General features: G+C 40.2%; 3 protein-coding genes and 1 long non-coding RNA gene across 5 annotated transcripts; 3 read left to right on the top strand and 1 right to left on the bottom strand.

The window, feature by feature from the left end:
- The first annotated feature begins 23,930 nt into the window (after positions 1 to 23,930).
- On the top strand, positions 23,931 to 41,486 carry PDIA6 (protein disulfide isomerase family A member 6). Its single transcript, XM_021525403.2, has 13 exons — positions 23,931 to 24,013; positions 26,917 to 27,058; positions 27,875 to 27,932; positions 28,564 to 28,690; positions 29,184 to 29,290; positions 30,625 to 30,758; positions 31,162 to 31,276; positions 32,172 to 32,312; positions 33,478 to 33,562; positions 33,653 to 33,725; positions 34,733 to 34,891; positions 40,196 to 40,292; positions 41,012 to 41,486. Exons 1-13 carry the CDS (start codon positions 23,980 to 23,982, stop codon positions 41,078 to 41,080), a joined length of 1,341 nt encoding a protein of 446 aa, XP_021381078.1. The 5' UTR covers positions 23,931 to 23,979; the 3' UTR covers positions 41,081 to 41,486.
- Positions 41,487 to 42,528: 1,042 nt separating this feature from the next.
- ATP6V1C2 (ATPase H+ transporting V1 subunit C2) lies at positions 42,529 to 62,008 on the bottom strand. The gene is made up of 14 exons (XM_077782428.1): positions 61,935 to 62,008; positions 60,396 to 60,613; positions 59,227 to 59,294; positions 53,968 to 54,053; positions 53,363 to 53,392; positions 49,778 to 49,872; positions 48,978 to 49,069; positions 47,265 to 47,363; positions 46,155 to 46,223; positions 45,150 to 45,242; positions 44,650 to 44,743; positions 44,240 to 44,337; positions 43,701 to 43,830; positions 42,529 to 42,907 (listed from the first exon to the last, which is right to left on the bottom strand). Exons 2-14 carry the CDS (start codon positions 60,522 to 60,524, stop codon positions 42,812 to 42,814), a joined length of 1,179 nt encoding a protein of 392 aa, XP_077638554.1. The 5' UTR covers positions 60,525 to 60,613; positions 61,935 to 62,008; the 3' UTR covers positions 42,529 to 42,811.
- Positions 62,009 to 66,349: 4,341 nt separating this feature from the next.
- On the top strand, positions 66,350 to 118,798 carry NOL10 (nucleolar protein 10). Of its 2 annotated transcripts, XM_021525406.3 has the most exons (21): positions 66,350 to 66,474; positions 66,910 to 66,955; positions 67,694 to 67,792; positions 68,586 to 68,663; positions 70,489 to 70,526; positions 73,321 to 73,457; positions 74,177 to 74,242; positions 75,907 to 75,967; positions 76,472 to 76,557; positions 76,928 to 77,006; positions 78,185 to 78,334; positions 80,696 to 80,762; positions 85,433 to 85,485; positions 101,484 to 101,610; positions 102,579 to 102,658; positions 102,838 to 102,936; positions 103,528 to 103,617; positions 105,269 to 105,442; positions 105,821 to 106,068; positions 111,230 to 111,332; positions 114,756 to 118,798. In XM_021525406.3, exons 1-21 carry the CDS (start codon positions 66,409 to 66,411, stop codon positions 114,873 to 114,875), a joined length of 2,067 nt encoding a protein of 688 aa, XP_021381081.1. In that variant the 5' UTR covers positions 66,350 to 66,408; the 3' UTR covers positions 114,876 to 118,798. The 2 variants fall into 2 exon arrangements, with proteins under 2 accessions (XP_021381081.1, XP_021381082.1); XM_021525407.3 differs by lacking the exons at positions 68,586 to 68,663; positions 70,489 to 70,526 and having other exon boundaries at positions 66,409 to 66,474.
- A 5,879-nt stretch (positions 118,799 to 124,677) lies between these two features.
- Positions 124,678 to 125,593, top strand: LOC116183437 (uncharacterized). The gene is made up of 3 exons (XR_004148076.1): positions 124,678 to 124,743; positions 125,310 to 125,466; positions 125,560 to 125,593. It is a non-coding gene; the product is annotated as an uncharacterized LOC116183437 (long non-coding RNA).
- Positions 125,594 to 144,179: the final 18,586 nt, after the last annotated feature.

Here is a 144,179-nt window from a genome sequence, read left to right as displayed (position 1 = left end):
CTTGTGCATTACTTGCAGTCACTGATAAAATTTCACTTGTCATTTTCTTACCAGGTCAGCCTGAAATTCTCAATGCAAGATGAACTCTAGACACCAATTCAAAAATTTAAACTGAAAACAAATCAACTTTGTCTGCTGAAGGGTGAAAATGAGATAAAATAGTAGGACAAAAACACACTGTTTTATAGCACCTCATCTCTAAAGGAGCTGCTGTTCAGCTGTCTGCTTGGTAGCACAATTTATAAATCCCTTTATTTTACCAGAGATTAGGTTTCCAACCCTGCAAAGGATCTGGGTTCAAATACTTCCCAGGTTCTTAACAGCGACCTTAAGAAGGACTTAAGAAGTGACTAAATTTTATATTAATCTCAAGACAGAGAGCATTCAGTAAGTTCATATTTGCTAAAGAAGCTATAGACTTCTGAAGGAAACTTCTCTATCCAAGACAGAGAGCACCAGCTCCACAGAGGCTCTGGCTGATACCTCAAAGAGTTGTTTGTGGTTGCTGTGACTTTCATACCTGTGACCTGGAAATGGCTCATGGAGAGACATCCTGCCAAGGGTAGACTGCAGGCACCCTAGGAGCTGAGAAACCATGTGCTTTCAAAGAAGTGAAATAAATACAAAAGAGGTTGCATTTTTGAGCCAAACTAGGAAGAAAAACAACCAGATGAATCTTGGTTCGTGTGTTAGTTAATTATTTTAAAACTGACACCAGAAAATATAATGCTATACATAGCAGAAGAAGAAAAGAAAAATAGAAAACATTTCTGTGAGCAACCATAAAACCCAGGAACTACAAGCTCTGGCAGCTGTAATCACACTAAATTTTTAAGATGGCTTTAGAAAGTAGAGGCTCTACATGCGGAAGTCAGGTTCTATTTAATTATTAAAGACTCTGTGGAATAATAAGAAAACAGATTGATCAACCAGATATTTAACAGTGCACAGGCACTAGAACAAAAACATACTCAATAAAATATATTTAACCCTCTGTAGGCATGTGCACACTTTATATGTATGCTCACATGCTGTAGCAAGCCCATAAGAGGGCACCTTCACAGCCTATTAGAAAAAGCATTTAATTTTCCATCTTGTACTGGCAATGGACTTTCTTGCCACTAGTGTTCAGTGCTTGGGCACTTCTGGGAAAGGAAATTAATAGTCAGCAGGTTCATACCCAGGCATGTAAGTAAAGTTCGTACTTTTCATGTGTGTTTCTTACAGAAAAATGTACTTCATTTGACCCACAGGAATTCAAAGTACATTTGTATCTTGATGATCACAATAATTTCTTTTTCTATCTCATATGCAAAAGTATTAGGAATATTAATAAGATCAGAATGTTTGTTAATTGATCTATGTTGCAGCTTTAGAAGGCAATTTTGTGCACACAGTTAAATATAAAGAGACTAAAACTAGGATTTGATTAATATTCAGGGTTCCATTTGCAGAAATGTTCAGCTGAACTGTATACATCTGTGTTTTATTTTCTGAGGTTGACAATGAAGAAGCAGGTTACATTTTGGTCAGAGATGAAATGCTGCAATATTCATCTTTCTCCTTTTCCAAAATACTACTTGATTCCTCTGAACTTGAGCATTCTAAATTGTTTATCTCATTATGATTAACTATATAACTGTAATTCCAGATAACATTATACAAATATTCATATGGAAAAGCAAAATGGTTGCTTTTGTTCAGAATTCAATTTGGTTTCCTTCCAGCAAACAAATTGGGAATTTTCAGTTTTCATTAAATTATCCCCTTTTTTAGCTATTACACATTTCAGCCTTTTTAATCAAAAACTTTCAGTTTCAGAATATTTTAGATAATTTATGAAATCTTTTAGTGTACATCTCCTTTGACTAGATCTAAATAAATTGCTGAACTAACAAAAAGACCAGATACCTAAGGAAATTGTTTCCCTAAATTTAATTAGACATACAGGCTTCCTCTGGACATCCTCCTCTCCACAAAGTACTTTCTGGAGTGACTTCACTTCCATGTTTTAAATGACCAGATTTTACAGGATATTCAAAGCACACAATAATAGAGTCACAGTCTTAATGATGGAAAATAATTGGGCAATCATTATTCCAGATGCTTGTATAGAAATGCATATTAAAAGAAATTCAGATAAGTAATATTAAGCAATATTTCCTCTTATTTGTACCCAGAACTTGTTGCATCAGCTCAATAGCAATAATCCATTGCTTATTACCTATGACTCTTCCATGCTGCTGTAACAGAGGATCATTGCAGTCTCTGAATAAGTGGGTTTCAGGTATAGCTTAGACTATGGACTGTGCACGCAGGACATGACTTAATTATCCTGCAATATGAAAGTTAGTTTTAACACTTTTAAGAGTGTGGATTGTGTAAAGGCATTTAGATGTTCATTGAGACTTCCAAAAGCATCTAAGCATATGAAATTGTCAGGAGTTCAGTCCTCCTACACAACCTGCACAGCACCCATCTGCCTCATTAGGCACTGAAATGCTTGTTAAAGTCTTTCCCCTTGCTAAGGAAAACTATGGCCCAGAACTGATTTTTCAGCTATTCAATTTAAGGTAATTATTGTGCCAGTACTGTAGCTGGCCCACCTTCCAAAGTACTGCAAGAACTCTTCCTGTGATGAGCTTCCAGCCTGAACACTGAAAGTGATCATGAAGCATTAATATAATTTCAAATACCAGGCAGAAATAGCCCAAGCACACTGGTGTTAGGCTGACCCTAGACTTCATGAGACTTTCTGTCTACTGATAGAACAGACTCTTCCTCTCTAAAAGACACTGGGAGATATTTAACTAGGATGTTTTGGGTTTTCTTCTACTGCATAGGAGTTTTGCCCCAGTGAGAGCACTGACAGCTCTCTCAGCCTGAGCAAAGCTTGAGATTGACTCGTATCTGCAGCTGGATTTAGCCAGGATGGCTGAAAGAGCCCCTGACCTGCTGCTCCCAGGGGCTGCTGCCCGAGAGCAGAGCAGTGAGGTAGCACTTGTGCTCTCCCTTGTGCAGAGCAGCACAGAGCATCACTCTGTGTATCAGCACAGCATGAAGTGCACACAGTTGGCAATGGTACATCAGGCTGTGACTCCTGCCCTTTGGAGGGGAACAAGCATTCTGTTGAGTTTCTCCTTCTCCAAGGACACCAGGCACTGCAAGAGGAGTGGTGCAAACCATGGGAATGCCTGCAGCTACGCTCACAGCTCTCCCTGTGAACACAGGCAGCAAATGCAGAGGGAGCACAGGCAGGGATGCAACAGTGACCAGACTTCAGAGGTATGGCTAATAAAAGGTTTCTTAAAGCAGCATTTCTCTGAATAAGCAAAAAGCCCAGAATGGGAATGAGTCTTAAAAGAGACATGGACAAGCTCCTTCTCCCACTGTCCATGGAGATGAAGGGCTGGTAAGGAACAGCTGTCCTCTGCAACCCTGAACTGAGGATAAGGGACTTTGTGGCTGCATTAATAAATTAAATTATGCTGGAGACCAATCCCTGGCAACTTAAACAACTGGAATGGCACTGCAATGTCCCCAGTGTCTATATTTTTTTATCTACTAGAAGGAACAGAGTCCTCACAAAATCCTCTACTAATATTCCTCAGTGGGCACTAGTTCACAGGAGTTTTGCAGCTCCAAAATCCATTCTGTTTGTGGTTTGGGAACTGTCTCTGGTGTTTGCTGTAGTCATATTTTCCTAGTTTCACACAAATTTCTGCAGACATTCAAACCTAAGGTGCAGGCACACTTGCTCAGTCTCTTGAAAAAGAGCCCAACAACAAATTACAATCCCCTCCACACAGCAGGGCCTGTTATTACCTTACTAATCAAAGCAAGTACTATCAAAGGACCTGCAGAAAGGAAACTTGCATATATACATCAAGCTTGTTCCAATTTAAAAAAATCACTCATTGCCTAATTCATTAAACAGTAGGAAATAGAAATGAAATGCTACATTTAGCAGAGATGCTACTGCTAATTATTAACCACAGTCTCTCATTAAGCACTTGCCTATCATTCTAAAATACAGTATGAACAAAAGAGGACAAAATATAATCTATAATCAAATTGGAACCTAATGATATCCAATTGAAAAAGCATGTGGTCATTTTCTCAGAAGATCAACTGGTGGCTTTATCTTGCTATTGATAATTAATGGGGGCCTCATAGCCTGGAAATAGTGTGCATTATGTCCATATAACATTCATTACCATCACAAATAAGGACAGAAGTTTACTTCACACCTGAACAAGAAGCACTGCCACAGGATCTAGCTCCAATTGCTGTCTTTGTAATGCTTTATTTGATAAGGGGCAATTATCTTTACAGGACAAAATCTCCCCATGTGACTCAGGTTTGACTCTTCTCATGGTCAAAGGAGTTGCTTTGTGTAGACATTGCATGATTTGCTGCTCTCTTTGCTAGGTTTCAAAGCAAAACTGTGCAACTCTTAACTGCCATACTCATCAACTCTAAAAGGCAGATCAATATCCAATTGCTCAGTCCTTGTAGCAAGGTAGTCATTTAGAAACCATCTATTCATGCTTGTGTTGAGGCCAGTATTTCTCACTGCGAATGAAGAAATTGCTAAGGTAAATGCTGCCTGTATGGAACTCAGAGTAATAGCTCAAAGCAATATTTGCCATTGTCATTCTTCCCAAGAAAATGCAGATCATAACAAGCTATTTTTTTTTTCTGTGAGGCTTGAATCAAGCTGAATCCAATGGATACAATCTTTTCTGTGGCTTTCTCAGTTTTTCCATCTAGCTTTGCAAATCTGAAGTGGGCACTGGGCAAAAGATAAACTTTGTGATCTATGTGAGATTCTGCCTTGGCCTAACTCAAAGGATTCCTAGGAAAGCATATTAAAATTTGAGCTTGTTTCTAAAAATACACAAATGGCAACCGCCTTCTTCTCAAATCCATTCCCATCTCCTACCATTTAAGAAATCACTTACAGATAATCCCAACTGTGACAAACCATGTGAAAGTAAAATCAGTAGGATTTAAACTATGCAATTATAGATGTTGGAAAGTTGGTTGCCTAGGTGTCAACTGCTCAGTCATGATCAATCCATAACTAAATGGCAACTGAGAAGAACAATTCATTTGACCAATCTCAGCATGAGAGAAACTGCCTTCTGGAAAAGCCTGGTTTTATCCACTGACTACAAGAGTGTCTCTGGCAATTACTTTTGACTTAGCCACCTTTTAGACAGATAGTTAAGTAGAGATGTATGTCACCTTATGTGCCACCTTACATCTACCATTCATGACAAAGATATTACACATTGATGCAGTTTTCAATATGTAAGAATTCTGGGTTTCCAGGCTGCACAACTATTTTCTAGGCTGCCTCTTTTATTAATTTCCAGTCTGCCTCCAGTATTTCTGCCCTTTGGCAGGAACAAGTGCCCCTAGATTTTCCTTTGCTTTTCAGCTCCACTTAAATGCACCAATACTTGAATAGGGGTTTCACAATATTTGGGGGGTTTAACAGGTAGCTTTAAGAAGCCCCTATCCTGCATTGCTTTGTTTTGCAGTTGTGAGCACACAGCAATTCAACACTCCCTACAGCTAAGGGTTATAATTTTTTTTTTTTTTGCTCCATAAGTTCATTTTAAGACAAATCCAAAATGGCTGAAAGAACACTTGAAGGTTTACCATGTTTGCTAAAATATGCTCTTTATTTATTGCTAAAATAGCTCTTTTGGCTAATTCATCATCTCTTAACCTGCCATTTAAGTTTGTGCCCTTGGCCTTCAGAACCAAACCTTCCTATTTCTTGATCTTGCAAATATGTCAAGGGGCTGGCTCTTTAGTGCTTTCTATCACTCTTAAACTTCACTACAATGAAGATTTTAGAAACTTCTGTGAACTGTCAGCATTTTCCCTCGTTAGTGCCCCTCTCCTTTATTATCAGAAAATTTCAAAATTTATTACCATTGCAACACCTTAATTTATGTTAGATTTTGTGACTGTGTAATCAGCATTAGCAATTTAGTATAAGCTTGACCAAAAGGTAACATTCATCTTGTCAGGGCAGTTAAAGGACTAAAAATGAGAGATTTTGTCTTCAATTACCTATTACATAAAGATTTGCTGTGAATGCATTCCCAAATTAAGCTATTCCTACTCCTTCCCTTTAACAAGAAAGGCTGCCATAGTCTCCCAGTCTGTTTCAATATTTTAATGTTTTCCTGCAACCCAGTGCCCACCAGAATCTTACCTGCAGCTTTTGTCCCTCATCTCCCTCTGCCAAGCATTCATATTTGCACCCCCTGTTGCCTGCTGCCTTCATGTGACATAATTTAACCTGTAGCCACTCTTGTCACTGCTGATCTCATCACAGATTGACAATGTTACCTTGCAATCAACTTTACGATGCCACCCAATGCCTTGGAAAGTAACTTACTGTCTCCAAAGTCCAAGACAATGGGGTATTTGATTAAGTTTTTCACAAAAGACTGTAAGGTTTTCAGCTATAACTACTTTGGAATAACATGGTTCAGTTACAGTCTGACCACATCTGTGAATAGCACTGTTCATGCATTAGGTCTGGAAAAAAGCATTAATAAAATATGTCAATGATAAGAAAATTGAACAGTAGGATTACATTACAGCATAAGCCACAGCATATGTCACAGTCAACACAGCCATAATACACAGAGTATCATCATATAGCTTCAGCAAGCCTCAACTCACACAGAGCAACACCACACCAGAAGGCTTCAGGTGTCTACACAAACAAAGTAACATCATTTCAGAAGGCTGCAAATGTCTGCCCTTCTTGTTCTTTAGCCCAGATTTTATACCCTCATGTTCATGCATTGCACCTGTGTGCCCTCTGTTCCCTCTCGTGACTGGTCAGTAACACCTGGGCACTCCATGGCTCACTGCTTTCAGTAGTGGTCACCTGCTTTTCACAGCTGTAGCTCATTAGGGATGAGGCTGGGCCCCTGCCCTATTCCCAATTACCACAAACTGTGTACCTACAAGATTATACAAGCAAACTTAGGTATTCAGTTGTAGGACATTTACCTTTTGAAGTGAGCAGGAATGTATCCATGGCTGTCAGTGGCTCTCTGCAGTAGGGACAAGATTCCAACTCCACTCACACCATGGTCCTGTCTCTCCTGGCCTCAGAGGACCTGCTTGCAGTTGAACACTATGGCCATTGGGTATGTGCACACACAGGGAGGAATTTGTCTGGTCTTACGCAGGCAATCCTCCATCTGAATCAGTCAGCTGTACCATCATCAGTGGCATGTAGTAGTTTTAAGGTGTGATTTAGATATCTGCTTTAAGATTATATAAATCTGTCTTGGTTCGACAGGACAGGAATCTGCGAAGGAGGGCTAAAGCCTCCTGTGCAATGGAGAAGGTAAACCCCCTCCCTCCGAATTACTAGGAGTTTTAAATCAAAAGGCTCTCAGGCAAAGATATGGGAATGGGAGTAACAATTCTTTACTAGGAGAAAACTAGACAACAATTTAAAAAGGCAAATGCAATCGGTACAAACAAAACCAGTGAAAAAGTCCAGAACCTGAGGATTCGGGGTGCCAGTAGCAGTCCTGCTGGGACTATTGATCCCCTTGCAGTGGCTGATGAATTGCAGCTGCAGTGGTGATCTTTTGAAGGGTATAGTTTTCCTCTGAAGATCTGGTGGCAGTGGGGCCGGTCTTCCTCTGTGCCGGGGTTGCCTCCAAGCTCCGCCGCCGTCGCCTCAGCGCGCTCCCGCTGCTTCGCTGCGAGTGCCGCCGAAGAGAGCTGCTTCTCTGGGAATCCCGCGAAGAGAGAGAGCCAGCTGCCTCTCTCCCCAAAAAGCTACCCCTTTAAACAATAATAGAGTGCTTGGCTTCCCCCTCTGGGTGGGACCCCTCACAATGGGAGATGTTACATTTACCAGCCTGGCAGTGAGTCAGTCAATAGTGTATAAACAAACCATTGCCTCTACAGGGCAAACCATTGTCTTTGGGAGAGATAACAAAACCTGCCCAACACGTTTGCCTTCAACAGATGGCAAATAGAATACAAGCTTATCTTACAACCCAGGACAGAATTACATCTTAAAACTGCCTGTCTCTCACCACGGAGCTGAGAGTGACAGTGGTTTAAATATATAGACACAAACACCTAGAAGTACTAATATTGTAAACAGTATCAGGGCCAGGTAGCAGGAGCAAGTCAGACAAACACTCCACCTTCAAGAAAGGATGGTGATGTGTGGCCTGCCCATGGGAAAAAGCCCTAGACCTGGATCCCTTCTCAGTTATCATGAGCTCTTCCAGGAAATGCTAGTTGAATGAGAGCAAAACTATGTCAATGACTTTTCTAGCAAGTTTGCAGTGTGGACAATTAAGTTTGCAGTCCTTGGTCCACAGCTTGGCACTCTTGATTTAATATATGTTCCCAGAGTGCCACAGCTACCTTTTGACAGAATCCTGATACCAAGTATCTCTTTCAGCTTTAGGTGCTAAAACAGACTTAGAACCAGGAAATTTTGGTACCTGTATTATTTCTCTCTTTTCTCAGGATACTTAGGAATTTTCAGGATCAACGCCTTCTCACAGACAGCATTGCTTTGTTGAACTGCTTTACTGCTAGACGAATCACAGTTTAGTATCACATGCCATCACCTTGCAACTTCAACAACTGCACACATCTCCATCTGTTATTAAACATTTACCTAAGCCTGGAGGGAATGACGTGCTGAAAGACACACACACACAGAGACAAAAGGCATTACTTTGTGATGCTGCTTCCATACAAGACCAAAAAATTTACTGAGCCCCCCATCCACAGTAGTTCTATGACCTGTTCTACAGAATGGGAACCAGAGCATCCCTGCCCACACTAACCTGCTGTCTGCTTATCTTGCCCACCTACACATGAACATTCCAGACCCTTGTACAAGGAGGAACAGCTTCAATAGAAGGGGTTCAGCACCTCCTCTTTTTCATCCAGGACAATGTACCTCAATGCTTAGTTCCTGTACATGCAACATAAATCTGAAGCTGCTCAGTCAAAGAAGACAACAGAATAAATAAGCTCCCATATCCTGTTTTATTGCTTTGGTTAGACTGAGCTCTATTTGGCATCTAGATTTGTAAATCTGCAGAATTATTGGGTCTTGTCAGGATATGGTATGAGATAAATAACTCTGCACAGCCCTGTAGAAAACAAGGTTATTCTGGCATGCACAGAAGGAGTCCCAGCTTTTGCTGGAACTGTTACAGAAAACTGAGCTGCCTGTGAAGCTCAAGCATCTCTGGCAACAACGCCATGGAAGTTTTGAAGATTTAAGTCTTTGATACCCAAGATACAGATTAAGTTGGGTTTACACTAAAAGGTCTCAGTCATCTGCCCAATAGATGGTGGTGTAAAAGGCTGACAGGGATACCCTGAATCTTGATGATACAATCCTAACTGTGGGTTCTCTGTCTTCCAGTGAGTTACTTGGCTAGGCTTTGAGAGTGGAGGTTATCTTGGTCCACTGGTTACAGAATCCCTAAAACAGTCTTTATAATGATTTTTCAATTTGTATAATTTGATGTTTTCAAGAAAGGCAATTTGAACATACCGAATATATTGATGCAACCTGGTAGCAACATCATAGCAGGTGTTTCACTGAAATTTGTAATTAATACAGAGCTAAAGCACCTTTAGTTCATATTTTATGATTAAATTTTCTCTCCATAACCCCTGCAGTAACTCTTCAGGGAACTGTAATATCATCTGTATTTTATTTTTAGGAAAACATTCCCCCAGCTATTGCTACAGAACAATATAAATTTCTTTATCCTGGATTTTTAGTTTCAACTTTAAGGATTTCTTATCATCATCTGCAGCACAAGCTGCATGCATTTTTATACCACTTCTTCAAATATAAATAATCTTAAAATTAAATGTGACCTCTGTATGTTTATCTGGCACAAACTCTAGAAAAAATTTTCCCTGTTGGGAAAAGCTCAGACTGGGGAATCATTCTCTTTCTGACAGCAGAGAGCATGAAGTCCATAGCCTTTGTTATTTTGAGACCTCTCTATCCACAAGAAGTTCTCTTGTCCTGCCCTCCTGCTTGGCCTCAGGGAATTTAGCAGTGAAGAGTCAGAATTTAGCCTCTGCCCCACTAGAAACTACTCATTCTCCCATCTTTGTGGCTTGTTTCAGGTGTAGACTCCACCTATAGCAGCTTACAAGACTCAAACTGAACTGTCTTAGGAGGAACAGAAAGTAAGACAGGGGCATGGGGATGGAAACAGTTATGCAACCAGTCTGCCATGCAGACTCCCACACCCATAGGGTGAGCATGATTCAAGCAGCTTTGACTCCTGGGAAATAATATGGAAATAGTTCTCTTCATATAAGGTTGTGGTTCTAGAAGGTTCCCCAGTTCTTCCCCAATTGGTTGTCATTTGGTGTAGAGTTTTCCATATTTCTAATCATTGTTTCAGATTGGATCCTTACCCTCAGATTCACTACTCAACTGACCCTGTATGTGTATCCTGCCTATCCTATTCTGGGTCTTTGAAATTAGTCCTATACTGTTGCTGGGCTTCTCCTGTTTGTTGTTTTCATCATTAAACCCTTTTATTTTTTGGACAATTCCATTGCACCCGTCCTTTTGTTTATCACCACCTTAGTCCTGACAACACGGTCCCAGGGTCGCAGAGCTGAAGCCATGCCAAGTTGCCTTTGCCCACCCAGCCCAGACGGAGAGGTCTCTTCCTTGGCTCCTCACAGCATGAACTGGAAGAAGATGTTTTGAATGACATCTCTTTATTTCCTTGTCTTCAGAGTTTGCTTTAATGAGGTATGCAGATTAGCAAACCAAAGTTAATTATTTTCTGACACAAATTAGGGGAGATGAATCACTGATTACTAAAGCAACTTTGAGATGTCTCTCTGCATGGCTTATGTAAAACAAAGGGAAAAGTGACAGACAGAAAAAGCTCTGGTGATGTCAGTAACACCCTTGAGGAAGTAAGTAGGGGTAGATATTTCCACAAGTATATTTCACAGCCACCAAAATCATAGAATTATCTGGGTTGGAAGGGACCTTAAAGATCCTCTAGTTTCAATGCCCCTGCCATGGGCAGGGAACCTTTCACTAGACCAGGTTGCTCAAAGCCCCATCCAACCTGGCCCTGAGCACTTTCAGGGATGAGGCATCCACAAAGACTCTGGGCAACCTGTTAGAGTGTCTTATGGAAAAAAAAAAAAAAAAAAAAAAGATGAATGAAACCAAAAGATCCATATCTGGGTATGGCACTTGGTGCCATGGTTTAGTTAAGGTGTTTAGAGCAAGGGTTGGACTTGATGATCTTGAAGTTCTCTTCCAACCTGGTCATTCTGTGATTCTGTGATATTGTCCCCTTAACCATTCTGCTGAAATTGCAATGAACCTAATCAATTTGGTGGTAAAAGGAAGAAAACTGGCATTACATGCTTAAGGCTGAAAATATAATATAAAACTAACCATAATATAATCCCCTTGGTGAAATCTAGCCTATGGATTTTGTGCTCACTGTTGGTGTCACTGTTTTCACATGCAGCAGTGTAAGAAAAGTCCTTGGGGGTTTTGAGGGGTTTAACTGAAATAATCTGGGAAGGTTACTGTGATAGCAAAGAGCTGGGGTGCAACACCAGAGCTGCACAGGCTCAGAGGTTCAATCACAGGTTCTAACAATAGTGATACTTGCCCAAATTATACCTTGTTTCCTGATAATGTATATTTGCACACTGACCTTTCACCAGTCATATTGCCTTGTGTGGCCAGCTGGTATAATCATACTGTTTACTTCTCATGAGGCACCTCCAGAGGCTAAAGATATAAATTTGAAATGTAGATGTTATAAGACAAGCCTTTAAATCCATCAGATCTGTCTACTGTATTGCTGCACTCTCAGTGTGATTTCAGAAGCTTTAGCACTGCAAGAACTGCGAAAAACAGGCTTTTGCTCAGTGTACTGGAGCCTTGACATCTGAGGCGCCCCAACCCAGGCACAGGAGATTTTGTGACACCTAACATCAAAGTCAGCTTTTCTCCTTTGCCTTGCTGAAAGGCAGTATTTTGGTGGCTGCTCACTTGAGAGCCCAGTGTAGTAAGTGCAAAGTTCTGTGAAGCCCAAAGGTGAATATGTGCCAATAAACACAAAATCAGCATTGTGTGAGCAACTGTGGCATGCCAGTCTCAAGTAGTGAAATGTTCTGTAAGTCTCCTTCAAGACCATGCTTCCACTAGTATTGGAAAAAGTCAGCAAAGTCTTTACATCTCACCCAAGTAACTCTCGTAAGCAACAAAGAATTTTGTGGTCCTAAAACTTCACATTTCATAATCGGAACACAAACTCATTTTGATTGTTCCATGTACATGAACTTTCAAGTACTCAGTGTCGAGTCTCCTTCTGAACCTCTCAGCATCCATTCAGGACCCTGCTCATTAAACAAATGTCCTTCCACATTTAAGAATCTTCTTGTTCTAATTTTAGCAATGTAGCAAGGACATTTTCTTGCATTTCCCTTCATTGCCAGATTGTCAGCCTCCCAAATTAACACTCAAGATCCTATTTCCATGTCACAGACAGAGGTGACAGGAGAATTTATGGGGTTTAATTTGAAATATTGCCCTATTCCCTGCAATTAAGTTTACTTCTCTAAGCTGGATGAGAAGAAAAATGTCTTACTCTGCTACATCCATTTCTGTTATACCTGCTAATTTTGCACTATCATTTGCCTCATTAAATTGAATGTCCCTGTATGACACTGATGATGTTAAGATTTGGAACAGAAATTTTAGTATCTGTCCCAGTAGAGAAAGAAGATAAATGTCTTGATGCAGATGCACCATAATGCATGGAAGAAGCAGGGTATAAGAATGGCATGTGTTGCCACCTGGATTAGCTCATCATCAAATTCATAGCATATCTACCAACAGTTTCTCTATGTCTCACATCCAGGCTGGGTTAAAAAGGTGAGCCTAAAATAAAGAACATCCTACATCAAGAATAAAACAAAGATTCAAGACATTACAAGATGATGATAAGAAGATGAGGAACAGGGAAATCTATTTAAACATTAAAAAAAAAAAACAACAACTTTTTACTTGCAGGGGTGTTTAAAAATGGTAGTTGTGTAGTCTTCACTCTTGGAAATATTCAAAACCACACTTGGCTTGGTCCAAAGCAAACTGCTTTGGTTAATCCTGCTTTAAGCAGGTGTATTGGAATAGATAATATTCAGAGATCCTTCCAACCTCCACCATTCTGTGATTCTAACAGGGTTGGATCCTTAACACCTCTTCTTAAGGAGACAAATAATCATGAGCAAATTCTCTCGAGAATGAGAATGAGAATGAGAATGAGATGCAACGGGATGGTGAGATGCAATGGGATAGTGAGATGAGATCAAGGCCATCATCAGCTTCTGTGGGTGCAAAAATGCTTACCCAAAACCATCAACTTGTCATCAAAATATGGAGAACCCAGGAAATTTGATGAGTACTCAATAATAAGAGTCCTTTGTACTTTTTTCCTCCACAATGCATATGGACCAGTCTACCTTGTCTACCTGATCAACTTGATCATCTCAGATGCCTGAATGGTGGGTATGTGATTTGGACACACATGTCTTAGTGCTTGAGATCATTCAGGTATGCGGGTGGGAGAAAATGAGATAACCTTTCCTTCCACATTACTTCTGCCTTTGAGCTTTATAATAGTGTTTCTACAATGGTGCAGCATTATTTTCTACAATGATCTGATGCAATATGTGGCAGGGTGAGTGAGCTTTTTCTTCCACAGAAGCACTGTAAAATTCAGTGCACAAAATTTTATGTAACATTTCCTCATATGGGAAAAATTAATATTGACCCAACTCTTGACCTTTGTTCATTTTTAAACTGCAGTTTTCTGCTTGTCTAAAAGATATGGGTTAGTTCAGCTAGGGGAAACCCAAGGACCTTTGTTACAATCCAGGTCAGCCCACACTATCAGAATGAACCTTTCTTGCCCCAGAGATGACAGTACATTTACTTATGAGTACTCAGTTAAAAAATACAACACATTATGTTTAATTTTGCACATATGATTTTCCATTTTAATGCTAGCAAACAGAGCAAATTGTTTTGTCAATGCAATAGCTCAAACTAATCTTATTTCTGTTAGCTTCCATCAAAATCTTAAGGACTGTAAGATTTCTCTTCAACTCTATTTACTCTTCTCCTTCCTTGATGTCCAATCTCAAGCACACAACATTTTTATGAACAGACTGTTATGACAGTACCCACAGTACAATGATGAAATATGCTGCATGTCAAAGGCAAGCAGCACCATCTGCCAGCTCTTTCAGAGCACTGCAAGGAGCAGCAGGCTTGCACCGAACTTGGGCAATCCTGCAGTAGAAGTGGGTGAGAAAAGGAAAGTCGGTATTTCTCACACAGTCCCCAATTCTCTATAAAATTCTAGAGTAAAGATAACTGTTACGTACCATTGAATCAGTTCATGACTCAAACTAATCAAGATTTTTTGAAATACACCAAACTACAACATATTTTTCTGAACACTTTGATTTGTTGCAATAAAAAAGCATTCAAAGTAATATGCTACTTTAATTTAAACACTTTGGGGAAAAATTTTTCCTTTAATTTAAAAGCTTTGGGGAAAAATTTTTCTAAGGTCTAAGATGGATATCTGGCAAAAAGAGACTGGACCACAGGCATTCACATATAACCAATATTCTCTTGTCCCATATGATCCTCTAATTTTTCTAAAATAGAGTGTAGGAGCTGTCTCTAGTCCACCCATTTATATTCTTTCACTCCATTTGCTCTTCATCCCCTTTCCAGATGTGTGAGTATCTGAATGAATATGTCTCCCTGCACAGGGACAATTGGCTAGAGACTTTCCAAATATTCTTTTTTTAAGAAACTTTTGGTAAAAAATGCTTTTCTGGTAGCATACAAGCAGTTTAGTTATGAAACCAGCCTCCTCCTCTGAGGAAGAGTTGATCCAAGCCATTCTCCCTGATAAAAGATAAAAAACTATAAAAAAAAGTAAAATCAAGATAGTTCTCCAGACCTCTAGCTTCCAAAGAATAAACACATGACACAGCTCTGATCTCCTAGAAGTACCTTTTCCTCAGACTGCTCTTCTGTACAGAAGTGGAAATTAGCTTTCTGATGGATGACATGTTTTAATTAGTGACAATAGCAGACTGAGTGAGGGGAAAGGAAGATAAGTTAGGCTGTAGATTTGCAAGTTCTGGCACAGAAAACATGTAGCACAGCAAGATCTAAAATCCAAAAGGATCCAAATACTAACACAAGGCAAACACATGCCTTTTCTGATGCTTAATACAGACTTCACATACTTCTTAAAGCCATCACTTGAGTCCAGACAGAGTACCAGCTGGTGTCTGGAGATAAGGTGTTTTGACTTCTAGCTTGTCACTCATTTGTCACTCAAATGAAAAACTGCAGAACTCACAAGATGACTAAGACAATATTTGAAAAATAAAGGGCATCACTCCAGAGAAAGATAGTATTCTACATGTTAAACCAACAAGTGTAGGCAGAGAATCAGCACTGAGTTGGTAGCTTGGTCTACTCATACAGTATAAATCAAGCTTGTGAAATACTAAATAAAACAGAATAGCATAAAATATGCATCTGGGATGACCAGCTTCTGGCTCATCACACAACCTGCCTGGCCAGGCTGCCTAGTGGCAAGACAAAAGTGACCCCCTGTGGCTTTCAATTGTGGTTCCGTGTTCCTTTGCAGCCTCCCTCATGCTCAAGCTCTCTTTCCATGGGAATTCTGCAAATTGCAATGTTACTAACATACAATTTACTATATTTAAATGTTTTTGTACTAGAAGGACTCAAGTGAAACTGGCTGTTGTTACATTTTAGCATCTTTCCTGATAAGTTACTTATCTTCCACATCTTTGTCACATGCACAGGGCTGCCATATAGACATGTGCCTGCACTGTAACCCTCACCATCTGTATGCTTACAAAGATGAGCATATAGCAAGTAAGACTAAAGGCAAAATGGAATGTACATAGGAGAAAGTCACTAGACTCTTTACATAAGAAAAGCAATTTTTTTTCTGTTTTCCAATTTAAAATGTACATATTCTCAATTTCTTGATGCTCATTAGCTTGATAATGTGTAACCCATACTATTTGCTCCTGGGGTTGTTTTATTTATTTTGCAAGCTCACCAAGTTTTGCAAGCTCTCTGGAACTCAACATACATGCGCACACACACAAGTCTGTTACAAATTCTTTTTGTCAGAGATCCACCAACTAAAGCGAATTAGAGATGCTAATTTGATCCCCATATCTAAGTGGTCTCTGGCTAGTGGCTCAGTGTAGTATTGGTTGCTGAAATACAAAGACATCTCAGAGATGCAGCTGGGGTGGAGTTGGAAAGGGGCTGCCAAAGAAAGCTTGGAGCTGAAGAAAGATCTATCCCATGGGGATTGTGTAGCTGGAGGAAAGGCTCAGGCACTTGGTCTAAGGCCCAGGCAAGGACTGCAGTTCAGTACAGAGACAAAAGATAATCTCAGAGCTACACCCATTAAAAGGCTGGAAGGTGTCTTTCCAAGTAAACTAAAGACTGATGCCAAAAGTCAACCACCTTGGAAGAGTGCCATCAACCCTGCTCCTGGAACTCTGGGCTTTCTCTCAACCCAACACTGAAGTAAAGCAGTGGCATTAGCAGAGCTCACATCCAAAGAATTCTGATTGGGAAGGATCACTGACCTATGTCTTAGCTTATTGACTGGGACAGGATTAGATCTAAAAGCCACAGACAACAGTGGGAGCAGGGCTGGAAGATGGTAGAAAAGACTGCAAAAGTATCTTCTTTGGACGTCGTGGAACTGGGATAAGATTTGGGCAACCCTATCCAAGGGATGTCATTTGGGCAACCCTATCCAAGGGACGTCAGGGTAAGAGAAAAAGCCAGCACAAAACTACAGCTGTAGAGACCCAGGAAAGTACGTTCCAAAGCAAACTAAGGGCTAATGCCCAAAATCTCCTCTAAGGAATATTCAGCCCAGAGGAAGCTCTTAGCTTAGGGGTAGTGTGGTTTTTCACCAGAACTTTCTAAACCTCATGAACACTTTTTGATTTAATAGTGACTAAAGAGGTTGCACACAACAGCACTGGTAACATCACTAGGAGATAACGTCACAAAGGAAGAAACATGAAGCACTGTTGATTAGGTGACAATTTGTTACAATGGAGTAGAGGGTGTCATCTATAGGGGTTTTGGTTTTAATAATGTTTAGGTGCATTACAAAGCTCTTGTTTGTGTCCCTATTCAGTAGCCATAAATGCAGGTTTTACTGACTCACAGTCACAGGCAAGTGGCACCCCAGGCTGATCAAGAGGAGCTTATAGAAAAATATTGCAAACTTCTTACAGAGTAATGGCCACTGCTGCTTCCTATTGTATAAGAACTAGACCCTCTAGCATAATCTCAGTGACAAATAACCTTCCCTGCTGTCTTCTCTGTCAATGCTGTCCTAAGTGTCTGTTGGATTATATGCACACAAAGCCACTCACACACATCTCCAAGTGTTCTGCTGAGATCCCCATGAGCTAAAGGCATCAGAGCTGCCACTGAAAGGAACATACTGTGCTCGTGTCTGCAAAGGGCACATAGTCTTAGAATGGGAAATGGCACAGTGGCACCTAGTGGTTATCATTGCCTTATCTGATACCAAGCAGCAATAATCCTTGCAATAATCCTTGATTCTTTAGGGTTGTGCCCTGCACCAGTGCTCAGACAGGGAAATATAAAAACTGTAGGGTTATAAAAGCTAAACTATAAAATACAAAAGCTAAAAGGGCAGGGGAAATCTGGAGGTTGGTCTTTCTGCCTCCCTTTCTCTTGCAGAAAAACTCCTAGGCATGAGGGGCCAACCCCCAGCTCAGTTATTCTCAATTGCTCTTCCAACAAACAGTTTTCATGAACTCATCCGTAACTTCTTCTCAACTTCATCTGCTTCCAAATATTCTACAACAAAACTTCTTGATCATATGGATATTTGTACTATACAGGTATTTGTCATCTATTTTCATTGTTTTCTCATTACTAGAAAACAGGTCAGTCCAGTTATTTCTAAACCTCTGTCACCTTGATGCCCTTCTCTAAAATAATATCAATTCACTGTTGGGATTTTGTTTAGCAAAGCCTTTTTTTTTTTTTTTTTTTTTTGTTACGGTGCAAATAAAGGCAAGCTTATATATTATTCAGCTAATGATGGAATTTATGTTGTCCATTAGCAACTCAGGCTAAGAAACTCCAGAAAAGCAAACAAGGTTGGTGGTAACTGCCCTATACAAGCTTTTTTTCCAAGCCCATCTCCAAAATAATCAATTTATTAATGAAAGCTGGCTAAACATTTGAAAAAAAATAAAACAGCAATATGAAATCAGGCCAAAGAATCAACCAGACAGTACCTTGGAAGAAAATATACTGCCTGCCATTGTGTACAAATACACTGGTGCATTGCACTGCCATCCCAGATTGACTGCAGAACCCTGTCTCATCAGCCAGTACTCCCCAGGGATGCAGGTACCACTAGAGCTGCCTGGATATGCAGGCTCCCCCCTTCCAGTCAGACTTGCTTCCACCAACCTAAAACAAACAAACTAGTAGAGGTCTACATCTATAACACCTAATAAATACACCCCTTCACTGCCACTCATGGCATTTCCCCCTTCTTTTTACAGTTTCCCTTGGTGTACATACACTGCTGTACTTTTCAACTCCCTCAATATCTGCTCTTAGTCTTGTTCCATCACTTCTCAAATATCCTTTAAAATCAACACTTCTGAAAGCTTCACTAAAACACAAGCAAAGCCAGGCTGGCCTCATGCAATGTGTTTATTGTAGCTTAAGACAAACTCTCCTGTTCAGGCGTCAAAGGGAACCAGTACAGCCCAAAGCAGCTAAATGAGGAACGTTTCTATATTCAATTACTTAGTAAAGCAAGATACCAAGAGGGAAAGCTGAGGTGGACTCACAAGCTATACATGAGATGTCTGAAAACACTGATTTCTGCTGAAACACATATTTGTAACAAGATCATAAAGCCTTTTAGGAACAACTAGAAAATATTTGACTGGTTTTAAACTTATTTACAGTCCCTCTAACACAATCTGACAGGAAGGTCTGTGGTGCTGGTCCTTAGATTTTCAATAGGCTGATGCTTTGACTTTCTTGAGCCGAGATGTTAAGTGACCATACAGATGCTGCAAACACATGCAGTGTTTGTCTAGCAGAGTTACATTGATTTGACGTGTAGGACTACAGAGAGCTATTAACCTTGTGTGGCAAAAGCTTACCTCAGCAGAAATCCTTGTACAGAAATAGTTTGTCATGAAAAGAAAGCATTAACTATGCTAGCAATGCTGTGTTCACTGTAAAGGTAGATGGCAGAGATAGGCCTTCACAGAATCAAGAACACTGCAGGTGATCTTCAGAGCCACAGTTAATTCTGGGTGCTCAGGGTCATATTCAGAGTTTTAATATCTCTAGGGATGAAGGTTGCAAAATCTTTGTATGCCAATGCTTAGTCACTCTCAAAGTAAAAACTGTTTTCCCATATGATGTAACCATTTCCTTCGTTGGAATTTTCCTTGGTTGAAACATTTTCCTTTGTCCTTTCTCAAGACATAGGGGGAACTCAGGCTGAGGAGGCTCTGAGGAGGCTCTCCTCACCAAAGAGAACAATGTTCATGGGCATTCAGAGTGATTTCTAAGGCTTTTCTATACAACTAGTCAGCCTGTATGTCATACATTCAATTCATACTATTTTTATTAACGAAAAAAAAAGACACCTTAATGACAGCTATTCTTACTTTAATACAACAGATCTTTCTCCTTGGCACAAATGGTCAAATAAAATGAGGCAGTCATTACTCTGAAAAATGTCAAGACACTTACTGGACTTCCCTAACACTAGGTATCCACTGTACTTGTCTTTTCTTGACAATCCCAGGGTGACTTCCAAAGTGAGAGATAGTGTGGTCTGCCACACAACTACACATGACCTAGTCAGCCCTGAGATTCAGGAAGAGACTGCAATTCTGTTTAGTACAGAAGTGAGACTCAACTGGAGATGCTCCTAAAGGATCTTTTGGACTGCAACACAGTCCTCTGCACCAAGCATCATGTTACTTCCTGAAAATCTTATTGGTTTAATTGAAATGGTTTTGTGCAATTTTTTTCTTTTAATGCAGAATATTCTGGCAGATCTGCCAGAAGAGGCAAAGGATTTTACGTAGCTGCTGAAAACATTGTTTCTGTGCTGTCAAGCCTTGTTAGATACTTCAAGTTAGAAAATTTGAGACTTGCTGTGCTGGCAAGTTGCTTGATCAAGTAGAAGAAAACAGGGAAATGAACCCAGAAGCAACTCCTTCTATTTTTTCAGCAAAACAAGAATATATTTTTCCATTCTGTTCCTATTCCCATTTTGGAAATGTAGGCACAGGAAGAACTGCCATTATGTACTCTTAGGGTCAAATTTTGGGAAGTCCTCGCTCATGTAACTAACGGAAAGGTTTTCATGCTTCAAAACTGGATGCTCATGCTTGCACCCTCTTTGATATTCTGGTATCTGAGACATCTCCTACATCATGCATTCTCTTGCTTCTCACAAGTTCAGCAGCATCCTCAGCACAGAGGCATCCTCAATAAACCAAATCCTTATTTTCTATTTTCCTTTTGCCACTGAAATCTGAGGGTTCAGTCTATGCTAACTTAAGCTACTGGAAGTCAGAACTATTGGGGTTCTGCCAGACTCTTGCTTCTAAATCTGTCCCTTCCCTTGTGCAGATGTTTCAGGGAATTTAGATAGATTAAATTTAATTGCTGAATACAAAGCCATGAGCTGTCAGCTGGGCCTCCCCACATTCCTACTGTCACTGCTTCCAGCAGCACCAGAACAAAATGGGGTCACACTAGTAACACCTTCATCAACAATGGCCACTGCTCCCAAACTTCTTGGGCAACAGTAAAATTGGTCTGGCAGCTATTAATGTTAGAAATACTAAAAAAATAGTATTTGCTGCTATTTTGAAGGAGTGGGTGCATCCTCAGATCCCCTGAGAACAGAGGCTTCACAGCTCAAGGGAAGGACCTCTGGCAGGTATCCTGCATCAAACAATATTCTAGAAAATGCCACTAGAAATCCTTCTGATTCATCTTGCAATCTCGCTGTCTCACATGGCCCATATGAATGACAGGTGACTTGGGACAGGCACCGCAGCAAATTATGATACAAAGAAGTGGAATGACAGGTCCTCCTGAGAACCTGAATGACCACAATAGTAAAGAATTCAGAGAGAAAGGCCTGGATTTGAATAGGTGAATGCTCCATTTAAGTAACAGAAAAGGACAGATGGCTGATTCTAGTCTTTTGCTAACTCCAAGTGACTAAAAGTATGTTAATAACACAAAAGAAAATTGTGTGAATTTGCCTGTTCCTTCAGGCTGTGAACCGCACTACAGAAATACTTAGCCCCATCTCACTTTGGAAGTCAGAAAGCAAACAGAACTTGTAAAGTCAGAATGCCTCTATGTTACACCCCTTATATTCATCTGCCAAGGCAGGAACCAGGCAAGACCCCTGGAATACAAGATTACTTCTTTCATTTATAATAGTGATTATCTCAGTGTCCTATGTTCTTCAAACACAGCATTTCCTTTGTCTGGTAATCAATTTCAGATATGGTATCAGCTGGCTCCCCTGCACACATTCATGAGGTGTCCCAGGCTCACACATGGAACAACGTATCCTCATCAGCCTGCTGACCTCAGAAATCTACCAAGTCCCTCTGATCCTGTCCCTGTAAATATCAAGGTATCTTTAAATGTAGACTCAATTAACTTGTCTCATTAACCTCTGCAGACAAAGTATGTTTCCTCTATTCCCCTTTGTATGCACTATGAGTCACATGAGACTTTTTGGGCACTAATACATTGAAGTTCGTGCTGCAATGGAGAAATAGCATCTAAATCTATGTCGAGACTCCATTCAAGCACTGTCTTCACTGAGATGAAAGCCCCACACAAGCTCATTACCACACTTCATCAGTTCTGCCTGAAGGCAACTTGTTTATCACATAGCCTCTATAGTTTCCCTGTTTCCATCGTTATTTATCACTCGACTAATATTTGTCATGGTGCAGGTTTTATCGGCACTATCTTATGTGTATTTCCAGAACACACATCAAAAAATATTGAACTGCTAATGTAGAACTGTTTCCTGCAGAAACTCTCTAGGAACTTGACAAGGCAGTAAAAATCTCTCTTAAAGGTTCTTATTTGGCAATAGCTACTTTAACATGTGCTTCTACGTGCTATAGAAATGTCAAATACAACCATTCAACTTACTATAGCAGACACCCGTGGAAAAGAAATCACTCTTATCTTTATGCAGACCCTTCTATTAGCCATTCTCTCCCCTTGTCCCCAGTTCTCAATTTTCTCTGCAAATTTCCACACCATGAAGTGACTATTTTATGATTTCTGGGTTTGAGAATTTTACCTAGTGCTAATGTCATGCTAATTGCTCAATAGTGCCATAACATCTCATGTTTAGTTTATTCACCATACCATGGAACATACCAGACACTCAAGAAATACTCATTGATGGTCTGCAAAGCAACTGCTGTTTGCTTTAGGAATCAGTAAAATAATAGACATGTTTTAAGACCTACAAAAGTGCAAAAACTTGAACCTGCCTGCTCAGCAGCCTGCCCCTTTTATGGATGGAAATGCCAAGACACCAGTGTTTGTAGCCATTCTGATTAAAATGTTTATTCCATGTATTTCTGTGTCCTTGTTTCTGGAAAAACTTGAGATTGAAAACGGCTACCTGTTCTTACCATGCTAACAATTTCATTCTCTCAAAAAACAGGTCTGAAACTTACTGAAAAGTGCTATTTGTGAGCATGAGGCGGTGGGGATGTGGATTGAGATAAAACTTAGACTGCTTCAGAACCAACTGCTGAAAAAGATCTATTTCAATGGTACGTTAAATTCAGCTACTATTACTACAATTCACAGTTCACTTAAACCCTAGTTCTGCAAAAGTCTTTGTCTGGACCTGTGTCCAATATACAGCCCCAAACCCTAGGGTCTATCTGCAATGTGCAGTCTTTGTGGGGGTTGGGGGCAGAATTGCAGCTTTTCGAATCAGTTGTTTCCAATGTTTTTTAACTGGGATGCTGATATTTCATACTGAAGAGCCACCTACATGCTGTGATGCTGGACTCAAAACTTTCCAAGCATTCTGTCGGATACAGGCAGCTTACTCGCGGTTTAACAGCCCTTCTGTCAGCATGCATCAGTCCCCTCCCCATGCTCGTATTTCCCCAGACTGCAGGAGACTCAGCCAAGCTAATTTCCACAGCCGAGCTTGCGACTTCAAAATCTTTTTTTTTCAGCTCTAGATCCCTGCCTTGGTTTTCACGGAGGCTGTAGCGAAGCAGCTCTGCCACCCAACAGGATAAATCCCTGGCCTGCCTTCCTTCTCCCTGAAGGCCTGCGCGGGTTCTGGCCCAGGCCCGGGCACCCGCCAGCGCTGAGGCGGGAGCGGCTGGGGGCGCTCTGAATACGGCAAGACCCGGGGAAACTGCCGGAAGCAGACTGAGGGAGCTTTTCCCAGAGCACCGGGGCTGACCACGGTCATGCCCCGAGCAGCTCCGAGACTCCAATCCCTACCCAGCAACAGAAGCTGCCGCCGCCGCCACCCTCCATCTCCGCCCCTCAGCGCCTCCCCCGCCCCCCGCGCGCCGCAGCCGCTGGCGCGGCCGTTCCCCATTGGCTGCGGCGCTGCCCGGGCGCCGGCGCGGCCAATGCGCGGCGGCCACGGCGGGGCGCGCGGCGCGAGCGGGGCGGGGCGCGTAGGCCGTGGCAGCGGCGGCGGCCGAGGGCGCGCGGCAGCCATGGGGGTGCGCGGCGCGGGCCGGCTGTGGTGGGGTAGGAGCCGTGAGGGCCTGGGGGGCGGCGGGACGCGGCTTCCCTTTCCCCAGCTTCCCTTTCCCCAGCTTCCCTTTCCCCAGCTTCCCTTTCCCCAGCTTCGCGGGCTCCGTCGCGGCGGGAGGGAGGGGGGCCCGAGGCCGTGCGGCCGCTCCGCGGGGCGGCGGGCGGAGCGGAAAGCCTCCTACAAGGGGGTTGTAGCCAGGTGGGGATCGGCCTCTTCTCCCAGACAGCTTGCAGTAGGATTAGAGGATATAGCCTTATGCTGCGCCAGAGAAGGTTTAGATTGGACGTTGGGACGAATTTCCTCACACATAGGGTGATCAGCTATTAAAACAGGCAGCCCGGGCCGGTGGTGGAGTCGCCGTCTGTATATTTGTTTAAGGAAGGACTGGGCGCGACACTCGGTGCCGCGGTGTGTTTGGGGTGATCGTTGTGGGCTGGGTGTGATCTCGGGGTGCTGTCCCAGCCCCGCTGGTTCTGCGGGGGCAGGCTCGCCGCCGCGGTCCGGCTGTGGCCGGTCTGTGCCGCGGGGGCGGGCAGCGCTCGCTGGGGCGGCGGAGCGCGCCTAGAGACAGCCTAAAGACCCAGCAGAAAGAGAAAAGAAAAGAAAGCTAGGGTTATCTCTCACCCTAATCTAAAACTTTCTTTGATTTGAGCGAGCAGCGGTGTTGTGCGTGCCTGGCTGCCCTGCCTTGTGGTCTGGTGCTTTGAGGGCAGCAAGAGCAATGACCGCGGTCAGGCGGAGTCGTCCGAGGGGGGCTGGTGTTCCCCTGCCCCTGCTGCCGCCTTTGTGCCGCAGGAATCGGTGAACGATTCCTACTCGGCCCTCGGATGGGAACGCCGAAGGTGCCGGGAGCTCTGCCCCAGGCTGTGGCTCGCCCAGCGCAGGTGTGCGGGATGTGTGGGCACACCGAGCACCGCTGCAGGAGGGGGTAATTGTGAGAGGAAGTTCACAGGATCATTATCATCCTCCCGTGACAGAAGCTTTTTTTTTTGTAATAAATCTCATCTTTGTGGTTCGGTTAGGACTATTAAGCCAGCATGGAGCTGCTTTAGCTGGTTTATTGATGCTTCTGTCTGTGTGATTTGCTTACATTAGAAAACAGCTTTTGAAGTCAGATTATCTATTTCTTTTTTCCTTAATAACAAGGACAGATTTGCATTTATATGGCTTGATGCTTGTTTTCTTTACTAAAGTTGAATTAAACCTTGAATGTTTCACTGTAGAAAGGAAAGTTATGCCACCAGTTCATGACTCATAGTTTAAAAAAATGATGCAGTGATGGGGGACTAAGAGAATTTCACCATGTACTTTCTTTTGTGAGTTCTCTTTAGCAGGCGTATTTAATAAGGTAGAACTTCTCTCTTTCAAGGGACGGAAGTGGCTGAGTGAATTCTGTCTTCTGAAAGTATTCACCTAAAAGGTGAAGCAAGAATATGCTGATTTCAATTTAATGGTCACATTCTGTCTAGAAGAGTTTTTTTTTTCCTTGAGAGTGACTGTAACGTTCAAGAAGCTTTTTCCATCGTTTTTTTCTTGCTCTACCCCAGCAGTAGCTCCTACTGTAGGCATTATAACATGCTGTGGAAGCTCTACAGATTACCTTGGAAGTCAGTTTTTCAGTGCTCATGAAGTGCTGCTTATGTATGGGTATATTGAAGAGACAGAGCCAATCTAACACATACATCTGGTGGTGGAAATTCATTTTGATCACCCCAGAAGAAAAGGGCTGGGTCCTTGTGCTAGAAGAAACCATTGGGATGGAGTAGTGGTGCAGTAGAGAGGGGACTGGTTTATAGTGTGGCAATTCAGTTCTGATCTCTGCTTGAGTAACATGGAAGATGTTACTTCTGCCAGCTTCACTCTCACGCAGAATAGGGGTGATGGAACTGGCTTTTGGGGCTGATCAAGCATAGGTGATGCTGTGCAGTCTCTATACCATTGTGCTGTAGAGTTTCTGCATCATTGACCTGTTTTTCTCTCATGTTGAGTCTTGAGAGAGAATCTGCAGCTTCCCATTCAAGTTAACCACTTGCAGCAAAGCTTTTTTATGTCTGGTTCTAACTTGAGTGTCTGAGCTCTTATTCTCTCCAGTCTTTAGTGGATTACAAAAAGTCTTTTGCTGGGTGGATTTTGTTACAGAAATGCTTGTCATCTCTCAATCTCCCTGACTAGGTAGAAGGATTATGAGGTTTTATGTACAAAGTATCAAGAAATAATAAGTTCCAGAAATAATCAGAAGTACAAAACCATAAGAGAATGCAATTTCTTTCTAGCTTTTAATGTTATTTTTTTAGCATTTTCAGGGTGCTTGAGTTGTTAACAAGAGATTAGCTGTTGTTGTCCAGATCTGTTCCTAAAGACATAAATCAATGGTAGACTAAGATGCTCACTAGCAGGAACAATGCACTACCAGTGCATCAAGTGCTGGTCCTAGAATCACTGTAACTGTGCCAAGCCTGGTTGGGACAATCCTGCTTGACGTGATCCTATAAAAGATGTATTTGAGTGCTGCTATGCAAGAGGTTTGAACAACTGGCTTAGGAGCTTGTGTAAGAACTGAAAGAATACATAGCTGATGGTGGGGATCCTTGCAGAAGTTCTGGTGGTCTGGTGCCAGCAGGAGTTAGGGTAAGAGCTTTGACACAAGTCTCTCTGCAGAGCCATAGCAGGAATGGTGTAACTCCAGCTAGCTTTAGGCACAGACCCTGTTTTACATGATCCTATGGAATCATGTTTTAACTGAGGAGGGAGAGCATCTATCTTGCCTTAACTTCCTTTTTTTATCCGGATTAACTGGAATCCCTTCCCACCACTGCTGATTTGCAAAGAGTGGGCAACTTAAAGGAGAGTCTTAAATGTTCAACAGGACTGCTGATGTCTTTGCTTGTCGTTGTAGGCACGGTGAGCTGCACTTTGTTCCTGGCAGTTAATGGTTTGTATTCGGCCAGTGATGATGTGATAGAGCTCACACCAACTAACTTCAACAAAGAGGTCATTCAGAGTGACAGCCTGTGGCTGGTGGAGTTCTATGCCCCATGGTAAGAGCTGCAGCTGTGTACTTGCTTGCTTGTATGACAGAGAAGCAGCACAGGAATCTGCTGCTGATAGCCCAAGTTTTCATTCAATTGTTGGAGCACAGTTGTCAGTTTGATGGCCTCATGACTAGCAAAATAAATGTACTTGGGATTCCTATTTTCATGAGGGAAAAAGACAGGAATTGGCATAGGTTTTGCTACCAAGCTCTATTTGCAAACTTGAAATACCATTTTTCTACTTGATTTATTCTGGTTAAATTAGTATTAAAAATGACTGATTAAAGTGCAGTAGGTAAGTAAGAAAGTCTCTCACTTCTATGTTTCTGAGCCTAATTCTGATGTGAAAGCACAGATCTGAATTCACACTTAAAACTTCCAATTTCCATTTAACAATACTGCCTTTTGCGTCTTAATTTAGAATCCCTCTTTGTCTTCTTTCTGCTCAGGTCCAGACTATGGAGTCTCTATTCCATTTAAATTCTGGTGATATATATATTCCATCTTTGTACAAATCCTCTGAGATATTGCCATCCAAAGCTCCACATTCTGGAGAAAATGGCCTTTTGTTGAGACAGCTTGACTCTGGACCGAGAGGTTTAGGGGAAGCCTTGCTGTGTCTTCTAGTGTTGCTGTAGTCTATATAATGTGGAGGTTTTTCTTCAGAAGCCTGCATGATGGATGGTATGATCTTGTGGCACAGGCTCTTTTCTTCATGAGTAAATCCTCAGTCTGCTATGGTTTGCTGTAAGTGACTGTGAAATATTGTCACATGTGAATGGCATTTATGGTTTTTGTTTATTTGTTTGTTTTTTCTAAAAGGTGTGGTCATTGTCAAAGGCTAACTCCTGAGTGGAAGAAAGCAGCAACAGCTTTAAAAGTAAGTTTAGCCTTTCAAATGTGCTTGTGGAATTGTATTGAAGAGAGTTTGGCTGTTGGATATCTGGCTTGGGAATATGGAGAGGTTTGGTCCTTAAAACCATTATCACTTTAATCATACTTGTCTAGCCAGAAAAGTTTTATTCAGGCACCTGAAAACTCAGAATTTTTGTTTGATTTGGTTTGTTGTATCCTTTTTAAAAGAAGCCATTGAATTGTAGAGGAAAAAAGGCAGTGCTGTCCCTGTGAATTCCCATTACTATTCTCTAGGACTGAAAACAGCTTTGTAAGCCATTGGTGTTGACTAATTTTTTAATTACAGAAAAATTAGTCATGGTGTGATTTGCTGAACTCTCGACTATGTGAAATACATATATTCTCCTCCTTAGAAAACCAAACAAAAAACCCCAACTAAATAATAGCTCAAACAATTTAAAATTTATTTTGTCATGCTGAAGAAAGAAGTGGACATTATAGTATTCTGTAGTTTAATGCTTGTGGGGTAAAATACCTCTCTTCTGTTGCTATTTAACTGTCCCTCTCTCTTCCCCCCTTCCCTTGTGCCCCCAACAGGGAAAAGGTGTTAAATTGCTGTAGAAGTCTTGGTGTCATTTTTTGGTTTGTTTCTGCAGGGTGTAGTGAAAGTGGGTGCAGTAGATGCAGATAAACATCAGTCCTTGGGTGGACAATATGGAGTCAGAGGGTTTCCAACTATCAAGATATTTGGAGCCAACAAAAACAAAGCAGAGGATTATCAGGGTAAATGTGACAAATTTTTAGGTGTTGCATGCCTAAAACCTTCCCTGAATGCAGTAATCATGGTAGCTGTTAATGCTGTGTGAGTGGATTTTCCATCCTGTCTAGTGCTTGTAGTAATGGAGAGACAGATGGGTGGGAGTGGTTTGACCAAATTGTGTATATCTTAGCATTGTCTAATAGTCTCACCCGCAGTTCATAGTTGTTGGGAGGTTGATAGGGCGTTTCAAGGAATTACTCCTTTCTTCCTGTTTATTTGGAGCTTGCCATAGAGTCTTCCTCATAAGAAAAGCCAGGTAATGAAAAGATGTAGTGAAGTCTGTCTTGCTGCTCGTGTTTAAGTCAGATGTCCCACCACTAGTACCTTATTACTCATAACCCAGTCCTGCTTCTCCTGAAAGATCATTAGGGTGAGGGAGGATTTAGTTTATAATTAAGTTAGGAGCATACCTTAAACTGGCCTTTTGGTTTGATCACTTACTTTCCTGCACTGCAGGTGGCAGGACAAGTGATGCTATAGTTGATGCTGCTCTAAGTGCTCTTCGGACCCTGGTGAAAGAACGTCTTAGTGGCAGAAGTGGAGGATACAGCTCTGGAAAACAGGTATTTGAGGGAATGTGTGTTTGCTTTTCAGCTGGAGATTGTCTTGTATAGGAGATCAAAGCTCCCAACTCAGTCATAGAATTGGAAGAGATCTCTGTAGTTTTATCTAGAGCAGCTCCATCTGGAGCAGATTGGTCAGGGCTGTGTCCCCTAAAGTTGTATCTTCAAGAACTGAGACTCCAAATGGACTGTATTCTTTGGGCTACCTGTTCCAGTGTTTGACCATGTTCACATAGTTATGTTTTAGGTTATAGAATCATAGAATGGTATTTCCTATATTTCAGTTAAGTCCCTTTTGTCTCTTGTTGCAGCAAAGAGCCTGCCTTTATTTTCTGTACTCTCCTGCACACTCTCATCACATGTCAGATGCTCAAAGCCCTTAACCAGCTCTGACCATTGGCTGGACTTGCTCCAGTGTGTGCATGCCTGTTCTGTGGGGGAGCCTAGAACTAGACTCTGCACTCCAGGTGTTTCACATTGTACTGAGCAGAAGATTGCCTCCTCAGACCTTCTGGCAACTCTACCTGGAGTTGCTGAGGCTGTTGACCACCTTTGCCACAGGATTGCAGTGCTGACTCATGTCCAATTTGTCCACCAGGACATTGGTGTTCCTCTTTGAAAAGTTGCTTTCCAGCTAGTCAGTTCTCAGTGCCTTCTGGTGTATATGAGGCTGTCACTTTCCAAGTGCATCTCCCTTTGAACAGGGGTTCCTGTTAGCCCCATTCTCCAAATGGTTCAGGTACTGTTTTTCCTAGTCTAAATTAGACAGATTAAGTTTTTTTTTCAGCTTGGTAGGGTTTTTCTGAAGTTGGCTTGCTGGATTTCTTTCTGAAGGTAAATTGAACCAGCTTCCAGCTCCTACTACTATTTCTAAGTCGCTGTGCAAGTATTCTGACATCCTCAGGGTGGCCACATAGAAGACCTGGGTGGACTGTACCCTGTAGTGTATATCACACTCCCATATGTTTGTTTTGCCTGGAAACCAGGACTTGGTTCCAGATGGAGGTGGGGGTTGGAGAGCACTTTATTCATGGACAGATCAGTGCATGAAGAATTGAAAAAGTGTTCCCATGTCTTCTTGGTAGTCAGTTTGACCCTGTTTCTCTTTTCATGAGAAGGTTCATTTGCTGTGTCTTGAAAATACTGTGGGGAGTAGGCTGTGTATACTGTCAGTTCTAAAAAGGGAAAGTTAATGTTGTATGACCTAACACTGCCTGTTTTGTATCTTGCTCAAATAAAGATGGTTTGGTTCAATGTGACATACACGGGAGTTGGCCTGTGTGGGAGACAAGTTTTGGTAACTTCTTATGTGAAGGTCTGTTTGTTTCTTACAGAGCCGGGAGAGTGGAGGTGGAGATAAGAAGGATGTGATTGAGCTGACAGATGACAGCTTTGATAAGAATGTCATAAATAGTGACGATGTGTGGATGGTGGAGTTTTATGCCCCATGGTGTGGGCACTGCAAAAAGTAAATGAGGTTTTACTTTAACAATTCAGTTCCTGTTAGTGCCTGTTTTGTGTAATACCCTTAATCCCCTAAAAGAGACCTTGCATCTCTGGTACACCAGAAGTGATTTTTTTTGTAAGGTGATCTAACAAAAATTTGTGGGCTTCTGCTAAGGGCCCCTTGATGCTGCTCTGGCTGCACTCCTCCTTAGCTGTAAAATTCCCAGTTACAAGTAGAAATAAGATCTGGAACTTACAGTAAACTTTTCATTCCTTCAAATAAAGGACATCAGTCTTGTTTGAATAACCCTCTTACCTGTCATTCTCAGCAAGAGACTTTTCCTTGAGTAAAACATGCTACACAATATTGAAGTGTGGTATACCTTTGCTAGATCTGAGAGTGCTTAGGGTACTTTGTTTTTCAGCCTGGAGCCAGAATGGGCAGCTGCTGCCACTGAGGTGAAGGAGCAAACAAAAGGAAAAGTAAAGCTGGCTGCAGTAGATGCAACAGTCAATCAGATGCTGGCAAGCCGATACGGGGTGAGTGTGCTCTGCAGTGGTCACAATTTCCTTTCCATTTCTACCAAATCAGATTTCTCTTCAATCCTTACTGAGCTGTTCCTTAATCTGGTACTACTTAAATGGTTTGTGCCAAAAGTAAGTGACACATTCAGTTTGTTTCCCACAAATAATTAATGAATGTCAATAACAACAGAAATAAATGGAGAAAGAGGAAAATAATTATTCTGGATGTTGCTGAGGAGAATGGCTATTTATTTCCATAACATTGTATACTTTTATCATCTGGAGTGAGAGGTCTCTTTCTTCAGACTGTAGGCTGGTTGGGCATCTCTGGAACCCTTGGAGCCAGTTATCAGGGATCACTCTGACAATATCAGTTGCTCACCAAAAGAGAATGGATACTCTTGAATTTTTAGTATAATCCACAGATCTTACAGCATGCTGCATAGTTTCCCTCTAAGTGCACATGGCTGACAGCGTAGAGGGAACACTGAGAAAGATTTGCTGGAAGTGTAGCAGAAGGAGCTTAAGGTCCAATTACTGCCATGTAGACCCAGTGCTGTCCATCCCCAGAAAAATCAGGAAATTATCGTTTAATAAATATCAAGGGTAAAGATAGTCCTCCCAGTGCTTAAACCTGCAGTGCTTGGTGCATCTAAATTGAGATAAAACCATTGCTGATTCATCAGGCCAAAACCCTGAACAGCATTTTAGTGTATGCTCACCTTGTTTTGAATTGTTGCAAAGGTAGGAAGCTATAAAATTCGAATGTAGTCAGAACATGTGAGACTTCATACACGAAGGTGTTGAATCTCCTCCCTTGCTCTTAGTCTAGAGGACATCAGACAAGCAGATAATTTCCACCATAAATATTCAAGTTTATTTGAGCTGATGGTTTAAACTTGTCTTGCAGATTCGTGGATTTCCCACCATTAAAATCTTCCAGAAAGGAGAAGACCCTGTTGATTATGATGGTGGGAGAACTAGATCTGATATCATTGCTCGTGCTCTGGACCTGTTTTCTGATAATGCACCACCACCTGAGCTCCTGGAGGTACCTATACATCATTTTCTCAAATTTCTTTTCCATCATATGGCAGCAGTTTTTAGTGGTCGATATGAACTCTAATAAAACTGCCTAAGTGTGGTGCTTCTGCACTGTTTTGCCCCAGAAAGTAAAGGATGACAAGCTTTGAGTAACAAAAAGCTGAATGTTCATTTCTACAGTCAATTTGTTGTTGTTTGGAAGATGATCAGGACTAATACAGTGAAGGCATTACTAGGATGGTGCCAGGATGTCTGAATCTGCTTTTGAGGAATGAGTGAAAAAGTTGAGTTCTGTTCCCCATCTCTTCTCTTACAATAAGAGGGCAGGGCCTTGTTATTTGCAAGCTGTCCATTAGGAGATGTATGATGAGTAGTTTTGCTTGTTGTCCGAAAAACTCCACCCTCTGTCAGGCAGCTTTTTTTTTCAGTTTGCCGTTGGTAGGTTTGAAATGGTGATCACTTATCTCCAAAGTGAGGTGCACAGAAGATAGTCAATTGAGATGCAGGAAGGAAAAAACAAAAAAATATCAGTACTATTAATAAAGATATTTTTATATGGTACTTACTTAATCTTTCTTATCATTCTAAATTTTTTGGTTTGTATGCTTTCTAATATTAATACATCAATTCACGTTGATGTACGTGTATACACGTGTAATTGATTTATATATATCAGAGGCTCATGCTTAGGATGCACAAAGGCTGGAGACCATTGTTATAGGTCACTGGATCAATTCCTTTTTGGGACAGATCCCACAAAACCAGTGCTGCTATTACTGTTGCTTGAACATCCTCATCCACAGCAAAGTCTGCCTCTGCTGGTTCTCCTTATGCTCGCAGGCATTCTCATGGGCCTGGGGGTGCTCTTCCAGCCTTGGGCAAGAACAGTGATTTTGAGCAAGAAGTGGTATTTGACTGTGCCTTCTGTAAACCTAATTTGGTAGTGCAGTTTCTTGTTTCTGCAAGTCTCAACAGAAGACTTCGTGAACTCCTGGTAAATTACTATTGTACTGGAGGACCAGTGAAGTAGAAGAGACTTGTAAGCTTTTGTGTCGAGTTGTTTTAATGCTTACTGCCTTGTAGGATGGAGTTATTAGGCTGTTGGAGGGAAGTACAGTCACAACTGAAGAACCAGATTTTACTGTAATTGACTTTGTGCTGCTTTCTTTTAGATAATTAGTGAGGATGTTCTGAAAAGTACCTGTGATGCTCATCAGCTCTGCATCATTTCTGTCCTGCCTCATATTCTTGACACAGGTATACATACAAATAAGCAGACTTGTGTATGAATTTGTCGCTTAAAGCAGCAGTTGTGTTTTTACTTGTCCAATTCTGTTTAACAAACAGGAGCTTCAGGCAGAAATTCTTACCTGGATGTCATGTTAAAAATGGCTGAAAAATACAAAAAGAAAATGTGGGGGTAAGTGTTACTGTCCACTGGTCATCTTGGACAACATGTGAGCATTTCCGGGGGTAAATGGGATAAAAATAATATGAAACTTGTTTAGGCTACAGAAAGAGTTGTTCCTTGTTCAGGGTAGCATATCTTGTATTTCACTAATTAGTGGAGAAGGGAATGCTGTGACTTTAAAATAGCTCTTTTTTTTTTTATTTCATTCACCTCTTGAATTCTGCATTTACAAGTGATATCTAAGCATTAAGGTGATTAAGCATCTTTTACTCTTGTCCTGAATACTCAGGTATTTTAGGGAGGTTTCTTTTACCATCTTCTGTTGGTTAGTGAGTGTGCCAGTGTGACTTTTGAATTCTAAAAGAAACAAGTAACTTGCAGTTTATTAACATGTTTCATGCTCTCAAAGAAACAGGCCAGCAGGCTATGCCTGTACTCCTCCTTTTCTTAGGTGCAGGTTAGGATCTCTGGGATTTCTCAGGAAAGTGAGAGATATTCTGTCACACTGACTGCTCTGAAGAGGAGCAAAATGGCATGAAAGCCTGGGGAAAATGCTGAGATTGGCTCATTCCAGAGTTTCCTCAGGGATCTTGCTAAGATGAGAGGAACTGAGACTGAGTGTCCTTAGCTAGAAATCCTCCATATTGATATTTGGACAGGACTTGGTAATCTTTAGTTCTGTGATTTGGATACTTTTAAACCTTCCCCTTAATACCAGCTCAAGTGTAGCTGTGTGTTCACTTACTAATATAGTTCTTCCCCTGCATTGTGTTTAATGGCTGTTCTTATCCAGCTTTTGGTGGTTGTGGGTTGGGGCTGGCCTAGAGGTGCTGCTGAGAGGGAGCATTCTTCTGTTGCAAGGTTCAGGATCAGGACTTTCCTTTACCCTGCTGACTTTGAAAGTGTCAAAGGTAATATAAAGCCCTACTTGAACTCTGCAGCATTGCAGGATAGGTGATTTGAAAATTACTGTGATGTCTATCCTTATTAATTTTCTATTTCATCTTTTCCTCAAGGTGGCTGTGGACAGAAGCAGGTGCTCAATCAGATCTTGAGAGCTCTCTGGGGATTGGAGGCTTTGGGTATCCAGCAATGGCAGCTGTTAATGCTCGGAAGATGAAATTTGCCCTTCTGAAAGGATCATTCAGTGAGCAAGGGATTAATGAGTTTCTCAGGTATGAAATCTTTAAGTGACTTAAATCTTTCTGTATCTAGGGCTGTGACTCTTTAGACTACAAGAAGCCTCTCATGCATCACACAAGACTTGCATGGTTAAGAGCATTAAGATGTGAATTCTGTGGAGTCAGGGAATGGTTTCAATGGTGATTGCAATAAAGCAGTCATTACCTTTTTGTGGTGTGCAGGATTAAGTTGGCTGTTTAGACGTAGGTAGTTTTAGTACAATACTTGAAAATAGAAGTAGACTTCAATGTTGAAAAATTCTATTTCTCTGGTAACTTAAGAAATAACTTAATAATGAAGTCCATTTAATTCAGATGGTACATTCTGACCAGTCATTAGCAATGTGAAAGTCCCCATTTTGGGAATCATAATGGGTGCTGTTGAAGTTTTTGAAATTGTATATGTTGCTGTTCATCTTTCTGATTCAACTTGATGCTGTCTTCCCCCTCCCACCTTTCCATCCTCCTGGTAAACAGATACTTGATAAATGGACTGGGAGAGTTGAAACAATCTATCCAAAAGGTCAATACTTACTGCTCAGCGCAAGTCCTGTGCAGCTGCCTCTTGTGTTGCTACGCAAGAGCCATTGCTGAGAAAAATGGAATAGGGAAAGGAAATGGAGAGGATGACAGAAGGTAGCAGCAGCACTGAAACAGAGCAGCTAAACTTAAACTGTTATTTTAGTGTGGTCAAAGTGGAGTGGCAACTCTACTTCTACATTGTCCTGGTTTAGGGCACATTTGGGAAAAAAAATCCCAAAGGGGTTCTTTTACAAAGTAAATTTAAGCAGCCCCTCCCCCAACTCATTTGGGAAAAGATTTCCTTGGAGAAAAATAGAAAAAAGCCTGTTTATTTAACAGGCAAACCATTTACCAGTACAAAAAAAATGAACAACATTAAACAATAAAACCTCTTGCTCTGAAGAGATGACTGACTTAGAAAGTCACTTCTGTGGGTTGCAGCTGGGCTTGCTCAGTCTCATATTAGTCCCTCTGGCGCTGGAAATGCCAGACTAGACTAACAAGACTGCTGGAAACTACCTTGAAAGCATTGGGTGTGGGGAATCTTTCAAAAATTGAGAGCAACATCTAACAAAGTACATCTAGTTAGTTAATACCTGTTAACTAACTAGTTAACAAGTGACATCAGAAGTCACTATTAAGTCCTTTTCCCTGAAGGACTTCCATGGTCTAAGAAAATATTACACCCAACGACCTGATGAACCTATAATTAGTTGGTTAGTCCATCTTTGGGATGCTGCAGGTGAGGCTACAATTCTAGACAGTAATAAAATGAGGCATTTAGAATCCCTATCACATGATCCAGGTATCAACCAAAAAATGATAAGGGGATGAACCCTCACAGTATCTGGGCACGGGTCCTAGGAAGTGTGACACAAATCTTTGTGTGTTCAGACGATCTCTATACGCAGCAAGCCCAGTGGAAGACCATAAAACAAGGGATTCAACAATTAAAAAAAATAACAGTAGCAGAAATTGTCTTCTCAAGTGACCTAAACACTAAATCCAGACTTAGTACCTTATACATTTGTGATACGGCAAAAACTTAAATTACTTGGGCCATAAAAATACATTTCTGCTTTAGCAATAATGAAGCGAGATGACAGAGAGGAGACCATGCTTAGTATGGCAAAGAAGCTCTGAGCACATGCAGATGCTGTGCATGGCCCAACACATGCAAGAATCAGAGCTGTAGAGACATGTCTGCAAAAATTAAAAAATAGGAGGAGAATCACAAGAAACTCAAGGAAGAAATCAGAGAAGAAATGAAAGAGGGCTTTCTCCACATCTCAGCAGTAGGGATTAAAAACTCTGGTACCAAATGCAAACATCCCTCAGGCAAAGAAAGTACACCCCACAAGCTGAGCTGTGGTTCTTCCTTTCTATAGAGAAAACTTGAAGAGATAAGATAGAAAACCTACTGCTGCTCTGGCTCTGGTGCTTAAATTAAAAAACAACAGGACTCGGGAAGTTCCACCAAAAAAAGCAGCTCCAGTAGCTGAACTGACAGGTATGATGATGATGATGACATGTTCAATCCCCTTAAAAGCACCTCCAGAACATATGCCCAGGGAAAGAAGAATTACCAGGCTTAGAAGTGCCCTGCCTTTAGCCAGGTAGAGACTAAGGAAAACCATATTTTTTTAGACTGTGTAGATTCATTACATTACATCAGAACCACAAAAATATAAAGTCTTAGTCAAGTCTTAATGCACATTAATCCCATCAAGACCTGTGGGAGCAGAATCTGTTTCTATTGCTAGCATGACAGAGGGCTCACAAGATTTTACTCTAATGAAAGCTGATGTAAACCTGACTAAAAATAAGTGAAAGAAATACCCTACTGTGACTTGCCCAGAAGCTCCATACATTTTAAGCATACACTTCCTCTGAAAAGAGTATTTCAAAGACCCAAAGAGACTCAGGTGGGTGTTTAAGATAGCAACTATAGAGACAGAAGTCATTAATTAATCACCTTGCTTAGACTATCAAAGAACCCATCTGCAGTAGGACTTCTGAAGGGGGAAGAGCAATGAGTACCAATTGCCACTTTGACAGTGTACTACCAACAATACAGAACAACTCAAGATACTGTGATTCCCATCCAGAAGATAATCCATGAGCTAGAGAGCCAAGGGGTGGTCAGCAAAACTCACTCACCCTTCAACAATCCCATTTAGCCTGTATGCAAATCTGAAAGAAAATAAAGATTGACAGTAGACTGTTGTGCCTTGAATAAAGTGACTCCACCACTAAGCACTGCTCTGCCAGACATGCTCAGAAAATTGCTTCAGAGTTTGGCCCATATCCTCTCAATCTCTACACCACTCAGGATGTTCCATGCCTGAGTCAACTTCTGGGCCAGGGGTCTCATCAGCTCCTGTGGACATCTCAGCCCTCATTCTAGACAAGCTACAGACCATATAAAGGAAGCTTACTAGATTAAATACTGGGACACTGGCATCTTTAACATGCTCGAAAAGTGACTTAACAGATTCAAAGGAGAAGAAGGAAAGAAAAGGCTGAAAAGCCTCATCTCCTGCTCCTCCTCTAACAAGCTGGATGCAATTACTAATAAACCTCCAAAACATGCTACTGGAACTAGGATGCAGGGTAGGATGAAGAAACTGTAAACCACACATACCTTGAACAGATTCCAGTACCTTTGTAAACTCCCTATAAATCATAATCACCAAGCCCAGCACAATGGCTATTCTAATCTATGCCCCTCTACTATAAATGGTACATGTTAGGGACAATACTGGAGCTATTTCCAGATAAGAAAATTAGCAGCAAGGTATTAAAACCTCAAAAAAGCCTAAGAACCAGAAACACATGAAGACCTCCACCCCAAGTTATGAACATGGCTACTGACTCCTTTATCCCAATACAGAATAAGTTCAACCAAAATGCAGTTCATACAGGTTTTTTCCATTTTCTCAAGCCCCATGCTCAGCAGCAAAATAATGTATGTGTCTTGGTTTAAGGTAAATTTGGGAGAAAACTTCAAAGGGGTTCTTTTAGAAAGCAAATTGAAGTAGCCCTTCCCCCAGCTGGTTTGGGAAAAGATTTCCTTGGAGAAAAATAGAAAAAAGCTGTTTATTTTGGCAAACTGTTTATTTTGTTAAACTGGCAAAGCATTTACCAGCACAAAAAAAAAAGAACAATATTTAACAATAAAACCTCTTGCTGCTCTGAAGAGATAACTAACTCAGAAAGTCCCCTTTATGGGTTGCAGTTCAGCTCACTCAGTCTGTTATCAGTCCCTCCTGCACAGAAATTCTGTGGCCCAGGCCTGGCCCAGTGGGCCACGGATGTGAGCTGCCAGTGCTGTTCCAGGTTTTCAGTCCAGAGCAGGTTTAAACAGTTCCAAGACAAAGAAAAACCACAGTCCAGGAAACTTCTCTGCCTTAAATAGCTAAAAACTAACTAAAAGCAAAGGAAAGGTCTCTCCCACCATCTGTCTGTTCTGCAGACAACACTGTTCATGAGAAGGATGTGGGGGAGTAAGTGCAGTTCCTGATAATAAACTCTGTGCTTCTTCTCTCTCTCCCATTCCTCTTGGAACCAGTTTTAAAGGTGCAAAACTTATTTATGGGCTAAACAGACAAATGGGGATACAGGCATTATAAAGTCACCTCAGGACATACATAAAGTACCAGCTGCTGTAAATTATGCAAAAGCCCTTGACACCTTACATTAGAAGTGTTATTTCCATGTCTGTCCTTGGAGAATGGCAGAGAACAGCCAGAATTGCAAAAACAAATGCAACAGCCTCTCCCCACCTTGCCATAAGAAGCACATTAATTGAATGCATTTCCTACTGAATTAATGAAATCAGTGCTACATTCTTACCTGTGAAAGTGATTAGACGTTCTTCTTAATGCCAAAAAAAAACATTCTTAGGGCATCAAGTTAAATTCAGGATATAGATGCAAGAAGAGAAATACCAGATGGTTTGCAGTGAAAGTGTCTGCTTTTGTCAGACATGGCAAATTTTCCTACTCTATAATGTCCATCTTAGTGAAGCCTATCCTGGATGAGGCTGGTGCTTACAGGACACAACAGCCAATTTAACAGCTTATATTGCATTAGGTAATTGGTTTGGTATTGTCTTATCATGCAGCACTACTTGCTGTTTCTTCCTGTGCTCAGCTATGCTGCCTAGACAAAGCAGTATAATCACAGCTGGTGTGACTGGCCATTCACTCAGCTGCTGTAGGCAGCTTCTGCAATCTCATAGGCAGTGTCAGTAGTGTTAATTACAAGTAAGGAAATTGGCACTGTGAAGGGCAGAAAAATTGTGAACTCCATTTGGGGAGGAATGCTAATTCAGTCTTACTTGCCTCTGAAAGATGCAAAGGGATTAACTCCTCAGGATTTTAATGCTGGGCTTTTTGAGCAAGCCTAACTAACAAGCTCAAGATAGAGTGTCTCAAACAAAGCTGGTTACCTTGTACCCTTTGGAAATCATGGAGGCGATCTCACTAAAGAAATCACTGTTAAAGAGGCCGCACTTATCTGTGATTTTTACACTGTTTGAATATGAAATAGTGTATTTAACAGATGTGTTTGAATCCAGTTGTAAACCTTCAATGCTGCTTTAAGGGCTCTGTCGTTTTCTGCTTCTTGAAGTTCTTGCATCCAGACAGTTTAGTTCTACTTAAAGAGATTAAATCTTGACCTTGTATTCATTTTATCTGAAGCAGGCTGTGTTCCAGATGGATAGAAGTTGGAGGAATTTCTTAAATTTAACTTCTACTTGTTTTTTCTCAGGGAACTCTCTGTTGGTCGTGGTTCTACAGCACCAGTGGGTGGTGGAGCTTTCCCCAAAATTCATTCAGTTGAACCTTGGGATGGCAAAGATGGTGAGGTAAGAGATACTCCATTTCTGAAAGTGCTCAGCAATTGTGTTCATAAGGGACAGGATAGAGTAACTAACAGCTGTCAGTGTGAAAGTTCCTGTTCTCAGAAGATTATGGCAAGCTGTGTTGATGGTTTCCCATTATCTTAATCCTGCCAGCAAACCAAATGATACATTGATCATCTGACATTGCAGACCAGATGTTCCTGCCTGTTTGGATGTGTGATCTGAAAGCTGGATCACTTGAGGCAGATATAATACCAGTGCTGACTAAGGAAGCTGGTAGTGCATGCATTCACGAGCCCAGTGTTGTGGAATTCTGAATATGCTGACCTTGCCATCAAGTTTTTAATGCCAGAAAACTTCTTAGGTAAAGCCTGTGTAATAAATAACATGGTAACCAAGTCTGCCTTCCTAAGATTCAACAAAACCAAAGTTACTGAAGTCCTTTGATCTACTTTAGATAGATAAAAACACTGAATATGGTAGTAGTTTTGTTACAAAGTTTTTGTATAGCCTTCATCTGGAGTATTTTGATTAGTAAAAAACAACCTCCTAGTCTAAACTCTGATCACTTGTCCTGTGCTTAGTGCACTTTGAGTTTTCTGAATGAAAGAGATGACAAGAGAGAGCTTTACTCTCAGGATGAAGTAAGAATCTTTTCAACTCGGGGTCTCCTGGCATTAAGCACTTCTAAACATGTACTCAAAACCTTCCCCTTTTAACAGCTTCCAGTTGAAGATGACATTGATCTCAGTGATGTGGATCTGGATGACTTGGGTAAAGATGAGCTGTGAGATCTTCAGGAAACTTCTTTTCTTGGGAGAGCCTGCGCAGCAGTTTGCAGCCTGGATCACAGTCAGACAGATATTTCAGTGGCCTTTTTTTGGAGAAGTAGCACATGACACATTGTGCTATTGGGTGCACTGCAGCAGTGGACTGTACGCATCTCAAGAAAACATTGCAGAAATTCTATGAATTGTCATAACCAGTAAACTTGATTGTATTCTGTGTAACAAATATTTTGAGGACAACATGGATATTTCTTTGGAACATCTTGGGTTTTATTTTGTTGATAATGTGCTGTTTGAGTGTTTACTGGAGGCTGTTAGTGTAACCAATTTTAACTGTAATTTTTTTCATGGAGGTGGAACCTGCTCAGCTTCTGTTTCAATTAAAGAATAAAATATTTTTTGACACACAGTGTTAGTCTTGTATAGAGTAAGAAAGGTGCACATAGTACAAGCAGTCCCATTTTGGACTCTTGAAAGTTAACTGTATAATAGAGAGGCTTGTGCAGAGAGGAGTCCTAAACCACTTCCTTGCTGTGAGATCTTGACAGTTTGGCTAAAGCTTGATAAAATGGACAATCTTAGTTTAAATGGTCTTCAGTCTTCCTTTTCCTATTCCTTCTCAGGGGCTTTCTCTTTCTTTATGCCAGGCTTCATAAGATCATTAAAACAATGGAAGTGGGTTGCTGCTGCAGTGAGTGATGCTGGGAGCTGTTGGTCTTTCCCCTGGATTAGTGATGAAGCTAATCTGTGTTTTAGGGCATAAGGATTTCCAGGTGCTAACAGAAAACCACCCTGGTGCTGTCTCCAGCAAATAGAGTAATATTTCTTCACTTCCCATCTGGCATTGTTTTGATCTGAAACTGCTATTTCCTTTGGAAGGGGAATCAGGACTGTGATAGGGATGTTTGCTGCTGCTTTTTTAATAAAAATACTATTATTTTATTGCTCTCCATATCTTGTATATTGGTGTCTAGTGAAGTGACCCTGATGTGATTAGCTTGTTAATAAATAAGGAATGAAAGAGCTGAAATATTCCCCTTCTTTCAAGGAAATAATATTTGTCATCTGGTGTCTGTAAGAGATTGCCCGTAGCTCATCCCTATGAAAGGCAGTGTCAGAACCATGGGCAGTCAGCAGTAACTGCTGATTCTGTGCAGGAGATGTGCTCCAACTCTTAAATCATCCCAGCAGATGAGCTGTAATGGAACTGTTCTAAATGAAATATCTTTGCAAAAACTAAACTCATGAGTACTTGGGACTGTAAGTCATATTATGACAAGTCCCACAGCACTTTTGAGCATCTTTCCTCTTAAGCTTTTGGGTTTTTTTGTTAAATTAATGGAACATTGGGCTTTGCTCTGATGCTTTCTGCTTTATCTGTTTGGGTTTTTTTAAGTTTGCTTTGTTAGAAAAAGAGGACTGTATACACCTAGTAGATCCATTAGCCACCATGCTTTTTAAATTGTTTTATTTCAAGTCCAGTAGATACTCCATCTTTGTAATTTACCAAAAAAAAATAAATACTACCATAGTACCTCTGCCTCTGAAATATGCTTTTGTAAAACTATGAATAAGAGATAACTTTTATTGTAGTCACTGTAAAAATTACTAGAAGTGGTAGGAAGATCATCCTGCTACAGTATCTGCATTTTAATTTGAGTTTCAGCAGCTAAAGATTGTTTTATGGTAACATGACAGTCAAAAATTAATAGATGAAGCTCGAGCAATTCTTCTTTAACTGCAGTCAAGAAGACTGAGGTCAATCTTGAAATAGACATAAGGGTAGTATTCTTGATTACTCAGTTGTAACCCAGGGATGTCCATGCCAGGCTGCAAAAGGAATAATGGCTTTAGTACCAGTAAACCTGTGCAGTTCCAAGCTCCAGGGGATTGCTTTTGTGCTCCTTTCCCACAGGAGCAATGGAGCTTTGTGCGTGCCATGTTTAAGGTGGGAATTCACCAATGAGAATCTGCTCTGCTTCTTGTTTCAGGTTGCCTAATGTAATTAGTATTGAGAATGCTTGTGCTGTTTGAACTTGCAGTATTTTTGTGTGTTTCAGCTCTGCAGCAACTCATCTCTGTCTTCCCTTTATGCAATAGGACCTGTGCTTGCTGGGTTTAGGTTGTTTCAAAGGCCTGCTAGCTCATTTATTCTTCAGCCTAAATTGTTTTGAATTGCAATTGAGGATATGGGGAAGAAGAAAGCAAGTACTGCTGCTTGTTGAAGGCATAAATTATTTATAAATGACAGCCTTTTACAGAGGACAGAGGTGTGACAGTCCTAGGGTTTAGTTCCAAAGTAATTTTTCTTGCTTGTGTTGATCTGAATGTTTATAGTAGATTTTAAGCTTTTTATGTAAATGAGCAGCCATAATTGAGTAGACCTATTTTGTTCTGGTAGCTGTAAACATCAGATGCTTCAACAGAAAATATAAACAATCTCTGCATCTGCATCATAATCTGAGTTCACCCTAAACCAGTCTGTAACCAGCTGGGATTAGAGCTGCATCCAGGATTCCTGTAATTGCAAGATGTGAGCAGATGCGTGCACTAACCCCAGTGGAAGTGTTCATTCAGCTAAGCTGAGAAGCTACAGCACTTACACCTGCATCCAAATACGTACATCCATTATACTTGCTGCTGCAACTTCATCCAGGTGTTTGAAGACCATGTTCAGGACATCTCTCAGGCGCTTCACAGACTTCTTGTTTGGCTGCAGCAGCATTGCTTGGAAATTCACAGGGAGGCCATACCTCGGAACACAACATACATGATCATCTGCTGGGAAGGGCCACAGCTGTCTGCTCATGCCCTTCTCCTTCCTCAGCCTCCAGGCATGCCCACTGGTGGTGTGTTGCAGAAACAATGCTGCCTCCTCACTGGAAAGCATTTTTTTGAAGCCAAAAGTCAGCTAAGCAGTGTCTTTCTCCCTTCCCTGTAAGTGCCCCCCCAAAAACAGTTTTTCATCAGGTTCGTATGTCACCTTTTTTGTGGACATCTGTATTGTCTCCTGTGAGCTCCTGGAATGAAGTGTGTAAGGCACATACCTCAAGCAAGACAAAACAAGGTGTGTAAGGGTTCCTCCCACAAACGAACTGCACCAGGAAGAGAGCTGTACAATTGACTTCCCCAGGAATCTCTGCCTGTACTCTGTTTACTCACCTCAGGACAGATTCAACAAAAACTCTCAAGGCTTTCACATGAATCCAAGCCACAAATGCTTCACTGAAGTTCACCTTCAGCCAGCGCAGTAAGGGGCCCTGTGAGACCAGAACAGTGCTGTGATCCCCTCGCTGAATGAAGCAGCTCCACAGCCAACAGTGCCATTGAGGCCATCATGGGCTGCTGGGATAGTTTCAGGCAGCCTGATAGTGGCTCCCAGTCTATCAGAAACTCAAGTGACCTAGGCCAAATCACTGTTATTTTTCTATGCCTCAGTTTTATGGGCTAAATGGAGCTCACCAGAGACAATTGGAACCATAAGGCCATTTCTGAGAGAGAAATTTGTGCTTAGGCATGCTGGTAGCAAAGGCTGCCACTATGTGGCCACCAACTCACAAGGTGCTACTTACATACTGCTGTTTCTTGTCGGAAGCTAATTTCATGAGCTCTTCCTTTTCACATTTCAGTTCCTTCTCATCATAATAAAATTCTCGAACCATGAACCTACAATTGAATGACATTGTCTTTCACATGCCTTAGTCCAGGCAATATGCACACTCATTTCTTTTTCCCCAGGAGAAGCAGGTATGGGAAGTTAGCCATTTAACAAGTTAAAGTATGTGGAGGATAGGAGTTGAAGTCACTCCCAGAAAGCCAGTTTCCTGCTCTCAGCAGAATGAGAGCAGAAAGGGCAATTCCAGGATCTGTAACTTGGAGTGTAAGAACAGGATCACTGATTCTGCCACCACAACTCCTTCCCACCCTGCCTTCTCAGTGGCTTTACGGCCAACAGAAACCCAAGCAGTCAAGAAGTCCTAAAACCAGTGATGGATTCAACATGCTGCACACAAGCCTCCCCTGATCCTCATCTCTTGCTAGCCTGCCCTGCCCAGCAGGCAGGGCTTCTTACCTGTTCTCCCTGGCTTTAGCCTTAAAGTCATCCATCACTTTTCTAAATAGGGTCACAGTGAAGAGTCCTCCCTCTGCATCCTCAGCAATCATTCTGTGGGAGAGAAATCCACTGCTACGATTTGACATGGCAAACCCCTCATGCCTTTTTAACCTACCTCATCTTGCCTTTTTGCAATTCTTTTTGTTTATGATACTGAACAACACCGTGCTTTTTGAAAATTGCTGTGACAGAAACAGGGAACAATTACTTTACTTGCACTGGTTACTCTATCTCAATGTAAAACTCAATTGGTTTAGTTCCTGAGCCCACTGTAATACACACGCATTCTGCCTGCCTGATTTTTCTGTGTTTCCTGGTAACATTTCCCCACGTGGTTTTTGTGGGTTTGTGCACATGGGTTTTTGTGACAGGCAGTAGACAAGACAGCTTGTTTTCTTCTCTATGCTTTCCACCTTCTGCATTTCAGGTAATTGTCAGCTCTTGTGCCCTGGACTGGATCTCATAGTCTGCATGAGCTGAGCAATGGAGTATTTATGTCCTAGGAAAGAGTTTTTACCCAAGGTGAAAGGATGAGCTAATATGGCTTTTGCTAGTGCAAATGACAGTATGCTGAATTACTCTATGTTACAACAAGAAACAATTAAAAATGCAGATCTAGTGTTTCATCTTTTTATAAAGTACTTTCTATAAAGCTCTATGTGATTATATCTGAACAATACCTCAATTAATGTAATAAATTGCCTGTTTTACACAAAAAGAAGCAACGGCCTGGTTGAAAATAAAAAGAATTACTGGAAAAGGGAAGCTAATTGTAAAAAATGACCTTTTTTATTTCATCTGTACTTTCCTTAAACAAACTAATTTCTATTTGAATTGCAAATACATTAATGTGTAGCCTATGTGTTTAGACTAGTGCTTTCCTCTAGGATCTAGCAATTTGAGGGGCTGAAACACGATAGGGATATCTGAAACAAACACAGCTTAATTTGGAATTTCACTTACTTGGTGGAGCGAGGTACTACCATATCTGAGAGTGATTCATAGGTCTTCTGCCACTGTAGGTAGCTTGACCTTTGAGCAAAACAAAACAAAGCGCAGTAAACAAATATATGCTAGAAAACAAATTTTTATATATGTAGTTAAGCTAATAACTTAGGGTAGAAGGATTGAGCTCTATGTGCTCTGTTATGTCCTTAAGATACATTAAGCTTCTCCTATCCTTTCCTCTCCTAGTCACCAGCTGAGGAGATGCTTCCCTCCATCTTCACTTTGGATCTTGGCTTGAGGAAGGGTCGATATCAGGAAACTGATGGTGAAAAGAATGTGGCATAAACTTTTAGGCTGCCACACAGTGTGCTATGCTCCAGGACCCCTGCACAAGCTGCTCTGGTTCATGGGTGCTATATCTGCTATGTGCAATCCCAGAGCTTATTTGATGCTAGACTGCACTCCAGGTGAATGTCAGTCCTGCGAGAAAGGGAACAGTATGGTAAAGGAAAAGGTATGGTAAGAGTTTGCAAAGAGAGAAGTCTCTTTTTAGTGTGAATAAACTCATATAATGAAGTTAACAAACTTACCTCGGATAGCTTTTTGCAATCTGTTTTTCAGAGACAGAAGAGTAATGGTGCTGTATGTGTGTGTTGGGACAGGGCTATATGAGAGGAAAAGTTTTGTGTAGGGCTCTGAGGAGAACATGGTGTAACTTCTCCTTTGGTGGCAGTCATCCTATATATAGCCACTTACAAAGGCACAGCCAGCAGAGACTGTGAGTTGAACAGGTCTAATTCCTTTTAGAAACTGCCTATGCTGCAGTAAAAATCTGGGGGGGTTTTATCTCATATTATTCCTATTAGGAGACTGAGAACCCACTCATAACCATGAAGAACCTACATGCCAATTGTCATGCTCCAGCTTTGGTGCAGTCTTTGTCTACCTCTTTTGTGCTAGCACCACTCTTGGCAGAAATTGTTCTTTCCTCTTTGTTAAGGGTTTCACCTCTGTCTCAGTAGGGCACCCATAAGCTACCCCTGCCTGACCCAGTATCACCTGGTTCTGGTGTTCAGGCCTGGGACTCAATGCCACACGGGGTGTGTGCACACACTGTTGCCTTACTTTGGCACCACAACGAGCAGCGTGATAAGATACTCAGAATTCAGAACAAAGTCTTCCTTGTGCACAATGTCTGCCAGGGTGCGGGTCAGCAGATTTCCCCTATGGAAAGAAGACAAAGTAAAAATAACAGTAGCAGGAGCTCAGCAGTGGAACATTGGAGGCATTGTGCTGTGGGTGGAGAAGCTATTAGAATATACTGGGGTAGAAGAAGGCCTAGAAGGAGGTACCTAAAGGACACAGCAACACTTCTTAAACGGCTGTTTCGTTATTTTTACTGCAACTAAAAGAATCAAAAAGTAACTAATGCTAAAGGATACAATATTGATGACTAGCAGGAGGCCAGTTTATGCCCTTTATGTAAAATGACACCATTCTGCTGCTATTGTTTTTACAGTAAGGGTGTAAATACTTGGGAAGTGCACATCTGCTCCCAATCATCACTGCATCTTGTGGGAAGCACCTGCTCTCTCAGGAAGCCTGTTGAGCTGCTTGTGTGACTGTGCTGCAGGCAGAGTGAGTGTTGTACTTACAGACCTAAGCCATCACAGCAACCTGGCATTCCTGGACTTCCATGGACCAGCACACTGAGACACCTCCTGCTGAACAGCAGCGAGAGCAGCGGTCTCATGCACAGGTGGGACCTTCAGGAGGTCTCCAGGATGTCTCCACATACTAAGCCCACCTGATCACATTAATTCTTAGGACATGTAGATAGCCAAGGCTGGCTGTATATGGCTGGAAAGCACTAGGTGTGAAGATGAGTTGCCCTTCCTGTCACTCAGCAGGAATGAAGAAGGACCTAAACTAGTAGTTTTGGGTTTGAGGTTCACTGGGCCAGTCTAAATATTAACTAACAGACTGGTAGCTTATTAGATGTTTGTTCAACCCAAGCTCTCTGGTCCTGGTGGACACCAGAGTTGACAGCATTTAAAGATGAATGGAATGGTGGTCTCCATTCTTCTCCCTCCTCCCACTGCTGGAGCCCTGGCCAGCAGGCTGCCAGCCTGGCTGGCTGCAGTGTCAGGCAGCCACCTGTGCCCTGTGCCCAATCCTGAGAAGAAACACTAGTACATATGAGCATGTGTTGGGTGAGGGCTTGTACAGCATCATCTAAGTAGTTCTAAATTTACTAATTACTGGATTTTACCATTCTCCCCAGTGATATCCTAGAAAAAAACCCAGGCATCAGCACTGACATAGGCAAAGACCATAAGCAGATGAAGACAGGAGAGAGAACATTTGGGAAGCCTGAACAGTGCATTACCTGAACCAACAGAAGGAAAAAAGAAAACAAAAATATAAGTGGGGTGCTAGTGAGGTGCAGGATCAAGCAAGACAGAGCTGTTTCCTATGGGAGCTTTGCAAATGCTGTTCAGAACATAGGACACAGCTCTGTGTGGCAAAGGAATCCACCAGCTGGCACAGCTCATCTAATTTCTGACTCCCTGAAGTCCCATCAGATCAGAGCAGTTGATTTTTTACAAGACTGCCTGCTCACACTGTCAATAAAATCCTACCAGGAACTTTAGTCTCCCTGTGCTGATTTTGAGATACGCTGACCACACCAGCTACCACCTGTTCTCACTGGGTCTCTAAATGCTCAGCATGTCCCAAAGCTGGAAAAGTTGTTCCCACCAGAACAGTGCAATGGGTGTGAGGACACACTGCCCACATTTCAGCCATGCAACAGCATTCCCAGTGCAAAATACTTACATAGTTTTCTTCTCCAGGCTTTGCAAATTTCCTTTAATGTTGTTGTATGCAGCTGATCGGGTCTTCAGGTCTGTTTCTATTTGAGTCACTTGCTAAAACAAAGTGAAAAAAGGGAGTCAATGTGCTTGAGGCTTTGTTCTCAGCTCTGTCGCACAACTACCACCTTAACACAGAGAAACAGCTTCAGCTTCCAGCTCCCCTAAAACCACCGGCCTGTGGCCGAGAGCCAGGGTCAGAGCCCCCCTGAGGCAAAGGCCTCTGCAGAAAGTAGGGTTCAGTCAGCTGTTGCTGTTGGTGTGCTAGAGCTGTACCTAAGGGACAACTTCATGGTTTTATTTGTTACCTGTGCTGAACAGCAACACATCATCCCTTTCTGAATGAACTGACAGTGTAAATAATTCATCCAGCCAGAAGGCTTTTGATTTAATGTCAGACTAACAATTTCATGAAAAACACCTCTGAAGTAGAGAATAATATGGCAGTATATGGGGAAAAAAAAAAAAAAAGAAGAAAATTACAATGAAGGGGATTATAGTGCATAAAACATATCAATGTACTGTAGTGAATTTGATAAAGTGCCATATACTTACAGACTGAATAGGTTTCAATAGATGTATCATTATTATTGCAGTAGAAATTAAAATAATATCAACTGCTTCAGTACAAAGTGTGTGCTTCCGAGTTTGTTCCTGCCCAAACCAGAGGCAAAGGCTCCTCTCCCACCATGAGAGGAGGGATCACAACCAGCCAAAAGACATGCTTCCCCATGATGACATCTTAAAATCTGGAGTACAATTTACCTTTGCTAATGCTTCTGATATATTCTTCAAAGGCTGCTTTATGGGGTATTTGGCCATGTCCCACTCAAAGCGTGTCAAGTAGCTAATTAGGTCAACTGAAAATACAAAGAGATGCATGAAAGCAGGTAATGTACCAGATGGCAGGTCAAGATTTGGGGAGTAGTCACCAGCTATAGCTTAGGCATAGCTTTGATTAACTTTAGAGCATTAACAAGAACCCCCCCGTCTCAATTCTAACAGAGATTTGATCTAGATCAAATATGCACAGATCCTATGCCAAATCTAATCAACTTCCTAAACATCCCCAAAAGTCAAAAGTTAAATCAAAAATCTTTTCTGAATTACACCTAACAGTACAGAAAAAGTGTAAAATTATCTGTATCAGTGGGATACAGCAGTGTACATCTACTCTTCTTCACAGTAAAAACAGTTTTGTGTAATTTCAGTCTTGATTTCTGCAATATGCCCGAATTTAATCTCAGCATCAGCTATCAGAAAAATACTTTTTGCCCAGGATCAGCAGTAATATTCAGGGTTGCTGAGAGCTTGATCAAAGGTACTAAGACCATAAGAGATGTCACTTCTCTGATTCAGTCAAGTGCTCACTAGAAATCAAACAAATGCAGGTGCAATGAGGAGTTCCTCATTGACTTTGCCCACAGAGGTTCCCATTTCACACAGAGACTATTTATAATTATTTATATAATAAATAAATCCAGTCACAGCATCCAAGAACAGAAATTCACAGCAAGGATCTGTGCATGCAAACCCCAAGACAATGCACTCTCAGACCACAGGGACCCATAGCTTCTTTCCAGATTGAAGGGGAAATGAACACATACAGCACCCAGCTCCTAGAGCAAGATTTTCCTGTTTCACTGTTTGAAGATCAAGGGCTCTTAATGTTAGGAAACATTAAGGCTTAGTACATTATGGTACCAAATAAAGAATTCTCCTCCAGCAGCTCATGAAATCAAACAGCTCTTTGTCTGAGTCCTGAGAGTCTTTGGATGCTGAACTCACCACTACATAGTGTTCTTGCAGACCTTTATAGGATGGGGTAAAGTCATGCATCCTGCCACAATGAGAAGGGCTGGGACTGCCCCCCAGAAAGTTAGGGAGACAAGGGAAAGGCAGCGGCCAGAGTGTCAAGGTCGAGACAAAGAGGCCAGAAGCAGTCACATAAAGGGTGGTCTTCCTTCCAGACCAGGAGGGTAAATATGAAGAATGTCTGGAAAGTTGCTCTAAGGTGATAGGGAGCAAAACAAGCTCAAGGTACCAAGTAAAAGGACATGCATGCTGGGGTCCTTCAGTGTTCTTTGCTGCCTTGTTCAGGGATTGAGTTCAGTCCCACAGCAAGGTTTGAGCACAATTTCTTGGGCTGGATTTTGAGGTTTAGTAGAAAACTTTTTGAACCAAGATGCATGAGAAGGAATGTGAAAAAAACTGTGCAATTGCCACCCTACCAGGCTGAGGGTACTCTGCGCTCTCATGTGATAATGAATACGCTTGGCAGGAGAGCACTATCCTTTCCATGGGCTTCTCTCACCCCACAACAGAGTCAGTTTACCCTATTAGATTTCCAAAGCATGGAAAATCTTATGTTAGGAGAAATAGGCTTCTTAGCAAGAGGTAAACTGCCTGGAAGGCAGAGAGCACTTGCCATGGCAGTGTTCTCCCCCTCTTCCAAAACCATAGCTGTGTCGACGTCCCCCACATTCAATGGACAAGAGTCATAAGGCAAAGATCCAACCCTCCCTGCTAATATCTCATCAGGAATGAGCAAATTGTCCTGCACAGGGAGGGTCTAGAAAAGGGGCAAAACTGCAGAAGACTGGGAGAGCTATGACATAGCTGCTGTGTTCACAGTTCTCCATTGATGCTTGCTCGTGATCTCTGTGGGGAAGGCAAAGAGGTCAAAAATATTTCAGCAACAATGTTCACACAGCATTTGCAGCACGGGGTACACAACACAAGGATTTCACCCTGCTGCCTGTCTCCTAAGCTCATGTGTTTAGGCTTTGCAGACACAGGCCCTTTGAAGACAGACACTGACTGATTTATAGCTAATGAGCTATGGAAGTTCCCTGAAGAACTTCACATGTCCTTTCCATCCTCACATTCCTTATATCTCAGCAGCATCCAAATGTTGGGCAGTTGAGCACAGCATGAGTTCTCAGTCCAGTTTTTCAAGCTCACTCCTGAGTGAGTTTGCCAGTGTTAGCTGGCACTGGTGCAGGTTAGTTAAGTAGCCTGATCTTGGGGATGGCACGAACTACTACAAACACACTAGCAGAGCTGTATTTAAAATGCCAAGCAGCCCCAGCACCCTGATGCTCCTGGAATGGCATCCCTTGTTTAAGGAATCTGTCAAGTCACTTCTAAAAGGCTTTGCAGAGCTGCCCACCCAGGAGAGATGATTCCTACCAGCTCACAGCTGCCCAGGGAACCCACAGCCTGCATGTCCTGTAATCTAACATACACACCAGCTCTAAAACACAGTGTTAAATACCTCCCCCCCAAAACACTCAATTCTTCAAAATTGTTATGCTTCCCATTTTGCTTTGTTTTGGGCTCACTATAAAGAATGGAGTTATTCCATCACTTACCAAATTTTAAAATTCATTTAGGTTTAACATTTTCATAAATGGAAGAGAATTTGGCACAAATATTTGAAGAAAAGCTTTACTTAAATTTCAAGAAAGGTTGTTTATGCTGTTATGATGTATTAAAAGTTTCTATATTACACAAGCACACATTTCCCTCTGTAAGAGGGAAATTTGCACATGGCTGCTTTCAGTTGTTGTACACTGGAGAGTTGAGTGTCTGTGTGTATGTGTGAAAGTTCATGTAACTAAAAGTGCTTTATTTTTTACTATTTTGCTTTTTTTTCCCCTAAAAATCTAAAAAAAAATCTTTTTAGACACACAGCTACTACCAAACTGCTATTGGGGTTACATACAAGTGAGCTAAAGACAGTGTTACTCAAAACCATCTTGGGACGGTCAAATAGTATGAAACAGGACCACAAAACAAGAAATCATGTCTTATAATTTTGTTTCTGATTTCACATCCTCAAGAAAGTCTTCAACTTTATAGTTCTTTTACTAATCAGAAAGGGAAGGATGAAGAATTGTTCCAGTAAAGTTGCTGATGCTTATGAAGACTGACACTGTAATATATTAGGGGAATCCTCATATACTAAAGCTGACTTCATTTTTTAAGATGCAGTCAGTAATCTTAAAAAGGTTAATGTCCTAATCCAATATGATTTACTTGGATGACCAAACCTAGACAGAGGAAATTAATAACACATGCAAGTAATTTCCACATCTTTCTAATACAACACATGCAGAGATGATAGGGGGGGGGAAATGGTGTAAAAAGGGGAAACAAAGGAAATTAATGAAACCTGTTGTTTCTCAAGTCATAGGGATATCGTGATCAAGCTACGAGGTTGTCACTTGAGAAATCCATCGTAACCTGATCACTGTATCTCTACAACCAGACCAAGACTTGTGACTAGCACTAATATACACAAATGCATGCATGTAACAACACCACAACCATCAGTCCTCAACATACTTTGGAGACATTTCATTTTATCCTTTAGCCCTGAAACACAGTAAATGGGATTATTGTATTTCTCAAACAATTGCACCCATCAAACATCAGTTTTATATCATTTAAAGACATTTCTAAAAGAACTTCCTCCCCATCCTTTATTAATACAGGTCTGAAGTACAACATTGTAGACAAAGGGAGATGGACTGCACACCCTTAGTTTGTCCAAAAGCATCATGCTGTAAGTCTGTAATCAGCATGCATATCACATCCAATTTTGTTGTATTTTTCCAGAATAGATGGGCAGTGCAAATTACTATCAGATCCCTAACAGTTGTCACACAACCATACAGAATGAGATTTAAATGCTCTTAAGAAATCAAACCCAGGGAGGACACAGGTGTGCTAAGTCATGTTAGGAGTGAACAAGGATGTCTCTTACTTTCATCTTCACTCCAAAGTTAGCTTCTGCTGAAAAAAATGGGAGCAGGCTAGACACATTCTTATAAAATGTTGCTGATGGTTGTCCTTTCTAAAGTGTGAGGGTTTCAATTCCACATACTCAAATTCTGGAGCAAGCAAAATCAGCATCAATGCATTTAAACCCCCACATTCACAGCACCTACCTCCACTGGCCAGAAGATTTTCCTGGACTTTATCTTTTGAGTCCTCCATAACTTCTCCTATGTACTGGGCTATTTTCTTTATCACGCTTAAGTGTAACAAAAGAAACTTCGTTAGTGAAGAAGCAAAATTATTACAAAACAGTTTCATAGTGATCTGATAAACAGAGAAATGCCCAAACAAAACACTTCTGAAGCAAGGCAAGTTAATTTGCAATTCAAATTATAATAAAAAAAATCTAAGATACACAGAACTAAATGTCTTACCTCTAAATACACTGATGTCTGCAAAAACGTAGGTAATCTCATTTTGCCTGTGCTCTGGACTTACAGAATATCAAGATTCAGTCTTCTGTACACTCATTATATACATAGCAGAAACCAGAAGGCAAGATAGGCAAGAAATTCATTTTTAAATCTCCCAAGGCGATGAAGGCAAAGGAGGCTACATACAGACACTGACTGAAGATCTGTTCCATAGGATGCTAAAGAAATCCTTAGGGCTTACTGAAAAAAGGTTCTCAGAAAATACTCAGGGGAAAATAGCAGTTATCTTGCTTGATGGGGAAATTCTTCCTTATTCCTTTTCTTTACAGGACTCATTCTCTCTTCTCGTTTAGCATAGTGGACAAGACACTGCTTTAAGGTGTAGGAGAGCTAGATTCAAATCCTTCTGCCCAGTTCAGAGTAGTGATTTGTACAGAGACCCTCCTTGAGAACAAAATCTCCACTGTACCACTTATTCTTTGCTTATTTTAAGAAATTGATTAATCAAGTCCCTCTAGCAGTAGTTCCCCCTGTCACCAGTCAAAGTACCTATTTCATACAGGCTGCAAGATTTTCTGGTTATTTAAGTATCCCTCTGTACTCAAAAATATTCACAGAATTTGGCCTGCAGTTTGCTAACTCCTAGATTGACCACAGCTTGTATAAAACCCAGCAGCTACAAGGTTGCTGCCTGACCATTAAATTGGCAGAGTCACAAAGTGGACATAATCCTTGTCATTGTGACAGGGAGTGAAACAGCAGGCCTCATTTCTGCTTCATTTCTCTTTCTTTCCTTACTGAGAGGAGACTACAGCTGCAGATGAGCTGGAGACTAAAAGAGCATCTACAATGTTTGGGCATTCTGTTATGTGATTGAACAATGTGTTGTGACCAATCCTGTGGTTTTCAAGAGCAGAAAAGGAACTTTGGGCCAGGTATACATACCAGGAAAACCTCAGGGAAGAGGATTTTTCTTTCATGTGCTGCAAAGCAGTTGCATCTGTCTTTTTTACTGTGAAGAAACTTAAGAGTCTTGGGAAAGGTTTTCCAGTCCTATGACAGGTAGGAAAAGTCTGAGATTGCTGATGCTGACAAGAATACAGTACTCAAAATTTGTGCTGTTTAGGGTCAATTCAGTCTGAAGAAGAGAAGATCTTGTGATTTCAATATATAAAGGGATCCTATAAGAAAGTTGGACAGAGGCTTTTTACCAGTGCCTATAGTGACAGGACAAGAAGCAACAGTTTTAAACAAAGAGAAGATTTAGACTAGACATAAAGAAATTCTTCACTGTGAGAGTGATGAGGCACAGGCACAGGTTGCCCAGGGAAGTTGTGGGTGACCAGTCCCTGGAAGCATTCCAGGCCAGGTTAGATAGGGGTTTGAACAACCTGGTTTAATGAAAGGTTTTCCTGCCCATGGCAGGGAGCTGGAACCAGAGGATCCTTAAAATACCCTTTCAACCCAAATCATTCTTCTCATGACCCTGGACAGATGCAGTTCAGAGTGCCTGTAGGAGGAATCTATATCACTGTGCTCCAGTTCTCACCTCTTTCTCAGAGCTGCTGCAGTTTTTCACCACCTGGCTGCAGCCCCATAGGGACCTAGCAGCAGCTGAGAGTTGTTAGAGCACAGCAGTGTTGCCCACACTCAGGCTGTGGCGGGGGCTGAGGGATCCAGACAGAGGTTCCCTGACAATTGCAACTTTGCCAAGCACTTCTGCAAATTTCAGCTTGTACATAGAGCTGTTTTTTGTCTCCTTCATGATGCTCAGAGAGCCCAAAGGACTTGTAACAAGATAGAAATTAGTAAAACCAGCATAGCAGGATGCTAAAGACATTACGGAGAAAGCAGTTCACAGGGACATGTATAAACCAGGAGCTTCTCCAAAGAATGGTTTCATTACTCTTGAGTGCATCTGGTGGCTGACCTGATAGGTGGGAAAGAGCTCTGGCCTCTCTCCATGGATACAGAGGGTGGGACAGGTGTGTGCTCTCATACACCTGACAACCCTACCTGCCCAGGCAAAGCTTGGCTCCCTTCCCACCCACACATCCCATGGTCCCTGCAGCAGGATACAGCAACACTGTGTGAATACACTGTGCCAGAGGAATGTTCTCCAGTCCCGCCTTAGCCTCTGCCTTGCATTGCATTATGTGAAATGCAAGTGGAATTCACTCTCTAATACGTTTCCCATGCAAAGACAGAACCTATCCCCTCCACACCATGTATATCTGGGGCAAATGACAGGAATCAGATCCCTAGAGGAGCCCTGACTATACTGACACCCAATAATGGGCAGTTTTTCTCAGCCAAATATCAGATCCCTGCCTTTAGATAAAATAAATCCCATCTTGAGCAAATATCATTATCAAATTATGCATTATAAAAAGAGAGAGTTTCACCAAAACTGCTTCAAGAAGTAGTAATTAAAATCTGTAAAGGGAGCAACTCAATTTAATCTACTATTATGTCTTGAAACTCTGATATTTTGCTTCTGCAATAGCTGCAATGTCATTAGCTTCCAAAAAAAAAAAAGTCTAACACCTTAAATGATACTGAGAAAGAAAGGGTGCTACCCACCAGGCCTCCAAAACACTGCAGGGACCAGAAGTCCTGCAGTCTGAGGCCACTCCCAGGTATGCCACTGACCAAGGACCAAAGAGAACCCACAGGTAAGAGTCACCCAGGAGACTGTCAGCTTTTGAGAGAGCTCCATGCTACCACAGGATGACATGGAAAAACACTCCTCCTCCCTGTGTAAATAAATAATAAAAGTATGTGGAAACAATAGCTCCTGCAAACTCTTGCCCCTTCTCTGCTGTCCTGGCAGGAGGCAGTGCTGACAGGTTTGCACTGCCTGGCTTTACTGGCAGCTGTGTTTATCCAGCAACAGTTCAGCAGGCAGCTCTTTCACAGGACCAGGAACATAAATGCTCAGGTCATCTGAACAGGCTTGTAATCCTCTGGATGCCATTTACTTCAACCAAGTGTGAGTGCTTGGCATTTTAACCCTTGAATCACAATATAGACATAAAACCTGAGGCATTTATTTAATGCAAAATGCTTTTCTATGTCCTTGTGGGATTCAGTCTGCTAATACCTCTGATGATTGTTATTCTCGTTACTCCTCTAATGCATTCTTCTTATTTTTCAAAACACCTTTCTTATTTTTAAATCTTGTTGTTCCTTCCTGGTTACCTATCTTGACAGGTAAATGAGACAAACAGGAAGAGTCCTTGCCTCACTGACCCCTTTGCTCCCTACCTAGAGCCCATCAGAGAGTAGGAGGCATTAAAGGGACAATTAGTGGAGTAAAGTGGTGCTCAGTTTGAACAAACAGCTGTATCATTCTGGCAAGTAAAGACAAAGATAACAGAGTCAGTGAGCCTAAGGAGCTCCTACTGACATTTCTGTTCTAACTGCCCTCCATGATCTTACATGGATTCTGCACTTTTCAGAACTCCTAATTCTTCACAAAGCTGGGAATTAGTTATGCCTTTCTGAAAAATCAGTTCTGATGATTTCTGGCAGCCCTCAAACAGATCACACAGCTGCTTCCTATCTCCTACCCTGACTAGAGACACAGAATCTCAGAATATTCAGTTTGAAGAGATCTACAAGCATCATTGAACACTTTCCATTAGAACACATAGCAGGTATGGGCACTGTCTCTCCCCAAATTTGCCCCCATTTCCACTTCCTCAAGAACCTCTGAAATTGAAGAAGAAGTTGGAACATGTTACAAAGAATATGGGGCAGTATTTTTGGCAGGGTCACGATGGAGATGGTTTTGTTGATAAATTAAGTTGCACTGTCTTGCTTAAAGTCCTGAAAAAGCTGTCTAGTTTAATTTTAGGTAGTCCTGTGAGGAGCAGGGTGTTGGACTCAATGATGAGTTTTAGCTCGAGATATGAATCATATCTATGATTCTAAAAGATCAGTCTTGTGTGCTACCCAGAGTTATCATATGCAATCATTCTAATACAACCCTTGTGTAGCACTAGTAAAATCAGAAAACAAAAGTGCTATGGAGAAATGTATTCTAGCAGACCAACTTTTACTTAAACTGCCTAGCATAGATGCAAACAGTTTATATCAGGGTTTCTGCATCCCTTTGCAACTGCCACACAAAGATCTATGAAAGGATTGAGCATATTTAGACAAGAAAATGCTTATCAGTCCAGACTGGGAGAAAAAAGGCAAAAAGACCCAGAGCTAATTCATATCTCTGTGACCAAAATTAGGTAAGCTGCCAAAGCAAAAAGTAGAACAAAGCAGAAAAACCCAGCAGCTTATACCTTCACTGCCTCAAAGTCTACCTGGCATTTTCTTAGATTGCTGTACTACATTATTCTTTTGTATGCCCAGGTCAGTTTGTCCTAAAAGGCAAACTTGGTAATTATCAGCAAGGAGATCATGTGAGTCTTTGCTGAAGTAGGCTTGATGCAATATGAGTCAATACTCTGGTTTTTACGGATTTTAAAATCCTGAGAGGGAATGGTTTGTACTTCATTCGAAAGAATATAATCCTTAAAAGTCCTCTATCTGGTTGAAAAGGGATAGAAAATTCAATAGAAATATTCTGTCAAAACAAGGTCAGGGAGGGCTTCACATTCTCTAAATGTTGTTTTATCAAGTTTCTCGATGAGGTGGGAGGATGTTCTTTAAAACAAAAACAAAAGCACAAAACAAAGCAAAATAACCCTACAACCCACCACTTAAAGCAGTTTCCTTATGAGAAACAGCTTCACTAGCACTGCCACTTGCTGTGCTACCAAAGCTACTGTGGATATAATTCAGATAAATTTTAAGGAATGATCCTTTCTTTGTGATAACTCCATGATAATCAACGCAAGGGTTAAACAAAGCCTATCCACTTTAGTCCAGTTATAGTCCAGGCTGAACTGAGTCTGAGGTGAACACAAGGACATACCATCCCATAAAAACAATGTCTGTTTCTCATTTGTAGGTGGTAAATAAGATCTATTTTACCTTTCAGCAAAGCTATCAAGTTTTCCCAACTCATCTGACAGACCAACAAGAGCATCCAGTGTCCCCACCTGTGCAAAAGATGAGAAATAGGTGAAAGATGCACAACTCTGTCTAAGGCTTTTGTTGGCAAAGCCTTAAGGAGACTGACTTGTCCTTAGTACATGTGAATTTAACAGTTTGGCAGAACCTTATTTACTTCATGGAAAATAGTAGTAATTCCTTTACCCAAAAACTAGAGCATAAAAAGCCTTTTCCAATAAAGGAAAAAAGTATGTGTAGTCTCAAGATTACACAGCAGTGTCTTTCTTCCTGTTTTCAGTTCATCCTGTACCATCAAGCTGCATAGAATAATCTTTAACCAAACAAAATAATGACTGGAAATGCACACATGCAAACAAGTCAGATGTACTAAGAGAGCAAAGGGAAACAGCACTTATTCAAAAGGGGGTGTCAGTCTGTGTTCTCTGTTATTACCATAAATCTCTCACAAAGCCATTTCTGACCAATATTTGCTTTTTGAATCACTGTCAGTCATAACCCCATGTTTATGGTATTGCAGCATATTGCCAAATCTTTTCTTGTAATGTTGCCAGCTCAACATTATGTAGGGTCAATCTAAGGGAGAAGAAACAAATTTTATGTAGAACATATAGAATGCAAATGGGTGTCTTCAGATACTCCAAATGCTTTACTTCCTTCAGTGGAGTAAGGTCCACAGATGATAAAAATAAATCCATGGTTGATAAAAATCTTATCAATCTCAGGTGTGCATACAAAAAAGCAACACTCTTTTCTCTGTCAGTAGTCTTGCTGCCATGGCTGTGGATAGTCAGCTACTCCCTTTGCCTTAGCAATCTATGATATACCATGCTGTATGATTTTGATGACTAGGAGCAAATTGTACATGGAATGCAATGCAGTTATTTAAAATCTCACTCATGTTCACTTCTTACACATTTACCCTTCAATGTGAAGCTTAGCTTCAAGCATAATGATTTATTTCTCTCTGATCAATTTTCAGTTGACTGAACACAACTCATCCCCCAACCACAGTCTCTTTCTACTCTCTGCATATTATCCCAAATGATAAACCTCATATTTATCCCAGAAGTCTTTAGCCCTGGCTAATGCTGCTGTTTTGCCCATATACAAACCCATCCCTCACTTACCTTTAAGTCTGGTATATGGAATTTACTGTTGCTGGAAAGGTTGGATTTAGATGTCACAGTGTTCATTCTCTCCCATGCCTGCAGATTTGTTTTGTCTCCTGGGGCAGAAATTAGCCAGAACTCCGACATGATCTAATATTTCCCCTTCACTGCTGGTCACTGTAGAAACTCAAAGCAGGTAAGTGGCTAAAAGAGCACCACACAAAATGTGTTCTTCCCTAAGAACAGAAAGAGTTAGAACAGATCATTGATTTCTTTTCTTCAGAAACACTAGGAGAGTAAGTCAGTTGTGTGTCTCAGGCTGAAATGGAACATGACCTTCTCCAGAATGCCACGGAAAGAGTGTGGCCGTTCCTTCCTTCTCAGGATTGTTCCATCCAGTTTCTGCATGAAGAAATGAAGCTTCCTCCTCCCCTTTTCCCTTCCAGCCTGTTCCATTTGCCTTGTGCTTTAAGTTCAGTGCCTAGGGGGGAACTTGGGAGCTTTACCAAACCACCCAAAAGTAATAAAGAATTTCTGCTTGATAAATATTCTCTCTCAAATTGTTGGACATTTGCAAGGAAAAATTAAAGCAAGACCTCTGTAGAACATAGAGGCTGCAAAAGATGCCACTGGCAAGACAGAATATTGCTCTCCTCTGTGTTTTTTCTTCCCAGGCTCGATAGGAAGGACCTGGAGGAAGGCAAGCCCTGGTGTACAGGGACGGTATCGGCAGAGCCACACAGATGGAACAGTGGCGAGAATAGACGGACAACTGTTCTGCGAAGCAGAGATAAGGACAGGAGAGCGAGTGGCTGGCACCACACCGCAATCCTCCGTTCCCTCCCGAGAGCTCCCGCGGAGCATCCCCGCCACACGCTCTCAGGTGCGCGGGGCAGGGCAGGTGCGGCACTCGCCCCTCGGCACCCGGGCCGGGCCCCGCCGTGCCCGAGCGCTGCCAGCACGGCTGTGAGGGGCTGCGGGGGCCCCGCGGTGCCCGAGCGCTGCCAGCACGGCTGTGAGGGGCTGCGGGGGCCCCGCGGTGCCCGAGCGCTGCCAGCACGGCTGTGAGGGGCTGCGGGGGCCCCGCGGGGCACTGCCCGCCGCTCTACCTGCCCGCCGCTCTACCTGCCCGCCGCCCCTCCTGCCCGCCGCCCCTCCTGCCCGCCGCTCTACCTGCCCGCCGCCCCTCCTGCCCGCCGCCCCTCCTGCCCGCCGCTCTACCTGCCCGCCGCCCCTCCTGCCCGCCGCCCCTCCTGCCCGCCGCTCTACCTGCCCGCCGCCCCTCCTGCCCGCCGCCCCTCCTGCCCGCCGCTCTACCTGCCCGCCGCTCTACCTGCCCGCCGCCCCTCCTGCCCGCCGCCCCTCCTGCCCGCCGCTCTACCTGCCCGCCGCTCTACCTGCCCGCCGCCCCTCCTGCCCGCCGCTCTACCTGCCCGCCGCCCCTCCTGCCCGCCGCCCCTCCTGCCCGCCGCTCTACCTGCCCGCCGCTCTACCTGCCCGCTGCCCCTCCTGCCCGCCGCTCTACCTGCCCGCTGCCCCTCCTGCCCGCCGCTCTACCTGCCCGCTGCTCCTCCTGCCCGCTGCCCCTCCTGCCCGCTGCTCCTCCTGCCCGCTGCCCCTCCTGCCCGCCGCTCTACCTGCCCGCTGCTCCTCCTGCCCGCCGCCCCTCCTGCCCGCCGCCCCTCCTGCTGTGCCCGCGCCGCTCCCGGCGCCGCCGGCGCGGACGCGCCCGGAGCGGCGGCCGGGCAGGGCCGGGGCGGAGCGCTGCGAGGCGCGGGGCGGCGGCCGCAGCCACGGGTGGGTGCAAGGGGGCCGGGGCTCCCTCCCGAAGCACAGCGGCCCGCTGCGCCTGGTGCCCTAAAAGCTCTGTCCCAGCCTCTGACTAGGGCAGCTTTCCATCTCCTGGCTGACTTTTAAACTGGAGCAAATAATGCAGAAGCCATTTGTTTTTATTAAACAGTGATTACCTTCAGAAAGTCTGAAGCTTTTGGAATAATTAGAGACTTCTAGGAAACTCTTGTTTCCGTGACTTCCCTAAGTGCTTTATTTAACAAACATGCGGTGCAGGAGTCTGCAAAATAGGGATGCTTAGGTTCCTGGTGATGCTTCTTCCTTCACGTGTAGCTATGGCTTTTAGTCCTTAGCAAATCTTGAGCTTGTCTTACATTGCCTTAAGCTTGGTTAAGACATTGGGAGTATTTCACAGGTTGTGTGGAATGATGTTCTCCAGGCATTTCTTATCCAGGCATGGTCTGAAGGTAACAAGTGTCTATACGCTCGGTACCTGCCTCTGAGAGGCATCTCTGCAAGGAGTCGAGCCCCCTCACTGGGGGTTATCCAGTTCTCATCTTCCAGTTGAATTGTCTAATACTTAGGAATACTTGTCATACTTAGGCAATCTCTGCTATTACTGAGGACTTATTTTCTTCCAAATATTGTATATTTTTAACTTATGTTTCTCTGTAACAAAGGTAAATGAGGCCCCTACAAGAAATTAAACAGAAGGGTGTTCTTGGTTTTCCATATGACCTGTTGTAAACAAAGAGGGTTTGAGATGCTGGGTGCAGGTAGGTCTGGACATGCACAGAAGCAGAGCTCTTGACACTTCCAAGAACCGTGAATGAAGACCCCTAAAAGATTTAAGTGTCTTCAGCATAAGGGAGAAGCAGTTGATGCAAGGCATGCTGAATGATGCCATGTAAATAATGCTTTAGGTAGCTAATGTGTAGGTCAAGGTCTTAGACCCTAAATGTATAGGTTCTTTAGGTTAGCCAAGGATTCATCATCCTTTGCTTCTCTTTAACATTTTTATTGATATATAAAAAAGCAATACATGTGTGGAGGAGGCGAGTCTCTACTGAAAGCACTCCAGAAAAAGACATTGAGAAGATTTGCAGCTGAAATAACCATTTCATAGAGATTTTTTGTTTGCTTTTTTTTTTCTTTTCTAGGCTAACTAACCATTCAATTCTCATAACTGCTATCATTCTAATTCTTTTCAATCATAGTGTCCCCTAGGGCATGACAAAGGGTTTTCCAGAAGTTATGGGGAAAAATTAACATATTGATCTGCAAGATGGCATTCACAGAAGAAGCGATTATTGTCTAATCCTTATTTTTTGTTTGTTTCTTTAGACTATACATTTTAATAATGAAAACATACTTATCTACACCATATATCTTTACCCACAGCTTACAGATCTGATAGGTACAGTGGACCTGATCACCTAGATAAGGCAGTTCTTTCCCATCTCAAGAACAGTATTAACTGGATCCTTGCTGCAGTCTCAAGCTGTGGAAATGCTTTGCATAATTAATTTTAGAAATGTTACATTCTCATAATTTCCTTAAATTTAGAATCATGTAAGTTGAAACTAGTGCTAACAGATGAGAAAAGTTTCTTGCTGCAGAGGTGCTAGATTTAAGAGTATTTTTCTGTACAAATGCTTGTTATAACAAATAAGGTAAAATCCAAGCCATAAGGTTGTTGGATTTCTGGATTCTACAATATACACTCCTTAATTCCTGAACATTTTTATAGCAGGAATGCCATTTCCCCCCTTCATATAGCTTTTTTACTATTATTAAAGTGACATATTTTATGCCACTTATTGTTTTAAAAGAAAATTAAGAAGAAGGACAATGTTAATGTCTAAACAATGTTCTGTTGAATGTTTTCCATTATCATATTTTCTTGGTTTACTGTGACTTTTCAAACTTTCTTCTTTTTACCCCATTACATATTTTTAGGCTGGATGAAGCAGCAGTGAAGGGGAAGGAGCCAGCAGCATATGCTGAGGGACAAGGATCATGCTGCAGTTTGGTGGTAACACAGCTCTGCCAGCTCATTTCCCTGGCTGGTCCTGCATGTGGTGCCATGTGATCTCAGAGCTGCCTAATTCCCTCATGATCATCACGTGTCTTTCTGCTCCCTTTGATTCACCAAAGCAATGAACTTTTCTGTGACTTTGTCTCTCAGTATTTGGGAGTACTTCTTCAGGTGCCACACTGAGGGAGAAAAACTTTGCCTCCAAACAATCATTAAGGGTATTGAAATACCCTACTTGAAGTATCTCCCAAGACAACTTTCTCAAACAGATAACCAGAATTAATTACCTAGACAATTATAACACTGACACTAGAAGGAAAGCTGCTATTTCCAGTGTTCTACACCTTCAGGAATTCCTTGTAGGTTCAGACATCATAAGCTGCTGAATGCCTTTTGAGTGCCCTGGAATATCCTGTTGGGCCTTCAATCTGCTGTTCTAGAATAACACAGATCTTCTGCACATCCCAAGCCATATCAACCAACCCCCCCCCATGAATGTCTGGGATTCCTTACAATATCCAGAATTGTGGATTCAGCAATTCAGTAAATTCAGCAATTCAGCTTTAAATGTCTATTAATAGCTCATGTTGCTCTAATCAGACTGTGGAACTTGATCAAACTCACCCCATAGAAGACATTCAGTGGCTGCTGCACCACTCCTTCACTGTTAATTAACTGCATTTACCAGGGATGAGATTCAGCTGCCTGAGCTTCTAGTGCCACCACAGATGACCCTGCACATCCTGCCCACCTCCAGATTATACTGCAGAAGGGTTTGGATTTTACGTAGGTCTTGTGTCAGCCCTGTCCAGGTGCCCTGGATACCACACAGCATCTCAAATGTCACTAGGCAAACTACATATAAGCAAGTAAAGCCTTAGCTCTCTGAAATGGGAGCTTAAACATCTAGTTTAAACTTATAGGTATCTATATTTAGGTGTGCTCATCTCCCAAGAATCTCAGCTCTAACACCTTGTCATACAACCCCAAATGGAGCTCTTTTTAGTAATGATACTGGTATCATCATTGCTGTGATACACCATTCATAAGACTTATTTGAAACTACTTCAGTTTGCTTCAGTGCCAGAGTTATGCAGTGTTAAAAATTTAGTTGTGATTTTCATTGTTTCTTCAACGTGGGTATGGAGTGGATATACATTATTTCAGTCCTTGTTTTTGGTACTGTAAATTGGAACAAGAATCGTTGGAATTCTGGATACTGGTTTTCTTTTTTCAACAGCAATGCTACAAAGCAATAAGAATGTATCTTTCTGTGGTCGCTAGCAAGGTTCTGATGAGCAAATCCGGGACTCACTGTTTTCCACGACTAACGCACACGGCTTTCCACAGGGTGAGAAAATTAACCTGCTCCACCAAGACTGCAGGAATAACTCCTGCCTTCCTGAGTTCACATGGAAAGTGACGCCACAGCCTGCCTGATGGACACTCCTGGGGACAGACAGGGCTCTCAGTGTCCGGACACAGGCCGGGCCCTGCGGAAAGGGCACACGGCTGCCCCGACCCCTGCCCTCTGCCCCATCCCGGCTCCTGCCCTCTGCCCCATCCCGGCTCCTGCCCTCGGCCCCATCCCGACCCCTGCCCTCTGCCCCATCCTGGCTCCTGCCCCCTGCCCCATCCCGGCTCCTGCCCCCTGCCCCATCCCGGCTCCTGCCCTCGGTCCCATCCCGGCTCCTGCCAGCGCCGCGCTCCGGGGCGCGGGGACCGCGGGCAGCGCCCAGGGACGAGGCAGCAGCGGAGCTCGCTGTCCCGCGGTTGGCGGTGCTTGTGAGGCGGGGCAGAGCCGCGGAGCTCGCTGTCCCGCGGTTGGCGGTGCTTGTGAGGCGGGGCAGGGGCAGAGCCGCGGAGCTCGCTGTCCCGCGGTTTGCGGTGCTTGTGGGGCAGGGGCAGAGCCGCGGAGCTCGCTGGCCCGCGGTTTGCGGTGCTTGTGGGGCAGGGGCAGAGCCGCGGAGCTCGCTGTCCCGCGGTTGGCGGTGCTTCCCCCGTTCCCGGCGTGAGGCGGGGCAGGGGCAGGGCCGCGGAGCTCGCTGGCCCGCGGTTTGCGGTCTTCCCCCGTTCCCGGCGTGAGGCGGGGCAGGGGCAGGGCCGCGGCCGCCCTCCCCGCCGTGCCGCCGGCCGAGCTGGCGGAAGCGCCTCGCCTTCCGCTTCCTCTCTGCCCGGGAAGAGGCGGGCGCGGCTGCGGCCATGCAGGTCTCCAGCCTCAACGAGGTGAAGATCTACAGCCTGAGCGCCGGCAGGAGCCTCCCGGAGGTGAGGGCGGCCAGGGGAACGGCCCGGCCCGGCCCGGCCCGGCCCGGCCCGGGTCGGGTCCCGCGGCGGCAGCCGGAGCCGCGCGGTGCCGGCGCGGGGCCCGGCCCGGCCGAGCCGCCCCGGCACATGTGCGCTTGTGTTGGGATCGGTACCGAGAAACAGCCCTGAGCCTTTCTTACATTGGAAATGCAGTTTAAATGAGTGAGACTTTGGCTGTAGAGCTGCTGGTTCACAGACCCGCAAGCAACACGACCCTGTACGTGTTCTTGGTGTGGAATGGTTAAACTTACCAGTGGAAGGGAAATTGGAAGATAATCAAGGAATAAAAGAATTAGCGTCCTAAGTGTCTTATGTTTCAAACGGTTGGATAAACTTTGATGCTCGGGTTCCTGTATGAATAATGAGTTCAAGACTGATGTATACCTTTGCTTGCAGTGGCTCTCTGATAGGAAGAAAAGAGCTTTACAGAAGAAAGATGTGGGTGAGTTTTCCCTTCGCAGGGTGCTCAGCAATACTTGGCTACTCCACCTACATAACATGCAGACCCAGAGGAGACTCCTCACAGACTGATACACAGAAGTTATCCCTAAGTCATAATATAAAAACGACAGACTTAAACTACAGATAGTTCTTTCAAATTCTCGTATAGCTTCAGATGAACATTGTATAACCAGTGGTGTTTTAAACTTTAGACGTTAAATATTTGGGTTGTGTATTTGTGTAACAGAAACACGATGAATGAATTCCATGTTGTCCCTTATGTTAAAATCAGACCATAAATTCCTCTGTGACACTGTGCTAATCTTAGAGAGCGGGACCACATCATTACAGCCTAAGCGTCTTACACAAAATAAAAAAGGCTATTTGGGATCATTGGAAGTGTAATACAAGAAACCTAACCAAGAAAAAAATACGTAGAGGTAATGGGGCGTAGAATACCTTATACAAAGCCTTAATTGTGAAAGTGTGCAATGAGTATTTGCTACTATGTTGTATAATAACTTGTAACACAGTTACATTGGGGTACTAATTTACTTTGCACAGGGGTAGTCTGCTGCTTAGGGTTAGCAGACTGTTAAACTGCTTATAATGTGATAGTTGTTATATATGTAAAGGATATTCCCTATACTCAGTGAATTCAACATGCTTCCTTAGGAAACTTACAGGGTTTTTTTGACTGATGGAATTGTGTTAATCCTACAATTTCTTTTCTTTATAGATATCCGTAGAAGAATTGAACTTATTCAAGACTTTGAAATGCCCACAGTTAGCACAAAGATTAAGGTATCAAGAGATGGACAGTATATTATGGCAGTTGGTGAGTTAACAGTCTCTCTAACAGAGGCCAAAAGTCCTAGGTAATCTTGTGTGCAGAGTGACTTAGTGTTTCAGGTAGAATTGTTAAGAGTTCATTTTAAAGTGTGGAACTGAACATTCTGCTGGAAGCTTACTGTTAACATGTGACAGAATGGCTGTCTTGGGAGTGGTGCTGTGGAACACTTCTGTTTAGAATACATGCATTCTTAGAATCATAGAATGGTTTGAGTTGGAAGGAACTTTTGAAAATTATCTAATCCAACCCCCTTGCTGCCAGGGTTTATAATACAAATAAAAAAAAAACCGAATAGAACAAATCCATCTATAATACAGTTAAATGCTAAGTTCTGAATTACTTTTGGTGTATATATGTTAAATAACTTCTGAACATCATTGTTTGAGTATTGTTTTATAGGAGGAGGATAATCTGCATTTTGTGACTGTCAAAATGGGATCCAAACATGAATCCTTTAGTAGGTGTTAATAAAATGAGGAGCCTTGGTCTTGCAGATTTACTGGAAGCTGTTACTAGATTCTGTATGACGTATCTGGTTAGGAGAACCTGCATACTAGTGGGGTGCTTACAGAAACCAGGCTGTAAGGTTGTGTTACTAACAGGTATGTCTTTCCAGTCACAGAGGCTTTGGGAAGATCAGAAGACTTATAGTAGAAACACAGTAAAGCCTGTATATGTAAGATGTTACACTTTAAAAAAAAAAAGCTTTTGTGTTATCTTTTTGTTTAACTTTTTTGTTTAATTAAACATCTTAATTTATCATAAATTACTCTTTCAGGGACTTACAAGCCCAGGGTCCGCTGTTTTGATACCTATCAGTTATCCCAGAAATTTGAAAGATGCTTAGATTCCGAAGGTTAGTATAAGCCATTGCTGTTAGTGCATAATAGTACCTGTTAGTACATGTCTCTCATACATAATTCAGGTTGGACTCAAGCAGAAATTCTGCTCCCTGTGCTCAGGGGACAGAATGGACTTCAGGGGAATACAAGAATCTAGAGTAAAACCATCTACTCTTCAGATCTGAATTTTCCCCTTTTATTCTGATTTCAAAGTTCTTTCCTTGACTGGAAAAGAGGGTGTGAGTGATGTAAGATTTACCTTGAGCCAGAAAGTGTGGGGCTCAGAGGGTGAATGTGGCTGACGTCAGTGTTCTGTTTGGTGGATGTGATGAGGACAAAGGCTGGGTGGTGGCAAGATCTCCCTTCTTACCTGTTCTTTGAGGCAGTAAGGTAGGAGAATGCATGGTGGGTTGCTCTGTTTTCTCTCTGGAGCTGAAGCTGAGTAGGTGAGATACAGGGTAAAGAGAATTTCCTGGGGGAGTGTTGGTTTGTTTGTTTGCTGGTTTGGTTTTCTGTTTGTTTTCTGGAAACAAGGTACTTAGGGGTAGATAGTGGCATGGCCAAGGCCGTAATTAAACCCTATTTGCTACTAATTTGGTGGGAGAGCAACTGTGGTGAGGAAAATAAGGAGCCATCTAGACAATGGGAAAGGGAGAATTAGCTGGCAGTTAGAGCAGGGCAGGAGCTGCCACAGCTCTGAGCTTTTAGGGTGCTTAAATTTCAGGAATTCTGAGGTCATTTTGTTTGTTTTGTTTGTTTTTTGTTTTTTTTCCAGGGATGGTAGGGGAGGGGTGGGAGGGTTGTTATTTCAGTTTTTTTTGTTTGAAGACTGATGAATGAAAGCTGGGATGTAGGGGTGACCAAAACAATGAGAAATTGAACATATTCATTATAGAAGAATTGAGCTGGTCTGACTTTGATGTGTGTGAAAGTGATGCAAGAAATAAAAACTGTAATAAGAGCATGGGGTGTTTCTGTGCTCTCTGCCTTAGGACTACAAGGAGTCATGTAGGGTGAGGGAGCACTGTTAGGCAGGGTTTCAGAGAAGCTGGGAAGGTATGGCAAGAGTGAAACCCTCTTTAAAAGAATGGAAGTCATTGTAATCATAAATGCTTGCTGCTAATTAAATTTTTTTGAATTGGCATCTTAGTAGACTGCAGAAGTATGTTTTAATTTGAAGTCTAGCATAGAGTCACTTCAGGTAACTTTAAATTAGTTGACCTTAAATGAGTTATCTCATTTAAATAGAAACAATTTAGCTGAAGCAGCTACTCCCTAATGTTGCCTACTCAGCTCAATTAAAACTAGGCAAAGTTCAATATGGTAGTGTTCAGCATGAGTAGTAACTTTCACATTTGTGATTTTTTTTTGAGCCTTAACTTCTTTTGTGGAAGTGCTGACCCCTTGGAAGGACTGTGCATGCAAATTTATGCATATATGTCCAAACTCATGTAATTCTTTATCTTCTTTGATGGATTACCAAAGCTCCATGAGCCACACACTCACTGAAAACCATTTGCTTAGACATTCCCACACCCATAATATACATGGTTGAGCATTGTGTTGAGGAACGTGTCAAGTATACAAGAACAATAAAAAGATTACAGGATGGATCATATGTTTCTAAAGTTTTAGAAAACTACTTATGTTTTTGCAAATCAAGTTACATAATTAGAGATCTTACTAAAGATTGATGCCTGCATTATGCATTGACACCTGTGGGGAATACTTACATCACTAAAGATTAGCATGAGTGTAAATGTTTTCAGGATTATGCCAATATTTGCAAATAAGTTTGCTTGCTTTGTTGACTCAAAATTCTCTTGCTCTCTCCTCTAGTGGTTACGTTTGAGATTTTATCAGATGATTACTCAAAGGTATGTTTAGTAGTTTTCAGTGTATAAATGAAAAAATTGTTTAGTATGTATATTAAAATGCATTTTCATATATAGTAAAGGCAGTCAATCAGCACGGCTTTTGAAACAAAAATGTTTTTTTAAAAACTGCAAACAGGATAAACATTTTTTGCACATTTAAAATTTTGTTTGTTTTCTTTGTGTCTTTGTGCTATAATTTACTTTACAACTTTTAAAGTCTTTTGTCTGTTGGAGAGAAAAACTTCAAATAGTGATCTATCCTACAAACAAAATAATGTGAAAAATGGAATTAACTTTTCTTTCTGGGCTACCATTTAGTCACAATCCCTTGTGACAAGTGATGCACACATACGCTGTTTTTGAAAGGTGGGATAGCTATGGGTACGTTAACAACCTGATTTGTCAGTGTTATAGACATGATGATGACGAGCATATGAATGAGGCAGAAATAGTGGAGAGAAGTAATATCTTTTTTCTTTAGTTTTACTTTTAAATGAAGTGCTGTACCTGAAGGAATTACCAAAGTGTTTATTTTTTATGCTTTTTTTTTCTGTGAAAAGACCTTACCATTTCAGGTGTAGGTTTGTTTTAATAAATACTGCTATTTGATCAGAGACATGATCATCTAGCCTTGTAGGTTTTTTTGCATTTTTCCTGTGAGATTTCCAAGGAAGTGCATGAATTCAAGTAGCAGAAGGTAATGGCTGACACTTTACAGTAGCTTCCCACTTGCCTGTCTGGTGGAAAATATTTCTGGCTCTACATACCAAATAGTCATTTGGGAGACTGAGGAACATGCTGTCTTCCCAAATCTTTTTGACTGGTTATGAACAGAAAGGTGTGTGTGTTTTCAGCTGAAATGGGTGCTGCATTTCAGGCTGAAGCCATACTTTTTCAGCTTCATACAATCTTTATGTTTTTAATTTTATTTTACTAAAACTTAAGAAATTATCAGAAAGAAAAATGAACTTCATGTAGCTGTCATAATTTGTGGACATGTTAGAAAGAGGGAACAATATTTGAGAAATTACACTTGAAATTTTTAGAATCATAGAAGTATCGATTGGAATAGGACTTTAAAATATTATTTTAATGCTTAAGCAGTTCTGTCAAAATCTGCAGGCATGGTGGTTCCACAGATTTACTGAATAAATTGTTGCAATTCTGCTCTACCTTGTCATAAAGAATTTTTCGTTCCAGTCAAATCTGCTTGGGAAAATCTTAAGTTTTTACTGTTGCTACTGGAAAGAGGGATTTTTTTTTTGTGCTGTATTCTGTCCCTTGTCAGTCTTGGTAGCCCTCTTGGTGCTCTTGGCATCCTTTCATAGCCAGGAAAAATAGTGTCTCTCTAGATCTGTTCCTGCCATCCCTGTAAGGTTGCTTTGAGTCTTATTTGCATTTTCACAGTGAGAGCACCTTTTTTCTTTCATGCAAATTAGTATCCATAAGGCCAGTTACATTTCTGTGCTTTTCTAAGTTTTAAGCCCAAAAGTCTTGGACTAAGTTTTAGACTTGGGAGAGGGTGTAGTATATTTTTTCCCACAGCCTTTTGCCAGGAGACCTGTATTTCCACATAGTATTTTTGCCACACACCAGCACCAATGCTTTTGCTACCCTTAGGTTATAGTTTTCTGGTGGTGACCAAAATTAATTTAGTAAGAAGAAAAGACAAACATGATTTACAGTGAGCTGTATCCTCTACTAGTGAAAGAGAACACGAATATATTCAAGTCCAGTATTGTAGAAATTTGTGTTTAAATAAAAAATTATTAGCGGTAAGACAATTATACAAATTTATAAAGAAAGATGACAGATTTAAAGTAACTTATGTCCCTCACCTTCCCTGAGTTTCTCATCCTTATTTCATTGTTAGCAATGTAATTTAGCAGTAAAAAAATGTAGATATCTTCACTGCGTACTGTTTTTAGAAGATGCATGTACTACACAAGCCAAATGAAAGTGTCACTTTTCTAATCCAAGATAAATAGGGATGGCTCAGAGACAAGGGTTTGGTTGTGATTATCATGCATGGTACGAGTTTGGGCCAGGCCAGCTGTTCCTCCATTGCTCAGTGCTTGGCCATGGTTTGAGGTGCAGTATGAGTGCAGCACGTGATGGGGGTGATCCCGTTGCTGGAGTGGGAAGAATCCCTTCCTGTGGGTATGTGCCACCTTAACCTGACATAAGGAGTGCAACAGCAGGACCTGGCCTATTTTATTTACTGGGGTAGACTGAGCTCTCTAGTAATGCCTCCCTTTAGGATTTTCCAGGACTGAGATGTTTGTCTAAGTTTCAGAAAGAAATAATGTTCTTATTCAGCTGGCAAAGAAGAAAAATGCAGAAAGATCATTGGTGTCATTTATTGGAATGCTGTTGTACATCACGATGTGTAGCTCATGTGCCTAGTCCATGTGAATGTACTGGTTCAGCACAGGACAGCTTTGTACCTGGAAGAAATCACTAACTGTAGTGTCTTGAAGGAAGTAGAAATATTAATTTTGGTGCAGCAGAGCATGAGATAACTGTGGTGTTTCTGACTGTAGAGTCACTTTCAGGGTATCTCATTTACTCTTGTGAATATGCAAAAAAATATGTATTAATAAAACTCTGCTGTGGCTAGTGAGAATGATGAAGCATTAGTTGATTCTATCATTTTAGTAGAAATTGTTTGAATAAGTTGTGATAAGGCCGTATAAGTTTGAAAAAAAAACCCACTGAAGTTTGTGCTGTAAAACAAGTTGAGAAGATATTTGTCTGTTTCTGTATGTTTCAGTGCTTTTAATTTTATTTTCAGATTGTCTTCTTGCAGTGTGGCAGATATGTGGAGTTTCATTCGCAACATGGCCATTACTACAAGACAAGAATACCAAAATTTGGTAGAGATTTCTCTTACCACTACCCATCGTGTGACCTGTATTTCGTAGGAGCAAGGTATTAAGTGGAATATTTTGTTTCAGTTTTGTTAGCAGTATTTTCCAATAATAAAATTAACATTAAAATATTAGAAAAGCTAAGAAATGGAGGAAGTTGCAATTCCAACCAAATTAATAAAGAAAGACAGTGAAGAGTGGAAAATGTGGGAAGATTAAAATTAATTTAGTTTCCCATGCTATTTTTAAGCTGTTTCTTTTTTTATTCTTAAACCATGTATTTGCAAATTTGTATTTAAAACTACCTGCCAGTTTTAAAAAGTGTTTAGCATTTAAGTGAAGTAAATAACTTTTCCTATCTTGGTTGGTGTTTTATTGTTGTGAAGTGTGAGTTAAATAACATAATTTGGTTTCTGAAAAGACACAGTAAAAATAAAATTAGATCCTTAGGGTTTTAAACAAAGTTACTAGAAATTCAAGATGTAACTTAAATCACAGGAAATTAATAGATCTTGAGAAATGAGTAAATGTATCTTGCCTGGAAAAATAATAATTGGTAGGATATTGAAGTATAATAAATAAATGGTGAACGTGCACATTTTTCTCTGTATTTTGAACACTGATTTATATATTTGTCTTGTTGTAAATTGTAAATTCTGAAAATTGTGTATTTGGCAAAATTAAGCTGTGAATAAGAATCCTTACAATACCTCCAAATTTACAGCAGTGTTTTTCAGTATTTGTAAGGCACAAGAGTAATTTTGGGTTTTACTTTTGTAGTTCTGAAGTGTACAGGCTAAATCTGGAACAAGGAAGATTTCTGAACTCCTTGCAAACTGAAGCTTCGTAAGTTCTGTGTAATGCATGACCTCTGTCTTCTTTCCACCAGGTGGAAGCAGACTTGCAGCGTGCTCACCCCCAGTACTCTCTGAACACTGCCCAAATACTTTGCAGGGTTGAAAATGAACATGTGCTGAGTCTGAGTCTCATTTCATTTTATGTTCTGTATTTTTTTGTTCTAGTTTTTATGTTTAATTGAATTTTCTTTTGTGGATGTTTTAAAATTGCTTAATATAGACTAAATAGGTATTATATAACTTGATCTTAAGAGCATTTCATTAAAACTTTGCCGTTATTACTCAATTTAGCCATCACATAGAGATCTACCCACAGGGTATGTACTTTCCCAGACATGTCTTTGTCCTTCTGCTCTTGAAGTAGCCCAAAGAGAATTTTATATCTCCAACATGTGTCTGATTCTTTTGAAAATCCTACCAGAGTAGGAACTGAGTTTTTTTTTTCATGTGGGGAGAGGCAGATGAGAACAGACTTCACTAGATAGAGTGGCTTGTTAGTGGGCAGCAGCTGGTGTTGGGTGGACAGAATATCTTAATGGAGCTCAAAAACTGAGCAGCAGGAGGAAAAAAAAAAGGAAAGTCTTGGAATGGGAGAGGTAAGGGTGTAAAGTAAAATCTGGGTTAGAGAGATGTGACTGAAGTTGTGAGAATGTTTTGAGATGAGGGAGTTGGATAAGTTACAGAATTAGAGGTAGAGAACTTTGAATGAAAGAAGTTGGAAAGTGCTGGGATAAGTGGTGTAGAAAGAAATATTTGTACTTTGGAAGAATTGCTGTTGAAATACAGGGCTCTTGAGTGCCATGTTGAGAAACAGAATACTTGGGTGAGATGAAGGAGACCATTGGTCAGACAGAACATGTTGGAGATGTAAGCCATAGAAGATAAGTAATCATAAAGATCTTTTGACATAATTAAAATCAGAGATTCATTTAGGTTGGAAAAGACCTCTAAGATCATCAAGCACAACCATTGACCCAACATGGCCAAGTCCACCCAAGACCATGTCCCCAAATGCTTCATCTAATGTCTTTTAATTATCTCCAAGGGATGGTGATTGAACCACTTCCCTGGGCAGCCTGTTCCAGTGATTGGCAACCCCTTCAGTGAAGAAACTTTCCTAGTATCCAATCTGAGCCTGGCACACCTTGAGGCGATTTCTTCAAGTCCTATTGAGTTGTTTAAGAATACAGTGGAGCAGAGTGATGTGGCAGGGCTTGGTGGTAGGTGGTGGATATGGGCAGAAGAACGCAGAGAAGCTCAGAGCCCAGGCTCCTAATCAGGGCACAGTCATATGAATTCAGATGTATTTTTTCAGGGAGGTCTTGAAAATTCCAAAGATGGAAATTTCCCAGCTTCTGTGATTAACATTCTAGTGCTTAAATATCCTTACAGCATAAAAATATTATTCTTACATCCAATTGGAACCTTACCTGTTTGAAGTAATCAGCACTGTCTCTACATCCAGATTTTTAGTAAGCTCTCCTGAAGTATGGGAAGCTGTTGCCATCTCTCCCTCCCTCCCTCCCTCCCTCCCTCCCTCCCACTTTTACTTTCCAGGCTGAACAGTAGTGTACATGATTACAGAAATCTTATTAGTTCTTCATGTGTTAAATTGTTCTGAGGTCATTAAATTTGTTTCTTTTTCTCTTGTAGAGAAAGTAGTGTCTGTGACATAAATCCTGTACACTTCTTGTTTGCTATGGGGACGGCTGAGGTAAATGTTTGCATTCCTTTTGTGAAAAGGGCAATGGTGTTTGTTTCCTTTTTATATTAATTTGCAGGAAGATAAGAAGAAATCATGAACCTAATTAATTTAATTGGTCTCATTTGCTATGGTAGATATAGATAATGTTAAAAGATGACTTTTCAGAGTGTAGTGCAGATAAAATATTGGAGTTACTTGGTTGCTGAGCACTTGAGATTTTGCAGATGGGAGCGAAAATAATGTTCTCTCATTTTGCAGTGTAGCCATCTGTAGAAACTAGCTGGCATGTGTATCCTATTAATCTTAAGAAAATTAGTGTTAGTGATTTTGATTTAGATTGCATTGAAAAAACTACAAATTAAATGTGTGCACCCTCTATGTCATTATTAGAACAACTGTTGTCAACATAGGAAATTTTGTTAATTATTCCTTAGATTAGATAATTCATAATTTTATTTAAATGTTTTCAGACTTGACGGCATAAGCTTGAACCATATTTTCTAAACTGTTTAGGGTAAAGTGGAATGCTGGGATCCTAGAACTAGGAATCGAGTTGGGCTGTTGGACTGTGCATTAAGCAGTGTGACAGCAGACACAGAGTGAGTAAAGGCTACCTTTTCAAATTGTGTTGTTCTGGATTTTTCAGAAGTTTTGGTTGTTTTAGAAATAAATTCCACTTTGCTTTAAAATTACCTACCTGTTCTCTTGTCACTGCTAGTGTGAATAAAGGATTTTCTTAGTCACAAAGGAGTTCTCTTAGATGCTGATCTAGGTAGTAGTGGCTATTTTTGTATACAAATACATGTTGTGAATGCAAACAGTGCAGCTTTTTGAAGTAGTATTTCTGAGTGATGCCTGTGAATTATGTTTCTATTAGCTAAGAACTAGCTTAGCTATTTTTTAACATTAAAAAAATTATTTGCAGGCTTTATTGAAAGAGTGCCTAACTATAACCATTGTGCTTTGCAGGATAGAAGGTTTGCCATCCATTTCAGCACTGAAATTTGATGGGGCTTTGAATATGGCTGTTGGAACATCTACTGGGCAGGTAGATTTGACTTCATGTACCACAGTTCTTAGGAGATCCTGCTCTTGAAATTCCCAATCCAAGTCTACCAATACATTGGGTGCAATATATATCTATTACTGCAAGTATTTCGTAGATAAATTACATGTATAGAGTAGTAACAGTTAAACTGCAATTTAATTTTATCAAATGCTTGTACTCTTCAGAATTTTGTAGGTACCACTTTAAATCATCATAACCTACATACTATACAACTGCAAATTTGCAGTTTTCTTATTACTTGAGTCCAATGTGTGGGGAAGTTGCTGCTTTTTGAGACTATGAGTACCATCTCAATGCGACATATGTGCTCTCCATCATCTTGATGTTGGCTAGAAAACCAGAAATTACTGCCTTTCAACTGTTACTTTTATGAAGAATCATTTCAATTAATTTATTATTACCATCATATTTGTAAAGGGAAGTGTGGGGATTGTTTCCTGCCTTCATCAGTATTTTCATGGATTTAGAAAATGGTAGCTTCTTCAAAAACAGATATGTGTGTGAGAATTGTATTTGCTATGTTAGTGTACAAGTCAGGCAAATTTTGTTGTAGATGGTGTTTCTAAATAAATAAACTGATAATTGATAATATTATTTTTCCCAAAGATTATTGTTTTTCACACTTTACATTTAACTTTCTCAAGTTCCATAGGAAATTTTGGAGATAAAATACAAGTTTCTGGAAGACAGGACCTGTACTCTCTACTTTCCTTGACATAAAAAATTACATTCTGTGGTGTTTCACTGAGGGAAAGTTATATTCACTGAATCTGGAAGGGAGTCTGAAAATTTAAATCATGTAGCTACAACACAAGAATCTGAAAGTGAAATATTACTAATTATTAAATGCTAAGAGTATTGAAACAAAAAAATGGTTCATTTTTTTCAATAGGAAATAAGAAGTCTTTAGAAAGATTATTAGGTCTTAATTTCATTTATTTTTTTATAAATGGAAACATGCTGATGTTAATATACCTGATTAGAATAAACTGGGCTGCTTTAATAAGTTGTTTTCAGAATTCAAAATTATTTAATGTAAATCCTGCCTATGTAAGTAAAATCTCAAATTTAGTTAAATGTTTAGTGAAGATCTGATAGGCATGACTTCCTCATGATCTTACAATGTTATAAATTTAATTTGTCTCTTATTCTTCAAGGTCTTATTATATGATCTCCGGTCTAGTAATCCATTAATAGTCAAAGATCATCACTATGGCCTGCCTATTAAATCAATTCAGTTCCATCATCAGTTGGATTTAATTATCTCTGCGGATTCTCGAATTATAAAAATGTGGAACAAAGATACAGTAAGTAGTTTTATGTTACTGCATTCAGATTTTTTAATTTTTACTCTATTTGGGTTGGGAGTTTTTTGGGGTTTTATTTTGGTTTGTTGTTTTTGAATGGTTTTTGTGCTGCTTGATTAATTAAGCTGAAATTCAGTGTAAAAAATTGAGGTTTTAATGTCTCTTAATTTACATAGCATTTTGTCCTGTCTGACTAAATCAGCATCTGGGAAGTTATTCAATAGCCTGTCAGGTATAAAGATGTAGTCTTAGGGGGTTTTTAGCTGTTTGTACATGTCTGGCCAAGAGGCTTCTTTCAGGAGAAGGATTTAAACATAAAAAGTAGTATCTTAGCCTTGCTTTGGTTTGTATATTTCTCACAGTGTTCTTGAATACAGGCAGTTATGTTTTTTTCACCAGAGAAAACGTGTTCATTCCAATTCCCTGCTCAAAGTAGGGTTGATTTCAAAGGTAGATCAGTTAAAGACCTATTAAAACCAGGTGCTGCTTATTTTCACAGGATCCTATTTGGATACTGAAGCAGATACTATGCATGGATCCAAATAACAGTGTGTCTTAGTAACACTGTATTAGGGGATTATGTTGCAATGGGCAATGTCTTTGTCCTTGCCCTTTGCACCTCTAAGTGAAATTGAAATCTCTAATTTTCATGGCGCTCTTTTCATTATGTCATGCCATCGTCTTTCTTATCTTTCTGTCAATGAACATTACTGTGAATCTATGGGGCAACATATTTTGTTACCCCATAGATTCATAGTAACACTATTGTAACTTGTTTTGGTTTGAGGGGATGTCTATAGTCATTGTGTTCCTTCTAAAAAATATGCGCCATCTATGCTTTCCTAACTTTATAGTGAAACATAAAAAGAGTTGTAGTAGAGACTTTTTTTTTCCTAATTATTTCAGGCAGCCACTTCAGTATTGTTGTGCTGCTTCATGAACTTTCAACAGCCTTTTATTTTTTCTGTGATCACAAGTAGTTTTTTGTAAGCTCCTCTGCAGTAATTGTTACTGTTTGAAAGAACAAATAAATTATTGGTTATTATTTAAAACATCTGCAGTGTCCTCTCTCCATTTTTCCTAGGTATGTATATTTCCCTCCTTGAGAATGAAGCACTGTAAGGCTTGTCAGGTGGCCTCTGGTGGGAAAAGGGAGGGTTCCTCACTGCTGGAAGGCAAAGATAGCTTTGGACTCTTTCCTAGAGTATGTTCCAGCTGGCTCCATCTGTCCCAGATGCTGGTTCCTGACTATCTCTGGCCAGGAACCAAGTGCAGAGGCAGACTGCGGGTGGAGAGCACATGGCTTTGATACCCGAATAGCCCCATGCTGAGACGTGCCTTGGGGTGGGGAGCACCAGGCTTTTGTCTGCTGAGGCCAGGGTGGAGGAGGACTCCTCTTAATCATCAGGGAGAGACCAGAGGTGGGTGGGGTAACAGCATGTAACTAAGAGGGAAAGGAAGGGCTCAGAAAGGTAGGTGGGATTGCTGCAGGGAAAGAAAAAAAAGAGGAACAGGATCAAAATTTACCTTGTTCCTGTCCCTCATTTAAAATTGTGTAGGCATGTAGTCTCATGCTTCAGATTATGTGGTCCAGTTGTTAGAGACTCTTCCTTTACTGGCTGTTTTGTGTGTTGGCTTATAAGAGCACCTGTATTTTGTCTGGGGTTTTCAGACTGTGTTCCAGTTATTATTTTGAGAACATTTTTCCTGCTTTTCCCTCTTTCTTAAGTAACTTTTATAACTTCAATTCTGATCTAAGTTAGATACCACTGTATCTTACTACTTTTATTTTATATCAAGTCCTCTTTAATAATGAGTTTATAAATCATAAATAAAGTACTGAGCTATATTTCATTTCATGTAGGCATTAGTACAAGTGGAAGAACTAGGCTCCAGATTTCCACTCCTAATCCATTTTTTCAGCTAATCATACCTAGCAAAGTAAAATTATTTAAAGCTGCCACATTCAGAGTTGAACAAAGTAAGGGTTACACTGACAGTGTACTCAGAACTTGTGGACCTCAGCCCCACATTTGCCTAAAATAAAGTAAATCTGACATATATTTTCAATACAAAAGTGTAAACTGAGAAATTAGAAGTGCCACTGTACACTGCTGTGTCTTCAATTACCAGTAGGCTGCACTTCCTTGTAAGAGATTGAATCAGAAATAAAAGACAATATTGTCCTCCTTATGTTATGTTCAGATATTAATAAAATTTTATTGTTCTGCAAAGTCTGTTCCATCTTTATTCCATCATGTTTCTTAGCTTCTATAGTAGCTATTATTAATGTTTTGATTTACTCAATTTAATTATATTGTTTGGAGTTTTTTATTATTTATTTTCTTCTTAAAATTTCAGGGAAAGATATTTACTTCAATGGAGCCAGAACATGATATAAATGATGTTTGCCTTTATCCAAATTCAGGTATGTTAAGTATATTAATGTCTTGCTAAATTCAAAAGGAAAAGCTTGTTAACCCAAGGTGTGGTCTCTGTGTAGGTGACACAATTTAGGTCTACTTTCCTCCTTATGGCACAGCTTGGAATAAAGGGTTATGTGTCAGTTAGTGTCCTTGTTTCCTCTGCATCTGTATTATATAGTAGCCTCTTTGCAGTTAGAAGCTGCTGTGCTGTTAATTGAGTGATTGACCTCTTTTACTCCTTCAAATATCTGAAGTGACTCATTTCATAAGAATAGGAATTTTGACCTATTGTCTTGACTAAGTCCCAGATGAGTTAGAGCTTGCTTTCTAGAGGTAGGAAAAATCTCTTTACAGCAAATTTGCATTTTTTTTCAAGTGTTTCAAGAATTTGATCTTTCCTTGATTTAAATACAGCACTTAAATTGTGCTGTCCCTTAGGTTTAATACATTGGTTTTACGTGTAGATTCCTAAGTGCACAAATTTGCATGGTTTTTGTGATTGCTTTCAGACTTGTTGCATCTCGTAATGTTATGTTTAGAGATCAAAACTGAGGATCACTTTTAACCAAGGTTTCCAGGACTTAATTTATGAGTAAAAATATTTTACAAAGTGGTGGTTGAATGTGTATATATGCTTTGGTTGTACTTCAGATTGCAACTGGACTTAATTTTCTTGCTTAAAATGAGTTCTTTAGTTCTTATGATGTGACACCTACTTCCTTTTTAGAAAGCAATACTGAAAAAGATGAAGTAAGTTGGGGCCACTAGGATGGCACAGAGCAAAAGGCTGTGCTCTGTGGAAACAGACTGTGCCTGAGTTGCAAACTGCTATTATCCTAATTTTAGAGAGAGGTAGCAGTAAAGACAGAGCAACTTGGACTTTGATTCATACTAGCAGCTCAGATTTAAGATTGTAGATAAGTGAGAGTGAGATTTCTAGCAAGTTAAAACTTATCTGTCTTTTCTGCCAACTTCAGTTAAGAATGAGTTGGAGGTTTCTTTTTTTTTTTCCCTTTTTTTTTTTTATTAAGATGAGTAATTAAATACTCTCCCCTGATAAGATGGTGGGCATTTTTGACCTTAATGAGCAGAGTACATGACACATGCCCTGTTTGAATATAGGAGTTCATGTGGGTGTATTTGAGAATTACTGTGTGGTGACAGGATGAACTGTGCAGCCTGGAGATGGATAAACCCTCATCCATTGCAGAGAGAAATGGTTGGAATGAATTATTTTCAGCATTTCACTCAGGTTTCGCTTGTGAGCTTATTGATTTCATCTAAAAGAGAACCCGGCAGCAAATTAACATCCACACAGCATTAATGAAGAGCTGACCACAGGGAGTGGAACAGAAAAAAGTTATTTGTCAATGTAGAATCACACTGTAATTTAGGTTGGTGGGTACCCCTGGGTGTTATATATTTCCTACTCAAAGCAGGGCCAACTTGAAGTTAGATTCAGCTTTGAAGTCTGATCAGGTTGCTCAGGTCAAGTCAAGTTTGAATATGTCAAGGATGGGCGTTACTCAGCTGTGGATGCTCTGTAGCCTTTGTGGTATGTGGACATGACTCGTGTGCTTTTGCAGAAATGATTTTCATGGGATTCTGCAGGACAAATCTTGTAGCACAAAGAATTGAACACACAGGTCGCTCTAATGTTGCTATTAGGCGTTGCTTTTCACGTGTCTGTGATTGGGATCTAGATTGCGCAGTCCAGTTCTGTGTCCCACATCGCCTGCTTAAATCAGTGCTTAAATTTTCTTATTGTCTGTATGGGGACAGCTTGATCGTTTTGGTAAGAACTTGTTTTGTTGTGGGAAGAAAATTGGGTTGTATTTTATAGTCACATGGAGACAGTGAGGCAAAAACTAGAGCATGTTGCAGTGGAAATTGAGAGATTGAGGGTAAGAGGTGGTGTATCACATGGTCATCATTAATACTGTTAGAACCACCTCATGCTTCTTCAGAATTTAAGAAGTAATCATGACTGAAGATCTGAAAATAAGGAAATGCTTTCAGTAAGATGGGCTTGCAGTCATGGAAAGTTGGAAATATAACATGATTTCAGTATCACTATGAGTTTGGCTCAGTGCTCTTACTGGTGCCCCAGCATTCTCAGAGCCCCTTTAGATGCATGACACAGGAAACCCAGGAGATCTTTGCCTAGCTTATGTTTTAACACTTTACGTGTCACTGCTGCTCAGAAAGGCAAAACCCCCTTTTCACCCTTGTTGGAGAGATAAGGATTTGATGGATGGACTATTCAGGGGATGAGGAATTGGTTGGAGAGTCTCATCCAGAAGGTGTAGTAGTCAACAGTTCAATGTCCAAATAGAAATGAGTGCCAGGTGGTGTCTGCTAGGGCTCTATATTGGGACAAGATTTATTTAGTATCTTCATTAATGGCATAGGCAGGGGGATTGAACTGTCTCAGCAAACTGCCAGATGACACCAAGCTGAAGGATGTGATGCCATCTGGGCATACTTAGACAAGCTTGAGAATTGAGCCCATGGGAATCTCATCCATACCAAATTTCTATGGTTCTATAATTCTGCCAGTTATTGTAAACTCAAGATCAGTATACTGTGAACGAGTTTTTTTGGTGGTAGTTTGTCATAGTTAGGTATTTTAATTAACTATTTTACCAACCAGTTTCAATATTAGTACCTTTCTGGGAAGCAAACCCTTGTGTATCTTTGACCAAACTACATGATGACAAAGTTCAGTGGATCTCTTAATAGTCAAATGTCTTCCTCAAATATCTTCTTCTGTTCACACGTGAACAAAATGGGGCTAGAGGAAAAAGGTTTACCACTTACTGAGTCAATTTAGCCTTTAGTCAATTTAAGTTGTGGACTATAAATGAAACTTGACAGTATCTTCAGTGTATAGAAATCAGTGTCCAATTATTGTAAGAAAAATTAAAAGACAAAAATCTGCATTTTCTAAAGCTGCTCCTACATATTATCACTTCATACTCTTATTTTCATTCTTGTACATTCATGATAATGTATTGCAGACCATTTTCTAGAGAGGGTCTTAGTAAAACTTCTGAAATCAGGCTCTCTTTTATTTCCCTTCTACAGTAATCAAACTAGACTTTTATGTAGTTTGTTAGGGTGTGGTCTCTCTTCCCATAAAAATTTATTAAAACTAACAAGCTGAAGCAATAAAAATGCATGGAGTAGACTTGTTATTTAAGAGTTGTTAACTTTCATTCTTCTATTTCCCTTGTAGCATACACTCATATGCTGTTCAGAAGTCTGGTTTTGTCCTCCTTTAATTATTGGTAGAAGGCTCAAAGAGGAGGTTTTACTTCACCGTCATCTTTGAATCATCTGCAGAATTAATTTTTGTCCTTTTTTCTAATGATTCCTATTCAGTCAATGGAAAGATGCTTTGTCTTATGAAATAGTAGTGAATGTGCTGCTAGGGGAGCATGTAACTTGTACTATACTGAAGTACTATGTGTGTGTGTGTATTCAAGCATATGCTATAAATTCTTGCTTTTTCCTTAAATTGCCTGCAAACCTTTCCAGGCACAGTTTCTTAGTCTGTTTGCTGACTAAGCTTTCACAAATATCTTGCTTTGCTGGGAAAGCAAGCCCCCTTTTTTCTGACATTATAAGTCCAGCTGCATTGTGTAGTTATAATAAAAGGATTAGGTAGGAAGAATTACTCCACCCATGGTAATTGCATTCCTCTAGTTGGGTGTAAATTAAATTTCTGCCCTCTGGGTGTGTAGTAATTGACCCAATTATTCATAGTCTCAGTGGCATATGTTACAGTTCTTTCAGATCAGAATGTTATCTAATTTGATGGCACTTTTCTTCTTCATAATCAGTCTTTTGTATTACCTGTTGATCAGCTACACTGGAAAGACAAAATATAGATAAACATAAAAGTATATGTTCTTCTTATAAAATTATAAAATGTTCCTATTACTCTATTATTTGAGAGTGTTCTTCATTTTGAACTTAGAAGAAGTTGTGTGGCAGTAGGCGATTTTCCATAGATTTAACATTCCTACAGTATTTTTTTTTATATTCAGTGGTGTGTCTTGGGTATATTCATAGATACTTCAAATTCTACATTTGCCCTGCTTGGTTACAGCACTAGTATTGGTCCTTCTGAAGCCACAGTATCCTAGTATCCTATATCTCATTTTGGGTTGAGAAGCTGCTGTTGTATTATTTCCCAAGATGAAATATGAATGAAGGTGTAAGCCATGCTATGATGTATGGCTGTGCTGAGGTGAAACAAAACCAAATAACCACATGTACTAATACCAATGTATTAATACTTCAATTTTTTGTCCAATGTAGTTTTTAACTGCAATGCTAACTGCATTTGTTCTAAGCAGTATTAAGGGATGAACTACTCACATTTGTTATGAAAGTTAGCAACCTGCACTTGTTAGAGCTTAATGTTGCTTAAAGAGGTGCTGAACAATTAAGATAGAGGACAAAAGTGAATGAATATATAGAAAATGAAGTGTTGTTAATTATGCTGATACCACACCTTTCTTTCTATGGTATTTGATGCGACAGTTTATTACAGGTCTTGATTAATGTCCATTTCAAGCCAAGAATATGTATTTTATGAGCTTTTTTTAAAAGTGGTATTATCCTCTTCTGATCAATATTTTTAAATGTGGAAATCTATTTTTAGGAATGCTGATGACTGCCAATGAAGCCCCTAAAATGAATATCTATTATATACCAGTAAGTAATACAAGTTGTTGCTGATATTGCTCCTAAAGACAAAATTGTTTAATACCATTCAGGTATTTCAGTTGAAATTCATATCTACATTATCTGAGTTGTCACAATAAAGTACATTTAGGTTAACTATAATTTATTAAAGTAACATGTTGAATTACTTAAAAAACAACCTGTAATTTGCCTTTTGTTACTGGTTTCAAAACTGGTTAGTGGCTGCAGAAAATTCTGGTGGAGCTTTTTTTGATAGCTGATGAAAAAGAATTCCTAAATAGGGACTGTGTTTTCCTAGATAGTAACTTTGATTGTTGTGAAATTTCATTGGTGTCTTTAATATGTGGTGTACTGTGACATAGCAGTAAATATTCTCTGTTCTGACAAAGAAATGATACTACATGACTTCAGGTATGGCTTTTGACTGCAATGTCTGCTCAATGCCCTTCAAATGCAGCTTTTCTTGGGATTAACTTTCCACTTGAAAGGTTTAACTGTAGGTTTAACTATATGTTTTATCTCTGCAGATTGGTTTTAGGGAGACTTAGCAGCAAGCCTTCTGGTGTCAGGGAACTGTAGAGAAAATTACACCTGCATTTTGCTCTTGGTTTAGTGTATACAGTGTGTTCTCTAGAGGTTTTCTTGTCCTGATAGAAGATAAATAGTAGGACACCTATGTAAATTTTACATGCAGAATAGCTGACCAGACTCTGAAAATACATATACTTCTTAATTAATTTTATTCACGTTTTGAACAAATTTTAAAATTTATTAATATTGAAATATATATGTAACTATTTTTTAAATAAGCCAGAAAGTCTTCATTTAGCTAATCAATTTTAAATTAACTTAAATTTAATTTTTTTCAGTTCATTTCTGGTCATCCCCCACTGCCATATCTGTTGTGTATGAATCTTGATTACGTTCAGGATGGAGATTTATGAGTTTACATTTCTCTTTGTGGAATAGAATAAATATACATGTTGTATTTGCATGTCTAAACAAAATAGTGTACCCCTCTAAACAATTCTGTAGTTTGATGTATTTATTTACATTATTAACTTTTTGCATTTAAGAGATGTGGATTTTATACATGAGTTATGTCAGGTTGTTCTTTGGATGTGAATTGCCTGTTTCGGTGATTCAGCTGTACCCAGCTCACATTTTGTTAACTGCACTGTTCCATGCTTTGAATAACAAAGGGAGACAACAAATATTTTTTTATTTATGACAAAATATTAGCTGTAGTTAGAAGATGAACACTTTCTTTCTATTTACCTTGTCCTTTGTAAGGCTGAGAGAGTAACTCTCCAAGCATTTTTTCTCTCTTGTCTTTTTTAATTAATGGATTAGGGAACAAACTCACATATTTTTGAAATGTGATGAGTTTTTAAAACTGGAATTGACTAGTTAATCACTTTAAATAATCCAGATGCAAAAAGCATTCCTTCTGTCATTAAAAGTAAAGTTCAGATTCTCTCTGAAAATTGTGCACTGAGATTGTTTTATGCAGGTGTGCATGATACATGAACCTGACTGCTATAGCACATGAGAAGTTCACATCCAACTTAGCCAAAAAGTTATTTCATTGTCTTGATTGTCACCAGTGATGAATGTTTGTTAGAACTTGTTCAAGCTAGCACTGTTTTGAGTATTCTTCCACATATTCTAAATCAAAATGAAACATACTTACTTTTTACTCTCTCAAAAATCTCTCATAGAATCCTCTGTGAGTACTGAATTCATGTTTCTGAAGTCAGACAAATAAATTTTAGTTACAAAATATAAGCACTCTGTATTAGATCTCAGATAATACCTAGAGACAATATTGCAAACTTAAATACTGACTAATACTAATATTTTTGCAGCACATAGGCTATTCCAGTGAAGATTAACATAAATCTTGCCATAAACCATCTTCCTGTCTGAGCATCCCCTGATTTTTATTGCTGGGGTCTGCCTAAACTCATTTGGATGGTACTTTTTTATCAGTTTTAAACTCACAGTGACATGAGTATGCAGGTGGACCCAAATGATTAATAAAAATCATAAATCCACATGAGTTCTATATTTGAAATATTGTTGTATACAAGAAAATTTAAAATTTATTTCAAAGGCTACTGCCCAGTTTACATTTGCTTTTCAAATAAGCTGAACCTCTCCAGTTTGTGTCAATGGCTTTGAGTTTGAAGACATACCTGAAAGACTGTTGTTACTTTTTTAGTTGACAATCTGTAGTTCATTTCAAAACATGTAATACTTACTTTAGGCAATAGAAAAGTTAGATAGTACTCAGAAGAAGTTACTTTGAAATAGAGACATAAATCTCACACTCTGGTCTGATTTTTTTTACCCTGTGCCTTTTTGCAGGCAAGACAGAAGGGGCTGGCACAGCCAGTGTTGCATAATTGAAGGGTGTTTTACTACATTTCCTAAAAATCAAGTATGTAGCTCACTAAATCTGTTGTTGTTGACTGTTTTGTTTATTTTTATAATCTACTTTTTACATTAAGAAAATATGAAATGGAGGACTTGTGTCAGCCTTTAACTGCTCCAGGGCTTTTTTTATTAAGGAAAGCTTAATGTTATTAACACGTTCATGTTACAGTTTTATTCCTTGATCTTCAGACTAGTTATTTGAGCTCAGAGTAGCACACCTGTCCTTTGGTTTCTCTGTCAGTAGATGATTAATACATGTGTTTTTTCCATTCTTGGAAGACTTACTAATTTCCTTGCACAGGCAAAGTTAAGTTTAGTTACGTGGGTCTTTGGAGCAAAACTTTGAAGAACTATATTACTTGGTCTCTTTTTCATGATGTCATTTTCTATCTTTTTCTAAGAGCTAGGTTTCACATTTTTTTTAATGAGTAACTTAATTTTCTCTTCATTTCTTTAAGGTAGACTTGAATACTACTAAAAATGTGTCCTTTGTTTTTGAGATGTTGACAGGAACTGAGTTATAAGTCTTGTTGAATTTCACAACAGAATAAATGCCTGGGAGAAATGCTACTAACTGCAAAGGACAGTTATGTAAATAAAACCCATTCAATTGCCCGTGCCCGTCATTGGCCTGTAGTGCTAATAATTATTCTCTTGTTTTCAATGCTCATTGGAACAGCTATAAAGCATTGCCATGGTTATGATCAAGGAGGATACTTCAAATCCCAAATGTGTGGTGTTGTGCTCTACGTAAGGAGAAAAAAACTTCACAGCAGTGGGAGTCTTGCAGAGCAGTATGGGTGCAGACAGAGCCAGCATCCACTGTCCATGATTGGAGTTGGCCAGACAGTGCAGGACTGTGCCCAGCCCAGCATACCCAGCCTCTCAGCAGGTTTTATTAGTGTGGGCACAGCGCTGTGCTAGCACAGCTCATGACTGGTGAACTGGAGCTGGCTCGTGTCCGGCCAGCTTGGAATGTGCTCTGGCTGAGCTCATGTCTGACTGAATTATCTGTGTACATGTACCCGTTCTCTGCATTGTTAATGCCAAAGCTAAATTTCCATTTCAAACCCAAAAAATTGCTGTCTCTTAACTTCAGGATTATAAAAGATTTGACAGTGAGTATCATAATATTGCTTGTAAAAGAAATGGCAAGCATCAGCTTTTCTGCAGCAGTTTCATCAGGGTAGGTATGACAGTTGAGACAAGGAATGTCTGAGAACACTGCATTTCTTATAAAAAAGTAAGAAATCACTGCAGTTTTTTCTTTTGAGTGCAAAGCTGTTAGTAGAGGAAGTACAAGGTGATTTTTTGGTTTTCTATAAAGGAGGTAGGTTTGCTTTTCAATGGCAAGATACCTTGTAAAGGTACACGGTGCAGAGTGACCAAAAAGCAAATTGCATCTGTTGAAATGAAATGTTTGTGTTACGTAGGTAACATCTTGAGTGGCTTAGCTTAGAGACTTTGTTTTTGTTTTATTTCGCTGGGTTTTAATAAGGGCAAGTGCCTCTGAATTCCTGACTGGAATTGGGCTGTTTGCCATTAGTTTAATAGCTAACTTGCAGTTTATGCAAACATTTGGAACCTGCTTCTTGCCAGCTGGCGTCCTGGTACATCACTTTGATGTATGCCTCGGGAAGGTTGAAATGAAAGTTGTGTGTGCCTTGGGATAGTTTTTAGACTACTGACTCAGAAACATAAGTTGATTCAATTGTGCAAGCAGGTCCTGGCCAAAGAAGTGAAGAGAGCAGAAGTCTCTGCACATGACACATGGTGGTCCACTGACCTGGGATCTAAGATGAATCAGATTCTCTTTTAAGTTTAATTGAGGCTATCGTGTTCCATAATGTACAAGGTTCTATTTGCAGGTTGTACAGAAAACCCCCTACATGTCAGCTCCTGGGTGCTCTGGGTGGAAAGCAAGGGGCATAGGTGTTAACTCCTGAGTGTTTACTTCTGGTTACACAAACTTGTCTGACCTTAACACAGATGTTGCAAATCAGTCCTGTCTCATTTATTGGACTTGAAACATGAACATACTGAAACTGAAACTTGCTCTATTAATTAGGCTGTTAAAAGAAGAGAGCAATTAAGCATGTAATTAATTGAGTGTAATATTCTGTGTTCTGGATTTTTTTATTTTCCTGCAGTCTTGGCAGAGCACTCCCTGTTGAAGCTAGAAGCAATGTACTTTTGGTATAGTGAAGATATTAAGCTCTTTAAGGAAAAATAAATCCTGGAGCGTCTCTGGCTTCTTTTCAGGTGGTTTTGGAAAATAATTTGATATCCTAGCATTCCCCTAGTTTAGGGCTGTTGGAGTTATAAACTGGAAATGCTTCAAGAGCAAGTATTTCTTGCCTACTCAATGATTCAGTTTCTCCAAGAGTATAAGGGTTCTGGTTTCTAATACAATACCTACTTTGGACATGTGGCTGTCCCTATTGTTAGAAATATCATTAATTTTATCCTCTTAAAATTGTGTGGCTTTTCAGCTAAACCAGCCATTTCTAGTCCTTCTTGCCTTTCACACATTATTTAACTGATTTTGTTTTACCTTTTTCTTTTTTTGGTACTCTTCTAGTCTGGTTTAATTGCTGTTTATCAGCATCTTTCTGTTTTGAATATGCATCAAAAATTGCTTATCCTTAAAAATTTTTTTTCCTTGGATTTAGAAAAAAATAGTTTTACAAGACCTAAGAAAAGCTAGTTTTTCCTAAGTGGTTAACCCTGAAATAACATAATCACGGATTAAGGCAACAAATCCTATTAATTTACACATTTTCATTTAATGCTTGGGTTATTTGGTGAAACAAATCTGTAGAGGGAGCTTGTACTGAAGGAAAAACAAGTGAAAGCAGTTTTTAATACCTTAGTTTATCCCCTTTATTTCTTTCTGGATATTTGTTTGGAGTAGTTTTAGAATGTAAATTAGGGATGAATATGCTTTGATCATAGGTGCCCAGATAAGCTGCTTCTAAGTAGCTGAATTGATCAAAGTTGTGTTCAGTTCACTCACAGACAGAAAAGGCATTTATTTGAAATAGGTAGTTATTTTCTGTCAGTCTGTGACAGGGTGCTCTCACTAGTTCTATACAAGATGTTATGATCATCAGATACCTGTGTTTACAGTCTGTCTTTTTTCAGTGTAAAAGATGTGGGAGGTTTTCCCTGTGTTATACTCTCCACACTTAGCTCTATGATCACAGCCTTTCAGAACAGTTTTATCACTCTGAAACTTACATTCTTATCCATTCGGAACCTGCTGATTGTCTTTTTTTCTGTTTTGGGTCTTTATATTGTAGGAATACAAACTTACCTGTCCACATCTTGCACTTCATGCCTTTAGGACCAGTGTTCTGTATAGTCAGCTGTCATTCAAATAGTTTGTGGGTGCTGTTAGAGTTACAGTGAGACCTTCTGTACAGATTTTTGGCTGGTGTGGTAAAAGCTGTGAATCAAATGATGCAATTCTTATTATATTTGTGTTTGGCATTTTGACACTAACAGAAAATATTTGCAGTGGAGTGTAAGACTTTGATTTCTTTTAGAATGTTTTCATGTCTTCTGTTTGGCAGTATTAGGTCATTCTGCATAGGTGCTGCCTCAAGTGTTGTTTTGAAGATCATATAATGAGGCTGTGTTTTTTAGAACACAGTTGTTCATCCTGTTCTATACAGCCCTTCCCTAACATGTTTTTGGTAAAGTGGAAAGCAACCATGAAACTGGCTTGTGCTAAGAGAATTTTTTATATCCTGAAATAATAGATAACGTAGAAAAACATTTCATAGTCTGGGAAAAAAAGTATGTTAAAATAAAATGGTAGTTGTGACGTAAAATGGAAAATGTTGGTCTTGATCTTTGTTCATTTTGAAAACTGTGAAATGACTGGAAAGAAGGGTTGTTATGAAGTAATGTATTACGACTGAGATCTAGGGCTGCCAAGTGTCAAAAGAAGAAAGTTTCCATTATTAAAAAGATACTTGAGTGCATCTTTGGCCTTTAAACTAATTCTGAGTTTTGATATGTCAATCTTGCAAAATTGTATTTTCCATCCAGAAGAGTCTAATCCTTTACACAAAAAAAAAAAAATGTCTGGTGAATGATACATTACCTATCTCACAGTATTTACAAGCATAGGAAAAAAGTTGTTTATCTTCACAAGCAGAAATGTGAGCTTCCTACTTTTAACCTAAACACTTCCAAACTGAAAAATAACACACTGGGCTTATTCCCAACAAAGGATATCCTCCATTTCTCATGTGCTGGCTGAGAGACACAGTATAGAAGGAAAACACCAATGTATGATGATCAGGAAACAATTTCTGATCTTCCTGTAAAACTTGTTATAGATGTTTTCAGGTGCTGATGATGTACTAGTCTAGATTATGAATATATGAACCCTGCTTAGTGCTGTTGTGGCTGTTAGTGTACCAGGCCACACTTCTTCAGTATTTTTTAACCAGACAGCAGCACTCTGACAGTAAAGTCATACGTATAATTTACATCAAACCCTTCAGAGAGCGCGGGAGAAAATGTTTAAAAGCAGAAGTTGTATGGAATTATACCAGGTGATTGCTCTGAGCATTGATAAAAGCATCAGGTGCTTTTTAGTGTTGTGACTGTTTCTCAAGCAAGTAGTGCTAATGGACCTTCTGTTTTTGAGTTCTTTATTTAAGAAACATGTTTTGAGGGGGGAGTGCTCCCCTTGTTTTAAGCCTTGAATATGTGAAAGTTATTTTTTATTTCTGAATTTGTTCTTTCCTTTGGGCTTTCTATTCTTCACTTGATTTCTGAAAATCTAGGGATGAGTTGCCTAGCTTCAGTCAGTGAAGAGAGAGGCAGTCACAGACAATGAAAATATAATTGCTGAAAGGAAATTTTGTACTGTGCTACATGTCTATCGGCATGTAATAAGAACTAGAGTGTTTTGGCTTTTGAATCAGAAAAGACAAAGCATGTGAGAATTTTCTCCATGTAGTAATTTCAACTCAGTCTTTATTTCATTACATTTGAAAGTAAGAGTAACTGTATTGTCATCTTCTGTGTTGCACTCAGAATTGAAACATCTTGTGAATTATGACTGTTTATGCAGGAAATAGCAAAAGTTACAAAGATCTAAGATTTCCATCACAGAAGATCTTAGAAGTAAATAAAACTATCATGTATGTGGAAGCTTTTGAATATTTTGAAAGCTGCTTTCTACTTAAAATTATTTCCTGAGTTATGCAAAATTTCTTTAGCATTATGCTCTGCAACGAAGTTGGTTTATGCTGAGCTTATCTTCATTATCTGTCTGGAGGAGCTGCACATTCCCAACAGGTAGTTGCTTTTCCTTGCCTTTGTGTTGTCTGGCAGTACTCGCATAAACCCAGAGAGAAGTCTTCCTCCCAGTTTGGAAAAAGCAATTAAGCTGCAATGGTAGGGAGTTATTAGAAACTCTCACATTCCTAGATTTCCAGTAGTTTATTAGATATGTAAGGTAGACAAAGAACTGGATTTGCCATTACATTTACATCTGTAGCATTCCTCAAATTTCCCTAAAATACAGGTCATCCTCCTGTATGTTTTATTTTAATGACTGTAAAGATATTTATGCTGTAACATTCCTTGGCATCTGGAGTGTACTGTAAGAGCTCTGTTGTTCCCAGCCACTTAAAAGCACGAGAGGCAAGATCCTATGCAGTGTGACAGTTGAGGAATTTTCCTGTCCCATCAAGGGAAATTGATAAGGGGACATGCTGGGACTTGGAATTTCTAGCTTTTTTGTCATGGTTCTTACTTGTTGATTTAGATTGCCATCAGGGGCTGTTGCATAGTTACTAAAATCACTGCATGTGTTACTGTCATCTTTATTAGTTGTGGAAGTTTTGTCTGTTGATGGCCTATGCCTTTTAGTATTGCAAGAAGAATGGCATATATGCCATTATGTTGTGAGAAACAGATTTCTGAACACATTAGAACAGTTGGAAACTGTGTAGAAGTTCTTTCCACATAATGAAGTTTCCCACTTACCATTGCCTTGTCTGCCTCTCCTGTAGTCCCAATTGTAAATGCAAGGAAAGAATTTCCCAAGGAATTTATCCTTTCTAATGTATCATGATGGGGTTGGAGTTTTTGTTAGACTGTGTAAACCATGAAGGTGGTATTGTTTGTGAGGGAGATTGTGCTGGTTCAGTGACAAAGTCACTAAACAGTAAATTAACTTCATGAATGTTCTGATGAGTACCAGAACCTATGCAAAGGAATTGGTAAGAGCACTTAGTGCAGTGTGGTAGGGAATGGAAGGTGTGGATGGCCAAAGTGTGGTTCCTAACTTAGTGTCAGCAAGGCATTAGATCAGCTGTTCATACCTGAGCTGCATCAGGACATGTCCATGGGTAAGTAAAACTTGTGAAGGGAGTCCCAGCTGAACTTACTGCATAGTATTAAGGCAATTTGCCTAGTTGCCTCTCTTTTTACAGCTGGTATGCCATAGAACCTGCTGTGTTAGAATAAGGACAGACTTTTGGTAACTCTTAGATTATTTCCAACTGGTTTTTTGGGAAGGTGCTTGAAGCAAGTCACAGTTGTAACACACGCTTTGAGAAGCCACTCTCCCCTTACCTTTTGAGCTTCATTTGATTAGTTGACTTTATGTGAAAGTAGTGTATTCTTGTACTTTAAGTTCCAATCTTTCTGACTTCACATTGTCTGTAGGGAGTCTAATAAATAACAGAACCATATCAATACTGATGAAGTGTTTGTTTTACGTATGTCAGAACATGATAGGGACATTGGTGGAGGCATCAGACTCTACTCTTAATGAGCCATGCTGAAAGTCATGGCTGGTAAGTCACAGATGACTTGAGAAATATCCCTTTTTAGCTCTGTCTTGTGAGGAAAAAAGCTATTCTGGTAATCTTATTTACAGTTTTAAAGAGTAACTTTGTTTGCTTGAGGATATTTTTTCCCAACATTATGAGCACCTGATTCATTGCCTCCTTCAAAAGATGGTGGCTTCACCAAGAGCACTCACAGTGAGAGCAGACCTGTGACTGGTTAACTGACTGTAGTACTTGTCAGCCCAGAGGGTAAGAGATTAAAAAAAAAAAAAACAAAAAAAAAAAAACAACATTATAAAGCCAAACTGCTTAGAATTAGAAATAGAAGTACTTACCATCTGATAACTAAGATTTAGTATCTCATTCCTAGAAGATGCATGCAAGTTCCTGCAGCAGTTTTTAACACTGGGAAGATCTTAAAAGCAATGTTTCCTTTAACATGCTCTCTAAGGAGTAAAACCTCCAAATAGTTGATTTGGCAGCTTCCATAGCATAGTGTAAGGTAGGGAAACCAACTATTCAACCTCGCTGATTAATGAATGTGCCAAAAATGTCTGGATGTGCTGGAGTTGGGATGAGAGAGCCAATTCATTGTATAGTTCAGTGAAATTTATGAGTGTGTGGGCTTAAAACCAACTGCAGTGCTGTTGTCAGTAGTATGCCAAAAGGGGAGAGTGTGCTATTTAGTCTCACTTGGTCATGTCTGTATTCCACTGAGCTACTTGATGTCTTTAAAAGCACCAAATTTACACCATGTGATGCAGGATGAATGAAAGCATGAAATTATGAAGAATATGTGGGAAATTTGTTTGGAGTTTATTCCCCAAACCAATTTAATTTAGAGAATCAAAGAATTTTCTTCAGTCCATTAAATAGAACTACAGGATTAACAGGGCATAATTGGAGTGACTGTAGAGCATTCGTAGGAAGACTGAAGACTACAAAAGAATGGTAGAATTCAAAATTACAAATTGTTTGGAGCACATTAGTTGCTACGGGAAATGCTGTGTAGGAAATGTAGTAGACAGAAACAAAACAAGATAATGTGATCCCAAGGCTCCCTCCTAACACGAGCTGATCTCTTGGGCTGGCTGTGGTTGAAGGCCAAAAGCATAGTAACAAGAACAGAGCTGCAGCTTTTCACATCTACAAGCTAGAAAAGATCCATCTGGGTTTTTGAGTTACCAGTTGCAATTGATTTAACTGTTAACAAGGTGCACCAAGGTGTTCTTTCTTCTCTTGACTTCTCAATGCATCTAGATGGAAACATTTCAAAGTTACTACATATTGAGATCTGTCTAATTCTTAAAATTAGAGAACAAAACATTGAAAACAATACTCTTAAAATGAATAGTAATTAATATTTCATGTAATTGCATTAATTAAACTTGGCTGTGCAATTAGGGAGCTAATTATGTTTAAAATGCAATTGCGCATTTCTATCACTGCCCACACCCTGGGGATCATGATTTTTTTACCTCCCTCATTAGACCTTCTGTAATCTTTCTCCTGTTAAATGATGTGATTGAAACTGAGAATATGCGTGCATAGATATGCATTTACTTTCTCCAGCAATTATATCCTGTTAAAGGTTTTAAATGCTTTATATTATGCCATTTCATTAAAAATCAAACAAAATTAAAATTTTATTGTTACTATTTGTCTTCTCCAAAGAATTTTTTTTGTCCTATATGTAATGTGTATGTGAAGGCTTTGAGTTAGATATATAAAATATATTTAGTTTCAAGAAATTATAGTCTAGAAAATAATATCTTCTTGAATGCTTTAAGTTTTATTTTTTGTTTTGTTTTTTAATGGGAACAGAGGAATGAATGAGCCACTTTGGATTCTCAAGTCCCATCTTATCACAAGCACTCAGATTGTATTGTTTTTCTTGAATATTTCAAACTTCATCTGTTGGTTGTTCCCCATTATCTCCAGTTTAAAAAGCTGTTAAAAGTCACACTCCTCTGATGCTTAGTTCAGCTCTAGTTTATAGTGTCTCTGTAATGTATTTATTCTTGTGCAAGCATTACTGTTTCAGAAATCCTTCTTGTGCCATTGTACAAAATGTCTCCACCAACTCATTAATAATTTTACATAATCCGCCATACCTAGAGATCTGTTGAAGACCTTAAATATGTGCTATTTTTGTTGTAATCACCATTATTCAAATAATATGGCAGTGAATTATTTAGTTTGTACATTTTTCTAGTAATGGTCTTAGTCAAAATGTGTAGAAGGTACCACAACACATAGACTTTTTGACAGAAGATTTTTCTTTTAAAATACAAAAGAACCGTGATAGGATGTATTTTCATGCTTTTTTGTTACTAACTCTATGGTTGGCATGATACAGCCTTATAGAGTTAATTTTTGTGAAACTGAAATTTTTCTGAATCTGCATGCTGCTGTCTCATGCAGCCACAGCAAATAATGCCTCTGCTTTCCAAAGCCTCTGGAACTGTGTGGTTAAATGATGTCCACATACCTTAAGTTAGTTTTCCAGAGGAAATTCAAACAGTTTAAACTTCTCAAATTCTATTGAATAATTTTGAAATCAGATTAATGCTGTCTGTGAGCATTTTGTGTATTTTTGATTGATAAAATAAACCAGTGAAGATTGGGAGGGTTGAGTCTTACTGTATTTTGACATCTTGTTTATTGCTGAAGAGTTTATCGCTGTCTTGTTTGAAATCTTCCAGGAACTTACTGTTTAACATCCTGAAAAACAGATTTTGGAACCTGTTTTTACTCTGAGAAGAAAAGAGCAATTGTTCAGTCACTCCTGTAGAATTGCTCTCAGAAACCTTCAAACACACACTTAAGAATACTTTTCTGGATGTGCATTCATAGTAGTTTAATTTAAATCTCTTGACATCTGACTGTGGAAGCTTCTACACATCCTGAGCTTCTTTTAAGTTGTTGAACATGTTTCATACTAGTTAGGATTAGGGCAGGTTTTTGTGGCTGTAAGAGCTCTGCAGAGCTGGCTGTCAAACTGTTGAGTGTACAGACTGTTTAAAAGTGTAGAAGTGCTGTCTGTTGTTTCAAATTAAAGCTAAGGAACATCTGTTGTGGGCTGGGAGTAATACCTGTGCTGTCCTAGGGTTCATTAATTTTAGTAGAACTACAGACCAATGACAGGATGATATTTTCCACAGAAGTGCTCAGGAATTGGGCATGGCCAGAGAATATTCTGTAACATGTAAGACTTGTGATGCCACAAGATTATGAAGTCAAACATCTTGTAGCATAGAATACAAAGAACTGTGATTTTGGAAGTTATTTTGCAATATTTAAAAATATTTTTCTGTGAACTTTCCCTTCTATTTCTTGGACAGTTTGGTCTCAGAGTTGTTGTTTCTGCTCAGTTGCATGCTGGAACACTCATCATAGTTTGTGTTTTCTATGTGTAAAATAGAGAAATATTCTAATATGTATAAGAAAAAAATTATATTAGGTGGCACAATACTAATAATTATTAAGTACGCATTTTTACGTCCTATGGCTTGGCATAAGCTGAAAGGCAGTGGTGAGGTGTCTGCATTACCATGGTAGTGGTAAGTTTTGCTCTGGGGAGGAGGGCACTGGTGTGACCCATCTGTCACTCTACCTTGCAGTGTGGTGGTGGGACACTGAGGGACAGCTGTGCTTTGTCACCTCCTGGGTGCTGTCTCCAGTTGGCGAAGGAGGAAGGTGCTGGGAGGGGAGCAGAGCACGGAGCACCCCCTCACTCACTGCCAGCTGGGCCCTGCTGGTGGCTGAGGCTCCTCCCTTGATGGGCAAAAACATTTTCAAAGCAGTCTTACTGACTTTCAGGAACAATTGGCAGAAACTGTCCCTAGAAGTGGTTATCCTACAGAAAGCAGAATAATAATGAAAACAGCAAAAAATATTAATTCCATCACAGTTGGTGCTCACGTCTGGTCTTCCTGTGCTAAAAAGCTGTGATAAAAGCTGGGCATAGATGTACACTCATTTAATAATGATTTTCCCATTGACTGAGTGCAACATTTCTAAAAATTATAGAGAAACCTATTTGGTATATCATTAATATTGTAAAAATTATATCTGTCACTTAAGTTGTATGCAATTACCTACTTCCTAACATTTTCTTATTCATGTGAATTTCAGTACATTTTTCTCTGTGAGGTGTGGTAGATTTGTACCTTTCCACTCCAAACTGGAGTATATTGATTGACCTACACAAACTCCACAGCTTTGTTTTGTTTTTGGTGGCTTTGACAGGGACTGCAGGCCAGGCTGAGGTGGTGCCAGTGCTGGATGACAACAGCTCCAGTGGGTCCCAAGGGGTCCCACTTGTGGTGCAGTGTGGCCACTGTATGGAAAGACATGAACTGGGTGTAACAGGCCAGTTTCACTTCTCCCACCTTGTCCCTGGAGGCCCAGGGCAGACCGGCCCTGACAATTGTTGCTTTTGTACCTGGACACAGGAATGGTGGAGCCCTGGAACCTGGCATTCTGGAGTACTTCTAACATCATCCTGCGATGGCTGTTGTTTGACAGTGTAGCATTAAATTCTGCAGTTAATGCAGTAGCAATTAAATTGTGTGAAAGATTACTATTGCAGAAGAAGGGCATTTCTTAGTTATGTTCATGTCATTATGGCTGATATTGTTTGCTGTTTCTATTTTTGAATTTCTTCCTAAGCTTTAAAAAATGTTTCATTTTAATGCACAAAGCAGAGCTCCTAAGGTGTCCTAGAATAGGTAGGCAAGTGGTTTCAGTGGGGTGGGAGAAAGGGAAATAAGGTAATAAACATACACAGACATCTCTGTAGGGTTTTCCTTTCTGACAGTTAACATGTGAAATTTTAATAATGATTGGACTTTTCTATTTTTTCCTGGTATTCTGTCACTGCTTTTTTCCATTAATTATCTCATTTCCCCACTTTGTTTTCTATGATCTGATCATCCAATTCACTCCACAGATTATTGTGAATTATCAGGTTTTTTGCTTCATGTGTTTCATGACACAGATTACGCCCCATCAAAGGTTTTGCTCTCAGTATCAGGTTTTGCATATAGTAGTGAATGTTGTCCTTAAATTTTATTACAAGAGAAATTTTGTTTAGTTAGTAGGAGCTTGGGAGTTTTTTAATAAGAAGGACAAACTGCTTCATCTAAAACAAAATTATAGGTAAACTTAAGGTTCTTCCACACCAGTCACGCTTTGATGGTAATGAGGCATAGATCACTGATTTCTTAAGTGGCATGAAGAAATTTAGTAGATCTAGACTGCTTGCTTTTTAATATAGAAGCTTGGCATTTAAATAAGGGGGTTTGGGGGAAATAAAACAAAAAGTTGAAATCTGAATGGAGACAAAAGCTTCTGGAATGTTGGTAAGAAGTCAGTCTTAATTTATGTATGTCATTTGTTCCTGGAGCAGACATGGGGATTTTGGTTAATTAAGTAGGTAAAATGTTTCTTGTTAGTGACATCTTGAGTATTTCCTTGGAAGCTCTTGGTAATTGGAATGAAATTTGCAGTGTGGTAAAAAAAGTGCACTTTTTCATTTGGTATCTAATGGTTCTCAGCTAGGCCTGAGATCTTAGGAAGATAAAGCATATTTAATACAGAGACAATAGTGGGCTAGAATAAAATATTATTCTCTGGAGTGTTACAGGCAAGAATATGTGAGATAGAATGTTATCGTCTAGAAAACAATTTTACAGGGTTTTTTGTGTGGAGTTGTCTTCAAAAGAAAACTTTTTAATTAGAAGAAACATACTTTTAAAATGAACAGCATTATCTCATGCTGTTAATCACCAATCATGTTAAAACAAACTATGTATATGTTAAATAAATAAAATAACTTCTAGTTGTTTCCATAATTGAATAGGATCTTAAAATGTTGTTGTATCACAAGAATTCCTATGGTTAACTTGAGTTTTTAATATGAATTTTTAGCAAACAAATCAGAAACCTCATTAAAAGTCCCACTATGGGACTTTACTGGTCACTTAGCATTCTAAAATGTCAGCTGATTTACACTAGAGAAAGAAATGCAGTGTTAGATTTTTCCATGTAGCTAACTCACCTGCTAAAATAAGACTGCTGGAACAGCTGAATGTGGCTGCATGAGTCAAGATGGAAAGGAATCTCAATCAGAACAATGGGAAGGAAAAGTAAAGGGAGCTGATTTTTAACTTAGGGAATTAGAGGAAACCTATACAGAAAAATACATTGATAGTGCTACCTAATATTGTGCAAACAAATCCTTTGCTTCATCATGGAAATATGCAAATATTTTTAATATTTTCTATTATTTGTTCATACAATCTAGGTTTATCCCTGAATAAAATACATGAAATATATCTGTGGTGTTAAGATAAATGGGGCAGAGTAGGATTTAACATAATTGCATAGTGAACCTAACAAGTTCAAGATCCAGCAGCACTATATAAATTAGTTGCTATCTAGTGCCATTAGTTTGTAATTTCTTGTATAATGTTCGACTCTAAGGTTTTATTAAATTAATCAGACTGGGACCACTTGAAACAGTTATACTTGAAACCCCCAGACTGGCTGGTCTCAAATGACCTAAATTAAAATAACACTTGCATAATCTATAGTACTCTTTCTTGGTAATACAAGCAATAGGTTTAATTATGTTCTCTGAGTGCTGTGGGATTAATTTGTTATTCCATTACAGCCAAGGGCCTAACTGTAGGCTTTTTCTGTAAGAAAATGCAATGTTATAAATTTTTATAATATCCACAGGTTTTAGGACCTGCCCCAAAATGGTGTTCCTTCTTGGACAACTTGACTGAAGAACTGGAAGAGAATCCAGAAAGCACTGTTTATGATGATTACAAATTTGTTACCAGAAAAGACCTTGAAAATTTAGGTAAAACAGTTGTATACACCCTTTGGCTGACTTCTTTGTTCAATTTTTGAACATTTACATATCTGATTGTTGTAATTCAAGTGTGATGTATGAGGACTGCTAGAAATTCACTGGCAATAATTTTCTCTTGTTTTCTTCATTATTAATATTCCAGACTGATGGCTCTAAGTTCTTTGATTCCCAACCAGTATAACACAAGACATGTATATTTCTCAGATTTTTATCTCAAGAAGGTGATTGATATTTGCTGGTATAGTTTATCTGGGCATCTGTTGTGCTTTCATATGCCACATGGAAAGCATAGGAAGATAAGTTGGTTTAGTTGTCAAAATATTTTTGAGGTGCTGAAATAGAATTTGGAACTTGCAGCCAAAGGCTACGCTATTTGAATGTAGTAATTTTCAGAAAATACAAATCATTCTAGGGCTAATAGTTTCAAGAAATTGAAATACTGACCGTTGTATAGCAGAGAAGATAAACAACCATGTCTTGAGGCAATTCGTCCTTTTTCTGTCCATTATATGGTTTGATTGCAATGTTTTGATCTATTTTACTTAATTTACCTTTGACTGTGAGTGTTGGGTTTGACACAGGGCGAACTCTTTAATTAAAAAGTCTCTCACACTGAAAAAGGGATTATCAAACACCTATGGACTTTCAAAAAATCCTCTGGAATTCTTTGTGAAGTTCTACAGAGCATAGTGCATGTGGGCATTTTTAAAAAGTGCTCAGTAATGTGTTTTATGACAAGAAAAGTGGATCTGTTTGCTCTGAAGAAGATTACATTTTTTTGCTGGCAAAACCAATTCTTATTCCCTGTTTTACTTAGTCTTGATGTCATGATTGTGACTGTTAGATTGATATTTTGCATTGGCAGTGTTTGTCTTAAGGAAGTGAAGTGGCTGGCTTGGAATAGAAGCTTTCTATATATGAAAACTCTTTAAAATTCTGCGAAATGTTTTTCCTAGGCCTTGCTCATCTCATTGGATCATCATTGCTCAGAGCATATATGCATGGCTTCTTCATGGACATAAGACTTTATCATAAGGTAACTAAGGCTGAATCTAGTCAATTTTTATTCTTAACAATAAAATATATGTGCTGTGGATTTTCTTTGTCCTTTTGTGGCTTTTTTGTTTTGGTTGTTTTTTTTTTTTCCCTTCCAGATAATGAGCTGTGTCCTGTATTAATGGTATTTTCTTTTTACCTTCTCCTGCTTGTTTAAAGGCAAAAATGATGGCCAACCCCTTTGCCTATGAAGAATATAGGAGAGAGAAAATAAGGCAGAAGATAGAAGAAACTCGTGCACAGAGAGTTCAACTGAAGGTAAATCCTAGAAATAAATAGTGTACTTTGGGGAAAACTATTCATAAAAAGTAATATATTCCTAAGTGTATCTTAGAGATGTAGTGACTTAGCATTTGAATCTGTTTATCATTGGACACATGAAGTAATTTATAGACCTTTTTGAATGGAAACAAAATTCCCATGTGTGTGAGTTTGAAAGGCTGATACTGAACTAAAAGAGCAGGTCTCACCTCATTTGCCACTTGAGCAGATAATCCACTGGTAAAACTTTGCATTTTCTACTTCTGTCATTAAATTACTTAAGCCATTGAAACATGATACTCTGGAAAGTGATATATGAAAATTGTATTGTATTTATAACTAGTAACTTTCTAGATTGGGCCTGTTCAACATAAAATGAGAAAGTTGCTTTTAAAGCTCTAAAGCTGATGCATTGGAAGTTAAAAATAATATATAAGTTCTTAAGTCTTCTCTAAGTGCAGTTGCTTTACTAATACCTAGAGATATTTGAAACCAGTCAAGGAGCTTTTCTGCAATATTTGTAAGAAGGTAAAACATGTAGGTTGCATGTGTAAAAGGCTAATTTATTAATTGCTTTCCTCTTTTTAGAAACTCCCAAAAGTTAATAAAGAACTTGCCCTCAAACTGATTGAAGAAGAAGGAGGAGAGCAACAGTTTAGTAAAAAAAGAAAACAAAAGGTGAGCTCTTGTTTTGGTGAATTCTCTAGCTGGGATCACAGAACTAGCAATGCTTACAGGATTCATTTTTTTGTTGTTGCTTTTTGGCCAAAGAGATTCAAAATACCATTGGTTCTGTTTCTTATAAATAACTTATTCTGGTAGGTGGCTTTAAGATGGATTTGACTGTAGCTGCAGTACAAAAAAGACCATATAGTAACTTGAAAATAAAAATTATTTAATACTCACTGTGAAGATAATATGGGTTTTAGAGGACTCCAAAAGCTGATTAATCTAGCCTCAATACCACAGCTGTTCAAACAATACCTGTTATTTGCATTTGTTTTCGGTATTTTGGTGGTGACCATGACAGGATAGATGTTACCTATAACATTTAAGATAAAGCTGCCTTTTTTGTGTGTGTGCAGTTAAATATATTTTATGGAAAAGTCAAAATGGTTTGATTTTATGCACCAGGAGTTCTTCTGGATGTTAAAAGTAATCCATTTCTCTGCTAAGAGAAGTTTTAATTGAAGAAATGGGTAAATGTTTAATGTCTAATGGGAGAGGAGGCTTTTTATAGATAGCACTTCATAGGTGCTATTCTCACAAGATTGCAGCATTCATGATAGGCAGACACTAGCTGCATGTGACAAGTAATGAAATCTTATGTGTTGAGGTTAGTAGGAAGGATGAACTACTAAAAAGACACGTGGTGGTGAACCTTAGGTGAGAGTTCAGTAGATGGAGTCTGATTTGTCTTGAAGTATATAAAGATTGTGTTTCTAAGTGGACTAAATAGAGTGTATATAAAAATGTACATTCAGCTTATTTTTCTGAAACAGTATTAGAGTCCTATGACAAGCAATTTATTTTAGGCTTTGGGCTTTAATTTTTGGCTGTGGTTGAAAGTTACACATTTGCACTGGTTTTGTGTTTGAAATTTACTCTTGTGTTCTGTATCCTTAGTTCAACCCTCTTCTTCAGTAACAATGAAAACCTAGTGAAGTGGTGGGATTAATATGCATTTTCTATTAAAAAGCTATGTATGCAATTATTTTAAAATAAGAGTAACTGTTCTCATAAGATGAATTAGTAGCTTGAACTGTTCTGAATTCACCAGTAGCATAATTTACACTGAGTTCATTTACTTTGACATCAATTGAACTGCCTTTTCCATTCTGTATGTGAAAGTAGTGAAGAAAAAGTCTTATAATGTGTATAACAACACTTCCTCTTAAGTATTTACAGTAAAAAATAGTAGCATTGCATAAAGACATGTACCCTTATAATTTGTTTTACATGTTGTAGACTCATTCCCATCAGGCAGTATATTTGCCTTGCAGGTACTGCTGATTAGTCAGTAGATATCAATGTCTCCAGACTAGCTGGCTGAATGTATGAGAAACATTTATTTGAAAATATTAGTAATTGTGTATTTAAAGTGTCTGTACTGTACATTAAAAAAACTCTTGCTTACAGGTAGCTTAAAATAATATTTGTAAAAGTAAAATAAGCATAAATCTTGATTTTTATTTGACCTGGAAGGATAAAGTAACTGGCATTTCATATGCTGGTTATTAATTTTGTTTAATTAAGAAAAAGTGTTACTTATTTTGTTAATGTCTGTTTCAGAATTGTCTAACTTGCTCATGCTTTGCTTCTGTTCCAGAATCTGCCCAGCCTTCTCAAAGATGATCGTTTTAAGGTCATGTTTGAGAATCCAGATTTTCAGGTGGATGAGCAGAGTGAAGAATTTAGGCTACTTAACCCACTTGTTTCTAAAATAAGTGAGAAAAGAAAGAGGAAGCTAAAGATCTTAGAAGAACTGGAAGCACAAGGACAGGTAAGATATTTTCCATTTGGATTAAGAAAACTCCATAAGCTTTTTTTTTTCCTCTGTTTCAAGCTTTCAGACTTATCACGTCAGAAAGATGGAGTCAATGCAAGAATGTCTTATCAGCTACAATAATTTATAATTTTAATCTAGTTTTTAGATGCAATACCGTTTCTGCACAAATACAGATTTGGAAAGCATAAAATATATAGATGGTAACAACTTTACAATATATTTTCAGCTTATTTGCTGTTACTGCTTTTGTTCAAAAATTGTAGTTCTCTTCAGCTGTATCTGTGTAAAAGTTGTCACGTACTCTAATTACAGGAATGATTTGGAAAGAAAATTAGTTGATGATTTCTTATTTTATACTATTTTTGTCTGCAGGAAGAGGAGGAAGAACCAGAAGGAAAAGCAAGTGATGCAGAAAGTTCTGAGAGTTCAGATGATGAAAAAGGCTGGGTTGAAGAGGTCAGGAAACAGCGCAAGCTTTTACGCCAAGAGGAAAAACTAAAGCGGCAGGAAAGGTTCAAGGAGGATCAGCAAACAGTACTAAAACCTCAGTTTTTTGAGATTAAAGAAGGAGAGGAATTCAGAAGCTTCAAAGACTCTGCCAAAAAACAAAAATTAATGAAGTAAGACTAATGTTCCTATTTTAATAGGTGGGGGTGGATGATTCTTGACTATTTCCCTACAGTGCAGGCTCCCAATGTTTTGGCTTGGAAGCACTTGCTGGTAAAGCTACATTTGGTGATCCAAGGGTATAACTTAAGGTGACATCATCATTGAATGCTTTGTGTTCTAGATAAACAATTACACTATTTAAAGTAGGACAGAGACACAACACAAATGAAATGAGTAAGATACTACTGAGTCAGATTGGGGGATCCATTACTCAGTGAAGTGCTGGTCTCACAGGTGACAGTGATGGCTTGTGAGACTGGTTATATTTCTCCACCAGTGTCAGTATGAGGTTAACAGACTGGATGTTTTTAATCTGACTATCCAAAAGAGTTTAGAATGCTACATGAGTAGTCACTGTTTTGGGAGTAGGATCAAGATGGGTCAACACAGTAAAAGAATTGTTTTGTTTGGGTATTTTTATGGCATCTAGAAATTTTCAAAATCTTCACTGTCCTTCTAATGTCAGGATTTACTATTTCTGTTTTTTATTTTGCAATATAAATTATCAGGCTAGGAGGGTGTTTTAAGTGTAGTTTTTTTGGTTTGGTGTGTTTTTTTCATGTCCTTCAATTGATGATCATCTGAAATAATAAGTACATGGATAAGCATGCCAAATGAAAGAAAGAGCAGATTAAATTAAAGGCCTTGGCTTTGAGGTGCTCAGTGGCTGCAAATCTCATTGATTTAGTTTTATTCAGAGGTGAGCTGAGCCCTTCAGAAGATGAGATTTAATAGCATTTTAGTGTTTGGAGCACAGACATTCATTAAACCTTTCAAGACATTAGCTTCAAAGTTCTTGCAGCACAGCTGGTGCAGAGCAGAATTTTGACTAATGTTGGAAATGGGTTTTTGGGCTAAATGGATCTCATAATAAACATTTTGGTTTTATTTAGAATAAAATTATACAGTCAAAGAAAAGAAAGAGGATAATATAATGGGGCTGTTTCTTTATGTCACTAATGACTACAATCTGGTTGTTTTATGATGGGAATTTTTAGGAGACACATGAAGAAAACCTTGATAAAAATTTAACCTTTTAGCTAGAATGATCATATAAAATGGATTTTTGAGTATTAGCAAGATAGCATTCCTATGGTAGTCAGATGGTCAATGATTTACATGTTGTACCTGTAAGATCTCTTATAAGTAGAAATAGAAATTTTAGAAATAGGGATTTATACAGCAGAACTGATATCAATGTTTTCCTTAGCTATTTTTTATCAGCAAGTAATTTCACACAGGGAATTCTCTTTGTACTTTTTATTGAATATACCCACTTATTCTGAACTTTTCATTTCCTTAGATGTTTCCATTAACTTTCTTCTTATTATTTTTCTTTTTTTTCTTCGTTACAGAAGGTGAAACAACTTTTTAATTTTGTCAGTTTTTCTTCTTTGTCAGGAGAAAATCTGCTCTGGATACTCTCACAAAGTATTATAGCTTAAAAATATTTTTTTACATTGTGATTAGGTTTATAGTCATATTAGCTGTAACCTGGGAAGAGCCTGAAACACTGGTCAAATGACGCTTTATTCCCATTGCAAGTGAAATATTTCATTAAAATGCTATATGGCTGCAGACTACTCATATATTGTTCTTTTGCACAAATTCAGCTGCTGAGCTCTAAAGAAAATTCTTAAGGACATTCAATTTGAAGCATAAAGATTTCATTTTGTCCAAAATATGGAAGGCTTAAATATGAAAAACAGTGTGGAAATTCAAGTAAATAAGCCAAGATAGTTATAAGGAAGAGAAACATTTAGAAAAAAATAATGTAGTGTGACACAGGATGAAGTAAATTCTTTCATCTGGGTTTAAGGGAGAAAAATAATTTCTTCACCCCAAGAAGAGCAAAAGCAAATAACACAGACCTGTCCTGTAGATGAAGGAATATCTGTGATGACATAAACCATCAAAAGAATTTTAACAGACTGCTTGTAAAGAAATGAGAATGCCTTTAAGATACCCTGCTAATAGATACCCTCTCTGATAGATGCACAGATAGGCTATAATGTCAAATGTATAAAAAAAGAAGGAGAGGAATTTGAGGACAGAATAGGACTACCAAAAACATGAATGTGGTAGCATTGCTTCCTTTGTTTTCTGAGTTGCTGTCATTGAATTGACTTACATGGGGTTTTTTTTTATCTTTGTCTAAGCAATTAGCTCTATATTCACTGATCCCTTTATGTTCATCCTAGCATTGTTCTCAGTATGGAGTTTGGTGTTTGTCAAATTTTTAGAAGAAATTCAAAAATCAACAGCTGATATCTGTTTCATATAATGCATATCTGATATGATTTTGTAGTCATAATCATTTAATCTGTGTTGAGAGCTAACTTGTTTGTTTGTAAGCATTTTTACATATTAGAATTTTATAGAGAAGAGAAATATGTTTTGTGCTGGCCTTATTCAGTGATAAGTAGTTAGCATAAAAGTAATTAATTGAAGTAGCATACTGGAAACTGGGAAGACTGTAGTGGCATGTACAATCTGGTGAGGCTGGCATGTTTGTCTTTGATTTGATATATCCAAGTTACATGATGATGGTCTGTGACCAATATAATTAAGTACCTTAATACCTTCACTATGCATTTAATGGCTAGATGTTCTTTTTTTCCTCTAATCATATAATGTTCTACCTGAGGAAATAGTTTATGACTTATATAAAACTGGGTGTTTCTTTTGACATGTTCCTGACTCAGCACGGCTCCAAGCCCAACTTTTAAAGCAGTGATGCGTACTATAAATTTCTTTCTAGACCAACAGTCTACACATTTTTCTATGCAGGAAAGCTGCAAAATTTACTCATGGTTCTATAAAACACCTTGTTTCAAATCCATCTACATTTAATTTTCCCCTTTTGTACTCTTAAGCTTGCACAACAAAACCTGCAAATCCTGAATTTCTTTCCCTACAACATGTTTCCTACCTAGTAACTTGAAAGGAAACCATAAAAGAAGAGGATTTTTATCTGTGTGCTAAGAGTTCTTTTGATTTACTTGATGTCCCTTTAAAGAGTATGTTACTGAAGTCAAAACATCAAAAACTATACTAGTCATATTTTATCAAAAGTATGACATGTAATGTATGTGTCTCCAGAGGCGGCCAAGAATGCCAACAAAAGCATAGTTGATATTTCCTAGTATTGCTAAAGAGATATTCCTGTTTTACAGCAGGAAAAGTTGTGAAAAACTGTCTTCTTATGATGAGGAAAAAAAATTGCATGGGTAATTTTTTGTTTGATTTACATTAGGGCAGGGGAATTTGCTTCCTATAATGCTGTGAATGGATCCCTTGAATTAATTTGTTGAGGAAGATATAAAAAAAACCCAACCAAAACAAAAAACTCAGCTGTTGCTTGTGCATCAGTATGTACAACTCACTATCACTTGAGGTCTGCACATTTTCTGATAAAGAGGGCCATACCTGTGCTTTTTTCAGTAAGATTACAGCTCCACAGCATGTTGCTAGTATCTACTCATTTAAATTTTTCTCCTGACTGAAGCAGTGCCTAGGCAGTCATGCTAAATAATTGCTGGGTAGTGGCCATATTTCTCCAGTTCACTTTCAAAGGGGAGAAAAATGGGACTTCACTTGAATGTAGAAATCCCACCACAATGTTGGTGACTGATCTTCTGCCACAGTTAGCTCTAAGGCTTAGCTTGTCTTTCCGATTCGCACAGATGGAACAAGTTTTTACATGTACTCAATGAAAAATATACTACAGAAAAAAATACAAAGTACCTAGTCATGAGAAATAAAGTGGTTCTTGACAGTAATTTTTCATTGTTAATCTGAAAAGTCTTTGTTAGATAAAATGGCTCATTAACCAAAATTCAGTGGACTTCAGAGACTTCATGCATAGGCCGCAGCCGTGAGTTCTTCATACACAGTAAATGCCGTTGACTTTAGTGGCTGCTATTTTTTTATATATAATCTCTATTTTTATGATGATTTATTTTCCACTTTAAAATTTATACAGAAAATGTCTCTTTGCCCTTTTCAGAGAGAGCTAATGAGGTACTAATAGTATCTCAAATTGCAGAAACTAGTTTTATTTACAGTTAGGAGAATGTTTTCTAAGCATATGCAGAGAGTTTGATCATACAAGCCATGCCATATTCTCAGAGAGTGCTGCTTAACTCATAGGACCTACATTACAGGAGAAGGATGAGCCCTGTGAGAGCTCACAGGTGCCTTTAGGGAGGCTGGCTGAAGGCAGCACTGTCCCTGCCTGCCTCCCCCTGAGCTGGAGGCTGTGTGGGAACAAGGTGTTTTTCTACTCCTCAGCTGTTCCAGTTTACAGCCCCCTTAACTGAAGTTGGTAGCCACGACACTAAATACCAGCTCACAACCTGGAGCAAGTGGGGCACGTCCATGTGTCTTGCTTTTGCAGGGCATTAACTTCAGTGGAGGAGAACTGAAAACAGTGTCAGTTTTGTCCACAGACCTACACCTTGTTCACAGAAATGCTGGAGTTTGGTGCCTGAGGGAGAGCCTCTACACCACTTTGCTTACAGAAACTCAGTGATAAGCACTGGGCCCAGGGAATGTCTTTATCACATTCTCTTGTTTATATTGTTCTTCTATTCAGTAAACTACTTAGACTGTTGTGGGCACAGTGTCCAAACAGGTATTTGGATTAAGTAGTGAAATGATTTGTTTGGAGATTAATTCATTCCGATGTATAGTCAAGCTTACTTCCTTCCCTCAAAAGTGTTTCCAATTCAGAAATTACAAGATTTCAAGAAAAATGAATATATCTCGCATTACTTTTTTTATTTGTGCAGTTTAATATCACCAACTTTTTTAGATATTTCGGCGAAAACTGTAGCAATAGAAGGGTCTAGTTTCTTTCTCAACTAGACTAATGTTAATTTTTAGCAGCAAAAACAATGAACTTTACATAAATTTTAAAATTGTTTGTACTGAAAGCAGTGTCTGGAGGGAATGATTTGAATTTGTCTTTCTGTTTCCTGAATGTTTATATTTTTAGTTATGACATTTCAGGGTTTTAGATAAATTAAGATTAGTTTTGACTGCATTATCAACTTTTATTATAGTAAAAATATGGCAAAAATAGGGACTAATGTTAGTTTTTCTCTGCAGGAAAACCCTGGAAGATCGTTTAAAGCTTGAAGAAAAACTTGGCACACTCAATGTGTCTGATACCACAGTAGGGAGCAAACAGGCAACATTCAAATTAAAGAAGGTGAGCTATATATATATATATATAATTTTTAAGGTAATGCACAAGTAACTTTAGTTTTTGCATGAAAGAACAGGAACTTAAAACCGTCAAGCAAATGTCCCTCTTCATTTCTTTATAAGCTGCCAACTCTTCAGGTTCTTGCCAAGAAAATGAAAGCCTCCGGTAGTACTCTGTGTTTATCCTGTATAACTCGGGCAACACTCATAAAATCTTATGTTCTGGTGGAAAACAATGGCTTGCATCTTTTAATAGTTTATTTGCAGAGGTACTACCAGAAGTTTGTGGCCTTGCCTGACTTCAGTGCCAGCACTGATCAGGTCTCAGTCTGCAGATTCAAATGTAATTTAGGGTGCTGCAATTTAGGCTTTCTCTTGGTGAGGTGTCAGCATGAGAGAAGCAGAGAGCTCCAAACCACCTTTATTATTGACCTTATGTAACACAGGTCACAGGAATGAGCTCTGGTTCTTTACTGGTTGTCAAATTCTATATGGAGTGTGTAGTTGACTACTACCTATTCACCTTTGCCAAGGGTTTTGATTTTCCATTCTAAAGAATTCTGTAGATTGCATACAGGTGATTGCTTTATAGTGTGGGGACAGTTAAATAAATGCCTATGTGAATTTGCTACTGTTGCAGTACGCTTAGGGATTTTTTTATTAAAAAATTGCTTAAGAACTGAAGAGAGGATCCAGTTTAGAACCTGAAGATCCAGATGAATTGATACTTGACATAACAAAATTTACTTTGGTTAAAATTAGTTTTAGTCAGGTAACAATCTTTGCTATAACACATTTCTCACCACTGGTCAAGTGCTGTTCTCACTCGTAAAACACTGTCATGAAAATGGCTAAGTAGTTATTTAATTGTCATGTTGGATATGCCTGAAGGAAAAAAAATATCTCAGAATTGTTGACTGTTTCTACCTTACTTAGTTTACTGATTATTATCAGTTTGCAAATGTCCTTTTTCATCAGTTTTTGATTCCTATATTGCTGGAATTTAAAATGTGGTGACCAAATTCCTCTGCAGTGGGCAGGGTAACCTTTCTGGTGATTTTACCAATTCTGTAACTGAATGGTGTCTTGTAACTTATTAAATGGGCTTTGCAGGGTTTCAAAGTACAGTCTTTTTTAAAGTAGCTTTAACTTAAGAAGTGCAAAGCCATAAGGTTTCTTGAAGTTGGTGGTTCACACTGAGCTGTCACCTTTTACTAACAAAGATTTGGGAGCAAGGTTGACAGACTTTGCTGGAAGAAGACAGAGCAGTGGTTCAGAATGCCAAATTTACTTGATTCCATCAGATAAGATACAGCTTTGAGGGTTTTCTTCAATTATGGTGCTTCTAACATTTATGGATTTTCTTTTCCTGACTTTTTACTGATATTGATTTATTGAAATATGTACATCTGCTTTAGAACAATTTTTTAAAATCTAATTTAAAGAAAAATAATGCATCTGCAGTGAAGATCTTTTCTCCTATCAAGAGAATAACAAAGTAAGACTGAACAAGTCTTCTCTTAAATAAAAAGACTTTGTGTATATCTTCTGAAGTCCCAAGGAATGAACCAGGGAGAGCTAGGAGGAAGTCACACTGTGCAGTCTTGGCACTCATTTTCAGAGGATGAAGGGTTAGAGTTAACAAGCCAAAAAAAGGATTTTAGTGTCACTTGAAACATCAGCTTCCACTTTGTGATGTCCTTTCCTCAAAGGGCAGGTGTATTTAGGAGTAGGTGGAGAGATTTAGTTGGGGAGAGAATTGTCCTTCCATAGGGTTGGTGTTACTTCAACTCCTAAGTCAGAGGAACTGAGGCCTGGCTCCTGCAGGTGTGGTATGTTGACAGCCTCCTGATGCCAGCTACCACTGACAGATCCAGTGATTAAACTCTTTGTCATTGATATTTCACAGTTTACTTTTCAGGGAATTTGAATATGGTTTCTAAAGTGTAGCAGCTGATTTTTCAATTTCAATATGCTTTATCACAGCAAATACATTAACAAAATAGCAGGATTTCTAAAATAACAAAGTACTTATATTGCTGGGACAGTATAGAAGATGTTTAAAAACCCCAAACCTTAAAGTTTCTGATGAGATCAAAGTAATTCCGTTTCAGTACACTATGAGTAGCTGTCAACATGAACTTAACTAAGATTCAAGCAGACTCTTTTAGAAGAGGTCTGGAGACAGAAACTACCTGTATTTTCAAATAATAGGTTTCTTGTTGCTGTACTTGCAGTGGAAATGGGAATTGATAAATTTCATCAAAGTCTAAAAACCAGTAGCTTTTTCTGCCTTGATTCCAGTAGGGGCTGATTGCAATATTTGGTAAACTGGTTTGTATCTCACCTCAGCCAAAATGCTGCCCATGCAAGCAAACCTCTAGCTCAGTTTAAATGGTGTGTGAATGGGAGACTGGGGGAGATGAGCTGACGTGAATGCTGTTGGTTACAGAATGAGATGCAGTGGGGATGCAGTGCATCCACAGTGGTAATTCTGTCACACTGTCAGTGCAGTTATCCTGGGCTGCTTGAATTGCTGGAGTACATTTTGACATGGACAGTTGCCTGAGCTTGGCTATTTCAAGTCTGCTAGTTACAGTTTATGTATAGTTTAAAGACAAGCTTTACACTTTGAAAGAAAATAACAGTTTGTGGCTATAAGAACCATTTCATCTACATGGTATATCAAAATATCTTCCAGCATGTTTTTGATTAAGGGAAGAAACATTAATAGATCATATGCCACAAGAGCAGTGATTTAGAATTACTTTCATGTAGAAAGTCCTTTCAGAATTGCATACAGTATATCAAACACTTTTAAGAACTCCTAAGAACATGTTTTAGGAAAGATGTATGCTTCACCAAATTTAACTAATTGTTCTGTCTTGTTAAAATTAAATTGTGCAGTATTAAGCCTGACAGATTTCAAGAAGGATTTGGACAATACTTTTGGGCACATAGTGTGGCTCTGGTCAGGGAGACTCCTGTAGGGCCAGGGATTGGATTCAGTGATACTTGTAGGTCCCTTCCAACTCAGCTTATTCTGTTTTGTGATTCTGTGATTAAACTTGAAAACACTAATTAACCAAATTAGATACTAAGTAACCACAAATTGGGATTGATGTTCTTAATGGTATTTAAACATAAATTATGGAGTGTATTGTTAAGCATTGTTTATCTGAAATACATTATTCACTGTTTTTTGATATCTTTATGTTAAACATTTGCTTTGAAAAGCTTGGAATGATAATGCCTAAGGATATCTAGAATTAACAGTTACAGTCTGACACAAGATAGCATGAGGCAACTAATGGTAACATTTCCAGATCTGCTTAATGGAATTCTGACTTGATATATTGACACTGGGACAATGACATGATGTGTAAGTTTACAGGAACCTGAGTCTATTTTTGTTTTAATATTCCAGTCAGAGCAGCAAAGGAAACAGCAGGAAGCTGAGAAACAACATCGTCAGGAGAGGAAAACCCTTCGGCGCTCTGCCAGTCATCTCAAGAGCAGACGTGGAAGAGGACAACTATTTCATTGATTTATGTTGGGTTTTTTTAAGAAACTTTTTACCCCATTTTTCATTTGAAAAGGGGGCTTTTTCAAACTGGGACACAGTACCAATGGATTTGTATTTTGAGTCATTGTTCAAAACCAGAACTTCCTAAACCTTGTGTTAATTATTGAAAAGTTTATGAAAGTTGAAGTACTGACCAAAGGACACTATGAATATGGTGCATTGTGAACTGTATTTGTTGAGAAATCACCAGCAACTGGTTATTGTGTAACCCTGGATGTTTTTATATAAGAATTTATGTATACAACAAGGCTGCCTGTCTTATTTAACTTAAAGCTGTGAGATTCAGTTTCTGAAATCTTTGTGACTGCTTAGATAAAAGATCAAAGGTAAGTTTTTTACTCTAAAAGCATATCTTTACAAGGACACAACAAATTTTTCTTGTTCTTGAAGGATGACACAGTTGTATTTTTCAAAAATTGACTTTGGCTTTATATTCTTGGGTTGCTTTTAGTAGCAAATGGTGCAAACAATTGTCGGGACAATTGAGAATGCCTGATTTGGGTTCCTTTGAGTCATTCTGTAAGGAAGCCACTCTTGCCACACCAGTGTACAAAGGGTAAGCTCAGAAGGGTAGTCCTATTAACTTAGATTTTGTAAATACAAAACCTGATCCTGATGTTTCTGTTTTGGAAAGCCAGCCATGGTTCAACATAGATCAAGTGGTGTATGTTCATATAACAAGCCCTTTAAGGCCATGCCAGTAGTCTCCTATGCTTCAAAAAAAGTGTTTAGTTAAATAACTTAAAAAAAAAACAAACTTTAACCTAAGTAGGTCATTATTTAGCAAATAAATTAGTTTTTACCTTTGATCCTAAAGAAACCTTTTTATTGCTTTTTAAAAGCCTTTATAAATTGCCTTTTTGCTAGATAAAGAAACCTGAACTTTGGATCCAACTAGAATCAGTGAATCTCCCTGTCACTGGAAATCTTTTTAAGAGACTCCTAGGTTTTTAAGTGTTTTGCTTTATAAACCAGCGAGGTATTTTTCTGAGCCGGTTTCTTGGACAGTATTTATAGAATATTTGCAATTACTTTGGTAAAAAGTCTTGGTTCCTCATAGCCTGATATTTTTTTTTGTTTTGTTGTTAGATGATAGAAAAGTTAGACACGTGGTAATTTTTTTCTCCCTGACTTAATTTTACCTGCTTTAATTATGTTGCTGCCTTTAATTTAAAAGGGCTCTTTTCACCTGATATTTTCATCTTTGAAAATGTACATTGTAGTCATCAACTCTGCCCTTGCATTCAACTAAATGATGAGTCTCTCAATACCTAGTTTTCTACTTCTGGCTGTCAAATTTCCGCATTATCCCTAAGCCTCTCTTGCTTTTTATTTGTGTATCTTCCCCCTGGAGCATTATGTTATCTTTAGAAATTATCTGTGTGCAATTCAGGTGTGCTTACATTATACACGGGGCTACAGGAATGTGGAAGGGTTAACAGTGGAAACTGGCCTCCATCATTGATACAGGGAGAACTGGGGACTGAGTGGACAGAACTGGCATTTTAAGAGCAGGAATTTGGCAGAGTTTGCTCCTAATAATGGTGGGCCTAAATCCCACTATATTTGATCTAGAGCTGCATTTGTGGTTGAAGGCATCTGTATTTTTTGGGCTAAGAGCACTAAAAAACTAAGTGTGGTTGATCTGCAGCGTGGTAATGCATTGAGTTTCAAATGTTAACTTTCAGCTTAAAGTGAGTACATTTCTTGTGTTTTAAGATTCTTCTGACCGACTGGTTTAAGTCAGTGTTTTGCTTTTCATGCACTTACATTCACAATGCAAGTATTGTGATAGTATTGATCATGTATTTAGGTTGAAGCTTATATGATTAAAGGACTATGCTTCGTACTCTTAGAAGGCACATGAAAACTTCCCTTAGCATGCAGTTTATTTCACCTCAAAGGAAGCTGGGATACACTTTAAACACCTCCTTCAACCTGCTGGCAGTGATCTTCCTAATGCACTCCAGGACATCATTGGCCTTCTTGGCCACAAGGGCACTGCCAGCTCGTGGCTTGTTGTCCACCAGGACCCCCAGGTCCTCCTCCACAGAGCTGCTTCCCAGCAGGTTGGACCCCAGCCTGTGCTGGTACTGGGGGTTATTCCTGCCCAGGTGCAGGGCCCTGAATTTGCCTTTGTTAAATTTGAAACTGTTCCTCTCTGCCCCTCCTCAAACCCATTGAAGTCCTTCTGAAGGGCTGCATGGCCCTCTGGGGCATTGGCTGCTTCTCCCAGCTTTGTGTCATCAGGGAACTTGCTAAGGAGGCTCCTGCCCCTTCATCCAATTAATTGATTAATGAGTTAAACAATATTGAACTTTACGGGACACCACTAGTGACTGGCTTCCAACTAGAACCTATGCCACTGATTGTGACCATCTGGGATCTGCCATTCAGCCAGTTCTCAATCCATATCACTGCTCACATAGGCACCTGGCATGAGACATGTTTAGATTGTTGAGATTGATTACGCAGATTAACAGCAGGTTAAAGTTGTTCTTGAACAGCTGTCTGGGGAAGATTGGAAGTTTCAGTAGAAACTGATGCATTAATGCAACATCATTGCAAATAAATTAACTTCATCATGCAACCAAAGCAGGCATTTTTTAAGTGTCAGCCTGGGTTTCATTAATGTATTTCAGTCTGCAGTTACCTGATTTTCCATGCTGCAGGAATCAGTCTTTATCCAGAATTGCAATTCCTAAAAGCTGAGCAGCTGCTGGGATCCTTTGTGACATTTAAGGTTCATACTCTTAAGTTAAAGAGTGATCAAATGCTGTAGCCTCACAGAAACCCACGTATGATTGTTTCATAAGTGTGAGAATTAGTGGTGAGAATTTGTTTTAAAAGCTCATTATAAATAAATGTACAGATAGTGGTTAAATGTGAGTGAAATTTTTGTGAGATAAAGGAATGACTTAGATCTGATGTGTCACCTGTACTTCGGTACTTTTTTACTCCACAGGTAATAAGATTTATATCAGTTAGGCTATTAGTCATTCAGCAAATACTGAACCAAAACTGATTATCTAATGTTCTTTCCAAAATTCTATTACCAAGCCAAGAATCATTCTGTGTTCCTGTGGCTGGTATATTGTCTGTAATTAAGAGCATCTACCAATTTAAACAAAGCAGTGAAAAATTTTTCTGTAACCCACACTGTTTTTAATACCTCAACAAAAGAAATGTGATTTTAAAGTATTACCCTGCATACGTAGCAATGTGTGTAAATGTATATGCACATTTTTATATTCATGGGGTTTATGTATGGAGTTTAAAGCAGGTTAGAGATTGTCAAGCTTCAGGGGGAATTGTGAAAGAGGATGGAACAGTTTTCAGATTACTCCACCTTGCTTTGCAGCAGCCTTTTATATTTGTATTCTTATTTCCAGGTTTGAAAATTGGGAATATAATTTAATTCCAGGAAAAATGGACCATATTTCAGATACAGGAATACAGTGAAGCAGTGCAGCTCCTTACCTGGGGAGGTTGTGCAATGTCCACAAAAAGACTTGTGATGTTGGATTAAACATCTGCAGGTAGAGATGTCTGTGTACCTTCAGGTGTAGTGGAGCCTTCCCTGAGGAAGAGGAATGGTTTAATGAACTTTAGAGGACCTCTCCAGCCTGATTATTCTATGAATGTTGTAGGGCATAAGGAGGAAATATGTATCATTAATTGACTGGAGTAATTTTCCCCCATTGTCTCATCCTTCCACTGAATCACTCACTAGTTTTATCTTTTTATCTCTTTCCTAAAGATTAACTACTTCTTTTGGCATTTGTCCATAGCTAATATATTTTGTCTGATCTTGAGAAGTATGAGAATTTTAAACTGAATGAAAGCACATAAATCTATTAATAAATTTTACCTCTTGATCATTATCTCTGTATTCCAAAACCCATTTTACTCAACAACTGACTCTTTGTGTTGAACATTAAATAGTCCTGTCACCAAAATGAACAATTTATAGTAAAACCTGCAGAAAATAATAACATATAACACCACTTATAGTTTATGCAACTGGAAGAAAATGAATTCCTAAATTTTAAAGGATCTCTAGGTCATAAAGTCATTGATTAATTTGAGGTGGAAAGGACTTTAAAGGTGATCTAGTTCCAAGCCCCCTGCCACGGGCAGGGACTCTTTCCACTAAACCAGGTTGCTCAGAGCCCCATCCAGCCTGGCCCTGAACACTGCCAGGGATGGGGAGTCCACATATGCTCTGGGTGACCTGTGCCAGTGCCTCACCACCCTCACAGTAAAGAATTTCTTCCTAATATCTAACTTAAATCCACTCCCTTTCAGTTTAAGATAGGACAAGGGCCATTCTCCCTGTTTTTTAATTTGACCCAGATCCTTGATCCACATGGGGTCTAGTTGCAAATTTTTATTGATAAAGTGACATGTTACTTTGTGTTTGTCCTGTAAGCGGCATTTGCATACAAAGTACTTGTGAGTATCCCCTGGTACAGACTGGTTTGCATTCATATATCAGCAGAGCTAAAATAAGTAGGTTTTTGAACAAGTGAATGAAAACCACAACAACTAAACCATCCATATTAGTGTAAATTCAGAAATGTGTATGTGTGTTGTTGACTGTTTTTCAGGATCTCCATCTTCTGTTCTTTGCTTAGTGTTTTAGACTATGGAGCATATCCAAGAAGAGAAGATCCACTTTGAGCATGTTCAGAAAGGAGTAGTTTTTATCTTACTCTTTGAAATGGATTGATTGATCACTGCACTTCTTTTGACAACTCTATTTAGAGTTGAAGAACAATAATTTTGCAGTAAAATCAGGTACAAGTTGAAATGCTCTCATTCAGTGGGTTATGATTACCTATAGAGATTTGGATCAGTTTACCTATGAAGGCAAGTCCTTGTTCCCAGTTAATTCTTCATTGAGTAGTGGCAAAAGTAAAAATTTCATTTCCTCATTAAAGAGAAAACTAGGCAGTTGAAGTGGGAAATACCAGCCCAGCCCTAATCAGAATTTATACTCCCAATTCCTGGAACCACCCTTCCCTTCCCTACAGCAGTTTCTGCCAAAGCTTTCTCTCCTACTTATTATTTTGTTTGAACATCTGGCTCTTTCTTCTGGAGCACTTCTCTCTACACTCCACTTTTTTCTGTTAATATCAGGATCTCTGCTACAAATTTGTACAGATACAGCACAGATTTGAGAATGAGCACTAAAATGGTAATAATAGACTGGCTGTGTATGGGTACATCTTCAGCAGAAAGGATTTGTGTGAGCTTGGAGATACAGAGAGCTGATGCACACACCTGTACATACAGGCAGCACATGGTTGCTTTAAACCCCTCAAAATCCACTTCTGCTCTTTGTGTATGTATACTGCTGTGCTAGCTCTCCATCACTAAGGTCTGGGTGTTTTGACTGGGACCGTGTATTTTATATTTTTAAAAATAATTTTACCTGAAGCATTAGTATAATTGCAATGTACGTTGTATACATGCAGTTACATTATGTACAATTACACAAAACATTTAGCATTCAAAAGCATCCAAATTATATATTTTCTCATTTCAATAATGAATATTATGTCCTTTCCATTTACCAGCATTTCTTCTGTAAATGCATTTTTTTGTTTTTTAACCTTTATAATATGCTACAAGTGGAGTGCATACAGCATGTGTCAAGAAAGACCCTACTTGTGAGGATTTAATAGTCTTATGCAAGTGACAGTATTTTGAAAAGTAATTACCTTGTCTGTTGGGGTTCTGCTGATATTCTTGTAAACTGAATCAAAAGGGAAGTTTCATCATAGGTACTTTGTTTTTCTCCTTTCCCAGATGTAAATTGTAGATTGCCCAATGGGACTATGACACTGTTGCACTGAAAATGAGGCAATATTTTAAACAGATCTCCACGGCAAATAAATATCCTCTATCTGGGATATTTTAGACAGGTTTCAACAAATCACTTTTGCACAATGTCATGGTAACTGCATTGTTGAAATGGAAGTAACACTAGAAGAAGAAGAGAGTAGATGATCATTCTGCAGTTCTTAGGACAAGGCCTGCTGCTGTTCAGTTTACAAGTACAGACACAGCCAAGAGCATTGTGTAACGTTTCACATGTGCCTGTAGCTGGGGACTGGTGTCGCTCATGCAGCATAGCCCCTAAGGGAAGACATTAGAATGATTGGTAACTTTAGAGGCAGTTCTTCCAGAATTTGAAGGTGACAGTACTTTATTCCTGTAATTCTGTCTCCCAAACCATGAAATGTTCCAGTTAAAAACTGGAAGAAGATGAAGTTTCTCCACAGCAGAGGTGAGGCACAATTCTACGTGAAGTATTCAAGAAATGTTTGTCATCCCTGGAGTGGTGAGAACGAAAGCTTGTTTTGGTGATGGCATTTGGGATAGATGTGAGGGCAGGGCTGCCAGGATATGCTGGATGTGTAATGTGACCAAAGCAAGGAGGATTTAGTCCCAAGTAGAGATAACCCTGCACCTCAGGGTGCCTACAGGATGAAATGACCAAACAAGATAGGTGGCTCCTTCCCTCCAGAGGATCTCTCTTTCCCTTCTTAAATAATGTGTACATGATGTCTACTGAAATTATTTCTAGAAAGTAATGCTCAAAAGTGGATGTCTGCCTCGGCCTCTAGTGATGTTTACATGTTTCCTTTTAATCACAGAAAAGTAATTGACCTCTGGTGTCAGTTATGACAAACTATTCCCTTGCCTCTGAAGATCTGGAGAATCAAAGTTCTTTCCTTCAAAGAGACCACTTCCCATGAAACTGAAGGAATTTCTCATAGAAATAACTTAGAAAAGTCACTGTTTAGTAAGGCAGTCAATAAAGCATCTGGAAAGAAAGGGAAAGAGGAGGTGTGGAAAATCATTTGAGATTTGGCCATATGTTTCTCTCAAAACATATTCCAATTTAAAAAAGAGCTTATCAATGTAAATGTCAAATTGTCAAGAACTGAAACTAATCTGCTCTGAATTGGGCTTTTCAGTGAAAACTTTCAGTGTTTAATTTTATTGCCATATTCCCTTAGAAAGTGTAGTTCTGTCCTGACCTAGTCTGGTTTCTTGCACTTAAGGGTCTTTTAAAATCTGGATTCCTCTAGCCAGCATGGCAAGGCTGGTACAGCTGGTCAGGTAGAAATAGTAATGTGAAGTCTTTCAAACTTTTCTTCTGATTCTGCTGCCCCCTCTCCCTTGCAATATTTGAAGTTATTTGGCTTAGATATTTGGACACTATTTAATCACAAGGGGTAAAGTGCTGGGCTGTCTGAACCCATTTTATCTTCCTTTCCTCCTACGTAGGCATGTTTTTGACACCTCTTGTTATGTTTTCTTGTCTCTGTCCAGCTGAGGAGAGCAGTGATAGAAGAGCTTTGGGGCACCTGGTGTCCAGCCAGGATCAACCTCCCACTGACAGACAACCTCTTCATTTTTTCAGTCTCTCTTTAGCTGTTAAGCTTTAACAGCAAAGCAATTTCTGCACTGAACAGAAATAGTAGGAATTAAAATTATTATCAATGCTTTTTCCCCCTAGCATAGTTGGAATTTGGTGACAACTCACAAATAGGAGCTAAGTGGAAATGATTTCTTAATCATAGGAAGCCTTGGAGCTTCTGAATTTGGGACACCCCTACGTCTGGCTTATTTCATGTATCACTTCATCTACTTCACTGTATTGAGTAATAATGCATTTTAGGGCATCTGCAACTAACTTCAAGATACAAAACAGGCAGAAGAACTAGATGGGCTTAAGGAGCTGTTATTGTGTTAAGGTGCTTGTACAGCCAACCAAGTTCTACTTTATGAACTTGTGTTACTCCTACAGGTGAAGCAGGTGAAATTTTCTGATTCTTGGCTAAGACAAGAATTGGAACTAGCCTGTGGGCTTGCTCAGAGTTCAGGTGTTCTTGAATCTCTGATCACAGTTCAGAAATCCCCAGGACAAGGCTGTCCTAAGATTTTGGCAGCATCTATGCCTCCAGCCTTCCCTCTACTGAGCATTATCTGAGCAATCTTCCTGCTCTTTCTTGAAAGCCTTGTGTATGTCAGTGCATTTTAAAGCTGGTGTACCCATCAATATCTTCAGTATTTCAGCAAGGTACCACAGGCTCCCAGTGGATCCTAGGCAGTGCTCCTCACCACCAAGCTGAAAAACAATAGTATCAGCACTTTCCATAGGAGATTTAATGCTCTTCCATAAATATTAAGGGTCTATAAAAGTAAAGTTGGCCACTGGGTTCAGAGAAAGGAGTATTAAGCCCTAAGGCAGAAGGATATCAATATACAAGGGACAGTAGCTATTCTGGGGCAATTCAGTCAGATTCTAAATCAGATGTTGTAAATGCCTCAAAGCAAGAAATTTGAAAGCTATTCAGTTTTCTTTGAACACTGTTTTGCATGTGGATTTCAAGCATGAAAAAGGGAGATCTGTTATATCAATAGGATCTTGTGTTTTAGTTGGAGAAGCAGTGATAACATGTGGGTGAGCTGTGGTGCCATGCTCCAAATCCCTCAACAGACCTGTATCTCGGGTGAGCTGAACTAGCATGTGATCATTGAGAAAGACTTTTCTTCCAGTTGAAAGTTCTTACTTGGGTACATAATTACCCAAAGGCAGAGAGAGCTAATCTGAATGTCTGGTACATAATTTTTATTGGCTCTCATGGATGCTGTTTGCATTCATTGCAGAGAACCCATTGCATAGGATGAACTATTACTGAATAATTTCTTAGAATTATCAATCATAAGACCACTTTCATCCCACATGCAGGCTTTGAACTCTTACTGAATAATTTTTTCAGTTAATTTTCCTTGGGCTTTTTGTTCCACCTGCAGATCTTGTCTTTTTCCATCTACACAGCTTCCAAAACAATGGGGTTGACGCTGCTGCTTTGGTGCAAGACGTTCTCGCTGGCATTGGAGGAGCTTTACCCATGCTGAGATGATGCTGGCTGTATATTTACTGTGACAATGACAAGGCACTGCCGGTTTGGGTGCTGTTGAGGGGGAGGAGTCTGTCGTGTTGGGGTAAGAGGAAGTGGCTGTGTAGGTGTTAGAACTCCTTGGCTCTCAGAGGTGCTGCCCTGGCCCTTAATGGTGGCTGGGCAGAGCAGACCATGGTTTCTGCTCTGCCTCAGAGGCCAAAGTCTAGCAGGGTGCTCTGCTTGGGAAATCAGATCTGCTGTACGCTTTTCACAAACCCACTTCCTGGTTACCAAATAATTTCCGAAAGTGGAATGAGGATGCAGGAACACAGTGAAAGCTGTTTAAGATTTCTGCTGTTCCATCGCTTCACACGCATTCCCAACGTATGTGCTGCGGTGGCTTCCAATATCAGAATAGAGGAGATGAGGACAATGTCTCAGAAGAATAAGATGGGACAGAGGCAGAAAGATGGGGACAGACATTGCAGCAGGGCCTGTGGAATTAGGACAAGGGTTAATGGTTTTAAACAGAAAGAGTGCTGATTTAGATTATATATAAGGAAGAAGTTATTTACAGTAAGTGTGATAAAACAGTGGCTCAGATTGCCCAGAGAGGTGTTGGATGTCCTATCTCTGGAATCATCCAAGATCAGGCTGGATGGGGCTCTGAACAGTCTGATCTAGTTGAAGATGTCAGGGTCCTCCAATAGTCACTTTGTTCCTTTTCCTGCAATTTCATGGAAACAGTGAAAGTTTCCTTTCACAGCCTACCTCTCCAGTTCCTGCCTCTGGGTTGTCATTGGGATATGGCAGAAAGGGGTCCTGGGTGCTAAAGCTGAAACCAGGACAGAGTCAGCAGCAGATGTGCAGTCTCCTCACCACTGGAACCACAGTGGAGGTGAAGGGTAAGTCACACCTCTGAAATGCACTGGCACACACACGCTGGGATGTGGGTCCAAGGCCAGGCTGAGCTAGAAGCAGGGTCTGTGGTGCTGGAGCCAACATTGTGTCAGACTGGTGTGTTTACTGGCAGCCTGCCCGCAGCAGAATGCAAGGGGCAGAATGAGCTTCTTCCAAGCTCTGGGAGAAACTGATTGCAACCACCGAGCCTGTGGGAATTAACTGCTGTTATAACATTGCAGCAGAAGTGGTGATGATCCATAGGAAACATCTGAGGAGCAGTTTCACAACACATCTGGCCCATGAGCTTTCCATGGGAAAAGGGCAGAACATGAACAGGCTTACAGGACAGATATCAGTCGCATCTCTGCTCTTTGTTTCTCCTTTTGGTAAGGTTGTGGTTTTGGACTGCAAGTCAACCCCCAGGGCTCTGTAGTGAGATGCAGGGCACAGGTGCTGATGCTCATGCATTTTAGAATGCACATTCTTCAAGAGCAATGGATTGGGGAAGTTACGACTAACTTGAGTCTCCTTCCTGCTCTCTCTGCCCCAACAATACCAATCCTTGTAGATACCACTGAAAATGGACAGCAAGGGACTTGAGCTGAGAACAAAAAGAAGAAAATAAAGAATTAGATATTTGCAGTTACAGAGATGAATTGAGCTCACAAGGAATTCAAAGAGCAAAGCAAGAACTAACATTTGCAAATCACATCATGCAAATAAAGGTAAAGCAAACAGTGGATTAGTGCATATTGCCTTCTCTCTTTGAAAATCCCTGAAGATTTATGTGAACTATAAACTTTTTTTTTTTCTCCCAGGGTTTTATTCTGAGGTCTTCTGTTATTAACCGACAAGTAGTATTTCCAGGAAAGTTGCTGAACCTCTGACTTTCAATAATGATCACCTGCTTTAAGTCTGAAAGACTGGAGCTGCATCTAACCACAAACACCCAAGACTAGAAATCCCTCCTCAGAGGCAAAACAGCTTCCAGGCTCTGACTAGGTACTGTGAAGAAACCTGAAGATGCTTTCCATGGCCATATCATGCCTGTTATGAGGCTGAGCAGTCTGAAGTGTTTGATGGCTCCTGCCAAGTCAGCCTCATAGTGTCTACCACATATGAGTAACATCCAGTCTGTGAGCCACAAGTAAAACCACTTCAGTTTAGTTCCATGAAAGTATGTTCTACGAATAAAAATGGAGAACAGCTCCCTGCAGCCCACAAATGCCTTCTGCTTCTACAAGTCCTCTCCTTTTTCTAGGCAAGTTCTTTCCCTACTGCTTTTGAAACCAGAGTAGCAAAAGAAAACATTTCTAGCTTATTTTAAACTGTTGTTGATAACATCTGAACTTATTAGAGCATGTTTCTTTCATTTGTTTATTTTTGTTAGTTTTCATTCATTAAATGGATGGGGCTTTAAACAACCTGGTATGATGGAAGGTGTCTCTTGGAACTAGATGATCCAGAGGTTCCTTCCAACCCCAACTATTCTATAATTCTATGAAACATAGGCATAGAACAAAAAATTAGACCATAAGGGATGTCTTTGTGGAATAAAATCTGGTTGGAAGAATGCCAGTCTTACTATTAGTAGTTTTGAAGGTGGTGTTTCTGTCATCTAGCTGGAAAGTAGAACCTGACAAGACATAATCTCTTCTGTTCCAAAAGTACTTGTGATTTTTTATTTGTTTGTTTAAGTGTAGTTTTGACATGTTTAAACTCTGACCTGAATTCCCCAGACTTTTTCGGCAGGACTCTTGAAGGATTCAGGCACCACTCACAACAGGCCAGAAAGCTGTTGCCATTTGCACAAGCTGACTAGAGAAGTCTTTGTGTGTTCACCCCTGAGCAACAAGACATTTTGGGGATAGGGCTCATCTTACTCAGCAAGCAGGACAGGTGTCCTTTACACAGAATTTCAGCTTGCACTGCAGACAGAAACAAGGGTTCTACAGCCTATGGTTCAAACGTCCCATTGTGAAGCATTACTCATTTGTACCCGTAACATACAGCAGAGGAGACTTTCAGAACCAATTCTCTGTCATGTCTCTTCTTTCTCTCTGTCCAAGCTATTGCAAAACTTTCAGATAGGAACTGCACCTGTGAAAAAGCCTTGGGCTTTCATGGCAGACAGAATAGGGAAAAACTGAATTTTCCAATTTCTTGAAATTAATTACAATCAAGAATTTTCAGTTCCTAGCCCACCTACAATAATTTTTGTTCATTTTTCTGTTCAGCGCTGCATGCCTATTCTCACTTCCCTCCCCCAGGAAAATTTGCATGTTCTTAATCCTAGGATTTACTTAAGCAATGACAGAGTATCCTGAAATGGCTTCTCCTCCAACTGCTTTGTCTCCAGCTGGAGACAATTACCAATTTGTCCAATTCTCACCACATATATTATTAAGATCAAAGGCAGACCTCAAAACATTAGTAACTAATTTCAGTGTTATAGTTCTAATAAAATAAAAGCTGGCCACTATTAGGCAACATCTCTTTTGTATGTGGTAACTTCTTCATTGAATTCTGAGGTTTTCTTCCTTCTCAGATAGAATTAATCATAGTTGCAAGGATCTATGGATTAGTGCTGGTTTTAAATTTGAAGCAGGATGGCAGATGGGAGTAATTTGGTTATGTCCCCAGCAGGAGCATGGAGAGAAGCAGAAGGGTGTCAATAATTTGTTTTTTCTCATAGTAATAAAATTCTGCATCCAGTGATAGACACTCTTATTGCAAGGGTCTCACTTTATCACAAAGCTTGCTAGCAGATGTTGATTTATTCTAGACTAGTGCAAACAGGAGGAAAAGAAAGTGCCACAGTTCAGTCTTCTGGAGAACAGATTTGGGCAAGCATAGAAAGAGGTAGAAGCTGGATTTACTGTGATGCTCTGCTGTGGAGACCTAGAAGCCCAAAGTAGGGGCTGTTGAAAGGGTCTGGAGAGGGAAGGTGAGGAGTGATTCCCTCTGTGGCCCAGGTCATCTAAGCCTGAGACTTGCCACCAGTTAGCACAAGCAGACAGGAAAATCAATGATGATGAGAGGATCATGTCTGAAACCATCTTGCCTGACTTGTGTCCCAGTGGTCAGATCAAGGCTGGAGTAGCGCCACTCTTGCCAGCAAGATTCACAGCCTAAGAGGAGCTTGGCCCTGGGGCAGTTGGATAGGGCTACCCAGGAAAGAGAGGCATTAAAGATAAAAGACACAGGCATAGGAGCATGGTCTAGAAACTGTGAGATCCTAAGATCTATCTTTCTATCTCTCCTGAGGTGTGAACTGGAATGCTTCACTGAAGATGATCACTGACATTTCCTCTGGCTGTCTGGATGCTTCTCTTTCATAATGAACTTGGCTGCTGCTTCTTGGGCTGTCAGTGACCTCTGTTGTGGGTAGCTCCTCCCCGGTGTGACCCTCCAGGAGCTGGAAGCCTATGAACACCATGTTGCCGTACCTCCATCAGCAAGCAGTGTGCACTCCAGCTCTTGGCTTGGCCGGGGTGATTTTTGTCACTGAATCATTTTGCAGCACCATTCTCCCCATTGCCATCCCCCCAGATCAGGCAATGGATGAGGTGACGTGGTGGCAGAGTGTGTGGGTGCCTTTAGCTGTCTCAGTGCCTGTGTGTGACAGGCTAATCCCCTGTGCATGAGTTGGGTAGCTGGGGTGCTCTTGGGTAGCCCCATCTGTCTGGATGTGCTTGAAGATAAAGGGGATGTCTTAAACCACTGTGGTAAAATTTGTTAGAGCTGCTCTGCCAGAGCCTGGAGTTAAAAGAGACCTCTTCCATGTAGCAGTGCCAGAAAAGATGATCACAAACAACTGGCTGTCACGAGTCTGCTCTGAAGTGCAAGTTTTTGCAACACCCCAATTTAAGCAGTTCCACCCCCCCAGCGACTCCAAGAGTACCAATCAACTGGGAAAGTGTCCTGCTCACAGGGAAAGATTTGCTGGAGGAACTTCTGTCATGGAGCTGCATCTGCTCCATCAGGGCAGCATGGAACAAGCCAGCCACTGCCTCTCTGCCCTGGCTGCCTGCATCTGCATCACTTGGGGTGGCCCTTCTGCCCTGTCAGGTTTGGCCATGGAGCAAATTGTTCTCTTGAGATTTTTTACTTGGACATGAGTTTGACATCACCTCTGTTTGGCCTTTAATCTTCAAGCAATTTTTATTTATGTTTTTAGCTTAGATAATACATGGACTAATAATTCTGTAAAATGTGTCGGTCTGGATTTCCCCCATTTTTCACATCTGCAACATTGTAGATAGGCTATGACCTACCACAGCCATGTTGTGTGTGTGGCATCTTGTGTCATTATAGCCCCAGAGGGTTTCTCAAAGCCTGATCTGAAAGCTGTTTTATGGCAGTCCACCTCGACTCACATGAGCTTAGCTGACTTGGACTCTTTGCTAGGTTTCCTGAGTTTCTGCCTGGTGTGTTTCGGAAGCAGAAGGGAAAGGTGGGATTTCTGCTGAATATAGGCCAGCTCTTCAGCCAGTCACTGGAGTTTTGCCAGTTTTTGCCAGATGGAGATTGAGCACTGGCTTTGTCAGATGAAATATTACCCATCCAAGATTCAGCCAAGATTCAGTGGCATCTGGCTAGATATTCTTTTCTTCCTAAGAGATTTCCTATCACTTATCCCAAGTACTTTGTTTGTAGATTTGGTACTATCTGACTATGGCTTTTCCTCTAGCTGCTTGCAGTGAAGCATTTATGTACACAAAATCACAGCAGATAAATCTCTTAGAATGAGATAATCATAATCTCTTTAATCAGCACATTAGTAATCCCTCGTAAACAGACTGGCTTCAGCAAACTTTTTACCAGGTCAGTGTCCTCACTGATCTTTTCCCTCTTCAGTTTTATTCCATGTCAGTCATATGGCAGAAGGTGTTTCAGAGAGATCAGGAAATTAAATGATTGTGTGTACAACCAGGAGCTGATAATATGCTGGTAATATGATGATAATATTGCATGCATATGCTATTTGGTGATAACAAATCTAAGAATAGCAACCAAATATATGTAGGAAGAATGCAAACACATATTCACTGTGGTTTAATACATGGGAAATTACAGTGGCTCCAATCTTAGGGCATTCCCTGTTCAACCAGCATTTACAACATGCTTTTCTTTGTTTCTCATTCAAATTTGGTGCTGCTGACACTGCAGAAGTTAAGTTGTGTTTCTACTCACACATAATCTCGTATGTTACTGTAAATCTACCTGTGGGAATGAGTTATTGAAGGAACAGGGAAGGTGAATTACACACCTGCCTCCAGCAACCTCTCCTTCTCTAAGTTTATTCAGTTGCTGTAGAATCAGTAAAAACATTTCTAAAGGAAAAGTGATTCATCCAAAGAGCTCTGACAAGAGGTCAGCTCTCTCTCCAAAAAATGGAGAGGAATATCTCAACAGAGGAAAGCCAATGGTGCTGCCTGTCTGCAGCCCCTGCTCTGGCCCTTCACACCATGTTGATGTTAACACTTTTGCGTGCATTTTTTAAAGGAAAGTGTTTCTAAGTCCGTGTTAGGGCTTTAGCACGCTGACTACTGCATTGGAGGGACTCCAGGTAAAGCAAGGAGAGCAACCGGTGTTTGGGAAATTGGTAGGGCTCTTCTAAATTGTCAGATTATATTCTCATTTCAGTCAAGGACCAGAAACCCCTTTTTGTGGCTCCCTGGAGAAACCAAGGAAATTTGATGGGAATGAAGAGTGCCTCAGTCATCCCAGGATTTGCCTTAGAAGAGAGGACAGTGTACCCATTAATGTTTGTGTTCTTTCCCAATTTGCAGGTCAGCTTTAGCAGGCCTGCACACACTTGAAAAATGAATGACAAGCTGCGTCCAGTCCCGTGGGTCTTACTCATGGGACTAGTCCTTACTCATCATATCGGCCCCCGCAAGGCCGATGAGGCTGCTCCTGTGATTGAGCCTTTTGGCAGAAAGGCCTCTTCATTCCAATGGGGATCTGCTTGTTTTGCACGCTGTAAAAATGCAGACACTACTGCATATTGAAGGCAGCAAGAATTTTACCTGTGCGAGCTCAAATGTGCAAAGGGTCACAAGCCCAGTCCTGGAGGCCGGGGCAGTCCTGGCACCCCAATGAAGGTCTGCAGAAATATGCTCTGGATGTGCATTCAGGCACAGAAATTTTTAGTGGTTTTGCTTCTCATCCTGGAGTCTTCAGAGCTCTTCCTAAGGCTATGACAGTAGATAGGGCCTTCATGTATTTTTATTTGCTGTAGGATGTATGTCATTTAAGTCAATTGAGGAAGGTGGAAATGGAGGCAGAGAGTGCCCATTCATGTGATGTGCTGCAAAGGACATTTCTCTGTGTCCCTGTTTTACCTTGCACAGGCAAAAATGTTGCCACACAGTTAAGTGTGGCAGTGCAGCTGGGATCCAGGAGTGGGAGTAAGCCACAATGTGGGCAGCTGAAGACTATAAACTCTGCATTGGACTGGTTCCAGGTGCAGAGATCTACAACCCTGCTGATTACAAACATCCTGGCATCAGCATTTCAATGTGGCATCTCATCAGCAGTGTCCTTGGCTGTGGGTGCTGATGCTAGCTGTGTTTGCACTGTGTTTTCATCTGTGCAGAGATGGATGCATGGGCATTGGCCAGTGGAGAATAGCAGTGGTGCTTCCTGCCATGCAGAGCAAACAATGGTGGGACACAGCAGCACTGGAAACCTCTTCATTATCTCAGCTTCCCCCTTAAAGCAGAGTGTCTGGAAGGAAGGATGGTCTTACAGTTAGACCACTGGACTAGTAGAACTGAACAGCTTCTACCTGTACTTTCCTTTGTGATTTTCAAAGTCACTTAAATTCTGCTTCATTTTGTTTGATTTTAGGAATGGAAGCAATTCCCTGTTTCAGAAGAGAAAAAGTTTTATATTGTGGCTTAATTGCAAGGAAATGTTTGTGAGAATTTAAAAATTAAAAACTGTGAGAAGCTGATAGGCATTTGGGGGGGCCTGTCTGATGGTGGCAAAGGTGTCACAGTGGCAGAAGCCTTCCAAGTTCAATGTGGGTTCTTATTTTTCTTGAGGTGTCTTTTACAGATGCACAAAGTTCAGCTTTTTGTAGTTAGAGTGATTTTTGAAGCACTCAGTCTAAAAACAAGGAGAGATTTTATCCTGCTGCTTTCAGTGATCTGAGTGTAGTAGGCAAATTTGCTCATGCGGAAAAGTCCTTTCTCATGGTGGGCACAAGGCTGCTGTGACGGTGCAGTCCTGCACCATGGCCATCACTGACAGACAAGCACAGCACTTGGTTATCTGTTTAAAAACACCTATTTAGTGTCAAACTGCTCTCAGGAACAGACATCCACAAGTACTGAGCAATCAACCTGGAGACCAGTTGGCTGGTATATCTCCACTGACTTTGCTCCACCACTGAGGACGTGGAGAGAAGGTGAAAAGTATCTCAGAGAATTACCTGGTAGCCTCAGATGACATGGGAATTTCACTGTTAGTGGTTTTGATTGGAATTTTCTCATCCATGTTTTTCAATCAGTGGAAGGTGTTTTTAAGCAGAGACCTCTGTCCATTCAGTAAAACAGTGCTGACCAAATTAGGGTGGGGAAAAGCTTTGCTGCAGAGACAAGGCTGGACCGCAGAACAAAGAGCCAGAAGGGAAGGTCCATAAGCTGAGGGATCACAGGATCCTCTGGACCAGCACTGGACTTCTACAGGGCCATATTCTCAGCCAGTCAAAGCTGTTGGTGCTCTTTTCAAGACAGCTGTTCTGCAGAGTGTAAACCATCAGCTTATAAACTTGAGTTTCTTCTGAAACTTCATTGGAACTGATTAAATAAGCTAAGAAGGTTCCATAAATGCAAGAAAACTGAGGAGTTGGACTTGTCCTGCCCATTTGAATGAAGTGGTAGGTGTATTTCACTGAATCTTGACTGAGACATTTTGGGTGCTTTAGCTGCCCAGTCATCAGCTCCATCCAGCATTATGGGTTACCCCCCTTTGCTGCTCCAGCAGGCAGTTTGATGTCCCAGCTAGACAGCCCATCTGCAGCAGCCTCTGCTGCTCTTTGAGGAACACAAGTGGGACAAATTTGCCAACACTGTTAGTCTCAGAGAGAGATGGCCAGCTGGAAGAAGCTGTCTCTTCTGAAAGTGTTCCTCCTCTTTCTTAAGGGAACTGGTTTTGCAGTTAGTAGTTAGGGAGTGGCTCTATCTTAGCTGTTAAGAGTTCTGCTTTGGCTTGCTTAAGCCCATGCTTTCAATGGCTCTTCTATACATATATGTCAGAAGTTTGTTGGTAAACCAGGGACATTTTTTGTAGGAGTTCTGCAGCATCTTCCACAGGCAGTTTTGTGCTGATTAACTGCCACTGTTTAAAGCTTATTGATATTGTCAAGTTTATTGGGTTGTTGAAATCAGTTTGAATATGGTTTTGCTTAAGTAATTTTCTAAACCAGTCTTCAAAGCATGCTACTACATTGGTGAAGAAATTAGAGAATAGATATGTTTTCTTGCCTTTATTTTCACTGTGTGACCAATTTTTATTTGAACAACAGTTGTGGCTCATATCAGAGGGTAAAATACTTATTTGACACTTTGAAAAAATTTGGTAAAATCTCAGATCTTGTCCTTTCTATTTAAGAATGTGCCAAATAAAACTAGGGAAGATTGATTTTAAGAAAGACAAAAAAATTGTTCACCTTGGTTCATATGCTATAAAGCAGCAGAAAGACATAATAAATTACAGCTACTTTCACAACATCATTAAATCTACTTACCTTTTCAAGGTCAACTGTTTCCCTTTTGTCAGTGCACTTTGGTTATGCTCCTTTATGCTCTCTTTTCCACTGCCAGTCCACAAGACTACACATGCTTTATAATTTTCACGGTACATTTCCTTACTTCCTGTTCTTGCCTCCTCATACTCACCCTCAGAGATCTGGGGTGGTCTGAAGGCAAGACAGAGCTCCAGCTGTGTTTAAAGATAGCTTCAGGTCTGGATGGGTAGTTCACTGTCTGGGTTGCTAATTTTGCAATGAATAGGATTCATAGGCCTCTATGAAATAGAAATAGTCTTCTCTTCAGTAGCTTTCTTGTAGGTTTGATACAATTTATTCATGTCCATATCAATCCAATCCCATTTGTCACCACAACTGAGTTTAACCTGATCTCAACCTGATCTCTACCAAGATGCTCTGAGCCTTTGGATACATCTGTCCTGCCTGCATTTTCTCCTTGTAATGTTGTTTCCTGTGTTGTTGCTGCAACAGTTCTTTTTACAGAAAAATTGACTCGGTGCTTTTCATTAACCAGAAAAGACAAATCAGTGCCCCAGCAGTGAGGGCACAAGCAAACCCTCTCTTTGCTGTCAGCTATACCATTTGAAGATGTCACTGACTCTTCAGGGTGCAGGTGACTGTCAGTTTTCTGCAGCTGACCATTTCCAAAGCTCTGATGCTGGACAAGACCATACAAACAACCTCTGATCACCTTCAGCCACAAGGATTTGAGGAGTCAGCACTGCTATGTTATAATCTGTGTTACTTTGGGAATAGCAGCTGGGGAGTCCTGGTGTAGAGGGTTCCTTCTGCTGAGGGATCACAGGTGTGGCTGCTGTGAGTAAGGGGGTGCTGTTCTGAGATACTCTGGCAATGAAAATGCCTTTTTCTGGCAGAGACAACCCTGTTCTCAGCCCGTGTGTGCTCTCAGAGGTGGACTAGACCCCCCCTCCACTGATGAAGGTTTGCTGCTACGGCTTGTGTGGTGTCTGTGGAGTGTCTTGACCTGCTGCTATGCCTAGCATGGTTTGGACCTAAATAGGTTTGGACCTAAGTCAGCTTGGATTTTCAGGCAACGTTCATTCTACAGCTTGGGAATTAGCTTAGACTCAGTCTCACTAAGTGGTTTGGATGTTGCCACCCTGCTGCAAAAATCTGAACTGAACTGAACAGATCTGTTCTGGCAGGTCATTGTCCTCAGAATCAGAGAATGAGCCTGGGCCCATTTTATTTGCTAGTATTACTGTCCCCTTTGTGCCTCTCTCTGTTCAGTGTCTGCACCTGGTTTTTCTAAATCCTAAAGATGGCATTGTAATACAAAGGCATGACCTGAAATAGGACTGACCATTCGATATGCAGGGAGACATCTCTTAGGGTTTTCTGCACACCCAAGGTCACCCTGTGCATTCCAGTGCTCTCAAGAGACACAGGAGATGGACTTGATTAGACAGGTGGGACTGGAGAAACGTGGTCTCCAGTCATATTTCCTAGTAACTTCACAGGACTTCCTGCACCAAGAAGTACGAAGACCAAGGGAGGAAAACACAGTAACAATGAATAGGAGCTGAAAGTTTGAAGTTCTTTTCTGGCATGGCAGTTCTTCTTGTGGCTTTCATCAAATTTCTCTAAGCTTTAGTGTCTTGGTATTGAAAATGGAGAAAATAAGTTACTCCTGTGGTGTAAAACCAAAGAGGAAAACTCATTGAGGATCCATCAGCAGAGTTCATTAGATCAGCAGATGGGAGCATTTGTGTGGCATTCATTATTTGCATCACAGACCTCCCATTTTCTATCCATTTAGGAGGTTTTCTTGCCAGGGTGTCTTGTTGGAACTGCCACTGGCATCTGGGCATGGATTGTGCATTTTACCTGCTCTCTGAACATTGATCAAAGCCTCTGGGAGGAGAAGCCAGCAACATAGGAAATACATGTCAGCTCAGCTGTTTTCACATGCAGAGCTTTGCTTAGCCTGTGAAAGCTCATTGTCTCCAAGCCAAGTAATTGAAGGAGTCAAGGCCCTGTTTAACCTTTCGGGAAGAGCTGATGCTTTGACATCCACAAAGAGCTGCTTTGCTTGAGGAGCTAAAGGTTCTTTGCAAGATTAGGCTCAGGTATTACAGCCCAGCACATGGCTGCTGGCTGCAATGAGCAGGTAGATGGCTGGGGCTGGGATGTGGGAGTCCTGGGGCTCGACTGACTCCTCTGCCTGAGGGAATCTGAAACTGCACATCTTCCCAAGGACATTGCCCCAGCCATGAATGAAGCAGAATACTCTTGAGGGACTGGAGAAAAATGTTACAAGCACTCTGTCCCTCATGTTAGATCTTTTGCTTTTTATAAAGTAATGATTCATGCACAGAATAAAACCCAGTCTTCTAGCCCTGAACAAGTAATTTCAGGCACTGGTTCCTGTTTCTGTAAACTGAAAAGACTGATGGTTACCCACACCAGGGTACCTTAGAGTTCATTTTGTGATGGCAGACCTCCACTTTAGTCTTGTGCTGAGACAGCAGATTTGAACCAGGAATATTCAAAACTCTGGGTTAAAAAGATGTAGTGGTTTTCCTCAGTGTTTGAGCCTGGGCTGTCTGGTTAATGGGGTGAAAAATTCAGAGTAGAGCAACCTAAATTTTTCCAGGAAATTTTCTACCTGAGATCCCAGTCCCCATCTCCCAGTCAGTGTGCCTGTTTAAGGCATTCAGGTGTCAAGGGAATATGAATTTTACCCTACAACTGTCCAGCATTCAGTACAGCTGTTGCTTTATATGTCATGTTCCATTCTGTTGCAAAATGTCTGTAACAAACAAACCTGTAACACCTTTAACACTTTTCTTTATTATGTAAGCTATATTTATTCAGCAGTTATTTAAGCCATTTTTTTCCTCTTTAACTACCACTGCCACTGTTTTCAGTGCTTCTGCCTGTGTTGGAAGTGAATTTAGACTAACAGACTAAAGAACTGTCTTTCCTAATCTAATACCAATCATATTCAGCAATTTTATGTTAAAGTTATCTAGTTAACAATAGGAAAAATTCATTTCACCACTTTTATTTAACTTTACCACTTTTATTTAATTTTACCACTTTTATTTAACTTCCTTTATCCCCTTTGAGATTGTTACCATGGCAACTCAAGTCACCCTCTAATTGATCTCTATCATTCCTCAACCTGGAAAACAGATTGCTGTTTCTGCTCGCTGAAGCAGGCAACACGTGAGACATTTCTCCAGTGTCATGCCTGGTATTAGCAAGGTACTCCACAAGCTACTTTGGCATCTTCACCTCTATAAATCTGTCCAGTCTAATGAGGATCATGGGTTATTTAGATGGTGGGCTGTTAGCTACAGTGCTAAAGACCTGACTTTCATCTCTATCTTTGTGTAAGCAATTCTTCCTGTTTGCTGTCCATATGGACATTGGAAAAACAGAGGAATCTTGGAAGAGCATTTAATGTACATAAGAAACCAATTTTACTTGCCAAATTCTACAATAAACACATCATTTATTTAATTGAAAATTAACAACAGGATCATTCAGGTGCCACATAATGTAATGAATACATTGATTGTAGGCAATTAATAACACCACTTTTTATTCCAGAATATGTCCAGAAAGCCAAGTGCATCATTAGCATCTACTGAGGTGCTAACTCCAAAGAAAGCCAATAATTTTTTGGTGTGTTGTGGAGTGGCATTAATATATATCCTCACACTCTTATAAAACACTATTTTATGTTGCACACGAGGGGTGATTCTTGCTGTCCAAGCCCTGGCATAAGTCATAGAAATCTACAAAGAGCTGGGCCAGCACTTTGCCATTACACTTAACTCATCCCCTGTGGATGCCTTGGCAATGAGCCTGGTGTAATGTGAGGCACTGTCTCATGACCCTGAGCCCAGACACTGAGAATACTTAAAGGACTCTGGATCACAGCTGTTTTTCAATAATAGTCTTCCTTAAACATCAGTTATCAGAAGATAAATGATTTAATGATTTGATGGGCTGAAATGATTGCAGGGTGGATGCTGCTGCATTCCTGCATTTCTTGAGGAAGCTCCCTGCTTCGTTCTGCCTCCTGTTCTGTCTGTGGCTGGTGCAATGTTACCAGCATGCAGAAAGCTCAGGACACACTGTGATGGACAAGGTAGGTGGTCTCCAGGTCATCTGTACCTGGCTGATATGTTTTCCATCAGGTGAAGCTGGCCATGGAGCTGTTTGCAGTTTTGACTGGCTTTAAGTCTGCTTTGTATCTGCTCTGTTCTGAAAGGTCTTATGCACTTAAGATGAAGTTAAAAAATCCAGGTGCTTCTGCCCAGTGGGCGGTACACAGCCAGCCTGGAGTATATTTATGCACTGAGACACAGGACAGAGATCCTGGTGTCCCATTCTGCAAGTGGACAGACAAATGTTGCTTCTTGGTGAACGCCTATATTTTCAGTACATGGGGGATGTGCACCCAATGGTGTGAAGAGGACAGAGCTAGATACCTGCCTTTTTTCTTTTTTTTTTTTTTCTTTTTTTTGTCTCTTTAAGCAGTTACAGAAATCTCCTTAGCAAAAAAACCCAAAAAACCCAAAAAACCAAAACCATAACCACCCACAAAATCAATACTATGAGAAAAAAAATGAAAATCTCCTATCTCCTCCAAAAAGGTACTGGACTGTGAGGCAAAAGAATAATTTGACTTTTAGGTTATAAGCAGGGCTTTGTGGTTGACCACTGCCAATTGATGGTGCACAAAGCCAGGACTTTTGAGGCCTGAAAGCAGTGTGGTGCTGGGAAATCTCTGCCCCACCAACCACCTACTGTTTGGCCTTGGGGTAGTCATGTCATCTGTCTCTGCATCTCTGCTTCCTTCTTAGAATATGCCTTGTCTGTGTACACTGGGTTCTCTGGGGTAAGGACCAGCCCATGACATTTATTAATATAGTGCTTGGCATGCTGGAGCATGACTCCACTGAGGTTTCCAGTTGCTACTGAACTGCAAAATAATTAAAACTGTATGTTGAGGCTCCTTTTATGTAATGCTGTCATCTAGACAGTTAATGCTTATAGGCTTCTAGATTGAATTTGATTTAAACCTCAAAATTATGTGTCTTGCTTACAAGATTATTTGCTTACTGTGTGCTATATTCATGGTTACAACAACTGGAGACCCCCTCTGCATGTGGAAGTGTAGCTGAGCATTTTTCCTGCAGGGCCCTTAGACTTGTACTTGTCCCTGCTTACCCCAAAAGAACACTCAGCAGAAAATACCCTCGCAAGCATTTTAGAAAGGGGTCTCTGAATTTGCAAACTCACTAAGTGAGTCTGCCTTTGTCTCAGAGGCCTGAACAGCCACAAACCAAAGTGCTTGTCAGACCAGAAAAGCCTCCACTAGGCACATGATCCTGGCTCTTTGAGGACCTGAGTCCAAGGGAATATGAGTCTTTTGCAGATTGATGTGACATGGAAAAGCTCTCCCGGCACCAGGAAACGATGCCTAATGAGAAGCCTGTGGCCACAGTGCTCCTGAGCCCTCTGTCACTGCAGAGCCCCAGCTGCCCCTGGTTTGCTTTGGCTTCACTCAGAGCAGGAACAGAGGTCACTGCTGTCTGGTGTGAAAGGCTGCATGGGATTCCTCCACATATATCCTAGTGTAACACCAAGTCAGCAGCACCCATAGCAGGGGACCCCAGAAATACTGGGCCAGATTATATAACCTTTGCCAAGGTTTCCATTTGAGACCATTGACAAGTGTTGGGACACCTACTAAAAGCAGGCTTTTAGTTCTTGTGCCACATTATTCCCAGAGCTTTCAGCTCTTCAGCAGGTTGCAATCCTTCACATGTGCTCTTGGCTGTGGGGGCCCTGGTGTGACCCAGAAGAGAGCAGCTGTGGCTCCAGGCAGGACTAAACATGTAAACTATCAATAAGCTCAACTCTGAACTTCCAAGTTTCCTCTTTGGTGCAGATAGTGTAGCCCTAAAGGTGTGCTCTGCCACATCACATGTGCAGGAAAGCAGTGCAAACTGTAGCAATGAGATGATAATCCCCTGAGAAGAAGCACAAATTAAGAGAAGATGCTCATTTTCAGTAAATGGCTTTCAAATAAAACAACCATGATGGGACAGCTTAAAAAGATTTTTAATTAACACATTTTACTTCTGCTGCTTAGTGCTTTTTGACTACTAATCTTTTTCTTGCTTTACATTTATTTGCCAGCTTGTGTTGTAACCCAGCTCAGTAGCCTACACCAGGCTTCAGTAGCATCAAGTTCTGTTGTACCAGAAGCAGCTTGAAAGCCACCTTAGGTTTTGAAAAACAAAAGTGCAGTACTTTCTGACAAAGGGATGGTCAGGTAGTGTTATTTCTTTCCTTGTACTCCTGCTTTATCTGACACAGCAAGAGGCAAGCCCCATTTGAGGAGGGTAACACTGGAAGAATGCTACTACCAAAGCCCAGTGCCACACAGCTGTTAGCAGTACCTCAGGCTCCTGTCAGAAATGCAATTAATTAGAAGGATTTGTGCCTTAGGTTTAGTGTTGGGGTAACAGGCAAGGCACATGACTTCAGGGTGGGAAGTGGTACACCATGATCACATATCCTTCTGGAAACAAAGGAGTTCCCTGAGAAGGGGTAAATCAGTGAAGAACAGGTGGATGGTACTTACCTGATAAATGATTCCACTGAACTGATCCTGTGTAGCTGATGGGAATGGCTACTTTGTTCTGCTCTTTGCAAGTTCAGGAGACATCACTTCCTGTGCTGCGCTGTGTAACTCCTAGGCCTGCTGCACAGTAGTTGATGTTGCTGTGGCCAAGAACCTGCCTTGGTTCTGAACATTTCACTGAGGTACACTGCTTGCTGATGAGCATGTTTTGGTTGGATTATTTCCTCCTGGCCCCAGAAGAATGTAGCAAATCCAAAAGAGGGGTGGGATGGATCAGGTAGGCGTCTGGCTCTTGTCTCTTTGCTGCTACAATCTTCCCAAAGCCCTGCAAAGGCAGCCGGGCGCATATATCCAGCCCCACGGTCAGTAGGGGTGAGTAGTGCTGGATAGAGCTGCAGGAAGCCCCTAGGCTGTGCTGAGGCTTCCAAAGCCAGTGAAAACGAAATGCTGGGCATGGGACTTCCTGAGTCATTACCTCTCTCCTGAGGATGGGTGCATACCCAAGGTCTACTGCCTGGGACTGGGTACTAGCACTTCATCTCCCAGTGTTGCTGGAATAGCAGCCTGGAAAATCTCTTTTAAGTTGATGGGTTTGAGGCCCTTGTATTTGGATTCTTTGTGCTGGACCTTTATGTTTTCCTTGTTCTAAGGAAGCTGCAAGACCATATTTTTCTTCGTTCACTTTAGCATTGGGACTGAGCACTGGATTTCCTACTTACTACAGCTCTTTCTTAGGAAAGGGCCCAGCTGCCTCAGGCTAGTGGAAGCTCCAGCCCTGGCTTTGAATTTCACATGTTTAGGAGTGTGTGAAAGAGACACAATAAGCTTTGTAAAGACTGTAGGCAGATATTCAGTGTATACTGAAATATCATGAAAAAAACACACAGGATATGGATGTAGACAAGACACAGACACATGCATATAAGTGTATATATGTGTATATATATATATATACCTATATATATATATATATATAGGTATACATATGTAAGGCCATGTGTGGTTCTATGTTCAGTTTCCCCATGGGTATTCACTGAGCTAAGGGCAATGAAGTTATGAGTTCTTCCATCTTGAAGAGACTGCAGTGATGTGGCTGGACCCCTGCTATTATATTGTCCCTTCCCCTTTTACTGGGGCTGATGTCTCCTTCTCAGTTCTCCCAGAGCTGCTTGGGGACCACAGCTTTCAAGAAGCAGAACTAATCATGCTGCTTTATTCTTTGTTGGAATTACTCGCCAATTTTCACTCTGTAGCAACATCAGGAAAATAAAACACTTGATATACTATGCAGGTATGTTTCAGTCCAAATTAGAGGGTTGGCTTTAACTTGTAAAGATCATCTTTGGTCTATGAGGCATGGGTGACAGAGCCTTGGCAGTGTTATGGATGCATCTGACCAGCCTGAGTTCATGAGCTCTGCAAGGAGAAATCCCTGAGGTAATCACAGGGATCATCAGGTCACAACTTGGAGTGCTGGATCCATTTATAGGTAGCCCATACAGATCCAAATGCTGCTGCTTTGTCCAAAGCCCATTTTTAGTTCAGTAGCCTCTCATAAAAATGTTACAGTAGACAAAATATTCTGGACAGAAATCTGCTGAGCAGAAGAAATCCTTAGTTGGAAAGTACCCTTTCTTCAGTCTCACCCAACCCAAAACACTGGCTAACAAGTTTGAAATTGTATCATTGTTTAATTAAGTTCTGACTGATGTTACCTTAAGAATCATGGGCTGGAGACACTGGGTGCTAATGATTAAAAAACTTGATCCCTATGCCATATCCTAATATTTTGCCAGTTGGCTATCAAAGAGTATGTCCGGAGCAGAGCAAGCACTTGGCAACTTCAGAGCCTTCAGTAATTTAAGAAAAACCCTGAATGACTCCCTAGATTACATTCCTATTTTAATCTATAGGCAGTACCTACAGTTGCTGAAGAAAGGCTGTTCAGCATTTCCTAGGTTTCAGAAGCTTTGAGAACAGTCACAAGGAGCTCTTCTTCCCAACTGCAAAGAGCTTTGTAATTAAGTAACAGGCTTTGGACAGGAAGACAAAATGTTTCTCAAGGGAGTAGCAGTAGGACTCCCTGCAATAAAAAGATCTTAGTCATGGTCTTATGCATGGACAGCTGTAAAGGCACACCTGGCTGCATCCCTTCCTTCGAGTGAATTTGTCTGGTGAGCACAATTGCAAATCCCTTTGCCATGGTCCATCCTCTTCAATGATAGACTTACAATTTTGTCCTGAACTGTGTGAAGTTTCTTCAGCTTGGCTGCTTTTGTGGTTTCTGAACCCCTTCAGAATCTATAGAGTATTTGGGTTAAAAACCAAGCTGTGTTTTTCAGACACTTCCCCAGTACTGCCACAGTACCAGGTATGGCCAGAGGGCTATCCAGCAGCCAGCAAATGACTTAAAGAGTAATTCCTCCTCTGACAGACAAGTTTTAATGGTATCACATTCAGCAAAATGAAACCAGACAGGGTAGATTGTCCTTCTGAGCAGGAGCTCACCCACCTGTGGCCAGACATGCTGGGGGCTGGGGCAAACTGGAGATGGATATCTGTCTGCAGGAGTGGCTTTGGCTGTTCTGAAGAACATTTTCGTAACTTCTCCATAGATGCATAACCCTCCCATTTGTTTAGTGGTTGCTGTTCCTATCCCTTTCTTTCCTTTAGTTTTATTTACAGAGGCTTAAAACCAGTGATGCAACTATTGCCATTATTTGGTTTTGGTTTAGCCACAGATTATGTACTCTAAACGTTGCTCTTCTCAATACAAACCTTTTGACAGGAAAGACTTTGTTTTCCTGAATATCCTACAGTAGTCCAGCCAAAGCTTCAAAAACAGATTTGTAATTGCCTGAGTTTAGCTCACTGAGTTTAGCAGATGTGAATCCAGGTGTTTCAGAAAAAGCAACTGCTTTTCTCTGTTAGAGGATGTGCCCTATTCCCCTGCTTCAGGTACTATATTTAATTTATTCCTACCCACTTCATGTATTTCTCTACTGCTATTTCTCCAGAAGATTTCTGATCTGAGAGCAAAGCCAAAGCAAGAGATCTTTCTACTGCGGCATTTTCTATTTGATGACTTTTTAAAGGCAATTCCCTGCAATGATGCTACATCCTCTCCTCTTTCCTGCTCTGGTTTTCAGGGCCCTTTGGGCTCTCCTCACATCTCTTGGGAAGGCTAAGTTAAATAACAGTGAGGAGCCTAACTCACTCAGTGATTTTCACCATGTTGAAAAATATAAACTCTTTCATGCTGAAAAAAAGATGTGAAAAACTTTTCTGTGAGATTTAATTGCACTAATTTAAAAAAAAAAAAAAAAAAAAAAAGGTGCAAAAATATCCATTTCACCATTTCACCTTAGAGCTCCATGTTGCTGTTCGCACACTGAGTCTGGCACTGGGAATCACTGGGAATCTCAGCTGTTAATAAAGTTTTTAAGGGTACTTAACATGCATTCTTTACTAAACCGACATTTCTGCTGTAGTTCTGTAGTTGCTCTGGTGTTTCCTAGACACCATTATCTGATTTTCTAATTATCACAATTTTATTCTTGTGTGGGTAATTAACAGGATGTATTAGGGTTCTCTGTGTGAAATGATATGTTAAGTTTTTAACTCCGGGACTTATTTATGTCCACTTCATCAAGGGTGGAGCAGTGACCCAAGTCCCAGTTTCCATGGCACAAGAAAGTGCAGGCATGATCTGTGGGATGCTCAGCTGGGCACTGGCCAGAGGTCACCATCCAACTGATGCTAGTTTAAATTTAGGGTACCTGGCTGCAAAATCTGTCAGATGGAGAGCCAGTGTACTTTGGCTAAGGTGGCAAGGCATGGTGACATCTGCTAGGTTACAGTAAATGGAAGAAATTTCTTGTATCACTCCATCATTAATTTATCTATAGGAACACCAGTCATAATTTATTCTATGTTTTCCTTAACCCAGCTCAGTGCCAGAATCCAGTGAGCCAGAATTAAACTAAATTCACCTCAGAGAGGGCAGCATGAAGCAAAGGAGGTAC

This window comes from Lonchura striata, chromosome 3 (genome assembly GCF_046129695.1).
Source record: "Lonchura striata isolate bLonStr1 chromosome 3, bLonStr1.mat, whole genome shotgun sequence".
NCBI lineage: Eukaryota > Metazoa > Chordata > Aves > Passeriformes > Estrildidae > Lonchura > Lonchura striata.
Note: the sequence above shows the minus strand (reverse complement) of the source record. Positions and strands in the feature narration are given on the sequence as shown.

What these genes read in the sequence shown, in the direction of transcription:
- NOL10 (XM_021525406.3), top strand. Translation starts at nt 66,409, where the DNA reads ATGCAGGTCTCCAGCCTCAACGAGGTGAAGATCTACAGCCTGAGCGCC. An exon ending in ACAGTATATTATGGCAGTTG is followed by an intron (nt 67,793 to 68,585) that starts GTGAGTTAACAG and finishes TTACTCTTTCAG; the next exon opens with GGACTTACAAGCCCAGGGTC. An exon ending in TTGGAACATCTACTGGGCAG is followed by an intron (nt 77,007 to 78,184) that starts GTAGATTTGACT and finishes TTATTCTTCAAG; the next exon opens with GTCTTATTATATGATCTCCG.
- PDIA6 (XM_021525403.2), top strand. Translation starts at nt 23,980, where the DNA reads ATGGGGGTGCGCGGCGCGGGCCGGCTGTGGTGGG. An exon ending in GTGGAGTTCTATGCCCCATG is followed by an intron (nt 27,059 to 27,874) that starts GTAAGAGCTGCA and finishes TTTTTCTAAAAG; the next exon opens with GTGTGGTCATTGTCAAAGGC. An exon ending in GGGATTAATGAGTTTCTCAG is followed by an intron (nt 34,892 to 40,195) that starts GTATGAAATCTT and finishes GTTTTTTCTCAG; the next exon opens with GGAACTCTCTGTTGGTCGTG.
- ATP6V1C2 (XM_077782428.1), bottom strand. Translation starts at nt 60,524, where the DNA reads ATGTCGGAGTTCTGGCTAATTTCTGCCCCAGGAGACAAAACAAATCTG. An exon ending in GTAGTACCTCGCTCCACCAA is followed by an intron (nt 45,243 to 46,154) that starts GTAAGTGAAATT and finishes TCTCTCCCACAG; the next exon opens with AATGATTGCTGAGGATGCAG. An exon ending in CCGACAAGAAACAGCAGTAT is followed by an intron (nt 44,338 to 44,649) that starts GTAAGTAGCACC and finishes CTGGTCTCACAG; the next exon opens with GGCCCCTTACTGCGCTGGCT.